Here is a 115,982-nt window from a genome sequence, read left to right on the forward strand (position 1 = left end):
AATAAGCTGAAATAAAAAAAAATAAATAAAAATAAAAATATATATAGAAAAAATTAGCTGGGCATGGTGGCGCATGCCTGTAGTCCCAGCTACTCGGGAGGCTGAGGCAGTAGGATCGCTTAAGCCCAGGAGTTTGAGGTTGCTGTGAGCTAGGCAGACGCCACGGCACTCACTCTAGCCCAGGCAACAAAGTGAGACTCTGTCTCAAAAAAAAAAAAAAGATAAATAGTTGACTAGTGAACAGTTTTAGATGTATTTCAACTAATAAATGCAAAGGAATGATAGAAAAGGCATGATTTTTTCTTTTCTTTTTCTTTCTTTCTTTTTTTTTTTTTGAGACAGTCTTGCCTAGACTAGAGTGCAGTGGCATCATCGTAGCTCACTGCAACCTCCACATCCTGGACTCGAGCGATCTTCCTGCCTCAGCCTCCCGAGTAGCTGGGACTATAGGCGCACACCACCATGCCTGGCTAATATTTCTATTTTTTTTGTAGAGACAGGGTCTTGCTATTGCTCAGGCTGATCTTGAACTCCTGGCCTTGAGTGATCCTCCCATCTTGGCCTCCCAAAGTGCTAGGATTATAGGCATGAGCCATCACACCTGGCCAAAAGGCAACATTTTTTTTTAACTCTCAGTGAAATAATGGATCTAAGGGTCAATCATTAATATCTGCTAAAACAAGCAGGTGAAAGACTGATGGAGCACGTTCTAATGGATGTAGTTGCTAACACCTGAACCCACTGCCCACTCTTAGTATCTTTCATACTAAGAGATATTATGTATGTTCTGATTGATGAAATGAAACAACTATGAAGTATTTCTAAAAAAACTTTTAATGTGAATATCTTAACAGAAAAATGTTATGTTATAATGGGGATATACACAATAGAGACTAGAGATTATAGAAGAATTTCTGAAAATGACAGGGCAAAGGAACAAAAAAGAAATTTGACCATGTGAGCAAAAGGAAGGACAGGAAAAAAGAAAACTCCAAAGTATAATAGTAATGGTATTTAGGGAAATTTTAATATTGACTGTGTATTAGCCAATATTAAGGAATTGTTAATTTTATCAAGTATGATAATGTTATAGTTAGGCCTTGACAAATATTCTTTTTATTTTTCTTTTTAATTGTTTTTTAAACTGTAGCTCTCAGATCTTAAGTCTGGTAAATATTCAAGTGTGGGTGAAATACAGTCATACGTCGCTTAACAATGAGAATATGTTCTGAGAAATGTGTTAGGTGATTTTGTCATTGTGTAAACATCACAGAGCATACTTACACAAACCTAGATAGAACACCCTACTACACACCTAGGCTATGTGGTTTAGCCTATTGCTCCTCACCTACAAAACTATACAGCATGTTACTGTACTGAATATTGTGGACAAATGTAACACACTGGTAAATATTTGTGTATCTAAACATTTCTAAACATAGAAAAGGCACCATCAAAATATGGTATCATAATCTTATGGGAACACTGTTATATATGCGGTCTGTCATTGACTGAAATGTCATGAAGTGCATGACTTTAACATGATGCCTAGGATTTGCTTTAAAATACTCCAGCAATGATGGGGAGGAGAAGTGAGAGTGGGAGGAGATAGATAAAACAACATTAGCAAAATGTTGATAATTTTTGAAGCTGGATGCTGGGGTCAAGGAAGTTCATGGGGTTGTTATAGTTCTCTTTTCATTTATTTGCATTTCCTAGAGTGAGAGATGAGAGAGACATCTAAGATGAAAGCTAGGGTCTTTTTATACCTAATTTTGGAAATGACATACCATCCCCCCTTTTTAAATAGACTTTATTTTTAGTGCAGTTTTAGGTTCACAACAAAATTCAGCAAAGGTACAGAGGTTTCCCTATACCCCTTGGCCCCCACATATGCATAGCCTCCCCGTTGTCGATATCCCCCACCAGAGTTATAGCATCACTTTTGCAGCAGACTAGAGCAGACTAACTCTGGTGCAGTGTGGGAGAGGATTACACAGTGTGCGAATACCAGAAGGCAGAAATCTTGGAGCCTGGCTACCACACCCTCCCAGAATCAGACTTATTGGAATAAAGCATCAGAGAAGAAACCTAAGAGAAAACTATTGGGATGTGAGGCCCTTTTTGATGGTGCCTACTTGCTTCTTATTTTTGGACACTGGCTTTTTTGTACTTTATATTCCTGAAAGCAGACTGCTTTGATTTCCTGAACACCACATCTTGTCTCACTGCCTTTATTGTGTATGTCTTGCACATACTGTTTTCTCTGCCTGGAATGTTCTTTAGTCCACCAGACTTTGCAAGGATTGCACTTCTTTTTAAAGGTTTTTATGACATTTGGATTTACAAAATCTGAACACCTTGCAGTTGTTGTGGACGAACATCATGCTATGTCCAGGGTAGATGGGCCCCAAATAGAGAGAACCCTTCTCCATACACATGTTTAACCCCTGTGGGTCCTCATCGACCAAACACCAAGCTTGAGAGGAAGTCTGGAATGTCTTTTCCACTCTTATCCTCTTAGAAAAACTATTACTTTTCAAACTTTTCTCAGGCATAACTTCTTTTCTAATTGCTCTTTCTATCCACATCAGGCCAGACTATTGAATCACCCCTTCTGGGCTATGTAAATAATTAGATCATTGCATGGTTTATACTGCAATGCATTTAAAAAATTATCTGCTTCACTTATTACCTGAAGCTTGTTTTTTTAAATTATTTTCTAAATGAAAAATTTTAAACATGTACACAAAAATATAGTATAATTAATGCCCATTGTATTCATAACCCAGCTTTAACTATGATCAATTTTTGCCCCTCTTATTTCATCTATGTTCCCATTCTTGTCTTCCTAAGCCCCCAAATTATTTAATCCACAAATATTTCACATGTATCTCTAAAAGATAAGGGCTCACAAAACATAACTACAATACTATCATTCCTGAAAAATTTTGGAATAATTCCATAATATCAAATATCCAGTTAGAGATCAAATTTCCTTGATTGCCTCAAAATTTTTTATAGTTGATTTCCTTGAAACAGTATCAAAGTAAGGTTCACACAGTTGCATTTAGTTGATATGAATGTTTAATTCCTTTTAATCTGTCAGTTTCTTTCTCTCCATTTTTTCCCCTTACATTTCAATTTTTGGGGAAACTGAATTATTTGTCCTGTAATGTTTCCCACATTCTGGATTTTGCTAATTGAATCCATGTGAATTAACACATGCCCCTCTTCCCCTGTATTTTCTGTAAACTGGAAGATTTAAAACAGCAGTTCTCAAACTTTTTTGCCCTGAGATCCCTTTACAGTCTCAAAAATTACAGAGGATGCAAAGAGCTTTTGTTTAGGTGGATTATATCTAGTGATTTATCATATGAAGTTAAAACTGAGAAATTTAAGAAATACTTATTAGTGCATCAAAAATAAACCTATTATGTTAGCATACATTTATTATAAGAATAAAAATAACCATTTTTCCACATCTTTGCAATTATGAATTGTGCTGCTATGAACATCTCTTTTACAGAATGAGTTTTTTTTCCTTTGGGCCAATACCCAGTAGTGGGATTGCTGGATCAAATAGTAGTTCTATTTTTAGTTCTTTGTGGTATCTCCATATTACTTTCCATAGAGGTTGTACTAATTTGTAGACCCACCAGCTATTAAAAAAAAAATGGTGAACTAATACCTCTTCTATTATCCTGGATGGAGCTGGAGCCCATTCTTCAAAGTGAAGTATCACAAGAATGGAAAAACAAACACCACAGGTGCTCACCATCAAATTGGTACTAATAGGTCAACACTTACTTTACATATGGAAGTAACATTCATGAGGTGTTGGGCAGGCTGGAGGGGGAGAAGGGGATGGGTAAATTCACACCTAACGGGTGCGATGCAGTGCGTGCTGTCTGGGGGTTGGGCACACTTGTAGCTCTGACTTGGGCAGTGCAAAGGCAATATATGTAACCAAAGCATTTGTACCCATGTAATATTCTGAAATAAAATAACCATTTTTTCAAAAACAAAAAATTGGCAATGACTTGCATTCTTTTACATTTTTGTACATCCTATAATTTCTCGCTTAATAAAAGCAGTTGGATTCTCATCCGCTTTGGCATTCAGTCTTTTGCAGTATATTATTTTGGTTGAAGTATGTGAAAGAAATATAGCTCATGCAAATATGAAATTGGAAGAGGAGTAGTATTTTAGTAGCCCTATGATAATTATGGATATTCTTCATGATACTACTCTAAAACTTGACAAGTGATTGTTGAAATCTGAAACCATATCAAGGGAGCTTTCATACTGTTCCTGTAAGATCCATTGGTTTGTCTTGCACTTTGGATGCATTGATCATTTAGAAAAATTGGTTCCATGAATTATGCAGATCTTCCACATGTTGACACATTTCACTGTACAGTATAAAAAAGATGACATTCATCAGTGTCATCACCAATTTCATCAGAAAAGTCGTCAGCTGTCAAGCTCATAGTGGTTAATACAGCTTGCCCCAAATTCTAATTTTCTCTCTCTTTTTTTTTTTTTTGAGACAGTCTCACTCTGTTGTTGCCCTGGCTAGAGTGCTGTGGCGTCAGCCTAGCTCACAGCAACCTCAAACTCCTGGGCTCAAGCAATCCTTCTGCCTCAGCCTCTTGAGTAGCTGGGACTACAGGCATGTGCCACCATGCCTGGCTAATTTTTTCTATATATTTTCAGTTGTCCAGCTAATTTCTTTTTGTTTTTTTAGTAGAGATGGGGTCTCGCTCTTGCTCAGGCTGGTCTCGAACTCCTGAACTCAAATGATCCACCCGCCTCAAACCTCCCAGAGTGCTAGGATTACAGGCGTGAGCCACCACACCCGGCCATAATTTTCTCTTGAATATTATTGACAATAAATACTGTGAGTTTACCTTGAAGAGATAACCTCACTTTGTTAATTTTGGAGAAAATGTCTGCCAAACACCCAAGCCTGAATAACCTTAGTTTGTGTGTCCTTCTTTCAAAAAGTAGCTAATTCTGCATACAACTCAAACTATCACATAAGAGTTTTCTTGTGACAACCACTGTATTTTGGTTTGCAACAGTGTTTTATACATATTTCCCATTTTTTCATACACGATATTTAAAATAGACATATTTCCAAGGGCTAAGATTTAATAAATTAATAATTTTTATTGCTTTATCAAGGAGTTTTGTTTTTTTTTTCCAGAGAGATGGGGCCTTGCTATGTTGCCTAGGCTGGTCTCAAACTTCTGGGCTCAAGAGATCCTCCTGTCTCAGCCTCCTGAGTAGGTGGGACTGCAGGCATGAGCCACTGCGTCCAGCAAGGACATTCTTAAGCAAAATTTTTTTAAAACTGCAAGTCTTTGGTGGTAAAGAGTACTGTGTCTACTTGTACTGTTTGGTGCCATTGCCTTGATTTGTGCTAAGGCACCAGCAGTTTTACCCACTCTAGCTTTTACACCATTAGTGCAAATGTCACCACAGTAAAAAAGGTAACAATTTGACTCATGGCTACTTTGAAAGACTCTTGAGGCCTTCAGCGGTTCACAGACCACACTTTGAGAACCACTGATCTAGAGGCTTGATCAAAGTCAGGTTTGAAACTAAGCCTTTTGAAGGCAGGTAATGTTCCTCTTTTAGTAAAAGTCCAAATGTTTATTGATCTAAATTCACACTGAAGATATGTGTCCTCTTTTCCTAGGAATGCAGACTTAAATACATAAACATTCTTTCTAGGATAGGGCTATTAATAGGTTAGTGAGTGACTGTTATTGGAATAACCTCAAATATATGTTAGTTCAATGAATACCATCCATACTTTTTGACATTTAAAAGTGTCTAAGCTCCAACCTTAAGTGGCTAAATAACTGAAAAATAGTTACTAAGCACTGGCCAGACAGCTTAGTTAAGGAGTTTTGTCATTTCCAGAGCATTATCAATTATTTCCAGAATAGCCCCTCAAAGCAATTTAAAGAGCCAGTTGTCACAAGAGGGACTTCTTTCTTTTCACAGTGGCCAGGAAGTATTATCTAAAATGTGGATATCTGGAGGTAAAACATTATGGAACAAAACTGTGAAACACTCATTTTTTTAAAAAAAAAGGAATGTGGCAATGTGTTTAGAGCACAAAAATTTTGGAATCAGGGATGTGGATTTGAGGTTCAGCTCCTACTATGTCATTTTAACTTTTCTAAGCTTCAGTGGATTTATTTATAAAATAAGGATGATTGCCAACCCAATCCCTAGCCCAAGCTTACTACAGTTGCGGAAATAACCATGCCTATAAGTTAATAAACCTTCTATTTTACAGCACACCTTTTATAGAATACATCTCAATCAGTAATAAAACTGGAGTGCCTTCAGTGGAAGAGAAAAACAAAACAAAACTAAAAAACCCTTAAGAGGCTTCAGTAAAAACTTTGGCCAGTCCTGTAATTCCTGGGTTGCAACCCTTGAATCACTGCCATGTAAACTGCTCTCACTGGGGACTTCCTGATTCATGGAGAGTCTGATCCCTAGAATTTTGTTCCTGTTATCATTCCTCTTTTTCCTCAATATATGCAACTCTTGGGAAATATGTGATTTTGCCTTGAAGACTGACTGTTAATGATGTACTACAGTAAGGATCTCACAAAAGTTTGTATACCTTTTACATGTTCATACCAGACTTACTTAAAATAAATATGACTTAAGGTCATGTTATTATATTGAGTTCCAGGCTGTGTTTCAAGTAAGCATACAGTGGCAATGTGGCATAGAAAGAGAAATGGAGAGGGAGTTTGGGAAACTGATTTCTAATATTTGTTCTATCATTAATTGACTATTTAATCTTAGGCAGACTTCCTCGGTTTTCAGACTTAGGTCAGTGTAATAAATGGGTTTGGATTAGATGATTGTTAAGAGTCCTTGCAGCTTGAAATTGTATGATTCTAAGTCCCACACCAGAAAATAAGTTTATAGGTTAGATAATATAATATATAAAATATATAATAAAAATTCCTAATTCTAGCTGGCAATCCCTTTATTCCTTTAAGTTGAAAGCACTTGTAACTTTACATACAGGTAACACATAAATGATACAGAAATTCCAAATTAAATAACAAAGGTACAAGCATTAACTAAAAAAATTTTTATGGTAAATACTACCTTTATTTAAAAAAGTTATACATGCTAGAAAAAAAGCATAAATGATACATGTAAACAATTGTTTACCAAATACTTATTTTTCTTCCTTGAAAAAGGTGCAAATGATCTTTAAATGTAAACACAAAAGTTGCCAAACATTTTTGTAGTAGGGGAGAGAGAGAAGGTCCTTTTGGTTGTGATTAAAGTCTTAGTCAAAGATTTTCTTGCAAAATACATTGAAAAAAATTGGTCTATGAATATAGTGAGAAAAAAAAAACTTTAACCATTGGAATTATCATTTTTTCCTTAAAAATTTTAGTTTTTCACCAGAAAGTGCAATTTGAGAGAAGTAGTGGCAGTGGCCTTATAGAATGGGATAATGATATATTGTTTGTATAAAAGAACTAAGATATTATTATAATAAAATGCCTCAATTGGTTTTACACTCATTAACACATACTATTACATGAACTAAAGAATTCATTCCCTTGGAGGCTGTTATTAAAGGTAAGCCTCAGCTTCATGAGGCCTGAGCATCAAGTATAAATTATGTAACAGAATTCACTGCTGGGAAGAGGATGTTTCTCCCTGTTGGTCCTTGGTAGCAAGAAGGAAAAGGAAGGAAAGTTGCTTCAGTTGGTAACATTTTTGAGCAAAAACTCTTGGCAGAGTTGCATGTGATTCTCTTGGGGTATTCTCAAGACAGCATAATGAGGCTCATATTCTGTTTTTGTAAGAGGGCACTGAGCAAAGTTCTAGATGTAGCAGAAACTTTATGAGAATATTATGAAAAAAACACTTTAAATATAGTGGAAAACAAGTTCATATAGAAGGAAACAAGACATGGAATTCCACTGATAAAAACTGTAGTATCTGTTGTTCTGGTTTTTATTGACTTAATATTCCTTCTGAATTGTACTAGTTAACATGAGATGTTTCCTTTTTTTTTTTTTTTAAGATTTTCAAGTCTTCTGGTGCTTAGTGCAAAAATAATGGTTAGCTAATACATTTTGCAGACCTATCTTTTTCATTAGTAATCCTTGTAAGTAGTGGAGTCACATGGATGGAGTGTCTAGAAATAACAACCAGATCATACACAGCCCTTCTGCCCTTATCAGTATTTTCAAACTTAAATCAATACCTTAAAAACAAAGTAAGTTTTGCTGCTTGGAATTTTTCTTTTTTCTTTTCTTCTTTTCTGTTTTGTGGGAGGAAGAATAAGTCCAAAAAAAAAAAAAAAATCCAAAACCACTCCCCTAAAAAAAAAAAAAAAACCAACAAAACAAAAACCCATGATAAATTAAAACCAAAAATAAATATTTTTCTGCACAGAGTTGAAAATTATTGTGCAAAGATGGCATCTTGCAGGTGAAGTACTTTCTTTCATTGGATTTGTATTTCCATATATTGAGGCACCAGCAAAGAATAATATTTGTTCTAATGTCTTCTCAAGCTGTACAAAGCTCCAAAGTCAAAGCTTTCCAGAATACAGGGGAGCATATGCAAGACTGTCTTCTACATATTCACCATATATGGGATTCACAATGTGTCATTTTAATAACTCCTACACCACCCCCTAACCGTCGGTAATTCATCCCGCCATACAACCTGCAAAAGAAGAAACAAAATCAGATTTTCTAACTGGAAAAAAAGCACTGTTTCTTCTATAACTAAGATGTTAACCACACACATTTCTGTGTTTTATATCACAATTGATATTTTAGTTTCATACTGATATTTTCTCCATTCCAAAGATTAGAAGCTGGAATTGAACACTAGTAAGTAGAAAAATTATTTCAGACATTGACTGAAATGATCTCACTTATAGGAGGCTATGTGAAGAATAAGAGAGCATCATATTCACTTTTTTTGTTTTTTTTTTGAGACAGAGTCTCGCTCTGTTTCCTTGGGTAGAGTGCAGTGGCATCATCATAGCTCACTGCAACCTCAAACTCCTGAGCTCAAGTGATTCTCCTGCCTCAGCCTCCTGAGTAGCTGGGGACTACAGGCACACACCACCACACCTGGTTAATTTTTCTGTTTTTTGTAGAGACGGGGTCTCAGCTCTTGCTCAGGCTGGTCTCAAACTCCTGGCCTCAAAAAATCCTCCCACCCAGGCCTCCCAGAGTGCTAGAATTATGGGCATGAGCCACCATGCATGGCCCATGTTCACTTTTTGCATAGAACTTGACAACTTTATACCTAGGCTGGCTTCTACCAATTATACAGAATCATAATTTCTACATTTTTGTGTCCAATTTTGCCCCTGGCTGTATTATTTTCCCATCCACGTTTTCCCTTTGCCTAAACTTCCTTAATTATTTTTATCCCTTTGTCTTCTATGTACTCTCGTAAGCCTCCTCTAATCCTTTATGGCAGTGGTCCCCAACCTTTATGGCACCAGGCGCTGGTTTCATGGAAGACAATTTTTTCCATGGACCAGGGATTGGGGGGCGGGGGGATGGTTTCGGGATGATTCAAGCACATCACATTTACTGTGCAGTCAAACCTCTCTGCTATGATAATCTGTATTTGCAGCCATTCCCCAGCGCTAGCATCACCGCCTCAGCTCCACCTCAGATCATCAGGCATTAGAGTCTCATAAGGAGCGTGCAACCTAGATCCCTCCCATGCGCAGTTTACAGTACGGTTCATGCTCTTCTAAGAATCTAATGCCACAGCTGATCTGACAGGAGGCGGAGCTTTTGTGGTGATGTGAGTGATGTGGAGCAGCTGTAAATACAGATGAAGCTTTGCTTGCTGGCCCATAGCTCACCTCCTAGTGTGTGGCTCAGTTCCTAACAGGCCACGGACCTGTACCAGTCTGTGGCCCAGGGGTTGGGGACTGCAGCTTTATGGAATAAAGTAAATAAAGTCAGCATCTAGTTTGTGACATGTGAACAAGATCATCTTCAAAAGTAAGGATCTTCAGCTGGGTGCAGTGGCTCATGCCTGTAATCCTAGTACTTTGAGAGGCCAAGGTGAGAGGATCACTTAAGGCCAGGAGTTCAAGACCAGCCTTAGCAACCCAGCGAGACACTGTCTCTACAAAAATCAGAAAAATTAGCTGGGCAAAATGGTGTGTGCCTGTAGTCCCAGCTACCTGGGAGGCTGAGGCAGGAGGATCACTTGAACTCAGGAGTTTGAAGTTGCAGTGAGTTATGATGATACCACTACACTCTAGCCCTGGCAATAGAGCACGACCCTGTCTCAGAAATAAAAAAAAATTAAGAACTTCCATGGGGAAGAATGCTGGATCCTCAATCAGCTGTGAGGTAAAATTGGTTTTAAGTTTGCGATATGTAACTGCAAAAATCTAGATATTAATTTCTCAACAGATGATGCTCAAGAATTTCATGAATATTACTCTGTCATATATTACTAATATTACTAATTCTATTTAGTGACAGTTAATGAGAAGTCCTTACATAAGATTACAGTGATGAAGTGGCAGAAGTAAACTGGGCTGTCTTCCCAATTATTCTTATTTAAAATTCCCACTAAAAATAGAAAGCTGCATATGGAAGAAAATATCCCACAAATGGGAGGCTCCTATTCATGAAAACCTGACGATATCTTTCCGTTACCTCTATTAGGTTTTGTTAAAATGTCGCCTTTTCAGTGAGGCCTTCCATGGCCACCTTTTACACAGACTCCCCTCCCTGTACTCCCGGACCCCTCCCCTGCTTTGCCATTTGCCACAGCACTTCCACCTGCTGGTGCAGTGCTGTGTCTCCTTCACTACAGTGCCAGCTCCAGGAGGACAGGGAATTTTGTTTTCTTCACTTTTGTATCCCCAGGGCCTAGAGCATTCAGTAAATCTTTACTTAATGAACAGAGTTGTAATAATGTGATGTAGCAGCAATAAGTACTATGCTGTCACTAGCCTGACTTTAGTTTTGTGACCACTGAGCCATACAGAGCCGTGAGAGATGCGCAGAATCCAAAGCATGTCATTTAAATGAGTTGTAAGAGTTATGGCTTTCCCAGAGATAAAGACTATAAAAAGAACTCAGTAAATTCATTAGTTGATCTAATAGGGTGATGAAAAAAATCAAAGTGGGTAGCTGCAGGCTCAAAATGAGGAAATGTTGCATCAGAATATAGTGGGAATGGACTACAAGACTGCCTCTTTTAGAATAGTCACTGTAAAACAGCTCAGCTTACCCTTTACGGTCATGAGGAAAATCACGTAGAATGTCAGTTGCCTCCGATCTCATGTCCAGACTTGTATCTCTGGTTGATGTGCAACCTCAACCACTGAGATGACAACCCTAAATTTGCTTAGGCAAGTAAGCCCAATTTATTGAGAAGGAAACCCCAAATTGCTTGAAGGCAAAATTGTTTTCTTAGAAGACTATCAATATTTAGGATTAAGTATAGATATAAAGTATATCAAACTCATAATGTTAATGTTGTTTATTAAGTTTGAGAATTAACTATATATTTGGCACTTTACATTCTTGTTATGTTTAAGAGAATTTGGCATTTTAGAGCACCTATCTAATTAGTAGTCTTATGAGTCCAGTATAAAATGTATCATTGAGTAAAGATTTAAACTTAATGATTTTAAGTTTAAAGATTTAAGAGAATTTTGCTAAGTTTGAAAGACTTTTTCAATATTTAAAATAAATGTATGAATCACCTGATTTATGTGAATTTATAAGAATGACTTAAGTACTTAGGAAGGATTTATTAATTAGATAATTAAGGATTTAAAAGCAAAGTAAAATTAAACCTTGAAATGAAGTTTAACATAGTTGAGGTCTCTTAATTAAGATGTAGCCTCCTCCCTAAAAGTGACTGTTAAAATAGGTTTTAAAATGAAATGTTATTTTTAAAAAAGTAACTGCAATTTGTTTTTCCTGGGCATAAGCCTTCCCATAAGAACACCAAAAAACTGCACGGACAGATTGGGAGCCATAGACCTAGGTTCTTTTTTTTTTTCTTTTTCCTTGAGACAGAGTCTCACTCTTGCCCAGGTGAGTGCTGTGGCGTCAGCCTGGCTCTCAGCAACCTCAAACTCCTGGGCTCAAGCAATACTCCTGCCTCAGCCTCCCAGGTAGTGGGGACTACAGGCGCTCGCCACCACTCCTGGCTAATTTTTTCTATTTTTAGTAGAGACAGGGTCTTGCTCTCGCTCAGGCTTGTCTTGAACTCCTGAGCTCAAGAGATCCTCCTGCTTCGGCCTCCCAGAGTGTTAGGATTACAGGTGAGAGCCACTGCACCCGGCCAGACTTAGGTTCCAATTCTAACTCTGTCACTATCTTGCTTAGGCAAGTGATTTTATTAATTAGTGCTTTAGTTTCCTCAGCTGAACATGATAAGGCTAGAAAAGAGATTTTTCCTCTGTTTTTCCCATCTGTAATTATAAAACTGGACGGTTACCATAAAGAAGAATGCTGTAAGATATCAGCCACTTTAGAGCAATCAGATCAAAATGAGCTATCAAATATGGGTAACTTCAGCCCTTTTCAAAGTACTGCAAGAGGTACTTCCATGTACTGACCCTGACCATCCCAATTTTGATGGTCATGGGCTATCTCAAGCCCAGGATTCTCAAGTCAGTAGTGAGGTGATCTGCAACACAGCTTAAAGGTTACCTCCATGTATTGGCATCAGGATCAAAAACTTCAATGGTCTTCAAGTATGTCGTGCCATCAAAACCTCCTACTGCCATGAGCTGTCCGTTGACCACTGCCAGGCCAACCTACAGAACCAAAACACAGTGGCTGCTGAAGAAACTAGACAATTACTGGGAAATTTTAGACCGGTTTCTAGGAAAATCTCTTTAATAAAAGATAATTCTTTATGGCCTTACATTTTGGTTTGCTTGAACACAAAGGGAAAATGTATAACAACAATAAAAATCTATTAAATTATAGGAACTATAAAATTAATATTCAATTAGAATATTTATACAGAGTCTAAAACATGTATTTCTTAAATTTTAGAAAAAGCATTCACTAGGAATGAGCAAGAATCTCTAAACTGTTTTTACTTCTTCTGGTATTTGCCCACTCCAATCCACTTTCTATATTGCTACTATAATTCTCTTTCAAAAATATAAATCTAATCATGTCACTTTCCTCTTTAAAAACTTTTTAAGCCTATGTATTGCCTAGGAGTAAGTGTAAAGTCCTTATTATGTTACTCAGGCCCTCCAGAAATCCATCTTAGCCCACTGTTTGTCACCTCCTATATTTTCCCCTTCCTTCTTCTGCTGCACCCTAAACGGCAATAAGACTGGACTAACTGCTAGTCCCTGAAAATACCATATATTTTCACACATCCTTGCTTTTGCACATGTTGTTCTTGGGCTGGTGTTTTCTGCCCCTCTTCTAGAAACCTTATTCTTCCTTCATGACCTAGCTTATACGTGACTGTCTCTGATAGTCTCTTTCCCTCCCCCACCCATTCTTACTTTCCCAAAGCAGTAAGCATATTCTCCCATGTTTTCCTGTAACACACATGCCACTACTACAGGATTTATTTATTACTGTTAGCTGTAAACATCTCAATTTCCTTCATTAAATTGGAAGCTCACTGAGGAGGGGAATCATGTCATACTCATTTTTTGCTTCCCCAGAACACATTAAGCACTTAATGAGTAAATGAATAAAAATATAATCAATAGAATGCAGCAGTGAAAATAACAGGAATGTGACTAAGAAGCTGTTAGTTACCAGTAATAAAAAGCCACAGACATGTGAGTGCTTTGACTTGCTGATGCCTTCCAGTGGTGGTCCTTGATTTATGTAAATCAGAATTCATTCCCTTTTATCCTCAGATTATGGAGTCTTTGGCCATTGCTTGCTTCTCCTTCCTGTTGTGGATGTGTCTGTCCTACATTGATGGACTTCTGACGCGATCAGTGGTTAATGGGTTACATTTCACCCTGAGCAAATATCCCAGGATGGATGAACACTACACTTCACTCTGGAAGTCTCTTGTACTCACAGGTTATGCATGGTCTAGAATATGACATAGGTCAGCCTGATCTGGCCTATATTATAGATGGGATAGACTCAAACCAGCTTGTGGAGACTGGAGGTGGGGCCACATGGATTTTTGCCTAAACATTTGTATTAGTATGACAGATACTCAGAATATTAGCTAGAAACATTAGGTAGGAATATTTAGCTCCAATAGACATGAAGTTAGATAAGGTAGTAGATGACATAAGGAGGTGCCTTCCAGAGAAGCAACTGATATAAGAGAAATCATAAAAAAATTAATTCTCTAATTAAAGATATGACTGGATATAAGATTTTTAACTACTTGAGATAAGAGCAATCAAAAGAAATTCAATATTTTTCTAGCAAAATTAGCAGGCGTTGTTTTGCCTACAGCATCCCAATGGCATCAGATGAGACACTTGAAAAATAAAACACGTAGGCACTAGCAGTTCACCTCTGCACTGGTCAAGTGTATTATATTTTACAGATCACAGCACCCCTTCTGCAGAGCCCTCTCTTGGTGCTTATTTTTCGAAGCTCAAAGCACTCAGTAGCTGGGTACTTACTCCACTGCGGCGGGATGTCATGGCCACCACCGGAGACCACTGATTAGTTCTGGGGTTGTATCTCTCAGCACTGCTAAGTTCAGTAGTGTCATCTCTACCTCCCACGGCATAGATCATGTCCTGGTACACTGCGCAGCCTAGGTGTTTCCTCCGGGTCCCCATAGGGGCAATTGTGTGCCATCTGTTTTCCTGAGGATTGTAGCGTTCCACTGCAGGGAAAGGAAAAACCAGCAAGTGATCATTCAACCATTTCCTCTCACCTCTAGTTTTCTTCATAGCCACCAAAACTTTGTGATAACACATATTTTCAAAAACCAATCAGATTTTTGTTTCTGAGAACTTGTATACCTCTCTAGACAACACTACATATACTCTCAGCAGGGACTGGTTTCTTCTAGGTATGGTATGATAGAAAGGGCCTGTGTAGGAGTCAAGATGCTTGACTTCTAGCTTTGGCAATATGACAAATTTGGCAAATTAGCTACATGACCCTTAGCCTCATTCTCCTTTTCTTTAAATGGGGAGATTGGACTCTGTGATCTACAAGCACCATTCAGTACTAAAAATTTATTATCATAATCAGATAGCTCCTGTACTCCCTTGCCTATAGCCTAGAGCATTTTAAGCCATTGAAAGGAAAAGATATATGACAATGAATTTGATGTGTCACCATGACAATATCCTTATGCAAAAATACTCTTTATCTCTAAATAGAAGGGACTAGCAATAAACGAATTTCTAGTTCTAAGTTTTTATTTATTCTCAGATTATATTTTTTTTTGAGGAGAGGTGGCGATGGTAGGGGGAGGGAAATAATCATATGAGAAAGTAGTTCTTTTATTCATTATATAATCTCCACAGCTTGTAAAGCAGAGGGAGAAAGAAATATTTGGGAATGTACTAGAAGACTATGGCTGCAGAAGGAGCTTAGGAAGAGCTGAGAGTTACACTCTTCTAGAGGAAAAATAAAGCATTTTCCTAATAAATTATAGGATAACCTAGACTTTTTATACTTTTTATAGGGGACTCTCCTTAGGAAACTGTGCTGCTTTTGGGGAACCAGACTGTCTTCGGGAGGCACTAACCTGTGTTGAGTGGAGATGTCCCATCAGAGCCGCCTACAGCATATAAGAACCCTCCTAACACAGCCACAGCCACGCCTAGTCTTCTGGTGCTCATGGAAGCTACCCGAGTCCACTTGTTCTCCTTCGGATCATACCTTTAGTGACAGAAACCAAACTGAACGTAAGTTCTTCTTATTAAGAGAAGCCTTTTCATAAGGTCTGAAATCACACTAGAATCTAACATATTTTCCTTAGTTAAGCTATTTTCTATACTTAGACTTTGAAAATGTCCCCAGGAAAGAAAACAGCCTATAACCTCAGCTCACATAACATGGGTTCTTTCCTCGATGAAAGTAGTTTAGTTCATCTGGTTCTAATTACTTCTTTACTTCTGCATGCCTCTGATGTCTTTTAAAATTTTATATATATATATATATATTTTTTTTTTTTTTTTTTTTTGAGACAGAGTCTTTCTCTGTCACCCCAGCTAGAGTGTAGTGGCATCATCATAGCTCATTGCAACCTCAAACTCCTGGGCTTAAGTGATCCTCTTCCTCAGCCTCCTGAGTAGCTGGGACTACAGATGTGTACCACTGTGCCCAATTAATTTTTTAAATTTTTTGTAGAGACAGGGTCTTGCTATGCTGCCCAGGCTTGTCTTAAACTCCTGGTCTCAAGCGATCCTCCTGCCTTGGCCTCCCAAAATTCTGGAATTACAGGCATGAGCCACCACACCCTGGCCAATAATTTGTCTTTTTTTCCTAGTTATTAAAGTGAGAGTGAGTTCTGTTACTGTCTATTACATCCTACTTGGAAGTAGAAGTCTTTTGCGTAGTTTTATTTATAAAATAAAACACAAATACAGAAAGCCCACACAAAACAAATACACAGTTTAAGGCTATAAGGAAAGACCACTTGTAAACACTACACAGGCCAAAAGAACTTTACATGCCACTCTGGAAACCCTGCATGTGTCCCTTTCCTATCTCAATCCCCTCCTCCCCACAAAGTAACCATTACCCTGACTTTTATAACTATCACTTCCTTGTTCTTCTTTATAGTTTTATCACCCAAGTGTCATCCCTATCATCCCTAGACACTTTAGTCTTACTACATTTTTTTTGGTATTATTTAAAGTCTCTTTTAACTATAGGTTTTCCCTTCATTCCTTTTCCCCCTTGCAATTCAGGTTTTAGAACCAGGGGCATATGACAATTTCCCTTATGACACGGACTTGGTTGATTGTACATTCATAGTGCAGTTCAATATGCTGCTTGGTCCTCTGTATGTTCTACAAGTTGGCATCTAGATCCAGAAGTTTAATCAGACCATGTTTGGTTCCTTCAATGAGACTACAGGAGTGTTAGCAACTCCTAGTCTATTGATAATTGATTAATTATCAATACCTAGATACATTAATTTACTGAGTGTTGCAAAATGGTGGCATTCTATCACTTACTTTCTTTTACTGGAATATTTTTATAAGGAAACAATTCTCTTACCGACTACTTGGTTACCCAATTCATATATGATACAGTTCACATTACACAGTATATATGCTTGCTTCTTTCACTTTATTTACAAATTTTCAAGATAATAAATTCACTCCCTATGATCTTCCAAAGGCAATTAATTAGGGTTTTTAAAAATATATATTATTAGGAACACATATATTTAAATATATTTATTGTATTTCAATCAATTGCAATTATTACCCCTTTTAAAGTTGAAATTGTCTTGTCCTTGGTCAGTGGGAACATCTTCAAGTTGGCTCCTGAATCTTTTTGAGCCCTAGTAATCTTTGATAGCTTCCTTGGCCTTTGGTATGGCAACATGATCCAGACTCATCTATACATTTCCTGTCCTAAACCTGGAATCAGACATTTCTCTAAGAAGTTCCGGTTTCTTTAAGTGGGAAATGAAATTTCAAGACACAATCTGGGAGTAAAGATGTTCACTGCTATTTGGTTGGTCTTTATTTCTAAGCTTCTTCAGTTGACAGAGCTAGAATATATAGAAATTTTTTTTAAAAGGGGAGTTTATTTCAAATTCAAAACTACAAAGTATTTTACTTAACCTCTTCTATTTTACATTCTTATCTTCTCCCATACCCTGGTTTTCAAGGACGCAGGGGAAGACAGAATTAGAATAATCCATACTCATTTCCCTTATTCCACATTTATACACATGACAGTCTTAGAATAGCAATATTGTCACTCCAACATCCCTGAGAACAGTATCTCTTCTCATTCTCCCCTCGCTTTTAAAAATAGTTGTACTACGTTTACATTGATTGAGCATATAGCTAGTACATGCTACATGCTCTCCCTTTTAATCCTCATTTAGTCATAGTTCTATAATTAACTGTATGTTTAATGCTCACTATCAGTACTCTGTCAATGTCTTTCTAGTAATTTTGTCTGAAGCTTGTGCTCTAGTACATTCCTCAGAAAAGACTCAAGGAAACAACATTCCCTGGTTTCTTACATGTTTACAGTTCATCTGTGCCCTTTATACTTCAAAATCAGTTTCTCTGCGTAAAAATTCTTGGCTTACATTTTCCTTGAATGTCTTAAACATGCTACTATTTTCTTCTGGCATAAAATATTGCTTTAAAAAAGTCTGATGATAATCTAAAAATTTTTTTTTTGGTAAACCATGCAACAATGTCTTTTATTATGCACGTTTTTTTTTTTTTTTAAAGTACTTTCTCTCTCTCTCTTTTTTTTTTTCTGAGACAGAATCTGTCACCTGGGGTAGAGTGCAGTGGCATCATCATAGCTCACTGCAACTGCAAACTCCTGGGCTCAAGTGATCCTCCTGCCTCAGCCTCCTGAGTAGCTGGGACTACAGGCATGTGCCCCCACACTCAGCTAATTTTTTCTATTTTCAGTAGAGACAGAGTATCACTGTTGCTCAGTCTGGTCTCCAACTCCTGAGCTAAAGTGATCCTCCCACCTTGACCTCCTAGAGTGCTACGATTACAGGTGTGAGCCACTGCACCTGACCTTAAATTACTTTCTCAATCTCTCCATACACAGATAAAAGTAAATGTTATTTAACATATCGGAACTTACAAACTTGATCACTGCCTAGAGAAGGGAAAATTATCCCCAAAACATGCTTAACCAGGAGGCCAATTCATCTGCCAACCTCCAAGAACATGGAAATGAAGGTGATACACAGATTGGCCCCCATCTGAACCTTTATTCACCACCATTCCATAACCCTTCTTCAGGCCCAGATCTGCAGCATGTGTTTGACAACAATCATTAAATACACAAGAAGACTTTCATCATCATCTTCTGCTATAGAAATCTAGTATATGTGTTTCTTGTGGATCACCAGAAAATGTGTTGGTGCTTGAGGGGAAATCTTATGGAAAGCAAGACACTGGTCATCCTCAAAAATGATTCTGGCTGGGATTTCCTTGCGGATGATCTTCCCAAAGATTGTGTGGCCACCAGGCCAAGTGACCTGAGCCTTGGTGCTCTCATCTGCCATCTTGGCATCCCTCCCATATGGCAGCCAAGGTAGAAGCTCAGGAGGTTCAATTTTTTTCCCTTATAAGTAACATGTACATTTTTTGGTAGATGCCTAAAGGATATTTTTCTTTTTCTTCACTCTCAAATGCTTTCTATCTCTTAATTTCTTTTTGACTTTAAAATATTTCTCCTTTTTCACCTTCTATTTGTCTTATGGCATTATCTATTTTGCTTATTCTTTTCATTTATTACATTCTGAAATGATTTTTCCTTTCATTTCTAATATTTTTCTGAGTTCTATCACCCCAATTCTGAGTGCTTCTAATTCTGATTTATGTATTAATAGTTTCATATTTTGTATCTTTTCTTAATGTCTTTTATAACATTTCAAAATAGTTGATTAAAGTTCTGATCTGTTCTGTAGGTATGTCTTTGTGGTGTGCTTTTATTGTCTGTAGGGATGTTCTGCTTATTTTCTCTTCTTATATTAACTTTGCATGGGATCTAATCTCAATACCTTGTTGTTGTTCATTTTTACATGAAATGAGTTTTCCTGAACTTTTGGTAGGAGGAGTGGTTTGTGTTAGTTTCCTACCTTTGTGGAGCTCCTTATTGACTTTATTCACTGTCCCTACTTTTGTTGTGCCCTTCTCTTTTCTTGGGCTTTTCTTTTCAAGGGTAACAAGGGTATCTGTTGCCCTGTCCTACCTAATTTTGATTCTACTCTCAGAGGTTTCTCCTCAGTGTGGGGTTTTGACCTGAAAAGTCATCCTGGCTGGTCAGTTTTGAGAGTTTCTAGGGACTAGATGGCTCTAGCCCAGCTGTTTCCTAACCAGGTGTGATTTTTGGCTCTCCCTCCTTGCTCCCCCTATCCCCTAGAAAATATCTGGCAATGTCTGGAGACATTTTTGGTTGTTACAACCAGCCTTATGCTTCCGGTACTTCGTTGGTGGAGGCCATGGATACTGTTAAACATCCTATTAACACAATGCACAGGACAGTCCCCCACAACAAAGAATTATCCATCCCCAAACACCAGTAGTGCTGAGGTTGAGAAACCTTCTTGTAAGCCCTTTAGATCTTATTGCGGTCACTTGTACTTACTTTTTATGGGATTGGACAAAACCGTTCTTAGTTTCAGTTTTTGCTCATAAATTTTCCCCCCCGTGCTTTCTAGTGAATACGTATTAGCTATTTTGGAGTTCTGTTCTTAGATCTGTCAGACATCCAATTGCTTCTTTCTGTTTTCTCCTGCACAGATGATAGTATCGTGCAGGTCTTGTGGCTATTGGTAGTTTGTCTTTGCCATTTATATTTTGGGGTTTGTGAGAATATTCTCTCCCCCAGTTTTGTTTTAAATGTCGTCCATAGATTTCTGTTTTTTAAATTGTGGTAAAATACACATAACATAAAATTTACTGTCTTAACCATTTTTAACTGTACAGTTCAGTAGTATTAAGTATATTCACATTGTTGTGCAACCAATCTCTAGAACTAGATCATAGGTTTTTAGGTTTGCTATCTATTGCTCTGAATGCTTTTATGTGGAGATTTGGAGATATTAAAAAATCATGCTGTTGCTGCTGCTATCCCTGAATCCTCCTGCATTCAGTGTGAAAAGTAGAGAAATAGGTTTCTTGACAGAGATTAAAAGGAACTGGCATAGCTTTCAAGAGTTACCTTCAACTTTACTTCTATGTAGGACAGAGTTACACTCTTCAACTTAAACATAGTAAACAAACTAGTAAATGCTATCTCAAAAATTCTGAAGAGTCATGATATCATTCATTTCTGTTTAAGAAGTGAGGATGGGCTGGGCGTGGTGGCTCACGCCTGTAATCCTAGCCCTCTGGGAGGCCGAGGCAGGTGGATCGCTCAGGTCAGGAGTTCGAGACCAGCCTGAGCGAGACCCTGTCTCTACTAAAAATAGAAAGAAATTATCTGGACAACTAAAAAAAATATATATATATAGAAAAAAAAATTAGCCGGGCATGGTGGCGCATGCCTGTAGTCCCAGCTACTCGGGAGGCTGAGGCAGTAGGATCGCTTCAGCCCAGAAATTTGAGGTTGCTGTGAGCTAGGCAGACGCCACGGCACTCACTCTAGCCTGGGCAACAAAGTGAGACTCTGTCTCAAAAAAAAAAAAACAAGTGAGGATGAAATATGGTATGTTCTTAGTAATCATAACACATGGGACTCTAAAAATCTAATGACAAAATGCTGACAGAAGAAATTAAGAACAGAATCTGTTTCAACAAAATTAACTAATTTGTACACAAGTACAAAGTGACCTTGGCAGCCTACCCAGATTTCCCAAAGCATATGTCAATAATTCATGAGAATGCATATGAAAAATACTTTGGGCTTTTTAAGATGTGCTAGATGAAGTATTATTAATTCAATCATTTCTCTGGAGGAAGTCTTGGCAGAATCATGCATTAAGTACACTCCAGACTGTGGAAAAAATCAGAACAGATTTCAGAAGTGGTATGCTTGATATTATATATACAATGGAATTTAAAATACATTTCTAACACTTCAATGTTAGGTGCAATCAGTGTGAGAGTTTACCAAATTATGTTATACCCCAAAAGCATAGGGGTATGCTTCTGCACAGCAAAGGAAAAAAATCAACAGTGTGAAGAGACAACCAATAGAATGGGAGAAAATATTTACAAATCATACATCTCATAAGAGGTTAATGTCCAAAATATGTAAGGAACTCAAACAACTCAACAGGGAGAAAAAAATAATCCAATTTAAAACCGGGTAAAGGACCTGAATAGATATTTCTCAAAAGAAGACATACGAATGGCCAACAGATATATGAGAAAATGTTCAACACCACTAATCATCAGGGAAATGCAAATTAAAATCACAATGAGATATCACACCATACCTGTTAGAATTGCTATTATCAAAAAAGATAATGTGCTGGCAAGAATGTTGAGAAAAGGAAACCTTTGCACATTGTTGGTAGGAAAGTACACTAGTATAGTCATTATGGAAAACAGAATGGAGGTTCCTCAAAAAAATTAAAAATAGAATTACCATATGATCCAGCAATTCCACCACTGGGTATATATCCAATGGAAATAAAATTATTATTTTGAAGAGATACCTGTACTTCCAAGTTCACTGCACCATTATGCACAATAGCTAGATATAAAATTAATCTAAGTGTCCATCAATAGATGAATGGATAAATTGTGGTATATATACACTATGGAATATTATTCAACCTTAAAAAGAAGGAAATTCTGTTATTTGTGACAACATGGATGAACCTGGTGGACATTATATTAAGTGAAATAAGCTAGGCATGGAAAGACAGATACTGTATGATCTCACTTACATGAGAAATCTAAAAAAAGTCAAACTCATAGAAATAGAAAGTAGAATGGTAGTTACCAGGGACTAGGCAAAAGGAAGCAGGGTGGGGGGGGGGGGCGGGGGAGTGGGGAGATACTGGGTCAAAGAATACAGAATTTCAGTTAGACAGCAGGAATAAGTTCAAGAAATCTAATGTACAACATGGTGACTGTAGTTAATAACAATGTATTGAATACTTGAGAGTAGATTTTTAAGTATTCTCACCACAAATAAATCATAAGTATGTGAGATAATGCATACATTAGTTAGCCTGATTTAGCCATTCTGCCCACAATATATACATATTTCAAAACATCACCTTGTATACCACAAATATATACAATTTTTGTCAATTAACACATTGACTGCCACACTGAAAAAAATTTTTTTCCTTGGGGCCACAGTGTTTTATTTTGAAAACAGAATAAAACTTTGAAAACAAAATAATCCTTTCTAATTTAACGAAAAATTTGTTATTTTTATTGTTTTCTATGCACGAGTTATATGCAGCTTGAAAAATAGTTCTTGTGGCTCCCAAGGTGAAGAGATGTGTGGGTTACATATGCTTCACAAGGCCCTGGGCTCAAAACTACTGTGAGTTAAATACAACTCAGATGGCAGTTAATGTGCTAAAAAATCTTTTTAGTATCTCTCATTTTCCTAGACTTTCAGATTAACTGAAAACTTTTTCCTGAAAGCCTATGGGTGAAATCCACTGAATAGCGGATCCCACAGTGTCCTCAATTCAGCTGTAATTGTTTCCTTTAAAGAGCCCTACATGTTCTTTTTTTTAAAAAAATTGAAAATGACTTAAAAAAAAAATCACCTTTCAACAATGTTGAGGCAAGATACACCATCCTGGCCACCCACAGCATAGAGAAAGCCTCCAAGTACTGCCACACCAACACTTGTCCTGCAGGTGCTTGTAGGGGCCACATCACTGCTCCACTGGTTTGTTTTGGGGTCATATCTATAAAGAACACATCAAGAGTAGAGTTTGTATTACACAAAGGAAGCCTGGCTATGTTTACATATTTCAAATCAAAGGATTTTTTTAAGGGGTTGGGGATTGTGAGGAGGGGTATTCAATTGCCTTGTTTGTTTTTGTTGAGACAGAGTCTCCCTCTGTCGCCCTGTAGCTCACTGCAATCTCCAACTCCTGGGCTCAAAGTGATCCTCCTTCTGCCTCAGCTTCCTGGGTAGCTGTGACTACAGGTGAGTGCCACAATGCCCGGCTGGGGTTTTTTTTTTTCTTTGTCCTTTCTTTTTGGTAGAGATGGGGTGTCACTCCTGCTCAGGCTAGTCTTGAACTCCTGAGCTCAAGCAATCCTCTGTTCTTGGCCTCCCAGAGTGCTAGGATTACAGGCGTGAGACACTGCGCCCAGCCAATATATTCATTTTTAATTAAAAAAATACTCTCAAAATGCTCTTTTTGTAGATATATCAATTTTTTGCAATTTCATTACTTTTTCTTTTCATTAACTTTTTTTGTTTTGTTGGGTTTTGTTGCTCTTTTTATAACTTCTTGATTTAAAAGCATGATTCATTTTTTCTCATCTTTCTTATTTACAAAAGCATATAAGTTAAAATATATATAAATTTGCCTCTGAGTACCACCTTAGATGCATTTTATTCATTTTAACATATATAGGCTTAATTGTTATTAAGTTATAAATATTTAGTCATTTCTTATTTCTTTACTTTAACCCATCAATTTATTTTTAAGTGTTTGTGCACTTGTTTTTTTTTTTTTTTAACTTCTATGAAACTAATCCCTCTGTCTTTTTTTTACCTACACAATCTTTATACCTCTGGAACTTGTTATGCTGCTGGGTTTCATAGATGTGTTATAGAAATATCAAGGATCACTGTAAACCAACACAGCCCTATGAAAAAGGATGTGTGAGAGAGCAAGAAGCTATTAAAACATCAGTTACTGTAGGTTTCCAATGTGCCCAGGCACTATAATACATAGATATTAGGGAGAAAGATATTTCAACAATTATAGCACAATGTGATGTGGATAAGCATGTTCAAAATATTTACGAAAGAGCAGGGGAACGAGAAACTAACTTCATCTATATGGTATCAGAGAAGGTTTAAATCAGAGGTAACATTTGTGTCTTGAAGGAAATGTAAGTGCTACAGGGGCAGAGATATTCCAGGGAAGAAATAACGGCATGCACACATACACATAGGGAAGGAGGTATGAAGGAAGACAGCATGTCCGAGGAACTGCAAGCAGTGTGATGGGTCTGAGGTAGCATGTTTGGGAATGGTGTGTATCATGGGAGACATACTGGAAAAATAGGTAGAGATCAGATCATAAAGTACCTGTGTGTCATACTAAGTGGTCTAGGGTGCCAACAAGTGCCACAGATGCAATACTAAAGCAGAAAGTCATATCTGTTTCCTAATATTTCAAATGATACTACATGAATAGTAGAGAAAAAAATTTCAAAATGACTTTACTCACCTTTCAACACTATTGAGATAAGAGGACCCATCATGGCCTCCTACTGCATATAACAGGTCATCAAGAACACTGACCCCAACTCCACATCGCCTTTTGCTCATTGAAGCTACCATTCGCCATTCATTGGTCTGGGGATCATATCGTTCAACACTGGAAATGGCATCTCCACTGCACCAACCACCAACTAGGGAAGTAACAGAAATGGTCAAAAGAATATTCTATAAATATTCAAGAGAATAAAGAATAGAATGTAACATTCACTGCTAACCTCACTAGGACCTAATGCTTGGACTAACTCTAGAAGCAGGTCAAAACACAAGTAATGGCTTTAACTTATTCCACTGGGATTGCTGTAATCTTTAATTAATTTTCTACATAAGTTTTATACTCATTTTACAAAGGAGGGAAATGACACTAATTCAAATAAGATTGTGAGGTAATGTGGTATATAATGGATAGAACACTGAATTTAGTTAAAAAATTGGGGTTTAACTATTGCCTCTGCTAGCTATTTGATCATAGAGTAATCCTGTAAACTCTCTGAACTATAGTTTCCTCATTTGTAAAATAGTGAATCAAAATTTAAAAAGTGAAATAATACCAATAATGTATAAAAAAATTATACATCATGACTAAGGAGGATTTATCCCAGGTATGCAAGGCTGGTTCAATACTGGAAAATCAATTAATGTAAACCATCACATCAATAGGCTAAAGAAGAAAAATCATATGATCATATCAATAGATGCAGAAAAAGCATCTGACAAAATTCAATATTCCTTTCTGATAAAAACTCTCAGTAAACTAGGAATAGACAATTTGAGAAAAGAATACTACAAACATCCCACAGCAAGTATCATACTTAACAGGGAGAAACTCGAAGCTTTCCCACTAAGATCAGAAAGAGGGCAAGGATATTTCCTCTCACCACTATCTTTCAACATCATACTGGGAGTCCTAGTTAATGTAATAAGATAAGAAATGGAAATAAAGGGTTTACAATTTGGGAAGAAACAGCAATAGCTAGTAGTACTATAGAACAATTATAACAATATGCCAGCATTACTACTCTTGAGCTTTGGGGCCATTAATAAGTAAAATAAGGGTTACTTGAACACAAGCACTGTGATACTGTGACAGTCAATCTGATAACTGAGATGGCTACTAAGTGACTAACGGGCAATTAGTGTATACATCATGGATACACTGGACAAAGGGATGATTCACATCCCAAGCAGGAGAGGGTACAACAGTAAGAGATCTCACCATGCTACTCAGAACAGTGTGCAATTTAAAACTTATGAATTGTTTATTTCTGGAATTTTCCATTTAACATTTTCAGAGTATGCTTGACTGTAAGTAAATGAAACCGGAGAAAGCAAAACCACATATAAGTGGGAGACTACTATATTTAAGGGAGGTACATTTTGGTTCACCTACTCCTGGTCTCTTAATTGGTGCCCTTGTGACTAAAAATAGTAAAAAAATTCTTATGATTTTTATTACAAAATATTTTGCTTTCTATTTAATCTGAAATCTGTACTGAATTCTAAATTATCCAACATGACATTTAAGATCAGAAAACATTCTGAAGACATTATATTTTTCATAAATGAGTGTTACAGACTGAATGTTTGTATCCCCCTACCCCCAAATTCATATGTTTAAGCCCTAACCCCCAGTTTGGCTGTATTTGGAGATGGGGGCCTCTAAGAAAGTAAACAGGGTTAAATGAGGTCATAGTGTGGGGCCCTGATCTAATAGTATTATTGTTCCCATAAGAAGAGACACCATAGAGTATATTCTCTAGTTCGTTCTCTCTCTCCCTCCCTCCCCACCGCCCAGGCCATGTGAGGACATAGGGAGAAGATAGACATCCTGGAAGCCAGGAAGACAGCCCTCACCAGAAACTGAATTGGTCAGAACCTGATCTTGAACTTCCAGCCTCCAGAACAGTGAGAAAATTAATTTCCGTTGTTTAAACCTTCCAGTCTATAGTATTTTGTTATGCTGACTGAGCAGACTATTCAGAAGAACAGTTTCAAACTTAGTTCCATAAAGCTTCTCTGAATGACTCCTAAAAGTGAGTGTGGTTATGACAGATACATTTAATTTGTTACTCTTCCAAAGCATCTCTCTTTCAATCCAAAATAAGAGCTAGGTTCTAGAGCTTAATAAATGAAGTCTAAGGGTATTTTAACTTGAAAATATTTGAAAACTCCTGGTTTCTAAGGTGTTTCAAGTAACTTCCTGAGCCAAACTGAAAAGGATAAAATGTTTCTAACCTTCTAGATAAATTTGAAAGTTCACTTTATTTCAAATCTCAATGTGCTATGTAAATTTTATTTTATTATGCTTTCATTAAATCAGAATGTTCAACAAATACTAAATCACAGCAAATTTTGTGTATATTAATTTACTTAAATTTGAATTTTGTAATTGTACATATACAAGAAGTTTTAGTATCAGAGAAAGCATCCTAAATTCTAAAATAAAGCTTGGCTAGAAATGTAAGGGTTTATAATATCTGCGAACAATCAAATAACCTAATCATTAAATCTCAGGCACAATTTTATAACAGAGGCATTAAAACCTCTGGATTCCGCTGGGCGCGGTGGCTCACACCTGTAATCCCAGCACTATGGGAGGCCAAGGCGGGTGGATCGTTTGAGCTCAGGATTTCGAGACCAGCCTGAGCAAGAGCGAGACCCCCGTCTCTACTAACAATAGAAAGAAATGATTTGGACAGCTAAAAATATATATAGAAAAAATTAGCCGGGCATGGTGGTGCATGCCTGTAGTCCCAGCTACTCAGGAAGCTGAGGCAGGAGGATCGCTTGAACCCAGGAGTTTGAGGTTGCTGTGAGCAAGGCTGATGCCACGGCACTCACTCTAGCCCAGGCAACAGAGAGACTCTGTCTCAAAAAAAAACAAAAAAACCTCTGGATTCCATGGCTCCAAATCAAATAAATAACACTTTATAAATGATGTTCTTCAATACTAAAGAAAAAAATAGGCCTTTAGGAAACCAAACTTTCCCTGTGACTCAGGGAATCAATAAAAGGAAAATGTTGCTCATTCTGCTGCCTCGTGGTGATTTTACACACATTATGATTTTCAAGGCAGGAAGTCATGACACAACTGGATGTTATGGACTGAACTATGTCTCCCCAAAACTGACATGTTGAAGCCAAACCTTCAATGTGACTTTAAGGAGGTCATAAGGATAGGGCCCTAATCCAATGGAACTGGTATCCTTATAAGAGGAACCGATACCAGAGAGCTCTCTCTTTCCTTGTATGTGCACAGAGAAAAGGCCATGTGAGCATACAGGAGGCAGTATCCTCTGCAAGCCAAGAAGACAGGCTTCACTAGAAATCAGTCCTGCTGGTACCTTCATCTTGGATTTCCACCCTTGACCAGAACTGTGAGAAAATAAATTTCTATTGTTTAAGTCACCCAGTCTAGAACATTTTGTTATGGCAGCCCAAACTGACTAATACACTGGGACTGGAACAGAACTAGTCCAGTTATTATCATAGCTGAGTAGTATACTGTCCGCAGCATAATAAAACATGGACAGTCCCTATCCTGGGAACTCACAATTTGAGTTAAGCAATGTACCTAAGGAAAAATATTGTAGAAAAGTGGACACAGGGTTTTATACGTGTGTGATGTGGATTCTAGAAAGAATTATTTCAGACCAGATTTGGTCAAAAAGTGTTACCTTAAAGAAGGCAACTATCAGAAACTATCTAGAATACAGTTCATTGAGCTGTGAACACTAAGAAAAAAAAAAAATCTCAGAAACACAAAATTGATAAGCATCAAAAAGCCCAGTGAAAAATACGAGGAAAGCCCGAAATAAAGATATCAATAGGAGCAAAATGCTGCTGAGTCAAAAACTACTGAGATTATAGATTTGACTTTAGGCTTCCAGCGTTTATTTCCACAGAGGGATGAAGTAAGGAAGACTCAATTTCCCAAGGTTAAGTGAGCATTGGTGACTTGGCATCCCAAAGATAATGAAAATAAAATTGCAATAAAAACCAAAGCAAACTGAAGATTAAATTTTAAGTAGAGACAAATGGGCAAGGATCTAATTTTACATCAGTGAACAGTATCATTCAAGGAATAGAAATCAGCTTTAGATAACATAAAAATATTAAGAAAGAAGAGAAAACCAATGCTAGTCACTGGTAAAGGAAAAGAATAGCTTTTCTTTACAAATGAAAATGGATACTTTAATAGTGAAGAAAGGTGATTTCTTTTCTTTCTATTTCTGTGTTAACCAAAATTTCTATATTCCATGTCTATTCACTATAGTCAGAAAACAAAAAGTGTTACTTAAAAATAAGTTATCTTTCATATATAAGGTGACATTCATAATTTACTATTGTTGCTGGCATGTTCATTATGGTTTTTTTCTATTAATTGTGATGAGTCAATGCTGATTTCTCACCAGCATTCCTCAGGATTCAATCATTCTTCATTGATAAGATTTCTATACAATCTGGAAACTATAAAGATAAATTAGAAATGGTCCTTGACCTCAAGTAATTAACAATATAGTGAAGGAATCAGATAACAGATCAGCAATACGCAATTATGAGACCAATAACAGAAGTCTGACATCAAGAAACTGATCCAATTTAACTGGCTGCTAAAGATGGCAAAATGTGGCTTCATTAATATCATGATCTAATCAAAAGAGGCAAATGAGGTTTTAGTGAAGAGGGTCACACATTGAAAACAAGTCACCTGATAATATATAATATCATACTGAAGGAGTATGATACAAATTAGCAGCATCAAGATGACAGTTGTTGAATAACTCAAATGAAGTCACAATTAAATTTCTATTTAAAGGGAGCTACATTATTGTCTCTCAGTATACCCAAAGGTGTTACGTTGTCTCCTACTGGATTGGTACCCTCTCTGAATTCAGAAAGGATCTTGGAACTGAAATGTACTTTCTGTACACCGATTTGGCTTAGCCTCTAGCTTGTGATTTCAGGGAGGCTCTCTTTTGTACGATTTTCCCCAGAGTCCCCATTACCTTCTCCCCTTCCTTAACCTAGTTCTTAGTCATTGCCAGAATATTCTGAAGTTGATAAAAAAACAGTAGTGGTCTATCATCCCTACTCTAGCCACTAAAACTGATAGCCAAATAAGACAGTTAATAGAGCTCCATAATAATGGACATACAAGTGAAGCATCTCTTCTTGAAATGTGTGGGACAGAAATGTTTCAGGTTTTGTTTTTTTTCAGATTTAGAAAATTTGCATTATATTCCAGTCAAGCATCCCAAATCTGAAAATCTGAAATTTGAAATGCTCCAATGGGCATCTCCTTTCCACGTCATGTTGGTGCTCAAAAAGTTTTAGATTTTGGAGCATTTAGGATTTAAGATTTTTGGATCTAACTAAGGTGCTCACCCTGTACCACCACAGAGACGACCTTACTACAGAATTCCTGAAACAACATGACATCATGAAACCACAGGTACCAAATATTAGACTTTGCAGTCTTCTAATTTTAAAAAATAGACAATAGACTTTCAAAATTGGGAAATAGAAGTTCTAACGTAAATTTATTGCATTCTTGCTTGTATGGGAAGCTAGCATAACAAACTACTTTTATATATAAAAGACCCTTAAAATGTAATTTATCTAATTTAACCATCAAAGCTAACAAAATTTTATATAGGCTTCCTTGTGAACTAGATCCAACAATGAATTTATTTGCAAACCTTTGACTATAAACTGGTACGTAAGGGTGAGGATACAACTGTGTACAGGTATGGGGATGCGACTGCCTGTGTGAACCCACATAAGTACATGAACACATACATGAGCATGCACATATAGGATGAAAATAACAGGAATTAATAAAAATGATGATAGAAATTACAAATCTATTAATAACAATAAGACATTAAGATACTGACGTATGGGAGAATTCAGTGCATGATGAATTAGTAAGTTTGAAATCTAAAACAAGAATGAAATAAATACTCCCAAAAGAGAAGGAACAAAGCATAATGAGGATTAGAAAGAAAAAGAAAATTTTTATCAATTTTCTTTTCAAGGAAATGTTGCAATCTTCTATATAAAGAAAATTAAGGCTGGGCGCAGTGGCTCATGCCTGTACTCCTAGCACTCTGGGAGGCCGAGGCGGGTGGATCATTTGAGCTCAGGAGTTTGAGACCAGCCTGAGCAAGAGTGAGACCCTGTCTCTACTAAAAATGGAAAGAATTTAGCTGGACAACTAAAAATATATAGAGAAAAAAATTAGCCGGTCATGGTGGCACATGCCTGTAGTTCCAGCTACTTAAGAGGCTGAGGCAGGAGGATTGCTTGAGCCCAGGAGTTTGAGGTTGCTGTGAGCTAGACTGACGTAACAGCACTCTACACTGGACAACAGAGTGAGACTCTATCTCCAAAAAAAAAAAAAAAAAAAAGAAAATTAAATGGAAAAGCAAGCAGGAACTAAAAAAAAAATTACTAAATTTTCCTTCTTAAAATACAGGGGAAAATTTATTCCTACATTTTAAGAAAAAATTAAATTGGCAAGAAAAAAGATAGGCAAGTGGTTAGGATGACGGGAAGGCAACTAAGCCTCAGAGATTGCATGAAATTCTCTGATGAAAAGGAATAGAATACCTCACATATCAAAATGGGACAACAGAATCACAGGATGCCCTTATCTAAGAAGTATGGAATTACTGAAAATTGGAAGCTTAAATACTAAGACTATATCAGGTCTCAGCTAGCTCCATGAATTAGGATTTGAAAAAAATTTGAAGAGAATGAACTAGTAAGAAGTTCTACAAAGCAGTGAGAAAGAAGGTGGTTAGTTAGGTGAACAAGAGAGCTGACTTTACATGGACAGAACTGAAACACCTAAAATTAAAAGATCTCAAAGATTCAGGGGCAGAAAGTAGGAGCCTAAGAATACAGCAGGTTGTCTTGGGCTGACCCTAGGCTCATAGAGCTAGGCACAGTATAACTGTTTGATGTAGGATGATGTTTTTTGACAACTCTGTGTAATCATGAGGGGATTTGCACACTGGTAAATAAATTTTAATGCATGTGACACATTTCAACAAAACATCTACTACAGGAAATTTTTAGATTTATATAAAAATAGAGCACTCTTGGCCGGGCGCGGTGGCTCACGCCTATAGTCCTAGCCCTCTGAGAGGCCGAGGCGGGTGGATCGCTGGAGGTCAGGAGTTCGAGACCAGCCTGAGCGAGACCCTGTCTCTACTAAAAATAGAAAGAAATTATCTGGACAACTAAAAATATATATAGAAAAAATTAGCCAGGCATGGTGGCGCATGCCTGTAGTCCCAGCTACTCGGGAGGCTGAGGCAATAGGATCGCTTAAGCCCAGGAGTTTGAGGTTGCTGTGAGCTAGGCAGACTCCACGGCACTCACTCTAGCCTGGGCAACAAAGTGAGACTCTGTCTCAAAAAAAAAAAAAAAAAAAATAGAGCACTCTTTTGGAGAATACCAGTGTTGGATCATGGATTAAGAGACAAGCTACATGCTGACTTAGTATTTGTTTCTTATGATAGTAGATATCACAATTGCCCAAAGGATTATTCAAATGACAATTTCTTGCATGGGAAAACATTTGGTTTAGTCACAGTATATTAAGACCCAAACCTGTGGCCAGGCATAGTTGCTCACACCTGTAATCCCAGCACTTTGGAGGGCTGAGGTGGAGGATCACTTGAGGCCAGGAGTTTGAGACTAGCCTGGGCAACATAGCAAGATCTCATCTCCACAAAAAATTAAAAAAAAAAAAAAAAGACCCAAACCTGCAAAGAGTACTTCTCCACATCGAATAGGTTTCCGTGGTCTTGTCCTTGGTCCTTGCATTAATGGTCGTTCTTGAGGCAATAGGAGGTAGTTTTTAGCCTCATCTACTAAGTCTCTGTAGAAAAAAATTGTGCCTTTATTCCAAATGTCTAAATAACATTGTTAGTCAGTTCCTGTACAAATTGTGAGATTAAAACAAACAAAAAAACATTGTTAGTCAAGTCCCAATATGGTTTAGGAATATATAGGTTGGCAACGGGGAACAAGCATAAATTAAACCAAATCATGAATGTTAGCCAATATTAAAATTGGCACACACATGAAAGCAATGATCCCAATCACACTATGAGTTGAGAATTGCCTGGTACTTCCATCATGACTTCGTATCTCAGTGAAAATTTAGCCTAAAGCTCAACATGCTTAGAGCTAATGATAACTTATGGAAAACTAAAAATTACAACCCCATTACCTTCCTGCAGTTATTACTTTCTAATGAGTTTTATTAGCTTCTGCAGGACACTGGTAAAGCAGCACATCAGCCAGGGCACTAGATATTTGCTAGATTAATTAAAGTAATAAAATTGGGTCAAAAATCGGATTGCTAAAGAGAAATACTTTACTGTCACCAATTTACTATTTATTTGGTACCATATGAATGGTTTACTCTCAACAAGTCCAATGAGACAGACAAAATATTTTTCTGTCTACTTAAGGTACTTTAAGAGAAGAACCTAGTAATTATACTTGTTAAATACAATATCCTAATACCAACTATTTGTGTATATACTTATTTCACTTGTGTCCTTCAAGTGATTCAGTGCCTGATTAGTGCAAATTCAATCTGTTACTCTGTTCTCCCCCCACTCTCAAAGTGTTTCCTAATCTAACCTCTATTTTCATTCTTCTTGTTATTTGTGCTACAAAGAGTAATTTATTCCTGCTAGACTAGTCCTAGGTATTACCCAATAATGCACTTTCCAATATAAGGCTTTGCTAAGACCCCTTCTGAATTTATCCTAAAAACAAAAACAAAAAACCCAAGCTGATGATCAAGAGCTTTTTCTAGCTTCCCATACTTAAAGGTAAAGGCTTTGATCTCCTACTAGCTATTAAGTCATTCAAGGGTTTCGAGAAAGAGTACTATAGAGTTATAAGACTTAGCAAACCCACAAAATTAATAGTAATAACAACACTTACAGCTATGTGCTAGTCCTTTTTTAAGCGCTTAATATATATTAACTCATTTAATCCTCACAACAGCTTTATGGAATAAGCACTATTATCATCTCCACTTCATAGAGGGAGAAATTGCAGCACAAAGAGGTTAAAGTAACTTGTCTAAGGTCATATAACTAGTAAATGGTGAGGTTAGGATATCAGGAAAGGTCTTCTTTAAAAAGTGACTTCATAAATACCTTTACTTTCTGCATCACAATCAGTATGATCTGATTTATAGTTAATGAGGGAAGGACATCTATGTATTGTTTCTTCAGATTTCAGCATGCCTAATACATATGGTTTTCCTTTCTGCTATTGCAAATAATTAGGGGAATTAATTGCCATTTGTTTGTATTTTAAATTTAAAAGACAAACATCTAAAACCCCCTCTAGCCTCTCCTGTTAAAGGAACTGGCTTTAGTGTATAGAAGAAATTCAAGTGAATTTATGTGTTCTGCCTCTGTTCTAGAATAAGGGATAATTCCAAATTTCTTCTTCTTCTTCTTTTTTTTTTTTTTTTGAGACAGAGTCTCACTTTGTTGCCCGGGCTAGAGTGAGTGCTGTGGCATTAGCCTTGCTCACAGCAACCTCAAACTCCTGGGCTTAAGCGATCCTACTGCCTCAGCCTCCCGAGTAGCTGGGACTACAGGCATGCGCCACCATGCCCGGCTAATTTTTTTCTATATATATATTTTAGTTGTCCAGATAATTTCTTTCTATTTTTAGTAGAGACAGGGTCTCGCTCAGGCTGGTCTCGAACTCCTGACCTTGAGCGATCCACCCGCCTCGGCCTCCCAGAGTGCTAGGATTACAGGTGTGAGCCACCGCGCCCAGCCCCAAATTTCTTTAATCACCAAGGGAGGCCTAAAGTGTAGTTTAAGGAGTTCTGAGTATTGATTTGCTCTTTCACTTTTATAATTGGGGCATGCTGGGGAAAAATGGTTAAAAATGCTAGATAGTTTCAGATTTGAAGCTATATCTTAAAATCTGTCAAATTGGGAAAGTAATTTATTAAATTTTATATATATCTCAGAGATAGCCTAGTAAGATAGGGGTTTTTCTCCCCTTTGTAAAAGCAGTTAGAGTTTCTTTTGTCAAAAAACATCTGGAAACTTCCACTAGCTCTAGTGGAAATCTTTCCATAGCTACTTTAGAAGGTGGTAGATCTTTAACTATCTATAATCTTAAAAAGCAAGGCCAGTCCTATTCCCCAACAAGATATATGTAATGGAATGAAAGTACTCAGTAACAAAGTTGACAGCATTAGTCAATTTATCTCAAGAAAAAAAATATTAGCAGAGAACTGACTCTTCAAATTCAAGCTTGCATTAAAATCTTAGAACTATACCTCTTTAATGCCACTTCTACATCAGTAAGCACCACATATAAAAAACTAATGGAATGCAAAACTGAAAGTTCAGTCCTCTCTTTTTCCTTCTCCTCCACTTGGCGCTAGCCCAGCAGAAAAACCTCTTAAATATTGCCTTAGTTTCAGCACTAGGAAATACAATATTTCAGAAGCAATACAAATAAGGAAATCAAGAGATAATAGGGATGATTAGTTGTTGATTTTTTCCCATCTAGGACCATGCATACCTGCATTCTTCATCACTTTTGATGAGGGGATCAGAGCCTACTGTGCCCACCAGGAACTTGGGACTAAGCAAAGGCAAACGAACGTGCTGCAGCACCTATGAGAAATAAAGGCACGAGCTCCCATCTGCAAAATGTTTAAGAGAATACATGACCCATGCTCCCCTACTGTACTTCCCATTGTTTTGGGATCTACTTGAATACCATAAATAAGAAAGAAGGAGGGAAAGCATAAACACTAAAACTAAATTAAATTTATTCTAACCATCAATTCAGTAATGCAGAATAATTGGAAAATTAAAAGCATACTAATGTCACTTTAGAATGCTACTTTAAGCTTTCAGCAATATAAGTGCTTCTATAACTGGTCTCAAATTAATTAACAATCCAGAAGAATATCCTGTTAAATTGCTAAAAACTATGGTCATAATAACAAGAATGGGTCTTACACATTTCACTCAGTGACCACATGTGCTCCAATTCATCTCTTTACTCATCAAAGTGTGGCAGAATTTCCAAGTTATAGGGAGGGGAAACGTGGTAGGATTTCCAAGCCACAGGGAAAGAAGTATCCTTGCTTTCTTTTGTTCATTTTATAGAGTTTAAGTTTTGAATTGTGCTATAGCTCAATTGTAGAATTGACCCAAAATAGAGGGGAAGCAAAGGAGCAAAAAGTCCATAATAATAAGCAGTCAAAATGCTTCTAAACCCTTATTTCCTTGATTATTTGGAAAGATGAACTTTCTTACACTCTCTAAAAGACAGTGATAATTGTCTCATTTTTGCAAGACAAATGTGTATTATTTCATCTAGCACAAAGCAGTTTTTTAGAGAAGCATTTCTATCATTACCTGGGGTAACTGAGGACGTCTTTCTTGAATACTGTATTTGACCCAGGCCATCACTGCATTGAACACTTGTTCCTCACTGCGAACGTTTAGCTCATCACTAGATATTATATCAATGAGTTGATTGGCTGGAAGTAACATGAACTCTTCACTCTCCATTACCTGTTCAAAGTTAGGTAAGAAGAAAAGAAAAACACCTGTGATTACATTTATTGTCTCAATGTTTTTCTTCAGGGTTATGGAGCCATGCTCTATTCCACAGTGGAACTGAAGTTTAAAATAGAAGAAGAGAAAAGTTTAAAAAGTGGACAAAGGAAAGCCCAGAGGACACAAAATTTAGCAAAACTAATCATTTGTGATTCGAGCAATTTAAGAAAAATGACTATTCTTAAAAATAAAGGATTGAAATAAAAATTCATATCCAAAATAAGCCAAATTAACTTCAAATTATAACTCTAGAAATATGAGAGGCATATAAAAAGTCAGGAAAAGCTTTCAGAGGAAGATTAGTTGTTGAAAGGGCAGTGTCTAGGGCAGAAACACCAAGGGGTCAGTTTAAAAAAAGAATGAAGGTGTCAGCAATTTTGTAAGCAAGAATGAATATAATAAGAAGATAATCAGACCAATGAAAACCTCTGAGGACCAAACCACTCTGATATGTATGCCAATGAGAAACTACAAACACACCAATAATTTATCTTTACCCAAGGCTAGGGAACTGTCTGTCAAAAGGGAGATGAAATGGCAATACGGATCTTACCTTGTGCAGGCCAGCCACAAATTCCAAGACCTTGTAAGCCTATACATCAGCATGTAGTGTAAGAAGGACAGGGTGCACTGTTACCCTTCACTGGGTTTGCTCTATTACTCAGGAGATCGTGCTACATGTGATATCTTTTAGCACAGGCAGGATATGGTTAACAACTCATATTCCTAGTGTGCTATCTCTAATGTAGATGATGGGTTCTCTTGGGACAGAGTCATTCTCACATTCATCAAAAAAGAATATTTAAGAGGATATGAGACAGGCCATAAAACAATTTAAATATTTGATTAAGACTGTTTTCCTCAAGCACATTAGGAAAAAATGCAAATCTCAAAAGAAAACAGTTAAAGGCCATAAGGCCAGTTTATACTTACAATAGAAATACTAATGAGCACTTCAATTTTTATGGCACAAGTCTTCACATCATCTGAGAGACTTTCTGAGATTCAGGGAATTAAATAAGTGACCTTTAAATTTTAGCTGAGGTTGCTTAGTCAGGTAACGTGGTAATTAGAATGGGTTGCCTTTTATTTTGTGTGGTAGGGTTGTCAGATTTAGCAAATAAAAATACAAGACATACTCAAAATTATTTGTTGTTTACTTGTAATTTAAATTTAATTGGGTGCCCTGTATTTTTACCTGTCAACCCTATGTTGGTTAACTATGAAGACTATAAAGTCCCGAGCCAAATTTGCGGACTACCTCAATTAAGTGTGATGGTCTTCACAGCATGCAAAATTGTAGCTATGGCTGCATCTCTCCTGTTCCTTATTTTCCGTTCTCTCTGAATTCTTCATGTAAGGACAAGTATGGTAACATTTATCTTTGTGAAGTGTCTTAACATTCTTTTTAAATCTTGTCAGAGTATAAATTTTTTCCCAACATAGTGATTATAAGCCAAATGTTATATAATTATCAATGATCACCAAGTTTAAAGTTTATGAATAAATCACAAAGACATGAACAACTCACTTAATGGAAACATGACATAGCAGGAAGACATGAAACTTTGTGTGAGAAAACATTTGTTTGGCACTATGAGCAAAGAGGAAAAATAATAAGTCTGGCTAAAATGCCACTTCTCCTTTTTCCAACACCAACAAAAAAATATTAATGACATACCATTAGGGCAAATCTAGCACTGAAGTCTATCCTCGAACCAAACAACCAGTTTAAGAAAATAATGCTTCAAAATATCTGCTCTTAAATAAGAGTTTAGAGGAGATCTGAACTTAAGCCGCACACTATTATGGTAATCAGCTTACTTTTAGTTTCTTCAGATGACTGCAGATGCTATTTGAAGAATGAATAAAGCTGAAAACAAACGAGAATGAATAAGCAAAGTCATCTGGAGTTAACCGAAGTATATGGTAAACAGTGCTGTTGAATTTAAAGACAATTTTAAAATTTGTGTTTATGGGCATGAGTAAAACCATATGAAGTAAATTAGGTCTAATGAAATAGGAGGAAGTTAAATATACACTTGATTAAGTTAAAAATAATCTAAATTAGTAGCAAGTGATCCTCCTGCCCCAGCCTCCTCAGTAGCTAGGACTATAGGTGCACACCATCACAGCAGCTAATTTTTCTTTTTTTTTATAAAGAGTTGCTTAGGCTGGTCTCCAAATCCTGGCTTCAAGGGATCCTCCTGTCTTTGCCTCCCAAAGTGCTATGATTACAGGAGAGCCACTGAGTTGGCCTACATTTTACTAAAAGCAACTAGACAGAAGAAAACAATTAAAGACATTAACAACTGGAAAGGAAGAAATAAAACTACTGATATGGAGATGACATGGGATGTCAAGAAAACTCTAAAGAATCAATGGTAAAAGTAACTCAAAGAATAAAAAAATTCAGTGAGGTAGCTTTCATAAAATATACTTAGAAATAAACTTAAAAAGAATATAAAACCTAGATGAATAAAACTATAAAACATTCCTGACAGATAAAAAAGTAGAACTGAAGAAATGAAATCTTGTTCTTGGATGGGACAACTCAGTATCATAAAAATGACTGTTCTTCTTAAATTAACTTAATGCATATACCAGTAAGTTTTTTTTCTTGGGACTGGATAAGAAATTTACTACAACTGAAATTTATCTAGAAAAATAAACATGCAAGAAAGGGAAACACTGAAAAAAAAGAGTTACACGGGAGGTGAGGGGTTACTAGCCCTACTGCATAATAAAATACATTACAAAGCCTTAGTAATTAAACTATCATAGAGAACAGTGTTGTACTGGTACATAGCCTAGAACAGAAGGTCCAAAAGCAAGTACATATAGAAATTTGGTATATAATAAAGATGCTATCTCAAATCACTGAGGCAAAGAAAGACTTTTAAGTAAATGGTACTGGGATGAGATGGCCATTTGGAAAAAGACAAAATCAGTTCATTTCACACCATACACAAAGATGAACTCAGAGAGACTATACATATGGTAGGAAAAAATATGTGTAAATTTCTCTGTAATCTGGGTTTGGGAAGGCCTTTCAAACTCTACCTCAAAATCTAGATGCAATAAAAGATTGATATATTTGACAATGTTAAAAAAACCCAAAAATTTTTGCATGGCCAAAAATACAATAAGGAAAGTTGAAAGATAAATGCACACTAAAATAAAATATTTGTAACATGTATCACAGATGAAAGGCTATCATTGTTAATACATAGAGAACTTTAAAAAATTGAGGGGATAAAAAGACCAAAAATCTAATATGAAAATAGGCAAAAGATATTAAAATACAATTCAAAAGAATTATAAAAATGGCCCATATACATATGAAAGATGTTCAATTTTGCTTATTTGAAGAGAAATGCAAATTAAAACTACATTGAAATTCTACTCTCATCTATTTAATTAACAAAAAATCAAAAGGTGGTTAGTACATTCTGTTGGTGAAGCTGTGGGGAAATAGTCATCCTCATATATTACTGGTTGAAATGGTTCATTCCCTATGAAGGGGAATTTGGTGATACTTAACAAAATACATATGCAGTTCAACTTTGGCCCTGCAATCCAATTTCTAGGAATTTATCCTGAAAATAAAACCTCCAATAATACTGAAATATTTATACACAAGGCTATTCATTTCAGCATTATTTGGAATGGCAGATTTTTTTTTTTGAGACAGTTTTGCTCTGTTGCTCCAGCTAGAGTGCAGTGGCATCATCGTAGCTCACTGCAACCTCAAGCTCCTGGGCTCCAGCAATCCTCCTGCCTCAGCCTCCCGAGTAGCTGAGACTACAGGCATGAACCACCATGCCTGGCTAATTTTTGCTATTTTTTGGTAGACACGGGGTCTCACACTTGCAGGCTGGTCTTGAATTCCTGAGCTCAAGCAATCCTCCTGCCTAGGCCTCCCAGAGTGCTAGGATCATAGGCATGAGCCACTGTGCTGGTCTGTAATGGCAAAATATTTAAAACTACCTAAATGCTCAAACATTGGAGACTAACTGAATAAACAGTGGTACACTCACACAAGGAGTACAATGCAGCTATTAAGAAAGAACAAGGAAGCTCTCTATGAACTGATATGGAATGAATTCCAGAATATATTAAGTAAAAGGCAAAGTGTAGAAAAGAAGTAGAAAGAAGAGAACATAAATGTATCTATTTAATTTTGTAAAAGGAAACACAGGAAGGATAAACCAGAACCTATCAATCATTAAAATAATAAATAGCAACAAAGGACTACAATCCACTGAATAGAGTAAGAGTCCATGAGTCCATAATGTTAATCAATCAACCAATCAACCAACAAGGGACAAGGAAAGTTCTTTCTTACAGCAGATATACACAGAAAAATGGAGTTTAAAAAAAAAATCACAACTTTTCAACCATCATAGTAAGTGGTCAGGAGGAAAGAAATATGAAAGGAACGAAAGAATATGAAAGGAGCATAGGGCCAGGCGGTGGCTCACACTTGTAATCCGAACACTCTGGGAGGCCGAGGCAGGAGGATCACTCCAGGCCAGGAGTTTGGGACCAGCCTGAGAAAGAGCAAGAACCCTCTCTACAAAAAATAGAAAAATTAGCCAGGTGTTGTGGCATGTGCCTGTAGTCCCAGCTACTCAGGAGGCCGAGGCAGGAGGATGGCTTCAACCCAGGTGTTTGAGGTTGAGTGAGCTATGATGCCATTGCACTCTAACCAGGGTGACAGAGCGAGACTCTGTCTCCAAAAAAAAAAAAAAAAAAAAGAGTATAGGAGTGTTCAGGAGTAAAGGAATGTGATATATGTAACATACTCTCCAACTGCTCAGAAAAAAATATTTATAGAGCAAGGAAAGAATGATAAGGTAAATGAGGCAAAATGTTAACAATTGGTAAATCTGGGCAAAGGGTATATGAAAGTTTTGTTTTATTCCTACAATTTCATGTAAATTTGAATTTTTTTCAAATAAATTTAAAAAATTATTTTTCCAGTCTGATAGGTATCTTGTTTTGATGCATGTTTCTTTAATAATACATGAGGTTGAACATCTTTTCATGTTTATTTTCCATTTGAATATTTGTTTTTACACATTGCTTATTCATATCCTTTGCCTATGTTTTTATTGTGTTTGTTTTTCCTGATTGAATTTGTATGAGTTTTATGGGAATTAGCATTTTTTTCTGTCATGTATGCTCCAAACAGGTTTTCTGAGTTTGACATTGATTTTTCAGTTCATGGTGCTTTTTGTTGTTGTTATAAAGAACAAAAAATTTATGCAATCAAATTTATTAATCTCTTTCTTTATGGCTTCTGGGTTGTAGCCTGCTTAGATCCTTGCCTAGTACCAAAATGTTTGTAATGTTTTAATATTTCTTAAGGCCAATGGACCTAATACTATCAGAAACTTCCTGCTTATTCCAGCATATATAAATATTCCCCTCTTCTTAAAACAAGCCCTGCCTTTGCATTTCATGAACTCATGCTTCTAGTTTTCTTCTTCTCTCTTCTCTAGTTATTCCCAGTTACCTTTGTCAGTTGCTCTTTTACTAATTATCCCTCAATATTGGAAAAATTTTAGGGCTCTTCTCTTCTCTCTCCCCGACTTGATCTCATCAGTACTGATTTGTTGACCTTGTTGATGGTGCCTTTTGTTATAAAAAGTTATAAAATTTTATGCAATTAAATTGATCAATCTTTTGTTTTATGACATCTGGGTTATATCCTACTTAAAAAGGGTTAGGCCATGGCTTAATTACTATGTTGACGACTCCTAAATTTTAGTCTCAGCCTAACCTTTTTCCTAAGGAACAGACTTATATAAACAGTCCCCTGTTCAATATTTCTATGTAGATATCTCACAGGTGTCTCAAAACTGAACAAATCTAAAACAGAACCCATGATCTTACCTCCTCAAACTGTTCCACTCTCCAGTATCTGTAGTACAAATTCCCAGAAATGGGACTGCAGAGTCAAAAAAGTGTGTGATTTTGATAGATACTGCCAAATTTCCTTTCAAAAAGGTTATATCAAGTTCCACATACATTAGTAACGTACTTATTTACCCACGGCCTTAACAACAGGGTGTATAATCAAATTTCTGGATATTTGTAATCTGATAGACAAAATGGTACTTTGGTACAGTTGTGTGTTTTAGTTATTTTGAATAAACTTTAGCAGGTTTTCATATGTTTAAGGGCAATCTAAATTTCTTTTCTGTTTACTGCTCATTTTTCTGTTAGGTCATTGGTTTACGTTACTTAAAGAGATTAACTTTTTTTTTTTTTGAGACAGAGTCTCACTCTGTTGCCCGGGCTAGAGTGCCGAGGCATCAGCCTAGCTCACAGCAACCTCAAACTCCTGGGCTTGAGCAATCCTCCTGCCTCAGCCTCCTGAGTAGCTGGGACTACAGGCATGTACCACCATGCCCGGCTAATTTTTTTCTATATATATATATATGTTTTTAGCTGTCCGTATAATTTCTTTCTATTTTTAGTAGAGACGGGGTCTCGCTCTTGCTCAGGCTGGTCTCGAACTCCTGAGCTCAAACAATCCGCCCGCCTCGGCCTCCCAGAGTGCTAGGATTACAGGCGTGAGCCAGCGCGCCCGGCCGAGATTAACTTGTTGTCTGTGATATGAGTTGCAAATATTTTCCCTTAGTTTGTCTTTGACTTTTATCTTGTTATTGTTGTTTTGCCATGCAGAAAATTTTGATTTTTATGTAGTCACATCTATCAGTTTTATCTTCTGTCTCTTCTGGATTAGTCAGTTAGAGAGACCTTTTTCACTTCAAGATTATAAGGGAATTGTTCCATGTCATTCTAATATTTTCACAGTTTCATTTTGTATGTTTAAATCTCTGAGCCACCAGAAGTTTTCCTGGTGGACAGAGGGTGACATTAAAGTATGAAATAGACCATGTTTTTCCTTTGCTAAAACTCTTTAATGGTTTTCTATCACTTTGAAGATTAAATCTCAAATTCTTTTAACATGGTCTATCAACTTCAATTTGTCCCTCTTCTTTCTATGAAATCATTATGTAACATCTTCCACCCCCTTGTTCTCTGGGTCTCACTGTTTTTTTTTTCAGTTCTTCAAACTATTTATGCTTTTTAATGTCTCAGGATTTTGCATGAACTGTTCCAAAACCAAAGCTAAATTTCTCTGTAGTACACTCTTAAATCATCCAGGGTTGCTTCTTTGTAGCACTCATTAACTGTAATTAATTATTTATATAATTATGCATTTAATGACTATCTTCACTGCTAGATTATAAACTCCTTGAGTACAGAGAGTCTAGGTTTCTTGTTCACTATTGTAGTCTATGTTCCCAAGCACAGCGACTGAAACATAGTAGATGTACCAATATTTGTTAAATGAATATGTGAAAAATAACAGGTTTAATGAAAATCCTTTTGATAACATCTAAATTCATCTTTTCTGCTTATTAGTTCACCAAATAACCTCTAATTTATCATTTATTCTAAAGAATCCACAAAGACTGATACCAGGTATCCCAACAGGCACAGATCCTCCTTTTAATTAATGAACTATATTTTAGATTATAAATTAGCTTTTTATGAATATGGCTAGGAAGAACCAATCTCTAAACCGTAACTTTTGCAGACAGAACACAAAACTGGACTGTAAAATAAAAACCAGGTTTAGGGTTTATAACAACTTATTTCTTTTGATGTTATGAGTTAGCATCAGCAGTAAATACTCAGGCAAGTGTTACCAGCTTGTGAACCCATATTGCTCTCCTGACAAATAGGTTATGACTGCATTCAAACCACCAAGTGCAACTCACCTCTTGGAAGTTATGTTGAGTGAACTTGTCTGCTATCCTTAGCAACTCGCGACATGAATGTGTGTCAGCAAAAGCCCGAATGCCCAGGCAGTTAGAAGGATCTAATTGTCTCTTTAAGAATTCACAGCAGGCTTCCTGTATTTCTGCCAGCTGGAGGAGACAAGCAGCTGGCAGAAGGGTCTGAACATTGCCCTCCTCCACAGTTATCTGGGAGGTATATGCAAAGTCAATCAATAGTTCCATAGCCCTCTCATCTATGTCTCGGATCACTACTTCTGTCTGACGGCTCTCTGCCAATTCTCCTGTAAACATAGCTCGGAAGTAGGGACTACAGGCTGACAAAATGACTCGATGGGCGTATATCTTCTTAGCGCCCACAACTAGCACCACATCACATAGCTCCCGGTGCTTTCTCAGAAGGTTAATGACTTCCAAGGTCTGTCGAGGGTGCTTGTCAGAGATATAGGGCATGCGGGCAGGTTGGGGAACCCCTTCTGGTAGTTTGTTGGGGTCTCCAAGGGTACAGCGGCTTGTTACATCCATTCCAGACTCTCCTGGTCGAATGTTGGTACACCTAAAGGATTGAGGCGAGATGGAGAAAAGATGGCAATATTATTATAAGCTCACTTCTGCCCTAGAATGTTCAGAAGTCAAGAGACAGAGAAACCTGCAATTACCAAAAGAGAGAACTAGGTCCCCATGGAACCCCATTTCTAAGAACTCTAGAACTCATGAACTTCCTTAAAGTCTCTTGACGAATGACTGGTATTAATTCCAAGTCCGAGCACTTCCCTAAAATAAAGGACAATTCTTTTCATCCCAGAAATAGTCAGACTATCTGGGACCACATCTCTTACAACATTAAGAAATATTTATAAAAAACATTTGTAAATGATTCTCTCTGCACAAAACAGATCTATGAACTTTAATTCCTAAATCTGGTTTAATCAAAAGCTCGATATTTGTTATTTTTCTAAAACAGCTGGTGTTTCTCATTCTCACTGGGTGTTATTTTAAATTTGTATAAGGTTCAGCACAAAATCTATAAAATATAGCTCATGTTGTATGAAAAGATCAGAAGGAAAATAGGCAAGGGTCCAAAAAATTAACTTTATATTTAATACTGTATTTCTTTGATTCTAAGATGCATGCTTTTCATAGTTTAATATTTAATAAAAGTTGAAAATCATCTAAAGCTGATGTCAAAGACACTTGCCAGCTACCAGATAGAGAGTTTATGACCAGTTGTTACTGCCCCCATGTGGAAATTTTAGCTACATTTCTTGAAACAAATAATAGAATTTTCAAAGCTAGGAGAGGCCTATGTGACAGATTCTTATATCAGAAAATTACAATTGCTCAGGATTTGAGAACTTCTGGTTAACTTTCAAGAGAAGAGATTTTATTCCAAATGATATATAATTCATTTAAAAAGTCTTATAATTTAACCAAACAGGATATATGTCTTTGTTATGTCTCAAAATTACACAATTACAATGGTTCTAAAGAAGTAAAAAAAGAAAGAAAAAAAAAAACCCACACCGGAATCCCCCCATCACAAACACACAGGTTATATTAAGTAGTGTGTCACTGTGATACCACAGATACTTGCTGAGAGCCAAACAATTCAGAGGATTCTTTGGTCTCTGAATTACAGAAAAGTTTAGAATCAAATTTTGATTATGATACTGAAGAAAACTGAGTACAGGCATACCTGTTTTATTGTGCTTTGACTTACGGCACTTCACAGATATTGCATTTTTTAAAGAATTGAAGGTTTGTGTCAACCCTGCATTGAACAAGTCTATTGGCATCATTTTTCCAACACCGTGTGCTCACTTTGGGTCTCTGCATCACATTTAGGTAATTCTCGCATCATTTCAGACTTTTTCATTATTATTATATTTTTCATGGTGATCAATGATCTTAGATGTTACCATTGTAATTATTTTGGGATGCTACAAACTGTAACCATATAAGACAGTGAACTTAATTGATAAATGTGTGTGTTCTGACTGTTCCACCATCTGTTCCATCCTGTCTTTCTCCTCCTTGGGCCTCCCTATTCCCTGAGACACTACAACATTGAAATTAGGTCAATTAATAATCCTCCACAATGACCTCTAAGTGTTCAAGTGAAAGGAAGAGTTGCACGTCTCTTAAAATCAAAAGCTAGAAATGATTAAGCTCAGTGAGGAAGGTATGTTGGAAGCCAAGATAGGCCAAAAGCTAGGCCTCTTGTGCCAAACAGCCAAGTTGTGAATGCAAAGAAAAAGTTCTTGAAGGAAATTAAATCTGCTCCTCCAGGGAACACACAAATGATATGAAAGAGGAACAGACTTATGGTTGATATGGAGAAAGTCTGAGTGGTCTGGATAGATCAAACCAGCCACAAAATTCCCTTAAACCAAAGCCTAATCCAGACCAAGGTGGTAACTCTGTTCAATTCTATGAAGGCTGAGAGAGGTGAGGAAGGTGCAGAAGAAGAGCTGGAAGCTAGTGGAGGTTGGTTCATGAGGTTTAAAGGAAGGTGGCTACTCTAAACAACAGATTTTTCAATGTAGATGAAACAGCCTTCTATTGGGAGAAGATGCCATATAGGACTTTCACAGCTAGAGAGAAGTCAATGCCTGGCTTTAAAACTACAAAGGACAGGTGACTCTCTTGTTAGGGGTTAATGTAGCTTGTAACTTTAAATTAAAGCCAATGTTCATTTACCATTCTGAAATTCTAGGGCCCTCAAGAATTATGCTAAACAGTCTATAGCTATACTACCATGAATGGGCCCAATCTTGTCCGATCTTGGAAGCTAAGCAGCATTGGGCCTGGTTAGTAGTTGGGTGGGAGACCACTTGGCAATACTGGGTACTCTAGGCTTAAAAAAAAAAAGTTATGCTAAATCTACTCCACCTGTGCTCTATAAAGGGAATAAAGCCAGGATGACAGCACATCTGTTTACAGCATGGTGTACTGAATATTTTAAGCCCACTGTTGCAATCTACTCCTCAGAAAATAAGATTCCTTTCAAACTATTACTGCTCATTGACAATACACCTAGTTACTGAAGAGCTGTGATGGAACTATACGAGGAATTGAATATTGTTTCCCTACCTGCTAACACAATATCCATTCTGCAGCCCATTGATCAAGGAGTCATTTTGACTTTCAAGTCTTATTATTTAAGAAATACATTTTTATAAGGCCATAGCTGTTATAGATAGTGATTCTGCTGATGGATCTGGGAAAAGTCAATTGAAAACCTTATTCTAGATGCCATTAAGAACATTCATGATTCATGGGAGGTCAAAATATCAACATTAACAGGAGTTTGAAAGAAGTTGATGCCAACTCTCATGGATGACTTTGAGGGATTCAAGACTTCAGTGGAGGAAGTCACTGCAGATATGATGGAAACAGCAAGAGAACTAGAATTAGAAGTGGAACCTTAAGATGGGACTGAATTGCTGCAATCTCAATCAGATGAGTTGCTTTTTACGGATGTGCAAAGAAAGTGGTTTCTTGAGATGGAATCTACTCCTTGTGAAGATGCTGTGAACACTGTTCAAGTGATAATAAAGGATCTACAATATTATATAAACTTAGTTGATAAAACAGCAGCAATGCTTGAGAGGACTGACTCTAATTTTGAAAGAAGTTCTACTGTGGGTAAAATATTATCAAACATGTGTCATATGCTACAGAGAAATCTTTCTGAAAGGAAGAGTTAACTGATGTGGCAAACTGCATTGTTGTTTTATTTTAAGAAATTGCCATGGCCACCCCAACTATCAGCAACCATCACTTTGATCAGTCAGCAGCCATTGACATTGAGGCAAGACCTTCCATCAGCAAAAAGATCAGGACTTGGATGATCATTAGCATTTTCTAGCAATAAAATATTTTTAAATTAAGGTATGTACTTTTTAAAAAAGATACAATGCTATTGTATACTTATTACACAGTATAGTGTAAACATAAGTGTTTATGCACTGGGAAACCAAAAAATTAATGTGACTCAATTTATTGCCACATCTGCTTTCTTGCAGTGGTCTGGAAGTGAATCTGCAATATCTCCAAGTTGTGCCTATGTTATTATATGGCTAAATATGTGCTATATTGTCAGCTAAGTAAGAAAATTTTTTTTGTACTTTTAATGCAGTATTTATATTTCTAAATATAAATGCCATTAAGAACATTCATGATTCATGGGAGAAGGTCAAAATATCAACACTAACAGGTGTTTGAAAGAAGTTGATTCCAACCCTCATGAATGACTTTGAGGGGTTCAAGACTTCAGTGGAGGAAGTCCAGTATTTATATTTCTGAACAGTTATTAAATCAACTCCGTGTCCTAAGTTAGGAAATACAGTAAATAACCATGAAGTTAATTATAATAGTTTGTTCCTAACAAGGGAAAGAATCAAATCAAATATTGTACACATCAGTCAGAGTGAGAAATGAATGAGTATGAAGAGTTAAAATTCCTTTCCCTACATAAGTTGGATTGAGTCAAACCAAAGATGTCTTACAATATTTTACTTTTACTTAAAAAGTTACATAAAAGTGAAGTTTTACTTAAGTTTTCTTCTTTTTTTCCCTCCAAGTCTAATAGCTCTGATACTTGAGTACTATGGTTATTTTGTTATAATTCTGATATTTAGAGTCTTTCTAGCCATCGCTAATCAAAATGGCCTCTGGAATCAGCAGGACCTGGGTTGAAATCCTAGTACTGACAATTACTGGACAAGTTACTTATCCTTTTAATCCCTAGTTTCTTTAGCTCTAAAATGGGTATCTACTGCCTAAGGTAAATACTAAATGAGATAATGTACATAAAAGCTTTCAGTTCAGTGCCTGCTATATAGTAACCATTTTAAATTGTAGCTAATAGTAATAAGATTATCTACATTCAGTTGTGCTTATCCATATTAAAAATTAACCTAAGTTCACATAGTTTGATTAATATTTAGATGAATTTTGCATTAATGATAATTCAGCAAGTCTGGATTGAAGCTTATCTTTACTTAGAAATCCTTTCTTCAGAGTTTATAAAAATTGGGCTGGGCATGGTGGCTCATACCTGTAATCCTAGCACTTTGGAAGGCCGAGGCAGGAGGATTGTTTGAGGTTAGGAATTCAAGACCAGCCTGAGCAAGAAGGAGACCCCATCTCTACCAAAACTAGAAAAAAATTAGTCAGGCATGGTGGCATGTGTCTATAGTCCCAGCTACTGGGGAGGCTGAGGCAGGAGGATTGCTTGAGCCAAGGAGTTTGAGCTGCAGTGAGCTGTGATGATGCCACTGCACTCTAGCCAGGGTGACAGAGTGAGACCCTGTCTCAAAAAAAAAAAAAAAAAAAAAAAAAAAGTTTATGAAAATTAAAATGGTAAAGAAAATGGCAGGTCAGATGATTATTTATTTAGCAGGATGCTAGAGCCTCCAGATCAAGATCTTGTTAGCTTAATTTGGGTTTAGAGATATGAAATATGACAATTAGCTTCATTTAAAAGTACTAAATATATCAAACTGCTGCCACCAAATTGGTTTGAATTAGTGAATTTTTACTATGATTACAAAAGAAACACGTAAGTTTATAAACAGACATTCTTCAATTTACAAATAAGTAGTTTTCTAAAAGTTTAATTTTATGTTGGCTACTTGGAGGTTTATATTTTTCTATAGTAAAAGTGCTGTAAATGGGGGCCAGGTTTAGTTGTAAAATTCATTGCATCACAAGAAGCATTAACAAATGAAACAGAAGATAAGAAAATGACGAAACGAGGCCAGGTGTTGTGGCTCATGCCTGTAATTCCAGCTCTTAGGGAGGCTAAGGGTGGGAGGATTGCTTAAGGCCAGGAGTTCAAAGCTGCAGTGAGCTATGATGACACCACTGAACTCTAGCCTGGGCAACAGAGCAAGATCCTGTCTCAAAAAAAAAAAAAAAGAAAGAAAAAAAAAAAAAAGAAAAGAAAAGAAAGGAGACTCTATGCCTCTTAATTAAAATGGCAGTAATTCTTTTAACAAATATTTATGAATTGCTTTTAATGTACAAGGCATTTTGCTATGGACTATGGAAAATTCAAAGGAATATGAAGAGGCAATCAAACTTAATTATCTAGAGGGGGAGATACATGAATAACCAGAAAGAAGGCAACCAGGATAGAAAAAATGTGGTTCAGATACAGGAATTTTTAGAGGTGACAGATATGTTTAATATCTTGCTTGTGGTGATGGTATCATTGGTATATACACATATCTAAACTCATCAAAATGCACATATTTAATATTTTTGGAATATTAATTATGCCTCAATAAAGTTGAAAAAAATGTGGTTCGGAGAGGCCAAATCTATTTAGTATTTGTTTAACATCATTCAGAAAAATCCTAGATCTGATAGGTATAAGCTATCAGACTACTATAACGGCATGCATTTTGTTGTGAAGTAGGAATATTGCAGTGTGTTTTCCCAGAGCTTAAGTGAAGTATCTCACATCCATGCTCTAGATCATTATATTTCTGTTTCTGACCCTAGACCCATTAGGCAGTCCTCTGATGAAAAATTCTTCCAAAGGTACCATGTTATTTAAAAGGGGAGTAGGTGACTCAAGCATTCTGATTGCTGGGTTTTAGGACAGCCTCGTGTGAGTCTCCCTCAGACACTAATCATTTATGACTGTATTGAGAGTCTAATATCTGGCCTGCAGAGGGACAATATTGCTATTAGTTTGCTACCCGTAAAGCACTGACAAGAACTACAGTATAATAAAACACTAGGGTGTTGAAGCAGTCTCTTGGGAAGAAGAAAACCTAAAAGGACATGCTAGGAAGAAGAAATAGCATGTATTGCAAAGGTGTAATGTGAAAACAAAGAACATGGTTCTTCTTTTCTCCAACTGCAATCTATTTTTTCCAAAACACTTAAAAGTTCAATCTTTCTATGCTTGGCCTCAATCCACAGGTGATTCTATATTCTAGTGTACAAACTGTTCATAATTCCTGACATCTGGTAGAAACAACACTGCTTATACTTGACAATTTAAAGACTGAAACATAAAGTTGAGCAAACGATAATTTTTACCGCCCACGTAAACAATCAAGAAAGCTTTTAACCACAGTGCTTAATGGTGCCTTGTATGCAGTAGATACTGAAAGAATAAATCACACGGTTAACAGTGGTACAATCAACAGTGGTACAATCAAGCTTCTTTTAAAAAAAAATCACCATTAAAGATAGAAGGCCAATTCAAAAATTTCTACAATACTGACATTCCATGTTTAAAGTACTATTGTTGCAACCTTAATTACGTACATAAAGATGTTACTGTTGAACTCAGATACAAATAATTTTTATTTCACCTAAGTACAACGTGGGCAAGCTATATTTTATCTACATACCATAACAAAAACAAATTGTACCCTTATTATTGCATTAGTATAGATTCTGATTTTTAATAATGGGTAATTTCTATACTCTTATCAAGTGTCTGGTTTTCAAATTTAGAAAGTAATTCTCTCTTCTTTTTTTTTGAGACAGAGTCTCACTTTGTTGCCCGGACTAGAGTGAGTGCCGTGGTGTCAGCCTAGCTCACAGCAACCTCAAACTCCTGGGCTTAAGCGATCCTACTGCCTCAGCCTCCCGAGTAGCTGGGACTACAGGCATGCGCCACCATGCCTGGCTAATTTTTTCTATATATATTTTTAGTTGTCCAGATAATTTTTATTTCTATTTTTAGTAGAGACGGGGTCTCGCTCTTGCTCAGGCTGGCCTCGAACTCCTGACCTTGAGCAATCCACCCGCCTCGGCCTCCCAGAGGGCTAGGATTAGAGGCGTGAGCCACCGCGCCCAGTGAAAGTAATTCTCTTAAATGTGGTCATTCTCCAGAGTTCTGCCTTCAGATCTCTGCTCTCTATATACACTCTTGGAAGAACTCATTTAATCTCATGGTTCCCATCACCCATGTGTGAATGGCTAAAGGATTCCTATCTTCTACTTGAATAACAGTGAATTCAGATCCATATGAATGTCCCAATCTCACTCAACTCAGTAAATCTCAGTGATATATCTAAAACTGATTATAACAAAAAGAATTAAACTGCTCAGTATAATAAAGTAACAGAACTTTGAAAGGGAAAGTTTAAGGGAGAAAGGGAGAATTAGAAGAGAAGAGAAAGAGAGACTGAGTAAGAATGGTGGTAGGTTGCAATCAAAGGAGAAAGACAGTTAGTGAATGGCTACAGAGCTTTACAACCTCCTTAATTATCCCCAAAGTTTCAGTAAAACTCTCAAGTATTCAATAGCCTTGAGGTTATTATGGTGGATGGGGGAAACAAAGAAATTTTCAATGACAGTGATCAATGAGGTGAGTGTACGGAGTATTTCTAGAAAGAAGCTTGGCTGCAAAAAGATGAGACATGTACTATGTCTGTTTGCTTAAAGAGGGGAAAGACTGGACAATGACTATACAGTAAGGCAAAGAAGCAAAAGAAGAAGTTTTAAAATATAAGTAAATGATGGAGCAAGATCCTTGAGGAGTGGGGGTGTATAGAACCAAAATACAGAAGGAACACATCTTACACAAAACAAAGAGCTCACCATAGAAGATCAGAGAAAGGTGGTGGGAAGGGAGATAATATGAAAATAGGTACATTTATTTTACAGTAAGGCGGCATCAGGAAGTTGGGAAAATTCATACCTGATGGTCTATTTTGTTCTGTGAAGTTGAGAAGTTGGGGAGCAGGCCATTTGCTGCTAGTGAAAGGAATGGTGACGGGATCATGAGCAGTATGAGTAAGGATGTGAAAAAGTTGATGTACGGAATGAATAAGCACGGACTAGGGACACATAGAAATGTTGTTGGATAACACTATTGGCCCAAATGATATTAAAGACCGTGAATGCAGTAGCATGAACTCCCTGTGGCTAGTTTTATCCAGCAGTACTCAACAGCCCAGATCAGATAATATAAATACCTGGATTAATCTAGAGTTGGGAACCATCACAGATAAATTAAGGAGTTGAGTGATAGCTAGAAAATGATTGCAATGTGTGAGGATGTGAATTGGGTGAAAACAGAAGGGCAAAGGCACATTGATTTTGACTAAGTCAAAGAACAGATGTAGTGGGTGTTCAAGAGGTTACAGTCAGGGAACAAGTTATTAGAACTTACGACGATTTCAGAGAGAGTTTTTCTGAATGAGAGCAAGAGTGAACTGCTGAAATGAGTGAGGGTGGGCCACAGGAGTTTAGGAAGTCAAAGAAATGTAGGCTAGCTAAATGGATGGGTTATTTCCATGAATATTAATATCTCATGATAGTAAAGACAATAATCAAATCATGTGCACATAGTAAGCATAAATCAAAAAACAAATCAAATATCTTAATATACTTCATGTTTACCAAAAGAATGTTACAATTTTTGATACTTCCCTAAATAAATAACATTTCTACCCACCCAAAATAAGTGAGTCAACTTCAAATTTCAGTTATCAAGTCACACATTCTTTAGATCTATTATTCTAAAAGTAATAGTCCTAATTGAGGAAAAGAAAAATTTTCTGTAAGTGGCTAAGATAATGTGAAAATCAAGTACAATCAGAAATTCAGAAAACATACTCTTGATTCTAAGGCATTTATAACCAAGTTTTATCTATTAGTCCAAAGACCTGCAGAATCTTTCCTTGGTCGGAATTTTGCTCCCTATGTAAATGAACACCTCTCCTTTTACACTTCCAAAGTCTTGTTTTAATTTGGAAATTAACAGCCTGCCCTTAAAAAAAGGTTCAGTTGAGCTGATTGTCGTTTATAGTCCTAAACACACCTGAATAGAGAGAACCAGAGATTTGGGCATATAAACCCTCAAAACAGAAATAACATCTCAAAGTGCCAGTTCTGCCTACTAGAAGGGGACCCACTAGGCACTATATTTCACACCTGATTCCAAACCAGAAAGCCAGGCTGTTAACCCCTTTTCCTGAAAATAGGTCAAGAATGTTTTAGCCCTAAGATATCTTATCACTGCTTATTAGATGAAATGAGTGCAAGCATTAGGTCCCTTGGTCCAGTGATCAAGGCAAGAACATAGCCATACACACAAGCTGGTCTCCCTTTATGTCAGGAAGCAAAAGCCTTCCTAGAAGAACCCTCAGCAACTTCTGCTGGCATCTCATTGGCAGCACTAGGCCACATAGCCATTACCAAATGCAAAGAAGACTAAGAAATCAAGTAGAAAGTATTTAATTTTCTTGTGTCTATAGTAGCAGGAGAAAAGGAAGAAGAGGTGTGGTGCAAGCCAACCTATAGTGCATGCCACACCAAGGAACAGTTAAATCAGCAGGTATATCTTCTGCTACTATTTTTAAGCATACATTTTATTATTTTTATTTATTTATTTATTTTTATTGTTTTGCGGGAAGGCTGAGTGGGAATGAGGGGGAGGGAGGGACCAACTACCGAGAAAGTGAGAGGAGCACCTTAAGCATACATTTTAGACTGAATAGAATAAGTCAGAAATTTCAAAGATATGAGATCATTCAAAATTTTTTTTGTCTTTTGAATCAAACTCAAGGAGTATCTCATCTGACTTTCACTGTGAGCAAAAAATGATCAATGAAAACTCTAGATACAATCAAATAAAATAAGACCCAAAGCACCCAAAGCTTCCTAACCATTTTAGAACTTTCCTGGGTCTTCCTCTTCGGCCCCACCTTAAACACCCCTGGTATTCCCTATGGTTCTGTCCTCGGCATTCTCCTTTTCTGTTCTACCCTCCTTTATCCTACAGCTTGAAGAACGTTTTGCATATTGATGACTCAGAATTTTTTTTATTTCCAGCCCAAATCTCTCTTCTGCCTCAGACTCATATTCCAATTACATGCTGCATATCTCTACCTGACTGTTTCCTAAACATAATAATCTTCAAGTGCAGGAAAAAGAATCTATTCTTAGCTTACTGAAACCTGTTCGTTTTCTTGAATTTTTTATCTCATCATGGCAGCCTCCAGTTTCCCAAATTTGAAGTCATTTATAATATTACCCTTTTCTCACTCCATGTTCACCAAATCCTTTTGATTTTACTGTTAAACAAACTCTCAATTCCACCCTCTTCTCCCAATCCCCACTGCCATCTACTTTAGGTCCTCATCATCTTTCATCTAAACTACGACAACTCCTTTAAATTTATTTTTTTTGTCATTATTTCTTTCCAGTCCATCCTCTATGTGCCTACAAATCAACCCAAACAACAAATATGATCTGTATAACAATGTCCATTTGCTCTTAAATACCTAAAGGATAACTCTTTCCCATGGCTGCAGCCTCGTTTTCCATAATGTTTTTCCCTGTTTCCCCTTTTTCCCTCATATACCTTATACTCCAGATATACTCACCATTCTATACCTGTCAGACACTTCTGGGTCTTATTATTATTATTTTTTTGCACAAGCTGTTCCTTCTGTTATGTGTCCTTAATTAACTCCCTTCTTTATAAAGTAAACTCTTATCCTTTTCAGAAGACCCTGCTCAAATATCACCATCTCTGTGACACTTTCCCCATTTCCATAGATCAGAAGTTCCCTCCTCTTGGTTTACATTGCTATTAAATTTCTGTTCATGTTGTATTATGATATGTTTGCATCACCTCATCTGTATACATGCAGTATACAGGCATAGCAGAGGTACTGTATACATGTGAATAAACCTATTTCTAATAAAATCAGGCTTAGTTTCCTATTTATATATTTACGGAAAGATGGAAGAATTACATTGCAAAATGTTTTAGTATCTTGAAATTAAATTAAATGATTAAAAAATATCTTGGAAATCAGGCATATTGCTGGTGAGATTGTAGACCGGTATGACCGCTAAGGAGGAAAATTTGTCGGTATCTACCAAAATTTAAAAATACACATACTCTTTTACTGGCCAATTCTATATGTAAGAATTTATTCTACACTTACACATTTGGGTAAAAACTACCTACAAGGATATTCATTGCAGAACTGGTTGTAAGAACAAAATGGTTGAAATAACTTAAATGTCTCTCAAAAGGGACTGGTTAACTATAATGCATACAGATAATGGAATGCTAGGTAATTATTAAAAGATAAGGAAGGTCTATATTTATTTGTCACAATCTACAAAATACTTTGTGAAGTGAATAAAGAAAGAAAAAGAAGAGTGTGCATGATACGCTGACATTAGTGTTTTTTTAAAAATGGAAGATATCCTATATATGCTTCTATACGCATTACAATGCCTCTGAAGGAATGCATGGGAAACTGCTTACAGTGGTTGCCTTGGAGAGGACAAGTGGGAGCTGGGGTCAGCACTGGAAGACTTGTTTTTAATTGAATATCCTATTGTATCTTTTAAATTTTGCATCATGTACACATGATAGTTATATAAATAAATGAGTGTAACAAAACTTTACTAATAAAATGTCAATTGATTTCATAAAATTTTATACTTAAGAATTAGAATACCTTTAACAAAAATATTCAATCTTTTCTTGTTCATAGATTTTTTTTTTTAATGGAGGAGAAAAGTCTGCAGAGATTGTTTAGGCATTCAAAAATTATTCAGTAATCATTAGGTGCTAGGGATGCAAACATACGAAGATATATGTGACTCAGAGCTCACAATCGAGTAGGGAGAATGAACATGTATTCATATAATCTCAATGTAAAGAGTTATTTCTCATTTAAAGCTTCTGTAATAACAACTGAGTATAAACCCAACATTACTTTACAGAGACTGTCTTCTGCGTTGCAGCAGCAAAAATGACAGCTCAACAAGAAAAATGTAGGAAGTTGTGACCACGACCCAACGTAAGCAGCAGGTAAAAGTAAGACAAGAGAGCAATGGGTAGGCCAGGCTCTCGCCAGTGATGGTGATGAAGAAAGAGCTGTAACTTAACAAGTAATGGCACTAGAATTATCCAGCATGATTTTAAATAACTGACAGTATTATATAACAAGGCAAGAATAAAAGAAAGTATGAGAGATTATGCAAATATTTTATATAGAAATTACCAATAAACCCAAACATTCCCACACTCTGCTTTTCTTTTAAAAAAATAATAAGCTCTTATTTTAGCAATTACATAAGATATGACATTTATGGTAGCTGAGGATGAGAAGCAATCAGTGGCTTCTGCAATCATGCTAGAAGTTAAAGTGATGAAGCATTTAATATATGTTGTTAATTTCTTTGTGTACTTTTCAAATATTACTCCTACTGCAGAGTAAGATATAAATAAGATAATGGTATTTATCACCTTGACAACATCTTTTCCTTTGGAGAGCTCAAACCACTTGCAAACACTCACTAATTCCCAGTATCATAGTCAGAAGTAAACTGGGGAACAGAAAAGGTGAACAGCTCAAGGTCAATTGATAAATCAACAACAGATTTGGAAAAAGATATACATTCTGGTTCTTGCTCCTAGTTCTGAGTTATAAATCATACCCCCATTGGAAAATGTTTTTTCTCTTAAGTGGTCTGTAAGAGTTATCTTTGATGTTAAATAACAAATGATTAAATAGAATTCAATAAATATAACATGAGCTTAAAAAAATGAAGAAATAGAACTTGGCTGACTTAGTTTCAATAAAGAGTCTAGTATCATTTGTTAGAAGAGATTAAGAAAAAGCATTACTCGGTCGGGCGCGGTGGCTCACGCCTGTAATCCTAGCACTCTGGGAGGCCAAGTGCTTGAAGTCAGGAGTTCGAGACCAGCCTGAACAACAACGAGACCCCGTCTCTACTAAAAATAGAAATAAATTATCTGGCCAACTAAAATATATATAAAAAAAAAATTAGCCGGGCATGGTGGTGCATGCCTGTAGTCCCAGCTACTCGGGAGGCTGAGGCAGTAGGATCGCTTAAGCCCAGGAGTTTGAGGTTGCTGTGAGCTAGGCTGACGCCACGGCACTCACTCTAGCCAGGGCAACAAAGCGACACTCTGTCTCAAAAAAAAAAAAAAAAAAAAGAAAAAGCACATTACTAAATTCTAGGGTCTATAATTGTCTATATTTTCCCACACACTGTTCAATTTTTCTATGGACTAAGTTACTAAGCTTAAATTTTTTTTTTATTCCTTATACAATCTTCTCTGCAATGTAGGTATTTTAATTAACAGAACAAATGCATTATTGAACATCAATGAAATAACCAAAACCATAATTAGGCATGCATTACAGTGTATTATAAATAATTATTATTCTTATATGGCAACAGAACCTTCTACATTGTGTAGGGAATTGTAGATCATAATAAATTCACATAGTATCATAGTGCACTTAATGATTATTTATCACAAAACATACCATGCAAAAAGGAAAACTGAAGTATTAAGCACCACATTAAAATCCACAGCACTCTTTGGAAATTTAACTTCTAGATTTTACTCTATTAAAAAGCTATTAATTCCTGATAATACTTTTGATTTATTTTAGAACAAGATTCATTAGTTCCAAGCAGAATTTTGTAAGATTTGAAAATCTTTTTAAAATTTAAATGAAGTCTTGAATATTACATTCTGAATTTCAATCAGTGAAACCAAAGGTTTTCTTCCTAAATGCCTACCTGCGCATTGGCTTTCCTTCCATGCACCATGAAAAGTACTCTTCACCACACTCTAAAGCCGGACCTAAGACAACAGAAAAGCAGTAACTTAATAAAAGCTATTTCCGATATATCCAGCAACAATAGATATAGTCATTTCACGCATTTTGTCAGTTACCAAGAATTTTATATCCTATTAGACCATAGGCCTTTTGCAGACGCACAATCGTAACTGAATCTAGTACCTTTAAGATGACAATCTTACTCTGCATGCTAAAATGATTATATGTGAAAGTGAGGGAAAGTGCGGTAAGTAGTCCTGATTGCTAGGTCAGTCTTGCCTCTCTTCAAAAAGTGCTTGGAGATATTTAACTTTGACATCGCCATCAAGTATGTCTACAGAACAATCACCAGATACCACAGGAGTACCAATTTGATAAATCGGCTAGGGAATACGCTGGTTTAACAACGGATCTGATGGCTTGTCCCAAAGTGACGGGAGCAGGAGGAGGCATTTGCCTTTAAAATCAAACAACTCCACTTTCGACAACCTGGGCAGCTTGAACAGGGCAGGTGAAGTATGGCTCTAGACTAACACGCTTTAGGGGCCCTTCCCTTAGTCCCCGAAACAATGTTCACTACTCACTTCGACACGATCTCGCTAGGTCCTAAGGATTAAGTGTGACATATAGTACTTCCTTCTTTCCCCCAATTCCAAACATTGGGAAAGCTGTCCGTGGTGCGGAACCCCAGCAACCCCAGGCGGGACAGCCCAGCGCCTCCCCTGGCTCCGGGATAGGGCTGTCAGCCAGCGAAGGCGCGCAGTCTGGCGCCCCTCGAGGCCCGGCCCCGGCACCCCAGCAGTCCCTTCTCGGCGCCCACTCACAGGCGACCGACGAAGCACTGCCCCAAAGTCATCGAGCAGCTCGGCAACTTGAGACCACAGATTTGCAAAGCGAGCCTAAGGGCGCCGCTTTACGGCGGCTCACTTACCGGCTCTGACACTTTCTTCTCTGCCGCAGCCTCCTCCGCCTCCTCCGCCCTCCTCTCCTCTGCCTCCTCCTCCTCCACCACCGCTTGTGCAGGCAGGATGCCGCTCCTAGAGCTATTTCCTTTCCCTTCACCCGCCCACGTCCAGAAGCAGGAAGTAGTCCTATTCCTAAATCGTTCCCGCTGGAACCCACACATTCCGCCAAGAAGTTCCGGTGCAGCTACGGAAGAGCCGAGCCCTTTCCTGGGGATTTGGATAACCTCAAAGACTACTTGGCCCTTGCTTACAGTTCTTAGTACCGGGAGAGTGACCACTTTGAGAGTGCACTGCTGAATTGGCAGTATTTGAATATTGAAGCCTTCTCTTTTCTCTGTTTTCCCCAGCAAAGGCAATAGAAAGACAGGAGTAGTCACAGAAAGCCAGGAATTTTGATTTATTTGTAGCTCGTAGATCTCCATTTGGCAAAACGTTGTTCCTAATTATGAGTTGAATTATTGATGCATGCACACATGGGGTCTACATATATCTATTGGGCCCCTATTATGTGCAAAGTGCTGAGAGGATACAGAGACAAATAAGAAATAGACCTGACCTTTCAGATTTCCCACAGCCCAGCTTTCAAGACACCAGGGTTTTATCCAGGATTCTAAGGCTGTACCAGCTTGGCCTTTCTACTTAGTATTCACCCCCAGACACTTCACCAAACACTTCTGTGGACTCCCTTTGGTATGGGAGGGCGGGTGGGGACAAAGTATATTTTTCAACTTATCTTTTGCTCCAGATTGTGGCATAGCACACAGCCACCTGATTTTTACTATATATTCAGAAAAGAAGCAAGTGATACATGTGTAAGGTGAGGGTTACAATTTCAGGAATACCAATTAAAGACTTGCAGATTTCTTGATAACTAAACTAGACTACGCATTAACTCAACCAGATTTTGTTTAGCTGTTCTTTACATAAAATCTACACAGGTTTGTGTAGTTGTTTCTGAAGGGCAAGGATAACTCTTGTTAATTAGCTTGTGGTAGAAACTGCATCCCCTTTAGATCCAGGCACCCATAGGTTCAAATCCTAGTCTTGTGACTAACTAGCTTTGTGATCTTGGTCAAATTTTTACTACATGTATATATGTGATATGTACACATGTAGTAACATTTTTTTTCCACGTTTTAAAACTTTACATAAATGGTTTCAAAAATGTATGCAGTTTTTTTGGCAAATTGTTTTTTCCAGTCAACAGTCTATTTTGAAGATTTGTCGATGTTGATCAATGAACATCCAATTCAGTGATTCTTAAAGTGTGGTCCCAGACCGGCAGTGTCAACATCAGTTGGGAAATGCAAATCCTTGGGCCCCACCACAGACCCATTGAACCAGAAACTGTGGTCATGGGGTCCAGTAATCTATGTTCAAATAAGTTCTCCAGTGATTACAATGCTCATTAAAGTTTGAGAACCACTGTACTGATTTATTTTTTTCACTACTGTATAGCATTCCATTGTATGACTGCATTACAGATTTTTAAAAAATCCATTGTCCTACAGATAGATATTTTGACTGTTTCCAGTTTTCCCCATTACAAACAATGCTACAATGTAAATTTTTGCATATGCCTCCTGGTGTACACCTAAAAGTTTCTGTAGGGTATGCACCTAGAAATAAAATTGCTAGATTGTATGCTGTGCACAGCTTCCAGTTGATTAGCACTAGTCAAATTGCTCTCTTAAGTAATTATTCTATTTTAATAATAATACCAGCAAATACTTACATAGCATGTTATATTAGCTCATCAATACTCACACTAGTCCTCGCAAGGTAGGATCTATTATCATCATTCCAATTTTACAGATGGCACCAAGACATTTTGTAACTTGCCCAAAGTCACAAAGCTATTTAAGAGGCAGAGCAAGGACCTGAAACCATGCACAATGGCTCTAAACTCTGTGCTTTCAGACACAGTGCTATGTTGCCTCTCCCATCAGAAGTGTTTGAGGGTTCTTTTTGGTCTGCATTATTATCACACTTGTGTTTTCCAATTTTAAATTTGTTTTTGCCAATCTGAGGGGTATAAAATGGTAATTTGCTATGGTTTAGATGTATATTTATCTGATTACTATTGAGACAACTTCAAAAAATTTTTTTCAGAAATGGGGTCTTCCCATGTTGCCCAGGCTGGATGGGAACTCCCAGGCTCAAGCGATCCTCCCACCTCAGCATCCTGAGTAATTGGGACTACAGGTGTGTGACACCATGTCTTGAAACATCTTTTCATATGTGAAGGTGGCATTCAGATTTTCCATCTGTGAATTACCTGCTGTAAAAGATATCTTCAAAATGACCCTTAGACATGTTGGTATAAAATATAGGAAAGCACAAAAATGTTAAGAAATGCTGCTAATCAAAGACTGATTTTAAACTCCTGGCCAGGATAAGAGTAGTCTCTCCTATTTTTGTAAATCTATGATTCACTCCCCAACCCACTGCAATCTGGTTTATGCTTCTGCTACTGTATTTCCTTTTGAAGTGGAGCAGTTCAATGTGAACCAACCCTTTCTATTTATTTCAAGGCCTAGGGGACTCCATTTAGAAATATGCATATGGTAAACCTGGCATTTGCAATAATTATAGTATGTCTGCCACTGTAGTAAGACTATGTCTTTGGGGAGCCTGAATTTCTTGCTGAAAATATACCTAAAATATATTTACCCTGGATTGGATGTGAAGCAGTGGCAACAGGCAAACAATTCTTCAGGGATTTCTGAGCTTAGTTTATAGTTTTTCAATCAGAAATTATATCTTGTTTGCCATGTATAAAACACTGGGCTTGGACCCAAGGTTTACTATTAATAGTAGTAAACAAGATGCACAGGGCCCCTTGTTTTATGGAATTTTCTTTCTTTCTTTCCATCCTTTCCTTCTTTCTTTCTTTTCTTCCTTCCTTCCTTTCTTTTCTTTCTTTTCCTGCTTCTCTCTCTCTCTCTCTCTCTCTCGTCTTTTCTTTTGACAGGATCTTGCCATTTCCTGTACTAGAGTGCAGTGGTGTCATCACAGCTCACAGCAACCTCTGGGATCCAGTGATCCTCCTGCCTCAGCCTCTTGAGTAGCTGGGACTACAGGCACATGGCACTATGGCAGGCTAATTTTTAAATTTTTTGTAGAGATGGGGTCTCACTATGTTGCCAAGGCTGGGAATTTTCATTTTTGAGGAGACAGACATTATAAGATTAAACCATGAATTACACAATTAATTGCTGAATTATAATTGAGATAATTGAAAGTGACCTACAGGGTGCTGAGAAAACATCTTGTAGATTGCCCAGATCTAATCCAGAGGGTAAGGGAAGAGTGGTGGACAGCCTTTAAGTGTAATCCCCTCCTGTGAGTGTGGGCTGGACCTAGTGACTAACAAATGGAATATGGCAAAAGTAATGAAATGGTAATTCCAAGATTAGGTTATAAAAGGACCGTGGTTTCTGTCTCAGGTGTCATCTCTCACTTGCTTTCTCTGAGGAAGTCACCTACCATGTTGTGAACTGCCCTGTGGAGAGGCTTGCGTGGCAAGGAATTGAGAGAGGCTTCAGGCCAAAAGTCAGAGAGGAACTGAAGCTCTCAGTCCAATAGACCATGAAAAACTGAATCCTGCCACCATCAACATGAGTAAGCTTAGAAGTGAATCTTCTCTCAGTTGAGCCTCCTGATGAAATTGCAGACTTTTCTGATAGTTTGACTAAAACCTCATGAAAGACCTGGAGGTAGAAGCACCTAACTAGCCATGCCTGGATTTGTGACCCACTAACATTATTATATGTTTGTTTTTTTAAAGCTACTACATTTTGGGTAACTTGTTATGCAGCAGTAGATAACTAACACAAAAGACTTTCTTAAGGAAGTGCCCCTTAAGATAGGGATATAAAGGATGATGGGATTTACGAGGTAGAATTTGGAAGGGAAGGAGGAATGTTCCAGGCAAAGACACTAAAGCCCAAGGGGCATGGACAGCTTGGCAAGAGTGCATTGGGAAGAATGGCATGACACAAACAGTGAAAACGGAAAGTGTTTGGAAAGTTCAGGAACAGAGCAGGAAGAGTGAGCACAAATCAGACAATGACAAAGCATTTTCCTAGTTTCCTTGATGCTGCTATAGAAATTATAGGGTGTCATAGTGGAGAGTACCATGATGGGAGCTAGAAGACCCAGATTCCAGTGCTAACCCTGTGATCTCAAGCAATCACTTGGTCAGTCAGGTCCTCAGTTTTCTCATCTGTAAGATGGCATCTAAATCCCTTACAACTTCTCAGGCAAGAGTTATTAGTTATATGAAATCTGCATTAGGAAGACTATAATACACTCTTGAAGAAAGCAAAAGTAGATTTGAGCAGACAGAAAGACATTCCATGTTATTGCATAAGATGACTGATTTTTATAAAGATTAATAGTGCCCCAGAAACTAATTTATAAATTTAATGCAGTCCAGTGTCTTAGTCCATTTGTGCTGCTATAACAAAATCCCTTAGACGGGGTACTATATGAAGAATAGAAATTTATTTTCTCACAGTTCTGAGGCTGAGAGGTGCAAGATCAAGGTACCAACATTCAGTGTCTGATGAGGGTGTAACCACAGGACCAGCCCTAACTGGTCCCACTTTGTTGATAATAGAATTGTCAAGTTATTTTGTAGGTACAACAGAGCCAACACAGTAAGTCATGCAGCCTAGATATGTGCAATGAAAAAGCTTTGACCTCTAACAACATCCAGAACCAATATATCCTTCCTGCAGAGCCAAGAAAAGACCAGGACGTAACCAGAACCTGAATGCCAGAATCCTTTCAGAAGCGAGGAATCTGTTGGCTAGGAAAATCTGGCGCTAAAATCTGCCTCAACACACCTCACCATAAATGGTCAAATTTAAAGTCCTCCAATCAGACTCTGCCACGCCAACATTCCTAATGCTTTCCCTTGCCCTTCAACTCTTATAAACGTGTCCCAGACACTAAATCAGGGAGACAGATTGGAGCTGGGCCTCTTGTCTCCTTGCTCATCAGCCTCAAAATAAAGCCTTTCTTTTCTCAAAAGCCAGTGCCATAGTATTGGCTTCTATGCATGTCGGGCAGCGAGTCCACAGCTCAGTAACAAGGGCTGTTCTCTGCTTCCAAGATGCTGTCTTGCTGTGTCCTCCAGAGGGGATGAATGCTGTGTCCTCACGTGGCAGAAGGGCAGGAGAGTGCTCCCTTCAACCACGAGCCTCTTATAAGAGGTAATCTCATTCATGACGGTGGAGCTTTCATGGGTTTATCACCTTCCAAAAGCCACACCTCTTAATAATGTTGCATTGGGCATTAAGTTTCAACATGAATTTTGGAGAGGACACCATCCATCATTTAAACCATAGCACCAAATAAAATCAACATCAGAGTTTTTACAGAACTAGATAACTTGATTATACAGTTCATATGGAAGAATAGACAAATAAGAATACCCAGAAATAGCTTAAAAATAGAAGCAGCAAAGGGGAGGCTAACCCTAAGAGATATTATTAAAGCATGTTATAAAACCTCTATAATTAAAACTGTGGTTTTGGTACATAAACAGACAGACACATGGAGCAAAGTAGGAAATCCGGAAATAGACCTAAGAACATATGGAAATTTAGTATGCGATAAAGGTAATATCTCAAATTAGTGGGGGGAATAGGAACTGTTTAATAAATTATTCTGATACAACTATGGGAAAAGATGAAATTGGATTCATTTCTTACTCCATACAAGGGGTTGGACCCCATTGTAGTCTCAGTAAAGGCTCCTATAGACTCTATGGGAAGATCTGAGGCTAAATGGTCCTTCAGAGTTGTCAGAAGGTGGAGTAAGGAGGCTGGGCCTTTATAACCCACAGCAACCAAATGTATCAGAAATCTAAATGTAATAATGAAAACATAAAAATATTATAAAATGGGTGAATTTCTTTATGAAGAATGGAGAAACACTTCCCCATCTATGACTCAAAATCTAGAAGCAAAAAGATTGATAAATTTGACTGCACAAAAAAGTTCCATGGCACATAGATAAATGAACTAAAAAACAAATGACAACTAGAAAAAATATTTGCAATATATGTCATAAATAGTTCATAATGTAACATATAAATGTCTTCTAACAATGGAGAAAAAACAAATAATATAGATAAGTGGGCAAAATATTTTAACAGCCAGTTTACAGAAAAAGAAAATGCTCTTAATCATTTGAAAATATGTTCAGTGTTTCTCCTAATAAGCTAAATGCAAATTGTAGCTATATTGAGACCCATTTATCACCTATCAAACAGGAAAAAGTCCAAAATTGGGCAAACTGCTTTGTTGATGTGACTGTGGGAAATGAGGAACTCTCATTTGTGGCCAGTGTGTGTGAAAAATGATAAAGCTCCTATGGAGGAGGATTTGGCAAGATCTAGCAAATTTACATTTGCATTCACCCTTTGACCCAACAATTCCATTATCCCAAGGAAATACTTGTAAAAAAATGGCAAAAATAACAAGTTATGCACAAGGTTATTTACTGCAGGATTCTTTGTGATAGCAAAAAATGGAAAGTATCCAAATGCCTCTCAATAGGTGACTGATTAAAAAACTATGGGATATTCACATACTGAGGAGTATGCAGCTTTAAAAAGAAATGAGAAGATCTCCTTATATTAATACTTAGATGATGTGTTCTGTAGGCATATTGTTAAGTAATGAAAACCAAATGAACAGTGTTTATAGCATGCTAATTTTGTTTAAGAAAGAGGTAGAAATATAATGTGCAAGTGTATATATGTGCATATATATTTACTTATATTTTAAAATTTTATTTATATATTCAAAAATGGAAAGATAAATGGAGAATCAATAAAAATGGTTACCTAAAGGGGAAAAGAGGGACTAGGGTAGAAAAGTTAATGAAGGAAGACAGCTTTCTTTGAAAGTATTGGGTTTTACATTTTTATTTATTAAGTGTTCTTTTTTAAAATTATTTTTTACTTTTTTCTTTTTTTCCCCTCCCTTCCCTCCTTCCTTCCTTCTTTCCTTCCTTCCTTTCCCCCTTCCTTCCTTCCTTTCTTCCTTCCTCTCTTTCTTTCCTTTCCTTTTTTCCTTCCTTCTTTCTTTCTTTCCTTCCTTCCTTCCTTTCTCTTTCTTCTTTCTTTCAAGACAGGGTCTTGAGCTGTCATGGGGGCTGGAGTACAGTGGGGTGATTATAGCTCACTGAGATCTCAAATTCCTGAGCTCGAGCAATCCTCCCACCTCAGCCTCCCTAGTAGCTGGGACTACAGGTCTGCACCACCACATCAGGCTCATTTAAAAACATTTTCTGTAGAGATGGCGTCTCACTTTGTTGCTCAGGCTAGTCTCAAACTCCTGGCCTCAAGTGATCCTCCTGCTTTGTCCTCCCAAAGTGCTAGGATTACAGGCATGAGCCACCACGCCCAGCCTATTAAATGTTCTCAATAATTAAAAAGTTCACTTAAGCAAAATCTATTTTTATTTAAATAAAATTTTATTATTTACTTAACATTTATTTTTTATTTTAATAAAATTAAAGGCATTTTATTTTAATGTCTTTAACAATTTTGAAACCAAATTTAATCAAAAGAGAAAAAAAAGCAATCCCTGAATATTAAAAAACAAATGGACCTAACTATGTCAGTTTGGTGGCATATAGTTAATTCTGTAATGTGCCACCCAGATGTCCTTCAGGAATGAGAGACATAATCCACCAGCTGCTAAAAGTGCTGCTGGCAGAAAGAGCTCAGCTGTCAGCCATTTCTGGAAAGTGCCTTGGCTGAAAAGCACTGCCTGGCCAAGGTTTCACCCCCTTTCTTGGGTAGCCTATATCCAATCACTAGTTGATGCAGAGATATAAAAGTACAGTTCTCTTGTCCCAAATTGGGACAATTCTGAAGGGTCATTCAAGCTTCAGAGCTTCCTAGAGAAGCTGCAGAGGCCTTTGTTGAGACTACATTACAGCTCAACTTCTCCCTTTGTTCTGTTTCTGTCCCTTTCTTTTCACAGGTATTGATCCCTAGAGCACTTTAAAATTTTTTTTTATTTCAGCATATTACGGGGTACAAATGTTTAGGTTACATATATTGCCTTTGTCTCACCCAAGTCAGAGCTTTGAGCATGTCCATCCCCCATGTCCATCCCCCAGTGTACACTGCACCCCTTAGGTGTGAATATACTCTCCTCCCCCCCTCCCACATGCCCAACACCCGATGAATGTTACTACTATATGTGCACTTAAGTGTTGGTCAGTTAAGTCAGTTAATACCAATTTGATGGTGAGTAGATGTGGTGCTTGTTTTTCCATTCTTGTGATATTTCACTTAGTAGAATGCCCATTCTACCAGCTCCATCCAGGATAATACAAGAGGTGCTAGATCACCACTGCTTTTTGTGGCTGAGTAGAACTCCATGGTATGCATATACCACATTTTATTAATCCACTCATGTATTGGTGGGCACTTGGGTTGTTTCCACATCTTTGCAATTGTGAACTGTGCTGCCAAGAGCACTTTTTAATAAAGTTCCTGCATACTAAACTCCATCTCAGAATATGCTTCCTGGGGAGTCCAACTGCAGCAGTTAGTATCCCGAGTGTTTCAAGAAAGTCATAACCTGGATAGGGAAATGCTGGGCCTGATAATGGAGGAAAGGGACTGTATTAGTTTTCTAGGGCTATTGTGGCTGGGTGGCCTAAACAACCAAAATTTATTTTCTCATGGTTGTGGAGGCTAGAAGTCCAAGATCAAAGTGTCAGCATCATCAGACTATCACTGTTACATAAGTGCCTTCCCTTATCTCACCCTTATGGGTGCATGGGTTTGCCTTATGACCACCTGAAGGAGTGGGAAAATCCTTGAACTTGGTTCATGAATGGGTTGGATCAGGACACTGGTGCAAGTCAGGAATGGACAGCAGCTGCACTAGAGAGGTGAGAGGAAATTCTCCAAATGGGTAAGAATATTGGGTAACCTATCTTTGTGTGCAAATTAAAATGGCTTAAGGTTACAATTTACATAGACATATGGGCTGTGGTGAATGGCTTGGCTGACCAATCAGAGGCCTAGAAAGTAAAACATTTAGGGATAGGGGAAAAGGAGGCTTGGGGTAGAAGCACGTATATAAATGTATAAGAATGGGCACAGAATGTGAAGATCTTTGTATTGTATGTTAATGCCCACCCCCAGTGAGCATCCAATACAGAAGAGCTAGACAAATGACTCAGTCAATTAATGTCAGCCAGCCTCTGTCATTGGTCACTTCAGTTCTGGCTTAATGGATGCATGAATGGAGTAAACATGGTGGCATGGAAGGGGGCTATGCATTGGCACATCATCATGGGCACACACTTACATAGGCAAGTCTAGCTACTGCCCTACCATGACTGTTGAATGTTCAAACTGCCAGCAATAAATATCAATATGGAGTCCCTGACATGGTATCGTTCCTCAAGGAGAACAGCCAGTCACTTGGTGGCAAGTTGATTTCATTGAAATCTTTCTATCTTGGGAGTGATATTCCTTCTCCTCTTCTTCCTCTTCCTACCCTTCCTCCTCTTCCTCCTCTTTCTCTTCCTCCTCTCTTCCACCTTTTACCCTCCTCCTCTTCTTCCTCTTCCTCTTTCTCCTCCTTTTTCTTCTACTCCTTCTTCTTCTTCCTTGGCTTCTATGTTGTCACATTGGCCTGGGCTGTTCATTCTCTAATCATTCTTTCCCTATCTTTCTCTGCCTTCTTAAATGTAGTTTTTCCCCAGGGCTCTTCCCTGAGCCCTTTGCTCTTCTCCTTTAAATGCTTACTTTGGAGGACTTTGAAGGTCATCCTGTTTGAAGGTTTTAGCTATCCCCTACATGATGATGACTCTCAAATCTATATTTATATCCCAGTCTTGTTTGCTGAGTTTTGGATTCAAATATATGTCAGTGGGAGGCACATTGATATTTCTACCTTTATTTAACTCAACTCATCATCCTGATTTTAACCCTGATCTCCAAAATCTCCAAATCAGGAAATCACAGGCTACCTAGTCACCAAAAATAGAAACCCAAAAGCCACTCTTGGCTTCTCTCTGCAGTTTTGTCCCCTTCCAAGGTCATGTTGGTGTCTGACCTCCTCCAGTCCCTCTAACTGCATCTCTTGCCTCTCCCTCAACCACATATTCAACCACTCCTGCTAGTTCAAACACTTAGGTATTCACCAATGTACTTTGCTGCTTACTTTGTGCCTTCATGCCCCTTTACAAATTTCTTTTGAATGCCTTTTCCTACTCTTTTGCGTGTTGAATTTCTAGTTATCTCTGCCATCCCCTATAATATTATGAGCTTTGGATCATCTGATAAGTATGCCTTATAAGATTATATTTAAGTCATTGATACAGGGATGTTCAAATGCAGAGAGTGACAGAGCACTAGAGTATTCTACTAGAAAACTGCTTCCAGGTTAACACTGATCCACTAACCAATATATTCAAGCACAGTTGTTCATCAACAAATGAAACCACCTAACTGCAATATTATCCATCCTAAATCTCATGCATGTACCTCTAGGGATAGCACGTTTCTAAAATAAAGACATACTGTATTTTTTTCTCTCTGTATTATGGATAATTGATATTACAAGTGACAGAAATCAACCCTTTTTTAGATTAAATAGAAAAAATTAATTTATTTGCTCACATAATTGAAAGGTGGGGTAAAAAATGGTTTTAGCAATGTCTAGATCCAAGACCCAAGTGATGGCATCAAGATTTGATCTCACTTTCACCTCTTGGCTCTTTCACTCCTCTGTCAAGGTGGTGTGATGGCTACTGGCAATTCAGGCTGAACTTCTCCTTTCATGAACCCATGCTGAAAAAAAAATGCCTCTTTACTTGCTACTCTGGCAAAAATTCAGGATTAGCTTTGATTCCACTGATCTGTATTCCATATTTTTTTCCTGACCCAATCACTGTAGCTAGGACTTGATCTGAAGTAGGATCAACCTCACTCAATACACATGGATGAGAGTGTACCAAATGGGCCCTCACAGAAAACTGGAGTGCTGTAACCAGAAGAGGAAGATTGGGCAGGTGAAAACAATGAATGTTCACTACTTCTTCCTTCCCAGCTGTGGAGATTAGCTATATGCAGAAATAGTTCTTTTAGTCACACACCAGAAAAGTGACTTTAATATTATCTAATCACTGCCAGAAAAACTTGCTTGTGGTAAGTTATTTTGAAGTAAAATTATTATTTTGGGTAAGCATTCTCTAATATTTATAATAATTAGCTTATATAATAGCTAACCAATTAGCTAAGCAATTCTCTGGTGTTTCAAATCAGACTGATCTAGGTTCAAATTCTGGTTCAACTCTTTACTATCTGTGTGGTCTGAGGTAGGTGACTGAAACTTCCTCAGTGTCAGTTTCAAGAATAATAATTACACCAATAATATCACTTTCACAGAGTTGGTATGAGATTAGAGATAATTTATATGAATCACTTAGCATAGTACTCAGCATATAATAGGACTTCAAACAATGAGACATGATTATTAAGGTATTATAGCACATTAAGTTACCTTGAAGTACTTTCTCAACTATTGTATCCTGGTCTTTCATCAGGAATTAACATTGTACAAAGGATATGACTCCCAGTCTATAAATTATGGAAATATAATTTTTTCTACAATAATTTAATTTCCACTCTGAGAAGCTATTTTCCTAGGTGGGCAAAACTAATTTCAATCAATTTGGACACTTTCCCACCACCACAATTTTCTGAAGCAGATCTAATTTCTAGGGTTTAAATAGTTCTTATATCATCTGCTCCTTAAGCCATCTGTTCATCAGGCCTTCACTGTCTCTTCCAGACCTCCATCATTAATACCCACAGCTTATTGCTGAGATGTCTCTTGTGCATGTGAATTTGGCTCCTTCAGATCCAGTGGCTTTTTCTAATACTCTCATGTCAAGCTTGGAGAGGGAGTGGCTAGGGGTTAGAGGGGATCATGGGAGTCTTTCTGCTGCATCTGAGCCACACAAGACCATGAATCTCCTGCATAAGTCTGTCTCTAACCTGGTTTGCCTAGATGCATCATGATGTAATTGTTTTTGACACGGAGTTCAAGCAAAGCATAGGGCCCCTTTGCTTTTTGGTTTCTCAAACCCATTTAGTGTCTTGGCATCTTTCTAGTATTAGCATTCAGAGCACTAAAAATAATCTTTAAAAACTCTATTTTTTAGTTATTTAATTCCATTTAAGACTTTTGAGAAACAGTTATATTTGAGAACACTTCAAATCCTGTGAAGATTAATTAAAAACAGAATCATGTATTATCATGTACAGTTATGTGAGGTAAGTCATCTTCCATCCATTAAAAAAAACCCAAAAACAAAGACTATGAAAAAAAAGAACATATTAAAAGTGAAATTCCTAAAATAAGTCATATTCTTCACCAACTTCAGTAGGAAATGAATATTTAGTAGAGAAAATATGCTATATGGTGACTGCAGGAGCAAGCTTGCAGTTGACAGAGCTTCTAGATTATTGTTCCTGTAGATAGTGTTAATTAAACTCTAAAATTTGGACTACCACTGTAACCATAGAATGAGCCCAATATGGTTCAACTTTGTATAATAAAATGGTGAATTGTTTTTCAGTTGCCATGGACCCTCAGGTTGCAAGTTATGTAACCTGAGCATGCCCAGATGAGCCAAGTGTGCAACCTAAGTGCCCCAACCAAGAAAGGGGGACCAAATTAAGAAAGACACACCACATGGCATGATTCATGATCCAATCAGATCAAGCTCTGGCATAACCCTATGGCATGATTCAGTCAGATCATGCCTCCTGGCATTACCTCATTGCAAGATCAAATCAGGTCACGCCTCATTACCCTCTGCCTATAAAACCTGCCCCAGCCCCTTGCTCATTGAGACAGATTTTGAGCATTGTCTCCTGTCTCCTTGCCAGCCAACTCGCAATAAAATCTTTCTTTTCTCAAAAGCCAGTGCCATAGTATACTTCTATGTACATCGGACAGTGAGCCCACTGCTTGCTTGATAACACCACAACTTTACTTGAATAAGAAAATTTAATAATAATTACATTTAAAAAATTCAAATTTATTCTTGTATTTCAGAAGTTCAGATTTATGATGGTGATATTTTGCTTGGGCCTTAGGCCAAATATTCATTTCAATATTAGGCAATTCAGCCTTCAGCGCAAATGTTCAAAGCCCTCCTAAAATATTATCTCTTCCTTAACGATTTCCTTGTAGAAATAGTAAAGAAATGAATATTTTCCTTGACACTTGCCTTCAGCACAAAAACTTTCCCATCTTCACCCTGTGATGCATGTGAACATTTATATAATTAAAGGATAAGTTTGGCCCATTTCTGCTGGTTGCTTCTGAAACTAAGTTCGTTTTCACACTCCCCCCCCACAATTGCTCCTCTGCTTTTAAAGTTGTATTTTGGATATTAAATTCCTGAATCAAGAGGTATAGTTTCCAAGTTCCTTCTGCTCCTACCTACTATACTTGGCACTTGCGAGGTCTCTGGAAAAGCTCCTCGCAGGTGACAATGACCATAAACTACAGGAGGAAGATCCCCAGTAACTAGAAAATTAAGCAAGTTGTCTGTTATAATTCCAATCTTTTGTATAATAGTTTTTAGAACGCATTCTTCTCTTTCCAGAAAACTCTTCCGTTTAAAGTCCAAAGATAAAGACTAAGATGGGCCAACAGCCAATGTGCACATCTTCCACACACCACCGTGCAAACACAGCAATTTAATAATTTCGATCAATTCCTCTCTGCTTTTCCCCTTTCGCTGCCCGCACCATTGCAACGTTGACCTCCGCGCGCAGCCGGAACCGCGGCGCTGGGGGAGGCGCTGTCGCGCGCCCGGTGCGTCGTCGCCATGGTAACCGCGGAAGCTGGGGCTCCGGGAGCGGTGAGTCTGGGGTTCCCGCGCCGAGGGCCAGGGTGGGCCCTCGAGGTGGGGTAGGAGGGGTTAGACGGGCATCTTCCCTCCAGGTTGCTCGGCCAGAGGCTGGAGGGGAGGGAGTGGGCTTTCAACCGCGGCGTCCTCAGGCTCTTCTTACGCCCCGACCTTTGCGCACCGGACCCTTGCCCCGCTGGCAGCCGCTCAGGACCCCAGAAGGCCCCGGGGGACATTCAGGCCGACTGCCCTGAAGTGACGGCTCCCGCGGAGGCGTCTGCCGCTCTCTATCCTGTTCCGCAGGCCTTCCCTTTGTTAAACCTGTGAGCCCAGAGCTGCCCTTGGGGTCCTTCTCCTTGAGCTGAGACTTAAAATCCTTAAGGGACTACGCTTCTTTTTAAGAAAAAATTCAATTGGCTTAAAAGGCCCTTCAGGATCTACTCTCTCACAACTTCCGGCTGCCTCATCTGCCTTCTTGCCCTTTGTTTATGCTATTCCCATTGCCTGGACCGCCCTTTTCTCCTCCTTAAAAGACCTCTTCTGGGAAGCCTTTCCAGCACCTCTGCACCCCACCCCGAGTCGAATGTATTAGTACATCATCCTCTTTACTCTCAAAGCTCTCTTTGCTTACCTTCCTTATATCCCTTATCTCACTGTCACTGCTGATTTACTTATGTCTTCCCTCCCAGACTGTGAAGGCCTATGGGGCAGGGACCATGACCCGTGTGATTTTCTATTATTGGTGCCTTAGCAGCCTCAAAAACATTCTCACTCTATAGTTCAAAAGAAAAGTTTATAGATTTGTTTTCCCACACTCATTTAGTGACACAGAGCAGGTGCTATTCTCATTTCAGAAAAATTGCATAATTAATAAATAACAGAATCAGGGCTAAAGCTATGCCATTTTACCTTCATAGTTCTAGTTTCCCTTCTCCCCTCCCCGTGCTCATATTCTCTATGAAACTTTGGTTATATGTAGTGGGGTTACAATCTGATTCATGTTATTACTTTTGTGGGCAAAGAAAATGTAATTTATTTTTGTCTATGATCCAGTTTCTTTCATGAGCATTCACTTACTGATTATTAGAAAAGAAATAATGTAAACACCCAATTAGTTTTAAAGTTTAGCTCCATCTATAATTGATTTCTTTGGCTAGTGTTTAATTTCTCTTTTTTTTTTGAGACAGAGTATCACTTTGTTGTCCTGGCTAGAGTGAGTGCCGTGGCGTCAGTAGCTCACAGCAACCTCAAACTCCTGGGCTTAAGCGATCCTACTGCCTCAGCCTCCCATGTAGCTGGGACTACAGGCATGCACCACCATGCCCGGCTAATTTTTTCTATATATATTTTTAGTTGTCCAGATAATTTATTTCTATTTTTAGTAGAGACGAGGTCTCGCTCAGGCTGGTCTCGAACTCCTGACCTGGAGCGATCCACCTGCCTCGGCTTCCCAGAGAGCTAGGATTACAGGTGTGAGCCACCGCGCCCGGCCTAATTTCTCTTATATAAAAATGTTTAGGTTCTCAGATAACTTCTCTGATTTTCTCCTTGAGATGGTGCCCTGGCTATGTGGATGCATGTGGATGGCTCATAAAATCAGCTATGGGGAAGTGTCTGGGTCTCTTTGCCATCCCTGGGCTCTGGGGTGTTGTTCTTGGTACACTGGGCTCTCCTTCCCCTTATGATGTTCTTAGGTATAACCTTTGGCTTATGTGCCTTGGGAACAGTTCTGTTCCGGTTTGGTCAAAACTCAGTGGCTTTCCCCAGCTCTCATGCTCCCTGGCTCACTCAGTTGCACTGAGCTCTTGGCATGACTTCCCTTCAGCTCTGGCTGGAGTGGATTTGCTCTACAGCCCTCCCTCCCTACAGAGCCTCCTTGCGTGCTACAGTAACAGGGTGGCAGCAAGCCCCCCAGCAAGACTCTTCATTACTTGTGGGTCTCGTATATGTCTGAAAGCTATGGCCCTCAAACTTTTTGGTCTCAGGACTCCGTTATATTCTTAAAAATTATTTATCCCAAAGAGTTTTCCTTTATGTGGGTTAATCTATCAATATAGTAAGTATTATAAATATAGTAAGAATTAGAAATTAAAGTGAGAAATTTTAAAGAGTTTATTAATTCCTTTAAAAATAACAGAAATAAGCTCATATGTTAACATAATTCACATATTTCTTAGGGAAAATAACTTTACAAAACAAAAAAATTAGTAAGAAAGTGGCATTGTTTTTCATTTCTGCAAATGTCTTTAATTTCTGGCTTAATAGGAGGCAGAGTCTCATATCTGCTTCTGCAGTCTGTTGTGATATGTTGTTTTTGTTGAAATATATAAAGAAAATTCCTCCTCAAATAGAGATATAATTGGAAAAGGGAGTAGTATTTTAATAGCTTTTTCAGATAATAGTGCATATTTTTCTTTGTGACTGCACCATAACTTGACAAGAGGTAGTTTCTTAAATGCGGACTAGTTGCAATGTGGAATCCAAAGCCATATTGGTGAACTTTTCATACTGTGTAACATTAAAATCTAGTGATCTGCCTTATACTTTGAATGGATCTTTTACCCATGCCTGATTTTGTAACATCATGGAAAATAGTGGGGAGTGAAGCAAATCTTGTAGAACAGTAAAGCAGTCATTGGTAAATTTTGGTTCATTTAGTTATAGTGATTTTCCAAATGTTAACATATTTCATGCTATAATATAAATAAACTCCACTTCCGTTAGTATCACCACTGATCTCATCAGAAAAGCATTGGGAAGCTGTTAAGCTCACAGTGGCTGACATATGGATATGGCCACTATAAGTCTTCTAAAATGCTAATTGTATTAGAGTTTTCCAGAGAAACAGAACCAATATGAGCTATATATATCTATATATCTATATCTATATGTGTATATATATATATATATATATATATGGCCTTTTGTATTGTATGTTCAGCATCTGTGGATTCAACACTGTGGATTGAAAATAGCTGTATTTGGAAAAAAAAATGGATTATTGTGTCTGTATTGAACATATACAGACTTTTTTATTGTCACTATTCCCTAACTAATACAGTATAACTACTATTTATATAGAATTTATATCATAATAGGTATTATAAGTAATCTAGAGATGATGTAATGTATATGGGAAGATGTGCATAAGGTACAAGATGCAATACTACACCATTCTGTATATGGGACTTGAGCATCTGTGAATTTTGGTATTCTTGGGAGTCCTGGAACCAATCCCCCATGGATACTGAGGGGCAACTGTGTAAATGAATAAACAAAAAGATTTATTATAAGGATTGGCTCATGTCATTATCGAGACTGAAAAGTCTCAAGATCTTCAGTGGGCAAGCTGGAGACCCTCCAGGAGAACTGTTGGAATAGTTCCAATCTGAGCCTGAGGGCCTGAGAATCAGGAGAGACAGTGGTATATGTTCCAGTCCAAGCCTGAGCCTGAAGGCAGGATAAAACTTATGTCTCACTTTGAAGACAGGCAGAGGGAGTGACTTCTCTCTTACTCAACCTTTTCTATTCAGGCCTAGTTATTTTTCATAAACCAAGTTTTTTATGTTAACATGTAATTGTTTTAAGGTGAATTAATAGATATTTCTCAGTTTTAATTTCTAATATAAACTATTGATAGATATAGCCCATATAAACAAAATTCTTTGGGGTTCTCAATTTTTAAGACTGTAAAGAGACTTGAGATCAAAGAATTTGAGAACTGCTACCTTAATCATGTTGATTATGGGCTGATATGGAAATTAAGCTGCTTTCAAGGTATATCAAGAGTAGCTTTGAGTATTCTGGCCTGAATCATATTTCCAGGTTTGATAAAGTTTGTCTCCAAATCTCTGAATTAACCTGGGATCAGATTGATCTCTAGATGTGGAAGAATCTGTCTGTAATCAAGTGTCTGGTGGTAGTAGAGTGGAAAATTATTTACTCACACCATACATAGGAATACTTTATATTAAAAAAGAAGAAGAAAAGAAATAGTAGCATTACTATCTTTTCTTTTGCTTCATGAATGACTTTGCTGGAGGATTGATGATAACATAATAATAATGATGGTAGGTTCTACTTACTGACTGCTCATCATGTGCTTTGGCACATGCATCATCTAATTTATTTTAATTTTCAGAACAATCATATAAGTTAGGCTCTCGTGTTATTCCTACAAGAAATTATGTACATTGCCAAGTATTAGGCAGCTAATAAGTTGCAGGGTTGGATTGTGAACCAAGTCTTTCTGACTCCAAACAAAACCCACTGCTCTTAGTTGAGAAGAAAAGCATTGGAAATTGCAAGTCTGACTTTAAGAGTTACTAAACACATATTGACCTGTCAAGAATTGTGGTAATTCATAAAGTGACATAAAGAAACACAAAGTTTGATCCTGCACTCAGCAAGTTTACAGTCCAACTGGATAGATGTCTTACATGCATCAAACAATTAGAAAATAATATGTTTGGCAAGTTACTTGGTACAAACTATACATAATGGCCTTTGGAGTTCAGAGTAAGGAGAGGCCAGGGTACATTCAAGAGAGGAGTCAAGGAAAGCTTTAGGAAGAAGATGGATTTATAGCTTGACCTAAATAGGATTTGGGTAGTTGGAATGGAGATATAAAGCTATTTTAGGCCTAGTAGCAGGAATAACTATGAAACAAAAATAGGATTTTTTCAGTATCTTCAAGGTTTTATGTCTGAGTCCCTGCTGTGCCAATGAGAAATGGCATTCCAAACGCATTCCAAACCATTCTCTGAGGTTTGAATACAGATATCTTTAACAGAAATGTTCCAGAAGATCACAACTGCTATTCATAGGGTGACCAAATTATTGTCTAGTAATAATGGACACTTTTGAAAGTGAAAGTGGTTGCTACTAAAAATTACACCAGGAGAACAGAAGTAACTAGAACTGTCCTGGATACATATGTCACTCAAACCATTAACTGTAAACACATGCTGTTTAACTTCTGTTAGATTTCTTCTCGTTGATTTCCTGGTATAGTCTCCATAGTGGTTATTCAAGACTAATCTTTTTTCACACTATGGATTACAACCCATTTAGTGGGTCATGAAATCAATTTAATAGGTGACACCCAGCCTTAAAAAAATAGAGTGGAATAAAAAAATCAGTGTGTTACATGTAGTAAAGAGAAATATTATTTTGTTTAAAAAAGTATATATGCAAATATACTTATACATAAATATACTTATACATAAATACAGTTCACTCAGGATATATCATCCATTACTACTGAACAATAAATTGATCACTCTATTAATAGAAGTTAAACATATTTGCATATATAAAATTAAAACCAAATGTCATAAATGTCTAATATATATACTATATATTAGAATAGAAATAATATATACAATTTATGATATGTATGTGTTTGAACAGAACATCCACCTCATGGTCTAAATTAGCTATGCAAGCTTCAGCAACCATCAGGTTTACAGTCTAGTGAGAAAGAATTATACTTTCCTGGAGGTTGCATACTACACATTTGCTTACATCTTATTACCTATGATTTGGAATATGCCTACGCTGTGTTACAAGAGAGACTGGGAAGAAAAGGGTATGGGATTCTATTCCAAAAGGAGAGATTAGATTTGGGGGAAGACAACTAACAGTCTGCATCTGAGTACTGTATTAAAGGCCCACATAAGCAGTGGGAGGCTGGAAATGAGCAAGCCAAGGGAACTCTGGAGGATCTAACTGCAAGAACCACAGCATGTTCTCACAGCTGGAAGTTTGATCAGCACATGGCTTCTGTCACTTGTGATCAATGCCCTTCAACTAGCCTCATGTCCTTGTATCCCTTGTTCAAGAGTCAAGATCATGGGATTGAGCAGTTGATTGGCTGAATCTAAATCATGTGCCTGCCCCCAGGCTTGTGCTGAGAGGGAGAGAAAGAAAATCTTGCCTCTCTCTTCTATAGTGGGAAGTTTGCTTTATTTTCCATTAGAAAAATTCGCTAAAACTGAGATAGAGATGCTTTAAGGAAAGAGTATGTGTGTGTGTGTGTGTGTGTGTGTGTGTGTGTGTGAATGGGTTGGGAGTGTGGAAAGTTAGATGCCAGACAAATAGAAGGATTACAGATTTCCACTATATTTCATCTATAACATGAAGGAATTGGACTAAACAATCTCAAAGATAAGATTTGGACTTAGTGTTATAGTGGAGTCATGAATGATTGGCTAACTCAACTCTTATTCCCAGAGCCATTTATGTTGCTTCCAGCCGTTATAGCTGGAAAAATCAAGAAACTTGCTTTTTTTTCCTTTTTCTTAAAGATGAGGTAGTTACATTATACAGTCTGGCCTTTGAGATATAACTGGAAGCTTGCTGAGACTTGTTAGGAAAGATTTTGTTTTGCTTTCTTCTTAAAAGAGATTTGAAGGGCTTGATATCACTGGTATCTTCTGGGGGATTCCCTCTTCTTCCTGCCATGAATGAAGATGTGATAGTGTTACTGAAAGTTCGGCACTTGTCCCTGAGGCCACATCAGAAGAATAAGGACAAGTGGTTTGAGGAGAAGAAAAGAGAAGTTTATTAATTTGCTGGCAAATGAGGAGGATGGAGACTCTCAAAGTACTCTCGTCCTGTCCATGAGCAGAAATACAGAGCTTTCAAAGGGAGTTTTCAGCTTGGGGCTATTGTTGTTCAATTGTAGTTGATGGTCTTGATCTACCCCATCTCTGGCAAAGACAATCTTGTGGCCTCTGTCCAGACAGTTCTGTTGAGCCATTTCCTGTGGTACAAAAAAACAAAGAATACTCCCTTGCCCTTCTGATTTACTGGCCTCAGGCAGGGATGCATGTTTTAATTCCCAAATAGAGTGTGATTTTTTTTTTAATTAAAGACACCTTGTAAAACATTTTACCCTTTTCCAGGCCATTCCCTCTGTTACAATAGCAGGAGTTATGACAGCTATCTTGTTACCATGAGGCTACAGTCATGAAGATGAAAGTCTTACATGCTAAGTATGATAGAGTAGAATGATAGAAAGAGCTTGGATATATATTTTTGAGCTGCTGAACCATCTCCATCTTTACATTTCTTGTTATATGGGAAAAGAATCTCCTACTTTTAAAGAGTCAATCTTGTTTGGCTTTTCTGTTATTTGTAATCAAAGAATTCTGAATTTTAACAGCTTACAACTATTATGTACATTTATAGGAGGAAGAGATTAATGTAGGGCTATAGTAGATAGAGAAGGTTCTAACATTTTATCAATTTAAAATGCACATCACAATTGTCTTTCCACTATTAGCCCATTTCTTTTTTTTACTTCACCATAGAACTAAATGACAGTTTTCTTTTGTTTTAGCACTGTTTAGTTCTATAGTGAACTATGGCCTATGGATCACCACCTGTTTTGTTAATAATGTTTGCTTTAAACACAGCCACACCGATTCATTTGTGTATTGTCTATGACAACTTTCATGCTACAACTGCAGAGTTGAGTAGTTGCAATAGAGATAGTAGGGCCACAAGCCTAAAATATTTGCCATCTGGCCTTTTATTCCTGCTTAAGAATGTTCCATTTTCCTGGGGCCTTTATTGTCTTTGTCATTCTCTGCAGTACTATTTCGATATCATCTCCTTGACTTTCCTATTTCAAGTTTTTTCTCTTCACTTCCCTGTTACTTCTAGCACTTCACCCTGTTTATTTCCTTTGAACCACTTACCACAATCTAAAATTATCTCATTTGTTTTATTTTTTATTACCTGTGTCCAGTCACTGGAATATAGCTTCATGATGGGAGGGATCTTTTCTGTCTTATTGAATCCTCAGGACCTGACACAGTGCCTGGCATATAGGAAGGAATGCAATAAATACTGGATTGTACGAATGAGTAATTAAAGTGCTTATTCCCACTAATTCAGACTTTTACAATAACTCTCTTAATCAGTATTTCTTTTTTGCCTCTATTCTCTTATTCCTCTAATATGTGTTACCTAGGGTTGTCAGATCAATCTACAAACATGTTTAGTTTCCAGCACCAAAACCTTCGGCTACCCCCCACTAGTTGCCTGCAAAATTAAGTTCAACTTTATTGATCCAGTCTCAGCCTTTCTTTAAGAGTATAGTTCTTGCTTATTTTGAATGGCCTATACTTAACCAAATTGGCCAACTTACTCATTCCCAAACGTATGTGTGACTTTTGCTTTGCTGCTCTTATGTTATTCTATCTAGAATTCCCTTCCTTCTGACTTCTGAAAAACAGTCTTGCCCATTCTTTATGGCCTAGCTTAAATGCCATATTCTTTACTAAATATATAATTCCCTTTATCTCATTTCTTGAATCTTCCTTTCTCCCTCCACCCGCTACCCCTGGTAAACATTATCTTGAATCTTGTGTTCAATCTTGCTTTTCTTCTTTAAAATTTTTTTAAATATATCTGCTTGTATTCCTATAATGTCTATTTAACTTTGTTTTAATTGATTATACATATCAAGACTATATCTTGATAGTCTTGATATCTTGATACTAATCAAGATATAGTCTTGATATGTATAATCTTTTAGGATTTACTTTTTTCATGTAATATTATATTCCTAAGATTCATTTATACTGTTGTATGTCTTAGTTATTTAGTGCTATATAGCAAATTTCTTCCAAACTTAGTAGTTAGAAAAAACACACATTAATTATCTTACAGTTTCTGTGGGTCAGGAATCTGGGCACAGCTTAGCTGGATCCTCTCCTTCAAGGCCTCTTAGGAGGCTACATAATCAAAGCGTTGCCTGAGGCCTCAGTCATCTCAAAGTTTAACTGGGACAGATCCACTTCCAAACTCATTCAGTGGTTGTTGGCAGAATTAAGTTCCTCATGGGCTATTAGACTGAGGGCCTAGATTCTTACTGGCTTTTGGCCAGAAGTCACCTTCAGTTTCCCGAAAGGTGGCCCTCTCCCTCACAGTACATGAGAAGTGCCAGGGAGAAAATATGAGCAAGACAAATGCCACACTCTGTTGTAACCGAATTACAGAAGTGACATCCCTTCACTGTTGCTGTACTCTCGTCATTAGAAGCTATTTAGTATGTCCAGCCCACACTCAAGGTGAGGAAATTATACAAGGGTGTGAATACCCAGGGGCAGGGGTTGGGTGTTGGGAGCCATATCAGAAGCTGTATAGTATAGCACTGTAATTTATTCCTTTTAACTGCTGAACACCAGTTTGTATAAATATACCACAGTTTATGATCCTTTTCCTCCTAGGCATTGTTTTTTCCTTCCAGGTTTTTTGCTGTTGTGAATAGTGATGCCACAAGCATTACTGTACATATGAGAGGACTATGGTACTCTTCTCTGAATCATTCCCAATTTAATGTGTGTTCTGCCAGAGTCAGCACTATTAAGACCTCCTTGATTAATTCTACCTGGAATTAATCTTGTCCCTTCCAAACTCCCATAGCATTTCATTTGTTATGGTACTTAACCACTTGTCACCTTTTATTATACTTACTTTGTGTATGTCATATTTTCTCCCTTGAAATAGTAAGTTGTTGAGGGCAGGAAGTAAATTTGATTCTTTTTTATACTTTACATAGTACCTACACAGCACTTAGTATATTAATAAGCTTTTGGTAAGTATTACTGAGTAAATGAATTCTAAGTGTAAATGCCTAATTTTTAAAGTCTTCATAACTTGGCTCCAATGATCTAATTATATTTCTCAGTTCTCCCTTGCAGGGATATTTGTTTAGGCAGGTAGGTCACTTTAACACTCTTTCAGTCTTTTCCTAATGAATTTAGGTTCCATTGATCTCTTTCTTCTCCTGTTCCTATTGAATTTACTATTTTTATCACACCCTTTGCATTTTAGTATATACTCAGGCAGTGTATTTATTCATAATAGGTGCATGATAATAACTTTATTGATTGGCTGAAGTATTTTACAATTATTTTCGAATAGCTAAGTATTTCCATTTCATCTATATTGTCAGTTGCCTGAACAAATAAATAAATACTGATTTGTTTGAGCAGGTTTTTATTTCTTTTTTTTTTTTTTTAAATCTTAGGTACTTTTGGAGTTAATGGAGTCAGAAGGACCTGCAGAGTCAGTGAGTTCAGAAAAATCAGCATTTTTCTCACAGCAAGAAGAAGAAGATGAAGATGAAGCAGCCCAAGAACCAGAGGAAACAGTTGCTATGAACCCTCTCTTACAACCTGCTCTCACAGGGGATGTAGAAGGTTTGCAGAAGATTTTCGAGGACACTGAGAATCCTCATCATGAGCAGGCCATGCAGCTACTCTTGGAAGAAGACATCATTGGGAGAAATTTGTTGTATGCAGCTTGCATGGCTGGGCAAAGTGATGTGATTAGAGCTTTGGCAAAATATGGTGTGAATCTGAATGAAAAAACCACCAGAGGTATTTTTCTTTTTTCTCTCGTTAGTGTTGCTTATCACTACCTAAAGATGCCATGTACAATCTTTTAGGTTGGATAAATTTGATGTGCCTGCTTCGTACTTTACATATATTATATATGTATATGTATATGTACATATAAGCATATGTATGTGGGTACGTGTAAATATATCAGTGTTGATATTGTATGGCTTAGTGTTTTAGAACACAGACTTCACTATTTATTAGCTATGTGACTTGGCAAGTTACTTGATTTTTTTTTTGTCTCTTTTTTCATCTGCAACATGGGGATAATTGTATTTTTCTTTAGGGCGTTATGAGAATTAAATAAGATAATAAATATAAATATTGCAGTGCTTGGCACATAGTAAATTGGTATGTAGTAAGTGCTCAATAATATTGATTATCTCTTTCTTTTGAAGTGAACTGGTTGTTATACATTTACCAGCCCACTACTCAATATAAGGATTAGAGTAGATGAAAGAAAACTCCTGTTATCCACAGGCACATAGACTTAAATTTAAGGGAATCTACTAACTATTAGTACTAATAGAATTTAGCAAGAATATTAACAAAAGACCAATATTCCAAATCAGTAGCTTTCTATATATCATCACTATTCAATTAGAGAATGTAATTAAAATAAAGATCTTATTCATAACAAAATGATAAAGAATCTAGGAATAAATCTGACAAAGGAATTTCAAGACATTAATGGCAAAAAGATAAAACTTTATTGAATTACATCAAAGAAGACCCAAAGTATGTATATATTTCAGGTGGTGAAAGTAAATATCATAAATATATCAATTCTTACAAATTAATTTATCAATCTAGTTAATATCCCAGAAGATTTTTTTAAAAAAATGCAAACTAAAAAGCTGACTCTACATTTCAGTGGGGGAGATTATGAACTATTTAATATGTGATATCTGAGAATGTTGATTATTCACCTGGAAAAAAAGTAAAATTAAGCTGGGCTCAGTAGCTCACTGCCTGTTTCAGGAGGCCAAGGTGTAAGGATTGCTTGAGATCAGGAGTTCAAGACCAGCATAGGCAACATAATAAGACCCTGTCTCTACAAAAAATAAATTAAAAAAATTAAAATTAGATACCTACTTCATACCATGCATAAAAATCAATTGCAGGTGCTTGTAAGATATGAATGTGAATAGCAAAAATTTTAAACTTTCTGAAAAATAAATATAGAAGTTATATTCTTGACCTATTACAGGATTTCTTAAGACATAAGGGACACAAAGGGAAAAGATTGATATATTATATATAAAGATTAAAAATTACACACAAAATATACCATAAACTAGTGACAAAATAAGCCACAGAGTAGGAGAAGACATTTGCAATATCTTCTCAACCGACAGTGGATATATCTGTGTAAAGACAGTGTACTCATCAATGAGAAAAGTTCAACTCAATAGAAAAATAGGCAAAGGATAGGAACAAGCAATTCATGGAAGAGGAACTCTCATGGCCAATAAATGTATGAAAATATGCTCAACTTCATGATTAAAATGCAAATTTAAACAATTAGCTACCACTACTCATCAGATTGGCAAAAATTTAAATGCTAGGCAGCATTAAGTATTGGTGAAGATATGGGAAATAGAAATTCCTTTATTCTACCATAGGGAGTGTAAATTGGTGCCATGATGTTTAAGAACATTTATATAAAGTTGCAAATGGACATACACAATGATCCAGAATTCCATTTCTAGATATGTATCTTTAGTAAACTCTCACACATGCTGATGATTATTTAAGTATTGCTTATAATAGTGAATAATTGGAAATAATATAAATCAACAGGTGGTAAATAAATGCATCATGAGCTGTCATACGATGGAATATTACACAATAATTAAAAGGAATGAATTAGCTCTTTTGGTATTAAAATGGATACTACTCACAAATATAACATTGAGATAAAAAGCAAATTACAAAAGGATTCTATAATAGATTGGCTAAGAGCATAGATTTTAGAGCCAGACTGCTTGGCTTAAAATCCTAGCTCTTCTACTAACTTGGCTGTGTGACTTGGGCAAATTATATAACCTTTCTGTGTTATGGTTTATTCATATGTAAAAATGGGGATAATAGTAATATCTAAAAACCATACTATATAAAGGAAAAGGAAAGCCCCAAATCAATATTTGACAGCATGCTCCTAGCACTATTCAAGGGAGGAGGTGGTATTCTGACTAGTTGACATGAATATTGCCATCCTTTTGGTAGGTATTTCCCAATATGTGGGGATAGGTTTACAGTTTTTCAGAACTTGATGATATACTCTGAGATAATCTATTTCTTCATTCTGATTTTATGCTCACCATGAAATCTTCTCATTTAGAGAAATTCCCAGACTAAATGTTGAAGGTGCATCCTGGTTTATTCTTGCTGCGTATAGTAAAATGCCAGAGGAAAGGGATAAATTGAAAAAAGAACTTGATAATTTGGGAAATTCTAAGCCTATCCTGATGGCAAAGACATTAAAATCAAGATATTCACTGAAAGAAAAGCGTACTCTAGAAAAAACCTGAGTGTGTGACTCTACAACCTTTTGTTGACATGATGGAAAGATCAAAAGTTCAGAGTATTTAGATACAAGAGATTAAGGATATGGCTGAGGGTATCCCTTTATTCAAACTGCTGGGGAGCCTCTGGAAAGCTTAAAAGCATTATCCCTTAGCCATCTCAACAGAAGTTAAAAATGAAGCAGGGATTATCTCAAAAGGATTTGTGGACCTGGCTTTTGTCTAAGTGAGTGAATCAAATCCCTAACACACCCACAGGAGACCTACAAAGTCATTGAGAATTTTATAACAGCAAAAACACTGCCAGCTTGAACTGAAAGGGAAAGAGAGTGTAAAAAATGAAGGAAGACTGTTGCACCACCAAAATTCTATTGTCAGGAAGCAGGCTGGTGAGCCATTCAGCTGCAAACACATGCTACCTTACATGAAGAAGGGACAGCTCAGAGGCCTGAGAGCCCAGAGGGTGAAGCCAAGAACCTAGAGGGCAGAGGTGAAACCTTTAGGTCTCAAAGCCTTATTCTCAGGCTTTGAAACCTAAAGGAGTTTACCTGGCTCAATTTCAGAACTGCTTTGGTCCAGTGAGTGCATTTTACCTTTCATTTTCCCCGTTTGAGCCAGAGTGTCCATACCTATATCTTATGCCTATCTCATTGTATGTTGCGAGTAGATAACTTGTTTCCTTAATTTCATATATCCAAAGATAGAGAGGAATTATGCTGTAGTAACTGTACTTAATGGATTATACCCAGAGTCTCATCACATGATTTAGATGATTTTGATGATGAGATTTGGGACTTTTGAGTTGATGACATTTACATGAGATTTTTGGACTTTGAGTTGACACTGTATGTGATGAGACCTTGGGACCTTGGGTTGGGGTGAATGTATTTTGCATTTGTACGAGGCTAATGGGTGGACTCTGGTGGGAAGACTAGCCCTCTAAAGATGTCCATGTCCTAATCCCTAGTACCTGTAAATGTGTTACATTACATGGCAAAGGGACTTTGTAGATGTAATTAAGATTAGGAACTTTAAAACAGATTAGCCTGGATTATTTTAGGGGGTCCCAAACTGATCCTGTAAGTCCTTAAAAGCAGAGGACTTTGTCTAGCTGGGGTTAGAAGAGATTTGGCAGAAGTCGTTAGAGAGGTTTGAAGTGTGAGAAGTACTTGACATGTAGTTGCTGGTTTGAAGCCAGAGGGAACAATGTGATTAGGAATGCAGGTAGGCTTAAGGAGCTGAAGGAAGCTTCCTGGCTGACAGCCAGCAAAGAATCAGCTACCTTAGCCCTCCAACCTGAAGAAACTGAATTCTGCCTCCAACCTGAATGGTCTTAGAAGCAGATTTCCCCCCAGAGTCTCCCGGGGAGGGGCGGGGGGAACCTGTGGCCTTCTGATTTTAAGATTTTTTTTTTTTTTTTGAGACAGAGTCTTGCTTTGTTGCCCAGGCTAGAGTGAGTGCTGTGGCATCAGCCTAGCTCATAGCAACCTCAAACTCCTGGGCTCAAGCGATCCTACTGCCTCAGCCTCCCAAGTAGCTGGGATTACAGGCAAGCGCCACCATGCCCAGCTAATTTTTTTTCTATATATATATTTTAGTTGGCCAGATAATTTCTTTCTATTTTTAGTAGAGACGGGGTCTCGCTCTTGCTCAGGCTGGTCTCGAGCTCCCGACCTTGAGCGATCCACCCGCCTCGGCCTCCCAGAGTGCTAGGATTACAGGCATGAGCCACCACGCCCGGCCTTAAGATTGTTCTTTTTTAAGCACCAAAGGGGGCAAGAAAAGCTTCATCTTTCTCTGCTGCACTCCTCTTAATAAAAGGATTTGTTGTGTAAAATATGGATTCAGTCAAAAGGCTGCGCTTAAGGACCTAGAAGCCTGCATGTGGCCCTAAGGCTGCAGGTTCCCCACTCCTGCATGAAATAGTACATGGGTATTGTTTTTAGTTGTTAAATTTGTGGTAATTTGTTTCAGCAGGAAAGAAAACCAATACAGAAATCTCCTCAGTTAAATCTTCTGATGCTGTTTGTTTCCCATGTAGACTTTCTTACAGGGAAGGAAATGAATTAAGCATTATTCTGGGCATTATATAAAATAAAGATTTGACATTCCATGAAGATGATTTTACAGTGGAAAGTATGTATGAACTGGTCATTGAATTCTGCCAGTCAACTTGGCAATGATTTTTTTAATCATTGTAAAATAATGAATTACATTAAGGTCTACCTGTCAATTTCTTGTTTGATTGGGATGATTCAGTTCTCATGAGCTTGTTCCCCTGGAAGAATGAATCAAATCAAGTTCTTAAAAATGCAAAGTTGAGAACCAGATCCTCTCTTAAGGTTTTTATTAAAATGTAGATTGGTACTCTGAGAGATACAAGATAAAGAGGCTTTGACATCTCCAGACCTTATAAATAGCACCACACTTACCTGTATAATTACCTCCTGGTACTTAAAAAACAACTATGAGAGGATCATGTGACTCTCTGAGTTCTGAATACATATAACTCTTGAACTAAAACAGACATTCTTTTTTTTTATTTATTTCAGCTTATTATGGGGGTACAAAAGTTCAGGTTATATATATTGCCCATGTCCTGCCCATCCCCCAGAGTCAGAGCTTCAAGCTTGTCCATTCCCCAGACACTGCTCCTGGCACTCACCATGTAGTTATACCTCCATCCCTTCCCCCCACCCCCCACCTCCCCAAGTCAGCACCTTCAAGCATGACCATTCCCCAGTCTTGCTCTATTGCCTGGGCTAGAGTGCCCTGGCGTCAGCCTAGCTCACAGCAACCTCAAACTCCTGGGCTCAAGCAATCCTTCTGCCTAGCCTCCCCAGTAGCTAGGACTACAGGCATGTGCCACGATGCCTGGCTAATTTTTTCTATATATTTTTAGTTGTCTGGCTAATTTCTTTTTATTTTTAGTAGAGACGGGGTCTCGCTCTTGCTCAGGCTGGTCTCAAGCTCCTGACCTTGAGCAATCCTCCTGCCCCGGCCTCTCAGAGTGCTGGGATTACAGGCGTGAGCCACCATGCCCGGCCAAGAACAGAGATTTTTAATCTTGTCTGGGTGTTGAAAAATCTGGAAAACATAATTTTTTTAAAGAATATTTTATGCTTTGTGGAGCAATGTATAATATTTTCTTCTATCATATAAACAGTTAGAAGGAATAAGTTCTAGTATTTGATAGTACAGTAAGGAAATTATAGTTAATGCAGGTTTATTGTCTATTTCAAAATAGCTAGAGAGAATTGTGATGTTCCCAACACAAAGAAAAGATAAATGTTTGAGGTGATGGATGTTCCAATTACCCTGATTTGATCATTATACATTGTATACATGTGTCAGAATATCAATTGTACCTCCAAAATATGAACAGCTATGATATATCAACAAAAAAATAAAAAACCCAAATATGTAATAGAAAATTTGATATTTGACATTTTTGATGCTATCAAATGACTTTATTTTGAATAAAAAGTACAACAATAAGCATCACAAAAAAATTAAGTTGACAATTTAAGCATGATTAACTATTTCTGAACTTTTATGTTTATAATTTAAGTTTTAGGTCATTTACTAGCAGGTCCTAAAGATTTTAAGAAAAATATTACAAGAAAAAAAACTTAAAATTAAGAAAATTGTGTATCATAACACTTTCTATGAATTAAGGAAAGACTGCTGTTACTCAGGCATAAGAATGGAATACTTTCAACCAGCAACTAGAACACTATTGATCTATTGGGGTATTGTGATATTGCAGAATTTCTGTTGTAACAAAAATGCTGAAGTTAAAAGACCTCCAAAACAAGTAGAATGTGAACTCTATGGTTTTGAAATTGGTCAGGAAACTGTCATGGAATCTCCTTCTGTACATGAGGAAACTAAAAAAGATAAATGTGAACGAACAATGTTTTCTTTGAGAAGAAAAAGTATAGATTACTCTCAAAAAAAAAAAAGTCTGTTGTGCTAGTTAAAAAACAAAAAGCTGTTCAAAGAGATATCTCTATTTTCAAATTAGAGATGGGATACTTTGAAGGAAAATATTTTCTTTTCATTATAACTCCAGTTAACTTTGAATCAGGAAAACTTCAGTAACTGAAAAAATTTGTATAAAAATATCCTGGTGATACCATTAACACATTAAAAAAAGAGATCAGATAATGTTTCATTTGCAATTTTTATGATTAATTATGTTCTCTTTATTTTAAAGTGTTTGCTTTTTTAATCCTTAATTTTTATTTGAACTGTATTAAATAATTTCACTAATTAAAAAAAGAATTCCAAACCCAGGTTTATAAAATACCAGTATAAAGACTAAGTAAATATAAAATGTGAACTGGTATTATTTTATTTCACTACTGTAATTACTATTCCAGGCAGAAAAAAACAACATATGCAAAGTTATGGAGGCATGAAACAACATGATTTGGGGAATTTGAAGAGTGTGGTACCGCTGTTGGTAGGCAGGTCAAGAAATGTAGATAGGTGCGTGTTTTTCTTCATGGCCTATTACTTGTTTCTGACTATCACCATTTCAGTTCTTGCATTTGACCTTATCATTGGCACATTCATTAGTTTTTATTAATAGCAACCTTGAGAAAAGTACTTATCCTCTCTGTGCTTCAATTTCCTTATACATAATTGAGAACAATACTATTTAATAGCACCTATGCCATAAGATCACTATGAGGTTTAAATGAATTGATACTTGTGAAGTACACAGAACAGTGCCTGTGCAGGGAAAAAGATTTCTTTGCTTCTTGTCTGATCTTTGGGCTTGCTATGAACTACCTGCTCAATGGACTCTCTGTATTTAGTAACCAGTAATCTTCCATGAAGAGATTTTTTTTTCCCCTCTTTTAGAAGCAACCTCAATCGTTCCCAGTTCCATTTGTGATCCCTTTCTTTCTGTGGGGGTTTCTAACATGCAGCCTTCTGAATCCCTCTCCTGGGACCCAATGCTCATTGCATGTATTATGGGAGAACTTTAGGAAAATCCCCTTCTTGTCTGGTTGCTTTCTGAAATCATCATCTCATTTAGATGTTTTCCTTCTCTTGGAAAGGTGGTGGGGTTAATGTACTACAAGGAGCTCTGCATTTCTTACTTGAAAATGGACTGTCTCCAACAAGGGAGAAACCATGTGAATGTTGTAAATTCCTTGGTAAAATACTGTTTAGAAATCTTTTTTTAAAAAAATTTTAACTGATTATATTAAAAAATAGACCCCCTCCATCTCTCCCTTTCAGTGTCTTAAATGAATTTAAGAAAATTTTGTTTAGAGGTTACCAGTGGCCTATAACTTCAGCCTTGAGGAAAGCAATATGAGGATCCAGAACATCTGCCTACTGGTCATGCTAGCAGTGTTTTATCTGTAGATAATGTCTTCCTCCCCCAGAAAATCAGGGGCCATGGACTGTTCAGCTGATTAAAGAATTCCATCTTCAAGCAGAAGACAGGAACAAGAGGGTGGTATTTGGGTATTTCTTGGCCTCCCATTTTATAGGTGCCAAGTCTGAATGTGTTTCCCCAAACTCATGTGCTTAAAACATAGTCCCCAATGCAACAGCTGGTAGGTGGGGCCCTTTGGGGAGGTTCAGGTCATGAGGGCTCTGCTTTCATAAATGGATTAATGGCACTATAAAAAGGGCTTCTGGGAGTGAGTTTGCTCTCTCTTGCCCTTCTGCCTTCTGCCATGTGAGGATGCAGCAAGAAGGCCCACACAAGATGCCAGCACCTTGATTGGTCTTGGACTTCCCAGACTCTAGAGCTGTGAGAAATAAATTTTAGTTCTTTATAAATTACCCAGTGTGTGGTATTCTGTTATAGCAGCACAAATGAACAAGACAATAGGGAATAAAGGAATAATAAAATTCCTGGGCCAGTCTCTGTTTTTTAGTGTTTTACAATTTCTTGCTTGTTGTGATATTAAAAAAAAAGTTTGGCCAAAGAGGGGAGGCAATTCCAATTTTGGCTGATCCTAAAGTAGTTCACTTTATGTTCCCTTTGATTCTTTTTTTTTCTTTTTCTGAGACAGGGTCTTGCTCTGTTGCCTGGGCTAGAGTGCAGTGGCATCATCATAGCTCACTGCAGCCTCAAACTCCTCTAGAGGTGGGGAACCTGTGGCCTCAGTCCACATGTGGCCCTCCAGATCCCCAAATACAGCACCTCAACTGAATCCAAACTTGGATTTGGATTCAGTCAAAAGGCCACACTCAAGCATCCAGAAGGCCACATGTGGCCCCAAGGCCTCAGGTTTCCCACCCCTGCCTGAGCTGGGACTGTGGTGTACACCACCATACCTGGCTAATTTTTGCATTATTATTTTTTTTTGTAAAGACCATGTCTTGCAATTGCCAAGACTAGAGCTTTTGATTCTTTATTAGCCTTTTATTATCCCTTCTGGTTATGATAGTTCATAACTTGGTCTAAGATAGGCCCAGGATTGTAGGATGTGGCAAATAGGGAGCTGATGAAAGATTTCTGGAAGGTAAGTGGAATCATTATTCTCTCTTCTGTTTCCCTAGTCTAGCTAGAGGCAAACATTTGGGTGGTGTTTCCTGCTCCTTGTAAATCCTCCATCTGGCAACAGACCTGGGTTTGAATCTTGATTTGGTTACTTACTACCAGTGTGGCGTTGGGAAAGGTATAGCTTCTCTGACTTTCACTTCCCATCGTATGCTTTAATGGGGATGATAAAATTCACCTTATAGGGTATTGGAAGGATTAAAGTACACACAAAATGCCTACTACTCAATAGATTCAACACATGTTGGGTCCTTCTCTTGCTCAACTCTTTTTGTGGTAATATAGTACATACCTGTATGGCCAGTTAAAGCAGTCTTAAATACAGGATACCAGGAGATATTGCATGTTCAGTTCCAGACCATGACATTAAAGCAAGTCACACAAATTTTTTGGTTTCCCGGTGCATATAAAAGTTACATTTATACTCCACTGTAGTCTGTCATGTGGACAATAGCATTTTGTCTAAAAAAAGTACATACCTTAATTTAAAAATACTTTATTGCTAAAAAATGCTGACACAGAGACACAAAGTGAGCACATGATGTTGTAAAAATAGTGCTAATAGATGTACTCGATGCAGGGTTGCCACAAACCTTCCGTTTGTAAAAAATACGGTATCCATGAAGCACAATAAAGCAAAGTGCAATCAAATGAGGTATGCCTGTATATTCTTGTGATCCTTGTGGGTGAGTTCAAACAATGATCTTTGACTTGACGTTTTAAAAATCAGTCTGGATAAATTTTAAAGATGCCTTCCATATTTTTCACCTTTACAATTATACCTCATGGTAATCACCTCCGAAAATCTAAGAAATAGCTTTCTAATTTGATAGGTCACAATTTCTTTCCAAAGAATATATACACACACACACAAGTATATATGTATGTATATATATAAATACACACACATGAATATATATGTATATAACAGTTGTACTAATTTGTATGATTGTGTTAACAATAATGCTAGAGTAATTAGAGTTTGATGAAAATTCCTTAAAGTTATAGATCCAGTTGTGTTCCAAAGTAGATGAGTGCTAGGAGGATTGCTATCTTCCTTAGAAGATGTCGAAGAGCTCAGGTTTCAGACAGTCTGTGTTGCTATCTTGCTTCCATCATTTACTGGCTGTGTTCCTTGGTCAAGTTTCTTGACCTCTCTGGACTTTGGTTTCCTAATTTGTAAAATGAGGATTATGGTAGTTCTGAAATCATAGTGGTTTTATGAAACTAAATGAGTTTACTATATGTAAAGCACTTAGAATAGTGCCTGGTTCATAGTTACTGTTCAATACTTGATTACCATTATGATCTTCTCATACATAAAATAGCCTAAAACAATGTAATCTATTTGATCTGATCATCTTCATTCTGTTTATTAGGGTATACGCTCTTACACTGTGCTGCAGCCTGGGGTCGTTTGGAAACTTTGAAAGCACTAGTGGAACTGGATGTTGACATAGAAGCTTTGAACTTCCGGGAAGAAAGAGCTCGAGATGTTGCTGCTCGGTATTCCCAGACAGAGTGTGTTGAGTTCCTGGACTGGGCAGGTAAGTACACTAAGTGTTAGCAAACTGACTGATGTGATGGATTTTTCTGCTGAGGGTTGTAGGCTATGTTACCTTCCATCGAGATGATTTATTTGTAGATACAACCACAGTCACAGTTGGCAATAATATATGAAATCTACCAATTTTTTTCTATTTTGCTATTGGCCTTAAACATTGTACTTAATAGGAACTGTACAAATTGGAAGATTGTTGATTTACCAACTTCTAACAATTTCACCAATAATTTTCTATAAGAATATATGTACAATATATGTTCAAAGCCATTTTTTGAGAAACCTAGGCAAAATGGACCATTCCTTGAATGTTTAAAAACAGCATATTTGGATAATATTAAGTTTATGAATATTATTAAAATATTAATATTGTGTAATATATTTTAATATTAATATTAATAAAAATATGATTCCTCAGATAGAAAAGGTTATAATAATAATTGAAAAATGATTTGTTTAGGCAAAGTTAATCTATGGTGTTAGTAGTCAGAATAGTAGTTACTCTCATGGCATGGGGGGGGCCCTTCTGGGATGTAATGTTCTTTTTCTTGATCTGGTTGCTGATTACATGGGTGTGTTCATTTATGAAAATTCAGAGCTGTACACATAATTTTTGTGCTTTTCTGTGTGTATGTTATACTTCAATACAAAATTCAAAAAACTGTGCTGTTTTGACTTTTGCTAATACTTTGCTTACATCATTCCCACAGTCCTGTAGAATACAGCTTAAAGAGATTTCAGGACAACATACCTGTATAACTATGTATGTATACAAACATTGGTTAAAAAATTAGTACTTACGAAAGTCACAGCATTCATTTTGCATGGTTGTCTGCATTCATGTTTTTAGCAAGCATTTACTGAATACCCATATGAGCATTTATTGAATTCCCATATGAGCATGGCTATTGCTGTAGGTACAATGGGTTATTCCTGTCCTCTGGACATTTGTTAAGTGGGGGATGGTAAGCTATAGACACATTCAACAGTTATATAGCAGTATTAGAAGGACTATGATTTAAGGGCTACAATTGGCAGAATAGGCAGTCCATACTACAGGGTAGTCAGAAAACATGAAGTCAGAACATGAAGTCAGTTGCGCTTGACCTGGGCCTTGAATATGGATGAAATTTGGATACACAATAGAAGGGGAAAGGACCTGAGCAAAATCTTAGAGCTGAGAATGAAAGTAGCATATTGTGGGACACTGACAAGATTGACTTACTGAGCCACAAGTCATAGTTTCTCCAGATAGGCTTCATATAGGTGGAATAGTAAAAGGGTTAAGTACATGGGCTCTTGAGATTGAATTTAAATACTAGTATCTGCACTTGAAACCTATGTGGTCTTGGCAAGGTACTTCTCTATACCTCTATACCCCACTGAAAAAGGGGGCCAAAAAAAAATAGTTTCTGCCTTTCAAGGGTTGTTGTGAGAATTAAATGTGATGTTGTAAAGCACTTAGCACATGTGGTCAGCATTTGAAAAATGCTGCTGCTTTTATTATAGCCAGATTATACTCTTAAATGCCAGGCTAAGGTGTTTTCCTTTTATTCTGGGAACCACTGAAAGTTTTTATGCAGAAGAGGAAGAGGATGAAAGTGATTTTTAGGAAGATTCAGCTAGTAGCAATAAGATGCTTGCTTATCAGTAAAATGAGAAGGGGACTAGGAGAACTGATAGAAATAAGAAAATTAAAGGAAGGAGGCATATTTGGGAAGAAAGAGATGAGTTATACTTTGTAGATTATTTTTACAGGTAATTGTCCACTTGTACCAAATATTTTCTAGGAACGATCTTTCTTATGTCAATTTCTTTGATTTTATGATTACATCTGTAAATAAAAAGAAAACAAAAATAGCAAAGAATTCAATTGATCCCCTATGAATAGTAATTGTAGGTGAAATTCACATTTCATAATTTAAAATCCATTTTGAAGAATGAATGAATCATGGTACTTAAAAATCAGAATCCACTCGGGGAGGTGGGGGGTGGGGGGAGGGGATGGAGGTATGACTATACATGATGAGTGCCAGGCGCACTGTCTGGTGAATGGACACGCTTGAGGCTCTGACTCGGGGGGATGGGCAGGACATGGACATTGTATATAACCTGAACTTATGTACCCCCATGATGCGCTGTAATAAAGAAAAAAAAAAATCAGAATCCAGGGACAAATTTTGTTGTAACATTTCTGAAAAGAAATGGCTTGGGGCTTATAGGTATGAGGTTTCAGTGGTTTCTTTTCCTCAAATATTCATGTGTTTCTCCTTAGGTTCTTGGAGAAATTATACCTAACACATCTTAGTGATATTAAACATAAGACTATAAAAGTAAACTAGTAATTGTGTTTCCAAATCAATGATGTTATTAGTATTGGAGCTTCATGGTAGTATAGCTGTGGAATGTTAGAAACAAATTAGTCAACATAAAATTTAACTTTAACATTTGTTTAATTCAGAATTACCAAGATTGAACATCACTTCCATTTCTCATTTTAGTGATTAGAGTAGGAGTCATGTAGAGAGATTTATGAGATTGAGGACTCCTTACCACAATAGTCTCCTTCATACTACTGAAAATTCTGTTATTAGAGATTAATTTCTTTGGGTTTTAGAGGTTTGGGAACTTAAGTCTTCAATAGTCCACCATTAAAAGAAATATATATTAATGTTCTCTTAGAATTAGTTGACAGTTCAGAACTCTGAAGGTGTGGAACAAACATTTATGGTAATGTGGGAATGGTGGTTATTTATTACTGTTTCAATGGTTGTTTTGTAAAAGTTTTTTTCCTCCTTTATAATGATGGCAGGTTTATCATAGATAATGGCATGTTTTTCTGGGATTTTTCAAGATATATATATTTTTTCAGCTCATTATGGGGGTACAAAAGTTCAGGTTATATATATTGCCCATGCCCCCCCATCCCCTGAGTCTGAGCTTCAAGCGTGTCCATTCCCTAGACAGTGCTCATCCCACTCATCACGTAGGTATGCACCCATCCCCTCCCCCCATCCCCCCCAGTCAGAACTTCAAGTGTGTCCATTAATCAAATCTTCTGTCCTAGTCTCAGGCCTATCTCCTAGTTTTTCTTTGGAAAATGTGGTAACTAAACTTTAAAAAAATTGAAGTGTCTTATCAAAAAAATCTGAAAGTTTAAAAAAATTGGTAATTTATCATTTATTACACTGAAAAATGGGAAAAATTATGCTTTTAAAAACTAATCATTCATTAATATTTTCATGCTATTCTATCAATCTGGGATGAGAAATTAAAAGTCTTCCTGTGGTTATAAAATTTGCTCAGGAAAATAAAAATCACAGATACTATTTAAAGCAGAGATTTATTGAAACACTAAACTTTCTATTCTACAGATTGCTTAATGATTAGTAATCTAACACATTAAAAAGAACAAAATACTTAAACACGTAGCAGTGATAGTGTATAGCCTTTTCCTCAGTACTTTGGTAAGTATGAATTCTTTTTTAGTTGAATGGAAATGACATTTCAACCCAGACTTCTTTGGAAAATTTCAATAAAGATTGTGGCAAAAAAAAAAAAATATTACAAAGGCTTCCAATGAACCATTTTTATCCTTAGATGAGTCCTCTCAATAGATTTCTTTTGTAATCTCTATATTTGACTGAGCTACATTTGCATATATATATGTTTAGTATCCTCTGGCTCCTTCTTCACTCTTCTTCCTCTTTAATTTGCGGTGCTTAATTTTCTTAGAAGAAGGATGATGGGACACCTGTTTCAGGTACTTGGTCATCATTGATGTTGTGGCCACCAGTCTGCAGAGTATTTGGTCAATGTCATAGATGGATGGGCTTTCTAGATCATTACTAAACTTATCTACGGAGACTTGTTTTTTCAGCTAAAAAGGAGAAAACCAAATGATATAGATTTTATCTTACGATAGTTCAAATTAAATTTATATTCCAAATATATAAACTTAAACTCTATTAAAACAGCACACATCAGTTATTTATACAAAAGAAGGATTACTATAGAAGAAAGGCTTAAGTGCAGAAGAAATGTTCTTCTATATATGCCCCATATAAAATGAGTGATCATTATCACAATCAGCAAATAATTAGTGCATTCTATGGTTAGAGCACCCTGCTGGGAGAAATATGAATATTAGCAAAATGTTTTCCTTTACTAAACAACCTCAAGGTATAATACCATAAAACCACAGTCATTTTAAAAATAAGAAAACATTTATAAATACCTAGTTGTCCTGAAGGTCATTGAGGTTTTTTCTTTGTTTGGTCAATGAGCTTTTAAGACTGCCTCAAACTATGGTGTCTCTATTGGCAAAGTGGGAAATTAGTTTAAAAGTTCCATTTCCCAGAAAGTTATCCTAACATTAGAAATTAGTTTACAGTCAACTTAAAAAATACATGCCAACTTTTGTACTTAGCTTTCTTAGATAGCTCTGGAAGGGTTCTAAGAGATCTTTTGTTTCAGATCCTTCATTTTAGCGATGAGGCAGCTGAGAAAGATCAAATGGCTTAACTAAGGGCACAGACAGATAACCTCATTTCCCCTATACGTTTTACTGATGGTAGCACACTACTTTTTAAAAGTGTTTTGTAACTTGAAATAGAGGCGTTGGACTAGATGATTTTTAAAAAAATACCATAAGATCTTACAGGTTGAACCAGGTAATTATAAAGACCTTCTAATTCAATACACATTTGTTGAGCACCTAGTATGTACAAGACACTGTGCTAGATGCTGGGGATGAATGGGGGGCAGAGGAAGGTTACAAAGAGGAATAAAACATGATACTTTCCCTTAAAGAGACTGATTATCTTATGTTCTAAACTCTTTGAGATTTATTGACTGTTATTTGCATCACTAATTCACCTTTTTTTGGTGTTTCTTCCATTTCATCCACAGGTAATGCACAGATAAAACAGATAGGATTAAAGAGAGAGCTTCTGCTAAAATATAAATGAGATGTAAAAACCCCTGAAATATATCCATGTTAGCAAAGTTGCAGCATAGTTTGTCCAGAGGGTAAGGTAGACAGTGAGATGGAGAAAGCTTAACTTTCAGATAGTGTACTTCTTCTGGAAAAATCTCCCATCCAACCTTTGTCCAGGTAGTTCCATCACAAATGCAGAAGCTCTCCCTGAAGAAGCAGATAGACAACAGAGAAAAAATCAGGAATAGTCCTTGATTAGACATCTTTCTCAATTGGGAAAAAATATCTCTAGCTAAAAAATTAGTCAGAGACAGAGAAGAAAGTGCCCTGAGTTGTTAGTTAATATGGTGCTTCAGTCAAGGCATTTCAGATAATCTTGCCAGTCAGCAAAATATACCCAACAAAATATACACTAATGACTATTGTAACATCATCAGTCATAGTGATTCAGGAATAAGTTCAGTGACATCATAAAGAACCACATTGGAACTAAAAGGTGCCACTTGACCAATCACCTTGGGTTTCTTAGAGATACTTTTTATTGCTTTTTGCCAGAATGGCATGAGCTTGTTCAATTTTCTTAAAAATGAAGACTTTACTAATATTTCTCTAGCTAATAAATTCAAATGGTAATCATATTAATAGAATTGCATGGAATCAATTTACTTACAACCTCACCAACACTTCTTCTGAAGTATGGCAGTTTTACATCTACTTAATAGACAGCTATACCATTTCACAGAACCTAGTATCGACTGCTCTTTTCTTGTTTTGGAATGTTCTTCCCCTCAAATAGTTCAGCAAATTTTGAGTGCTTATCCCTTTTAACATATGTGCTATCAGATAGTGGGTGAGGGGTGAGGAAGCTGGCATGGTATATGAAAAAGATAAGATGGTGAGGTGTCATGCTGCATGATAAAAAGACAGAACATAGGCCCTGCCTTTAAGGAGCTTACAATCTAGAGGTAAAAGCAAAAACCAACATAATAAAAATTACAAGGTAGAGTAAACAGTTGAGAGAGCAATGAGTTCTACCTGGGGGAATTAGGACATTTCACAGAAGAAGTATATTTGATTGGGCCTTGAAGAATAAGTAGAATTTGGGTAGGTGGCAATGTGGAGAGGGCATCTAAGATTGAGGAAACATAATAAGCAAAGAAATTATGTGTAAACATTCATACAGCAGATACATATTGAGTGCCTACTATGTTCTAAATACTGTTGCAGGAGCTGAAACAACATTTACAACTCAGCACAATACAGAATACCTTCATGGAGCTTACTTTCTAGTAGGGAGACACAGAAAATAATTGTATCTGTCTAAATATATCTATCTATTTCTGTGGAGTGCTATGGAGAAAAATAGAGTGGTAAGGGGTTTAGGATGTTGCCAGCAAGTGAATGAGTGTGTGTGTTACTTTACAGAGGGAAATTAGGGGAGGGCTCTCTGGTAAGGTGATGCTTGAGCAGAGCCCTGGAGGCACTGAAGGAGGGGGCCACGTCGATATCTGGGGGCAGAGGGAAGAGGAGGTGAAGAATAGATAGACTTTCGAATGAATGTTGGAGGGAGTGAAGTTGGAAACATAGTTTGTAGCTAGATAGATCTCAGAGGGCCCTGTATTTTATTCAGTAGGGAATAGGAAGTCATTTATAGAGTTTTGAGGAGTGACATAAAATAAATTCATTCAGTGCTTTACTGTGTTCCAAACACTGTGCCAAGATATTTGCATGTGATATACTATACTTTGCATTATACCATGTGTATTATTCTATATATTATATACTATATACTACATTATATCACATTATACATTAAACTGTATACTATATGCCATAATCCTCACAACACTCCTATGAAGACTGTACTATAATGCTTTAATTTTATAGATGAGAAATTAAGGTTAGAGTGGTTAAGATATGGTGGCATTAAGGAAATGCTTTCAATAAGCTCCTTTCTCCACTAAGTCACCCAAAATAAATATGTGCTCTCAGTAAAAACAGTGTGCTTTTTATGTAAATGCAGTTTCATGACAAGTCCGTTAGTCCCCTTTTCCAACTAATTTCTCCCCTAAACTCCATCGTGTATTGAAATTCTGGAACCACTTATGATTGCAGGTAACCCAACTATTGGAGCCAAAATCTAAACCTTGGATTCCAGTTTAGGAAATTAATTCTGCTTGCAACGTGAATGATAGGTTTAAAGCTGTGGAAGAGTTGGAAGCAAGAAGACCAGTTAGCTGGTTCATAATCATTAATACTATTCCAGATACAGGTCTGAATTCAACTATGTAAGTTACTTTTATTATGTCTACTTTACAGAAAGGCAGATGAGGCTTAAAGAGATTGTTAGGTGCTGGAGATAATACAGTTGAGTTTTAGTGATTTCATCAAGTCTCTCAACTCTTCCTGTTGGGAGTTTCATGAGAGTGGTGCACCAACTGTGGCAGACTGCACAGTATCCCCAAAGATATCCGGGTCAAAATCGCTGGAGCATTTGAATGTTATATGGCAAAAGGGACTTTGCAGATATTAAGTTTAGGGTCTTGAGATGGGGAGATTATCCTTGGTTATCCAGGTGGGCCCTAAATGTAATCATTTGTAATATTACATTAAATGTAAATTTTCTCTTATAAGAACACCTGTTTTTATAAGAGAAAAGTAGAGGGATATTTGACACAGACAAGGAGAAGGTGATGTGATGATGATGGAAGCAGAGATTGGGGTATATGCTTTGAAGATGTAGGGAGGGGGCCACAAACCAAGGAATATAGACACTGACTAGAAGCTGAAAAAGGCAAGGAACAGATTTTCCCCTCAGAACCTCCAGAAGGAATCATCCCTGACAACACCTTGACTTTAGTCCAGTGAAACTGATTTAGGACTTCTGGCCTCCAGAACTATAAAAGAATAAGTTATTTTAAGCTACCAAGTTTGCAGTAATTTGTTACAACAGACGTAGGAAACTAATACAGATTTTTGTAGCTGGAAATGGGTTGCAGCTGTAACAAATACCTAAAAATGTGGAAGTGGTTTTGGACTTGGGTGAAGGGTACATGGCTGGAAGAATTTTGAGGTGCGTGATAGAAAAAATTTAGATTTCTTTGAACATTCCGTTGGGGGAAATAGGGCCATTAAAAACGTGCTGCTGTTAAGGACTCAGAAGGAAAGGAAGAGCACAGTCAAGAAAGCCTGTAATATGTTAAAGAATATGTAAGTTTTCATACAAATGTTGGTGGAAATATGAATGACAAAGGTGCTGCTCGAAAGGAAATGAGGAACATGTTACTGGAAACTGAGGTAAGGCATTCTTGTTACGTAATGGCAGAAAGCTTAGCTGAATTGTGTCCTACCATTATGTGGAAAGCAGAACTTGTAAGGATGAACTTGGATATTTAGCTGAAGAGATTTCCAAGCAAAGTGTTGCAGGCATGACCTGGTTTCTTTTGCTGCCTATAGTAAAATTCAAGAGAGAGAGAGAGAAGTTGAGGGAAGAACTGTTCAGCAAAAGGGAAACAGGACTTTATGATTTGGGGCCTTCTCAGCCTATCCAGATTGTAAAAGGTGCTCCAATGAAGAGATTTACTTGCAAAAAAGTGTGTTCTGGAGAGAAAGCCAAGGATGTGGCTGGATAGCTTTTTGCCAGTGCTGAAGAGATTATGTGTGTGACTCATTGATCCCTCCCAGCCATCCCAGCAGACATCAGGAATAGAAATGAGATTATCTGCAGAAGACCTGTGCAGAAGCCTCTTGTCTAATGGAGTCAATCTCTGTGACATGCAGGGAGACTCACAGGTTTTGAGAATGGTGTACCAGCAGAAATGCCACCTTGGACAAAGGGACAGAGAGAGGACAAAATGAAAAAGGATGCTGGACTGCCAAAATTCTACAGGCAGGAAACAGACTGATAACACATGATATCTTTCATGAGAAAGGAAGGATGAATTAGAGGGTGGAAGCTCAGATCCAGAGGGCAAAGCCTCAGGACTAGAGGACAGAGTCTCAAGCCACAGAGGATTATTCTCAGGCCTTGAAAGCTAGTGGAATTTGCTCTGCTGGATTTCAGAATTTCTTGGAACTAGTGACTCCTTCCTTTCCTTCCTCCCTTCCTCCCTCTCTCCCTCCCTTCCTCACTCCTTCCTTTTCTTTTTCTTATTTGAATGACAGTGTCTGTAACAGTTATTCTATGCCTGCCCCATCATTGTATTTTGAAAGGAGATAACTTGTTTTCTAGTTTCACAGGTCTGCACATGGAGAGGAATTTTGTCCCAGGATTGACATACCCAGAGTCTCACCCATACCTTGTATAGATGATTTAGATTATGAGATTTGAGACTTTTGAGTTATGATATTTAGATGAGAATTTGGACATAAGTTGATATTGTAAAGGTTCCAGACTTTTGGGGATTTGGTGATGGGGTGAATATATTTTGTTTGTGGGATAGATGTGAAATTTTTTGAGGGATGCAAAGGGCAGACTTTAGTAGGATAGATAATGGCTATTAAAGATATCTAGGTCCTAAACCTTGGAACCTGTGAATGTTACCTCATATGACAAAAGGGACTTTGTAGATTCTTAAATTAAGGATCTTGTGTTGGGGAGATTACCCTGGATTATCCAGGTGGAACCTAAATGTATCACAAATGTCCTTGTAAGTGGAAGGCAGAGGGAGATTTGACACAGAAGAGGAGAAGGTGGTTTGATGATGGAAGCAGAGATTGGAGTGACGTATTTGAAGATAGAGGAAGGGACCACATGCCAAAGGATACTAGAAATTGAAGCCCTTACAAATTGAAAAAGGCGAGGAACAGATTCTACCTTCAGAGTCTCCAGAAGGAATCAGTCCTGCCAACACCTTGACTTTAGCTCAGTGAAACCAACTTCAGACATGTGGCCTCTAGGACTATAAGAGGATAAATTTGTGATAATTTGTTTTAAGCCATGAAATTTGTGGTAATGTGACACAGCAGTCAATACATAGACCTTTAAATTAATTTGGGACTGATCTATAATTTACAATGTTCAATTGTCCCATCTAGGAATACGGTAAGCCCTTCTACTTATTTGACTCTTTTATTATATTTCTCTCAGAAAAGTGTTAGAATTTTATTTAAACAGGTTTTGCTAATTTTATGATAATATTACTATGTATCCTATAATGAATGGAATTATTTTAAACACTGTTTTTTTTTAAGAGGGAAAGCTATTTTTGAATGTTTTTGAAGGATCAAGAAGAGTAAAGTAAGTCATAGTTTGTCTGTTGAAAATGTTTTTTGTTGTTCCTTTCTCCAGAGTAGACATTTCAATAAAATAAAGTCTCTTTGGGATCAGGTGTCATGTTTAATATTTTATTTGTTCTTCAAAAATTTTAGCACAATTTTAGGAGCATACTGAATGCCCCAACATGATGTGCTAGTTCAGTGTTATCTTTCTGAAATTCAGTGAAAGCAACCACAACAAATCTCCTACACACAGTCTTTATAAAGCTCTGAATATATAATAGTACATTACAAACAGTTGAGAGCATATTTTTTGGTTTTTGTCTTATCATTGTGTGATATACTGTCCATTCTTTCAGATGCAAGGCTGGCTCTGAAAAAATATATCACAAAGGTCTCTTTAGCCATTACTGACACAGAAAAGGGACCAGGGAAGCTCCTTAAGGAAGACAAGGTAGTATATTTGTGATTATTGCTTGTTTTGAAGTCTTCTGAGAATTTTATCTTACATTTTAGTTTCTATACTGTTGCTCTACAGGTAGGTGTGGTCCTTACTTCTCCTCTTCTTCCTCCCTCCCTTCCTTCCTTTCTTAATAAACTATTGATAAAGGATAGACTGATCAAAATTAAATGACATAATATTTAAGAGTATCATAGAGATGTACTAAATATCATATCCAACAACATGGATGAATCTTTAGAAATGAAGTATTGAGTGAAAAAATCATCAAAGACTACATAGATTTTTATAAAGCTCAAAAACAAGCAAAATCAAACTATATTATTTAGGGATGCCTACATAGGGGGTAAAACTATTAAAAAAGCAAAGCAAAGGAATAAGCACATCATAGTTATCTCTTGGAGCCAAGCAGGGGGATGGGAAAGGGGAGGGACGTAGAAGTTGTGTTAGTAGTAGTGGTAGTGTTCTGGTTCTTCTGTTGCGTACTGGGGTCCACTGATATCCATTTCATTATTTTGCTTCAAAACTTAGATATACATCATATATTTTAGTACGTATATATTACATATTTTTTTGATGTATCAAATTTTCCAGAATGGGAAAAAAGATACACAGATGTAAAGATAGCTAATTGTAAAGCCAGCTCACCACGTAACCAAGCATCGTATCTAAGTACTGCCTGTGGACAAGTTTATTGTTTTGAATGTACATTAAAAAATACTTAAAGTATTAGAAATGTGTTTTGGTTTTAAATTACTTCATACATTTCTGTGTAGGATGCTCTGTGAATGTCCTGTAACTTATAATTTAAATGAAAAGGAATTGGGTGTTGCTAAAATTGTAAGACATCACCAAGTCTGAGAACTTGATAGGTTATACATTGCACGTGTGTCTTATAAAATACTCTACAAAATCTCTTGTGAAACAAACAAAATAGAGGCAAAATTCTATTAGAATAGCTACTGGAGCTATTAGTTCTATAAAACAAAATTTTTCTGGCACAGAGAAATAGTGCTCTGTCAAACTAGTTGCTAGAAAAGTCTTTTAATTTCAATTTTTAAAATTTTAGTTATTAGAACTAGAAAATATTGTGTATACATAGTAATAACTAGGAAAAATTTGAAATTTCTAAAACTAACTTAATAGTTTTTCCCTTTTTCATCTCCAGTCTTATTACCCTATGGTTCTGTTAATAATTTTGTGTTAACTGTACCATGTTTTTTCCTTCACTTATATGGGCATACGTATACATACATATATTTGGAAGTTTATGAGAGATTTTGTTTTTATAAAGATGGGGTCATACTGTACATATTATTCTTTAATTTAGTTTTTGCCCCTCATGGTAATATGTTATGAACACCTTTCCAAACCCACTTCCTTCTACATTCTTCTCCATATACTGCTGCTTATTATTTAATAGTATGGACAGGACATATCACAAATTTATTTATTTCTCTTTGTTATTACAAACCATAGTGTTAATACAGTAAATATCTTAAATCAGACATCAGAAGTTTCCTGCACATGTGCACTGAGATGGTTTTACAATGCAAACTGAGAAATTTTCAATAAGGTGGAAATTTTCTTGCATTTCTTGAACTTCCTCCTCCTGTGAACCATTTGAGAGGGAATCAGCTGTCAGCATTGTCTTTTGAGTTGCATACACCTATTCTTTTCTAGTCTTTGCAAGCACTTATTTTTGTCACAGAATTCAATGAAAATAAAGAATTAGGGAGAAAATGTAGACTGGCACAAGGCTTCATGACTCCTGATGGTGAGTTTTATTATACTCACATTCCACCAATGTTAGAGTGGCACTGTCCAATATAGTAGCCACTAGCCACATATGGGTATTTAAATTTGAATTATTTAAAATTAAATAAAATTTAAAATTCAGTTACTTACACTAGCTACTTTTCTAGTGCCCAATAGCTTTCTATATCTAATGACTACTGTATTGGACAATGCAGATTTAGAACATTTTAATCATCATGGAAAGTTCTGTTGGGCAATGCTGGTAAGTTTTATTTTTCAGTAAATAAGTGGAAAGTAAATTTTCTATTTCTGTCCCTAGAACACTGTTCTCAATGCATGCCGTGCAAAAAATGAGTGGTTGGAATCCCATTCAGAAGCTTCCATTAATGAGATTTTTGAGCAGAAACAACAATTGGAAGATATTGTGACTCCTATTCTCACAAAAATGACTACACCACGTAAGTTTTGGATAAAAGGTGGTTTGAGATCAGAAAAGATGAAAATTAGGTTCAGTGTTTTTTCTGAAATATTCTGATTTTAACAATCTTCACTAAGTAGTCATTAGCCTTGTTATAAGCACTAATCCATGATATAGTTCCCTATTCTCATCATTAGTTTCAATATTAGTATTAACTAATAATAATAACTGAATTCTTTTTATAGGGGATGCCTAATACTGATCTTAATATTACCACCATCAGTCATTAAATTTTATGTAATTACTGTGCCTTTGCCTTTGCCTTTGATTTTTTTTTTTTGAGACAGAGTCTTGCTCTGTTGCCCAGGCTAGAGTGCTGTGGTGTCAGCCTGGCTCACAGCAACCTCAAACTCCTGGGCTCGAGCAATCCTCCTGCCTCAGCACCCCAAGTAGCTGGGACTACAGGCATGCGCCACCATGCCTGGCTAATTTTTCTATATACATTTTTAGCTGTCCATATAATTTCTTTCTATTTTTAGTAGAGACGGGGTCTCGCTCTTGCTCAGGCTGGTCTTGAACTCCTGAGCTCAAACAATCCACCTGCCTCGGCCTCCCAGATTGCTAGGATTACAGGCGTGAGCCACTGCGCCCGGCCTTTGCCTTTGATTTTGACCAAGGATTGTTATCTAGGAAGGCATCTCCTCCTGGGAAATAGGGTGGCAGAATTTGAAAAAGCACTTTCAGTATTATAATTGTATATTTGGGGAAAAGACTCACTATAGGAATACCATCCTGAGAAGGGAGAAGGTGCATGTGTCGGAATCTTTGTGGCAGGCATACCTAAGCTTTTTGAAATAACACATTTATTGAGAAATAATTCTCATACCATAAAATTCACCATTTTAAAAGGCACAATTCAGTATTTTGCAGTGTATTCACAAAGTTGTGTAGGTATCACCATTATCTAATTTTAGGACATTTTACTACTCCCAAAAGAAACTCTACCTACTAGCAATCACTTCCCATTCATCCCTCCTCTAATCCCTGGCAACCACTAATCTATTTTCTGTCTCTATGGATTTACCTGTTCTGAACATTTCATAAATAAAATCATACAATATGTGTTGCCTTTTGTGGTTGGCTTCTCTCATTTAGCATAATGTTTTCAAGGTTTATCCATCCATGTCAGCACTTCATTCCATTTTATGGCTGAATAATATTCCATTGTATGGATACAAATTTAATTCTTTCATCAGTTAATGGACATTTGGAATGCCACTCTTTTGGCTGTTATAAATAATGCTGCAGTGAACTGTTGTGTACAAATTTTTGTGTGCCATATTTTCATTTTTCTTTGGCATATCGCTGGGTTATATGGTAACTGGAGAACATTTTGAGGAACTGCCAAACTGTTTTTCATTTTTTTTATGTTTTTTTAATTTTGTTTCTAATTGGCACATAATAATTGTACAGATTTATGCGATATTTTCCATTCCTACCAGCAGTATATGAGGATTCCAGTTTCTCTATATCTTTGTCAATATTTTTCACTGTCTTTTAAAAAAATTTTAACCATCTTAGTGGGTGTGAAGTGGTATCTTAATGTAGTTCTGAGTTTTGTCTTCCTAATTACTAATACTTTTAAGCATATTTTCATGTGTTTATTGGCCATCTGTATGTTTTCTCTGGAGAAATGTCTATTTGAATTCTTTGCCATTTTTAAATTGGGTTGCCTTTTTTATTGTTAGTTATATGAGTTCTTTATGTATTCTGGATATAAGTCCCTTATCAGAAATATGTTTCTAATATTTCCTCCCATTATGTGGATTGCCTTTTCATTTTCTTAATTATGTCTTTTGAAATACAAAATAATTTAATTTTGATGAAGTCCAGTTTACCTAATTTTCCTTTGTTGCTTGTGCTTTCTGTGTCATATCTAAGAAACCATTGCCTAGTCCGAGATAATCAAGATTTAATTCTGTTTTCTTCTAAGAGTTTTGTAATTTTAGCTCTAACATTTAGTTCTGTGATCCATTTTGAGTTATTTTTTGTGTATGGTGTGAGATAGGGGTCCAAGTTCATTCTTTTGCATGTGGATATCCTGTACCTAAGATTTTTATGTTTATCAAAAGGGGTTGTGGATTTTAAAAGGTTAAATAATCTAATCTAGGTAGTGTGACAGAATATCCCTTGCCATCTATAACTAATATTTATCGAGCATATACGTAACACTCTCCTGGGTACCCTAAAGGGAGACAGAGGCTTTAGACTGTCCCTGTTTTTAAGGAGCCTACCACCTAGTTTATGAGTAAGACATACATACCTGAAAAGATAACCTAAGTGCTGTATATATTCCTAGAAGCCTAAGTGTAAAGAAAAAGCATCATCAAGAAAGAAGGATTGGCATGAAAGGATGGGTAGCCAGGGTGGAATATGAAGAAAATTCCAGAATGAAAGTACAGTATGATGATGAAAGGTTTAAATATGGGAGTAAGGAAGTGGCCAATACCCATCTGACTGATTGTAGTTGAGTCTGTGTTAAGAAACAGTAGAAAATAAGGTTACAAAGTTAAGGTGTGATCATTTTATAAAAACTACTGAATAGTAAGCTTAGGAGTTTGGGCTTTATTTTATGGGCAGTGGGTTGCCATCAACAGTATTTAGGGTAGGAGAGAAAAGGGATTAAGTAGGGGAGAATAGTCAGGCTTTCTTTGTAAAATGGATTGGAAGAAGAGACTAGAGAAAGCAAGAGCAGTGCTCCAGGAGGTAGATGATTAAGATCTGAATTATTGGTTATCCTGCTTGATTCCTACTTGCTTCACCACTACCATTAGCCTCACCCAACAACTCTCCCTCCCTTCTCACCTCTGAAGAAGAATTGCCTCTCTCCTCAAGCCTTCTATATCACATCCTTTCTAAGCACCTTCATATAATAGAATATTAGTATTAGCTTTTGATGGAAGCTCCAAAATGACCCTTTCTTTTACAATGAAGAAAGTGAAGACAAGAGTTTCAGCAGTTTATTTAAAGTTCCTTTAGTCAGTGGCAGAACTGGTAACAATAAGCTGACTACATGGGAAATGTGACCTTATGGCTTTAAATATTGAAAATAAAGGAGGGGAGAATATTTGAATTGATATACCAACAACATAGGGTTTAATTAATGGCTGGTTCAGGTGGCAATATACTGATTTATTCCATGACCATTGTTTTTAAAAACTGGCTTTGTTTATTATCACAAGCTAATTAAATGTAATTTAAAAATCTGCTTCCTTTCAGGTCAAGTGAAAAGTGCCAAATCTGTAGTCTAAGCCATGGTCAGAAGAGAAGTCAAGATTATACCTTCTACTGAACATGTATTTTGTAAAAAGCCACATTTTCTTCTAGTATCTGAAAAGACAAACCTATCATGCCAATTAAAGTCAAGAAAATAGATGTGGGGTTTTATAAAAATGTTTAAGTACAGCAGCATATCACCCTTGTTTTGTTTGCCCTGTTCAGCATGCCTATGTCCAGACTGGCCTTGCCCCCTCCTCCAAGCACAGCCCCGTGTGAGTTGCACGCATTCCTTCAGGAAAGCACTTGGGTATAAATCACTCACGGAGACTATATGGAGGTTTTAAAAACTACCTAGAGAATCTAGTAATTTTTTGTGTAACTGAGACTTTCCATAAAAGAAGGCATATGTGGCTTTTTCCAGAGGAAAAGTTTATTGTCCGTCTCTGAAAAGGAAGTCTTAGGGAATGACATTCTGGAGCAAGGAAATAATAAGAATTGTTTGGATCAGGGCTTCTGGTTATAGCTGTTACTTTTTGTGTCCAGATTAAAATTCACCTGTAAGGTGGGATATATTCTCTGAGAAAACCGCCTATTTATTTTTAACCTCTTTCTATCTTTAAATTAATAAACATAGATCTGTATCATTTTATACTCATATTTAGAAGATATTTTCTGTTCCATAGGTTTGAAAATATAGATATTGTGACTGGATTCCATGCCATTTTTCCTCCTATTCTTTTTTATATTTCCTAAGTTTTAAATGTCATAGTTGTCTTCATGGTGGTGGTTTGGAAAGTCCTTTTTTCCAGTTCATTAATCAAACCCCTAAGGCTTCAATTACTTCATGACTTTATGGAAAAGTTTTATGGAAAAGAAAATGTTTTTTAAAAAGCATTTATTCTTTGTTCTTATGACTTTCTCTTCTTTTTCCTGCCTGGAAAACTAGTTTTTCCTTATGAGGGGAAGGAAGAGAAATGAGCGATTCAGCCGTATTGTCAGTTAACATGTTCTCAGCCAAGGTTTCGAGATAATCCTGTTTTAAATGTCTCTCAAATTTTTAGGTTTGGAGATCTTTTTAATGTGTGAAAATTCAGTTTCAGTTTCCTTAAGCAAAGAACAGTGCAGTAACTCTCACTCTGTTATACCAAGTGGGTGTTCATGGAGGGTCTTTATATACAAAGAAGGAGATCTGTGTTTGCTCCATTCTCTTAATACAGTGTACTGTGAGAACTCCAGTATCCTCAGAGCACTGCAGTAATTTAGAAAAATGCTAGGTGCCATTTTTCTTGTTTCTACTCTAACTCTGCATCTGACCCTTGATCTTGAATACATTACTTTCCAGGTAGGTGTTCCTGAGTAAGGAGGGATTCCTGGATCTCACTTCAAAGATTCCTAAATAAGATTAAGGCTTCTCTGGAGACTTCTAGTATACCATAAAGCTCTCTTTTCCTCTCTATTCCTCTGTCTATACTTATCCTCAAACTTTTTGTAGCTTTTGATACATTTGCTGATGTTATGTTTTTTAAACTCCTTGTATTGGTACCTTTATGCCAATCATGATTCCTATACTTTCTTAAACTGCTTTTCTTTACCAACTCCTTTTCTTCATCATGCCCCCAGCTGTGGGAACTTCTCAAAATGCAATCCTAACCCTTGGTGAAGCACCCCATGACCTTACCTATCCCCAATATTATGAAGAACTAATCCTTCTCTTCTTAAGGCTCCCATAGTGCTAGTACGCTCATACTGTATTCTATTTAATTGTCCACATGTTTGTCTCTCCATGTGAATTGTGAGATTTTTGAGGGTAGGGACTTTGTCTTGTTCATCCTCATACCTAAAGAATCCCTAGATATTAATAGTAATTTAGTAAATAATAGTTGAATGAATTCTGTTTTAATACTATCTTATACATAGAACTCATTACTTCTTCATTCATTTATAGAGCTTGTTCACTTTTATAAAAGTGACTCCCAAACCTCATCTCCATATCTTACCACATTTTGACTCCTACTCCGCCAGCAGACAAGCCAGATACACATCCAGCATTATGACTCCGTGTCTAGTTTCTCCTCTGACCTATTTTCTAAGGCTTTATCTTGAATGTCGTGTTACTTTTCAGGCATGTGAATCTAGTGATTACCAATGGATTCCTGGAGCTCACTTCAAAGATCCATTTGATATGAGGATCTGAACATTTATTTATATCTATAGATCTATAACTTTAGTCTGGTTTGAGAGACAGAGTGCATTGTTACCTATTTTGGATTGAATTATATATATATTCATAGGAGAGTTAAAATGCCCTTATGCTTTGAGTTTAAGCTGTTACACAGGTAGCTGTGTGGCTTTGTCTGAACATCCACAGAGTAATTACCATGTCAAAGTGCATGCTAGTAAATCAAGAAGGCCTCCACATTATTTGGGAATCAATAATAGTCAATCAAAGGCTAAATTCAATCTTAGGATAATTTTTAGACAGTAGTTCTATAGATTTTTGTATTTCATTGATCAGAAAAATATAGAAAAATAAAGGGAGGAGATTAATATGACATCATTAAGAAAACAGCTACTGTCTGCTATCACTATCATTTAATAGAAGATATTTTAACACCAGAAAAGAAGGGATGATAGGCTCTCAGTATAAGGCTCTATCCTTTAAGTTGAGTAAATTAACCTTTATTATAGATCTTTATGCTGTATTTATTTTTCTCATTTTGCCATGTATAATGGAACTTTTGTCATGAATCAGAATTGGCCTATGGTCCAGCCTTTGAGAACTTCTTAAGCTAAAGCAGGTAGACTGCTATTTAGGTTGACGTAAAGGACTGACAGTCACCGTACTGTTCTATCTTACATGTGATAGATTGTATTTTCCAAGACGGCCATATCTCCCATCCCACATGCTCTTCTTTCAATGTGGTCATGACATTCCTCACATAGAGAGGTGGGTCTCTACTCTCTCCTCTTGAATCTGGGCAGGCCTGTCACTATAGTGGAAGTGATTCCCTGTGATTGCCAAGGCTAGATCCTAAAGGTGATGTGGCCTCTGCCTAATTAGGAAAGGTGCTCTCTTTTGAGATGCTTGCTTCTTGAAAACCAGCATGTGGAGAAAGCCACATGGAAGGGCACTGAGGCCCCAATCCTCAGCCCTGCTGAGCTCCAGCCGGCAGTCATCCCCAACTTGCCAGCCGTATGAGTGAGCCATCCTGGAAGTGGATCCTCCATTCAAGTCACCCTGGCTGATGCTGTATGGAGTGGAGACAAGCCTTCTCTGCTGAGCCCTGCCAAAATTGCAGATTTGTGAGCCAAATAAATGATTGTTGTTGTTTTAAGCTACTCAGTTTTGTGTTTGTTTGTCACCTAGCAGTATATAACAAACAAATTTTGGAACCTGGAAGTGAGAAATTGACATAACAAAACCTAAAATATTTGGCATTGTTTTTGGGACTGAATGGTAGTCAGAGGCCAGAGAGGCCTAGAGGACAGTGTGAATGAAAACCCACAGGCACTCAAGTAGAGTATTAGCAGAAACCTTAAGGGACTCTAAAAGACTATTGGTGGGAGTTTATAGGAAAGAGAGGAAAATGTTGTTGGAAGCTGGAAAAAGGGGCCTTTGCTATAAGATGGTGGTAAGTTTGGCCACATTGTTGTCTAAGTAATGAACTCAGTGAAACTGCTAAGGACATTTCCAGACAGTGTGCAAGTGCCACCTGGCTTCTACTAAAATGTTAGAGGAAAGAGATAAGCTGAAAAGGGTATTTCAGCTTTCAAATAAAATTTAAAATAAGAATAAAAAAGCTACTACTTACTAGCTTTGAAAATAAAACTGCATCTCATTCCTATCCTCTCTAGATGGCAAAACGTTCTCAAACTAAGAAATAGCTTCTGGGAAAAGATAAAATCCAGGGTGGGATTGGAAGGCCAATTGTTAAGACCTCGGAAATATCTAAGGTGGTGCCTCATAAAACCTTTCAGACTTTAGGTTGGCTTTCTCCATGGAGCTGGGAAGATGGCTAGATGCTTCGGGAAGTCATCATCACAGCTAAGCCCAAATGGAAAGAGAGCAGCTGTCTCCCAATAATGGTATATACTAACCTAAAGAGCCACCTGATTAGACTTGTCTGAGTCCCATGCTCACCCCTGAACCAATTGTAATGTTAGGGGGATGCCACCTATGTTATGTGCCTATCTCAGTCAAGTAGTATCGTCCACTGTCAGAAGATGGGATAGTGGGGGAACACACTGGGCAGCCCCTCAGCCCTCAATTCCCCAAATCTCCCAAATTGTACTTCAGCTTGATTTACAAAAAATGGTGAAATATAAAGTCATTGTTGCTTTTTGTAAAAGCCCTATGGGAAAGGGTTTAATGTAGACAAATTTGATCATCTATGTATTTTAGTTATGTGCTATCTCTAGCTCTCTGAAGTATATGTAAGCTAGAGCTGCCTCTATGAATTTTGTCCACATTTTCCTGAAGTATAAGGATTTTTCTAAAAGTCATGGAGAATCTGAATTTTGAAACTTAAATTCAAACCACAGGAGTCTTATCTGTAGGGCGTAGGTGAACCAAGTGAGCCTGAGGAGACAGAAGTAGGATAGGGGCTAGAGAGAAGCTGGAAGGGTGTTACTCAAAATGACCTGAGGGACTAGCTGAGGAGAGGGTCAAAGTTAATGTTAAGAGAAATAAAAGTGACCACCAATGTAGATAAGGTGAAGATGAAAATGGGAGAAAGGATGGTGAACTTGGTAATTAGATGAGTTAAGTGAAGGCAGGATGGGAAAGAGTATGAGTCTGTCTCTCAGGAGA

General features: G+C 37.1%; 3 protein-coding genes and 1 pseudogene across 3 annotated transcripts; 1 reads left to right on the plus strand and 3 right to left on the minus strand.

Annotated features, from left to right (window-relative positions):
- Positions 1-8,388: 8,388 nt before the first annotated feature.
- Positions 8,389-60,271, minus strand: KLHL20 (kelch like family member 20). The gene is made up of 12 exons (XM_045547336.1): positions 60,106-60,271; positions 59,134-59,197; positions 44,551-45,124; positions 36,545-36,703; positions 35,697-35,791; positions 32,882-32,997; positions 25,054-25,237; positions 23,404-23,547; positions 15,742-15,875; positions 14,657-14,865; positions 12,735-12,841; positions 8,389-8,739 (listed from the first exon to the last, which is right to left on the minus strand). Exons 2-12 carry the CDS (start codon positions 59,154-59,156, stop codon positions 8,655-8,657), a joined length of 1,830 nt encoding a protein of 609 aa, XP_045403292.1. The 5' UTR covers positions 59,157-59,197; positions 60,106-60,271; the 3' UTR covers positions 8,389-8,654.
- On the minus strand, positions 18,720-19,256 carry LOC123635294 (annotated as a pseudogene).
- A 13,760-nt stretch (positions 60,272-74,031) lies between the features above and the next one.
- On the plus strand, positions 74,032-111,825 carry ANKRD45 (ankyrin repeat domain 45). Its single transcript, XM_045547339.1, has 6 exons — positions 74,032-74,071; positions 84,105-84,456; positions 94,920-95,087; positions 105,617-105,711; positions 107,795-107,933; positions 111,173-111,825. The coding sequence occupies exons 1-6, from the start codon at positions 74,039-74,041 to the stop codon at positions 111,202-111,204; spliced, it is 819 nt and encodes a 272-aa protein (XP_045403295.1). The 5' UTR covers positions 74,032-74,038; the 3' UTR covers positions 111,205-111,825.
- TEX50 (testis expressed 50) lies at positions 98,772-100,303 on the minus strand. The gene is made up of 2 exons (XM_045547340.1): positions 99,980-100,303; positions 98,772-98,981 (listed from the first exon to the last, which is right to left on the minus strand). The coding sequence occupies exons 1-2, from the start codon at positions 100,301-100,303 to the stop codon at positions 98,772-98,774; spliced, it is 534 nt and encodes a 177-aa protein (XP_045403296.1).
- Positions 111,826-115,982: the final 4,157 nt, after the last annotated feature.

Source organism: Lemur catta, chromosome 3 (genome assembly GCF_020740605.2).
Source record: "Lemur catta isolate mLemCat1 chromosome 3, mLemCat1.pri, whole genome shotgun sequence".
NCBI lineage: Eukaryota > Metazoa > Chordata > Mammalia > Primates > Lemuridae > Lemur > Lemur catta.

Excerpts from the sequence above, each read along its gene's own strand:
- KLHL20 (XM_045547336.1), bottom strand. The coding sequence starts at position 59,156 with ATGGAAGGAAAGCCAATGCGCAG. Across the intron at positions 23,548-25,053 it reads TATCTCAATAGTGTTGAAAG|ATATGACCCCAAAACAAACC; the intron begins GTGAGTAAAGTC and ends TGTTCTTTATAG. Across the intron at positions 8,740-12,734 it reads CCTGATGCCAATACATGGAG|GTTGTATGGCGGGATGAATT; the intron begins GTAACCTTTAAG and ends CTTCTTTTGCAG.
- ANKRD45 (XM_045547339.1), top strand. The coding sequence starts at position 74,039 with ATGGTAACCGCGGAAGCTGGGGCTCCGGGAGCG. Across the intron at positions 84,457-94,919 it reads GAATGAAAAAACCACCAGAG|GGTATACGCTCTTACACTGT; the intron begins GTATTTTTCTTT and ends TCTGTTTATTAG. Across the intron at positions 95,088-105,616 it reads TGAGTTCCTGGACTGGGCAG|ATGCAAGGCTGGCTCTGAAA; the intron begins GTAAGTACACTA and ends CCATTCTTTCAG.
- TEX50 (XM_045547340.1), bottom strand. The coding sequence starts at position 100,303 with ATGTCTAATCAAGGACTATTCCTGATTTTTTCTCTGTTGTCTATCTGC. Across the intron at positions 98,982-99,979 it reads GGAAGAAACACCAAAAAAAG|CTGAAAAAACAAGTCTCCGT; the intron begins GTGAATTAGTGA and ends TCTCCTTTTTAG.